The following is a 144,179-nucleotide window of genomic DNA, read 5'->3' as shown; positions in this document are numbered from 1 at the left end:
TTATAGCAATTGAACCGGAGTAGGTTTTAGCGGGAAAGGGTCATCGAACTTTACACTGGGTCAAATTTCAAAGTTGCTCACCAAGTGTATCAAAACAATTCCAATGTATTCCTCCAGTAACAAGGATTCAGCAAATGTATAGTTTGACCTATCTAGGACGTATCGTTCTTGAGTTATAAACAAAAAGGTCACTTTTTTGCTCTATGAGGTCAAAAACAACAAAGTGCTCCGATTTTGCCAAAAGAGGTGTCAAAATATTCGTTTTGATAAATCAATTCAAATAAGGATACGATTGCACGATCTTGGGTGTTTTGTTACCAAGGTAACATAGCAAAATAGGTCAAGATCAATAAGCCTCTGCTTTATTATTATTGCTTTATTTTTCTTCTATTATGATTTTAGTGGGGGGGGGGGCGTCCACCCCTGCAAAAATTTATTTCTCCACCTCCTCCACCCCCTGTTAGCCAGTAGATGAACTGTCGCCTTGTATGGAGCAGCAGAGGAATATACATTGCATACATATTCATAGAGAGGAATGAAATGGAAAGAGAAAAGAACACTGAGGAGGTACAATCTGCTATAGGATAAAAAGTGTCTCTGATCACTATACTATTAGAAATGTATAGAAATAAGAAATGGTTTAGTTAGGGAGATGTGCAATAATTATGAGCCCCGTCGCGACGCGTCGTGGGGAGGAATATATCCTAACAGGCCCTTGCTTGCCTCCCTCTCGGCGTGCCAAAAAGTGCTTGCCACCCACTCCCGGCCTGCCAAGAAATCTTTGTTCACCCCTCATGCTAAATTTTTGTGCATACTGCAGTTACTGTTCACTTTCCTATACACAATACACAATACACAGTGCTCTATGAATGGTCAAGTGGTCCAAAAAACGTGTAAGACAAACGTGTAAGGTTACACATGTAAGATTGCATCTTACACGTGTAAGGTTGCATCCTATACGCGTATACGCGTAAGATTGCATCTTATACGTGTAAGAATGAAGCGGGATTCTTAATTTACCGAATCACAGAGTAAGAAATCACAAACAACCAATCATCTTACGCGTAACAAACTTCGACCAATAATATGTAGAGATTTGTAACACCCATAACTTCTTATACGTGTAACATATGGATTTTAGTGGTGGACGATACGCGATATTATTGGCGATAAATGATGCATTTTCTAAATTTGTATGAGTGCTACTTGTAGTTTAAGCTTAAAATATTTTAGTACAAAATACTATGTCCGCATGAAATTGCATCCAGTATGGCAGGCATAGCAGGTTGTGAATGACGTAATTGGCAATGTGCAATCTGTGGATAGTTGGCGAACAATGTCCTGTATTGTATGCCGAAACTCTTTCAGGAATTGTTCCGACGGTTGGTCCGTCATCGTCACAGCCCGATCTCATTTTTTGACTACTTTTCATTTATCTGGAGTCAATTTATTGTATACTAAATCAAGTAATTTCAAGAGTGACAGTAAATGATCACTGACATTATTCGGCGCTCGTCGTATGTATCAGTCAAATTGGAATACCGTCCATCCCTAATTGGCACTTCTTACGCGTATAAGAAATGCTATGGCGAAATTTCATTGTCGAAGATGAATACGCGTAAGATGATAGGTTGTTTGGGGTTTAAATATGGTTTCTTTTATATGATTCGTCAATTTAAGCATCCCGCTAGATTCTAAGACGTAAAAGATGCGATCTTACACGTGTAAGATGCCACCTTATACGTGTAAGGTTACACGTATAATCTCACCATTGACGCGTGACCTCTACAAACAGTGTATGTTATAGGTATAGAGCATTGCCTAGTTAACGTCACTGTGTAAAAATTGACTGGCCAATATTATTTGTACTCTCTGAAATTCTAGAAAATATAGTTTTGTAACATGTTCTACATTTTTAGCTTTGGTGTTTTAGTAAGGAAGGGCACACATGGGCTGCAAAATTCCCTGTGTTAATCGAATACAACTTTTATTGACTATCACTCACTTGTGGACCGCACTCTTCCGAAGGGCATTAAAGCTAAACCACTTGACGGATATTTTTTGTACTTGCTGTCAATCAAGAATAATGTATATATTACTTTTAGGCTACAAACTGAGTAAGTGAGGCATCTGCAAATGTTCGTACCTCCCTGATATGTAAGTGACAAATAACAGCAAAAACAACTCCCATATCTGTCTATAACTTTGGTCACTGAGTGGAGCGATTTAGGGCATTTCAAGTGGGTGATTATTGATTGGCAAGTGCCATATTTGGGCATAAGTGCAGTCCACCATTCAATGTGAGACTTTATCGATTGATTTTGCTGGAGTAATTTCCTGTTAAGGGTATACGATTTTCATTATCTGAATCAATATATTATTGAAAAATAACACTTTGGTGTTTTGCAAAAGTTCATTCTACAAATCTTATACTTTGAAAAATTGCTTAATTTATTGTTGTTAATGAGTTATGTATGTTTTTCAAAAGTGTTGTTGTTTCAGCCCTCTTTACAACATACTCAAGAACCACAGGACCTACAAAAGTATGTCTCTGATATTTGAATTCTTCTACACGCTCGCTATGAATTGAGCAATGCAATTTTTGCTAAAGCTCACTATCATTCGCAAGATGCTGTGAACTACATTTTTTTACTGAATCGACCAACAATACATCGTATACCCTTAAGCACTGCAAAGGTCGAATCATATTTACTGTGTAGTATTGACGAACGTGTTGATACTACGCTTTATTCCGTACAGTACGCGTATTGCTATAGAGAGCCATACTACGGGCTGTATGCATGTCATGTACAAGACGTAGCCTGGGTTCGGAACAGTAACATCAGATCGTGCGCTGCACAGTGTCATCGCCCCGATATGTTCATGGCAGAAATCGCCATGGTAGCTTGAATCCACCGCCACGCATGGCCATTTTGTATCGACCTGTTTTAGGGGTTTTGAGTCGCATAATGGGCCGAAGGACATCTGACTAAGGCTACTGACAATAGCCCCGATTAGCTCGGTGACTGACCTCGCTGTGTGTTAGTCGAGCATGGTACGCCATAGGTCATTATGCTTTTAGATTACCTCCACAATTGGCCTATACAATCTGCTATAATATAATTCGGCACATATTAATCAGAATTATTGTCAGTTTTTGACTCAAGACGCAAGCTACTCTCTCAAGACGCAAGCTAACGACTATCATATCTGTTCAAAATATATATTCAAGTGCAAGGAACCACGTCTGCTTTCTTTATACGAAATCATTTACGGCAGATATTCATCATTTTCTACCCCGGTATCCAAAGATTTTCTTCTCATATCAAACTCGTGCATAGCAAATTCACGTGTATCGATCCCGGGTATTTATTTTAGTATCTCTGCTGACAAAGTAATTATTAGCCAGGCGATGTCGGTGTGCGCTGTCTATGTTTTTGGCACCGTTTCTATTATTACGCCCTAAAAGGTGTAGGAAAACGTTAGGAACATGTTCACAATGCGCTCGCATTATATTATAAGACAACTTAAGGTTTTAAATTTAGGTTCTCAAAAATCTTGCATGTGTAAACGGCGGGGGCGTGAAGGGGGAGGCTGAAGCTTTTTTGCAGGTCGGAAGAGGGGGACAAAGATTCTTTGGCACGGCCAAGGTTGTGGGGTGGCAAGTAGTTTTGGTAGATCATTTTGAGCATTTTGAAAATTCACCGCCCGAAGTACACATAATTATTGCACTGCCCCTCACAGTTGTTTGATGTGATCATGTATTAATGTTTATATAATTATAAAGTCTAGACCTTTGCAATGCCAACAGCTATCCACTAATATACACATATTTTTTGTTGCTATTTTTAACTTGTATTTTCTTTTCTTTTTCAAATTTGTCATCTTTTTCTGCCTTTTTGTGGTAATTTTTATTCTATAAACTGTATATTTGTGGCCGAATTGAGGCCGCTATTTACATACAGGGTGTCCCAGAATGATTTGTACCGTGTTTGCAAAAATAACTAAAAATAGAAGACATGGCGTGGCATGCAATAATGTAAAATCAATGAAAAACTGCTTTTCATTTTCAGCGCAAACGACTCGCATACCCTTGAAAATGGCACGATACGATTAAATAAAGAACGTGGGATGTTTGGCACAGCATTTCGACGTTGGGGTTGGGCCTTAAAGCTTGCCAGACAGCTGCAATCTTCGCTCTAGTTCTTGCAGTCTTACGAGCACCTGAAGCTTCACTCTGCCGATTCCTGACAGTTCTGTGCTCGTCAAACTTCTTTACGTTATACACTATCGCTCCTTTGACTGGAACGCGTGCTCGCGGAAATCGTCTAATGAATCTTCTTTGCGTCTCAACATAGCTGCCGGTTTGCCAGTAAGTTTTTGAAAGGAATCTACGCTGCTGCACAATAAATTGAGGAGCCATCTTTTCTGTACCACAACCAGTTCGACCTCTGCAAGCATTTCAAATTACATGGACCTCACACCACAATAACTAAAACTACCGCCAAAGAGAGAATGGGATTAGGCCGCAAATCCTTAATTCCATGTAATGATTGCTTCGTAACGTCATAAATAATAGATAGATATCGGCTATTTAGTGGAAATATGAACAGGGCACAACTAAAATACCTGCATAACTTTTTCCAAATAACTTTGTGCTGAACGGTTAGTAATGTTACAGATTTTCAAAATAGGTTGCGTTGTCAAAACTTAGAATTCACCATTTTTACGCAATCTTCTATAACTTCTACTAGAAACGTCCAATTTTTAAAATCTAAAAAATCTGAGAAAGCTAAATATATGTAAAACTTAAAATGTAAAACAATATGAACATTTAACATGCCCTTCATACCTAAAAAATTCCATCTTTCCCGGTACAGATCATTCTGGGACACCCTGTATATTTTATATTGAATTTAGCCCAACAATATGAGCTATTCCTTTCATTTCATGATAAAAAAAAGGAGTTTGAACATTTTCTTGCTATGTGTTACTCAATTTTATGACGTTTTACTTCCATTTTACAAGAGACTACCCCTTGTAAAGATACAAACAAGATTTAAGATAAATATCGCCATCAGTGTTCAACTTTTAAAATGAATACAGTTCTACATGCCATCAAAATACCGTGCCCAAAAGAAAGCGAGCAACTTATACAGGGCTAGAAGAACCGAATTTGTAAACAGTTGTGTTGTGACTTTGTAATCGTCGTGTTATTCTGAACTGTAACGTCCATGGCTATCCAACCGTATTTCTGTAAAACATCTCATCTTTCTTCCAGAATTTTCTTATGATTAAATAAATATCTAGACAAACCTTGCGGCCCTTGAACTCCGGGCAACCCAGATGGGCCCCCTGCCCCCGTGGCACCTGTTGCACCGGCAGGTCCAGGTGGCCCCCTGAAGCATCCATACAGACTTTCAACAGTTTCTTCCTGGATGTGGGGACATGATGTTTGGCCTGGTTCATCATCGTCATGATCGTTGGAGGCAGCAGCGTATGTGTTAAAACAAGTGGACGCACAAATTGCCGCGATGATCAGAAATAGACCATTTGGTTGAGCCATGTCGAATGTATGTATACAAAGGAGGACCTGAAAATCAATATTTTAAAGAAAAAACTGAAATTTACTGATGTTTACGAAAACACTCGATTCTTCACAATTTTGGTTTTTCCCGCATTATTGTGTTTTATCTTTATTGAGGATGTTGAAATCGTATTTATTTGTCTCCATCTCATCGATATATTGATGATACAGATGATGAGCTGTATCCGCGAACAAACGAGGTGGGTGTTATTGATGCACGTACTTGGAAAATAAGTTGATCCTATGGGTCAGCTAGACCCCATTATAAGGAGGAGCAAAGGTTTTATTACTATCATTTCCTCTTAAAAATGTTTGCGTTTCCCCTATTTATTGGTTAATAACTGCGCATCGGTTAATTGGAGGGCATTGTGAAAAATCTAAATATTTTGCCTTTGAAACCGAGGAATATCCCGAGGGGCGCAGCCCCGAGGGATATTCCGAGGTCCAAAGCAAAATGTTTAGATTTTTCACAATGCCCGACATGTAACTGATGCAAAGTTATTAACCGAATTCATAACCGTCATTTTTAACTCAACCAAATCTCAAGATTTTATTCTCCGAAATTTGTTAAAATATACAATTTGTATCAAAACTTATATTTCGCCCTTCAAAAAGTCGAACAGGCTAAAACGGACTTACCACTTACAGCACTGCGCAATCACGCCATGTGCAAATATGGTAGTTGCGTGCGCGTGTAGAGTTCCGGCGCAACAGATGCGCACTACGCGGAAGTCATTGTACCGCGTAAGCATACGCGGAGGTCATTGATGGATATCAATAACCTCTGCGCCGGTACACCGCGGTGTGCGTAAATCATCTAACGACCAATTTGATAGGGACGCAAATATGGCGTAATACGCGGAGGTTATGAATAACCAATAAGGTATAGGACAATTTTTGTTTTAGCTATAGCCCCCTCTCCAGAAGTATTTAATTATATTTTGTACTTGCTCAAGTATCACTCGATGCAAATGCTGTTGCACAATTCGATTTTATGACCTAGCCCCAGGTAAGGATCGTAAACCCCGGATAAGGCTGTCTTAACCACAGATAAGATAAGATTAAGATTAAATTTTGGCGGCCATCTTGGGATTTTAAGGTCCTGTGCTGTTCTAAATTATTCCAATGTATTTCTAGACCCTGTAAATATGGGTATAAACACCACAATCATACTTCTAGGACTCTCTGCACCCGAGATATAGCCAAATTAATTTTCACTGGCGGCCATTTTGAAATTTTGGCAGCCATCTTGGAATGATAGATCCTAGGCTGTTGTAAATGATTCTATTGGATTCCTTGACCCTGAAAACATGGGCATAGACATCAGAATCGTGCTACTGGGTGCTTCTCTGACCAAGTTATGGTGATTTTAAGGGATTTGGGCAGCCATTTTGAAAAACGCCCTCTAGCGAGAGTTCCCCACACTTTTCGATGGTGCAAATACCTTCAAAACTTTTTGTACTCAACCCGAGAACGGGACTTATATTCTGTACCCTACTATGTATGCAATGCGCGTGCGTCACACCGCTAGTGCAAGGGAAAAAAAGAAAAAGCAGGGAGAGAGAGGGTTAGGGATAGGAGGGGAAGAGAGATAGGGAATCCATACGATATGCAATACCGCACAGTGTCGACGTCCTATACGATAAATATAAATTTAATACTCCGTTGGTGAGCGACGGGCGAGTGGTATTTCACCGAACGCAAGGAAAGGAGTTCTATCTGATTGGCTAGCAATCGATCGCTTAGGTCGCTTAGTAGTCAACTACAAACTCAAAACTGAGCAACGTATTCAATTCGATTGAAATCGATATTCTATTATTGGCGTAGATAAAGAGAGTGATAGTGTGTCAATAATGTTCATTGTATTGCAGCTGGATTTTACATGCATTCCTTTATATTATTATTTTCTCAAAGAGTTGAATATGATCACAATTTTTACCCAGGATTTTTACCCGCAAATTGCAGTTAAACATATCCACAGCAACATACCGGTCCTCACTAATTAGTGTATTTAATTTCCAGTTAGTGTATTTAAGATAAAACCTGACATCAAATAAAATTTTCTTGCAATAGAAATATCATATGGGATACTGATATGGTAGGCCGCAACCGCCACAACGTGGAGCTGCTACGCGTAGCTGACTTTTGCTCCGTGGAGCCAAATTGACCAATCATGATCATGTTAGAGTTTTTCATTACTCGGAGGTAAAACTGACCAATTAAGTACGACTTACTCATTACGTGAAGCGAATTTATTCATTAAGAATTTGCCAGACGAGCGTCACGTAGTTGCAAGATATCCTCGGTCACGAAAGTTATGATTCAAAAAGTAGTTTATGAAAAGTACAAACTGACTTATTATTAAGATGGACATGCACTCATAAGAAACTCATACAGTATTGTACATAACTATATAGCTAGGCAGAGTGGTGGTAAACTATGCACACAGTTCTGCGATCTGCAGTGTATCGCCGGGAGCTAATTTGTATAACTTGCGCGGTGTCCCTGCGGAATTCGACCTTCAGCAAACTGCAAACCAGTTCGGATTTACTTTATATACTAGTAGTAGGCCATACATACTGTAGTTACTGTCCGTTTTCCTATACACAATACTCAGTGCGCTCACCATTGACGCGTGACCTCTACAAATAGTGTATGTTAGAAGTATAGGCCATTGCCTAGTTGACGTCACTGTGTAAAAAATAACCGGCCAATATTTAAAGTATTCTCTGAAATTCTAGAAAATATAGTTTTGTAACATGTCCTAAATTTTTAGCTAATTTAGGTGTTCGGAAATATTGGTACTTTAGTGTTTTAGGAAGGATATGTAAACGACAGATAACACCAAAAAATATGAAGAAATTATTTCTAAACCGTGTTAAGTCATTAAGCTTCTCATTTTCAAGAACGCTGGTTAACAATAAGCAGACTGTTGTCTCATTTCGTAAACAAAAGCCCACAGTATTGTTACCTTGCGTTCGCTTTATAATCGTTCACCCAACTGAAACTATAATACCAGCTCATTGCTCATTGCACAGGTAAAACAGACACAAGTGCATAGTGTTTTTTATCCAGAGAAGATCTGATGTAACATAGTTGAGCTGTTTTCATTGAGTGTTATCTTGGTTTAATAGCTTTTAATGGGGTTTAAGTCCTTCAAAGGTCGTGGTGAATTCTATTGTAGACATGACTGCATCATGATTATTTTAAAGTCAACAACATTCAACAATATGATCACCGTAATAGTATGACAGTATCAGTACCGTGGGTGTCAGTGATCCTGGCCTGACAAACAAACAAACACGCCACACACATGACACATGCATGCAAGGTAACATTGACTATACACTAATCAAACAATGGTATTGATCGTGGTTTATTTACAATCGATTCATTTAAAATCCCCATAGTAAACATTAATTTTGGCAAGAGTTTTCTCTCTCTGAAACGAGGATGCATCCACTGGCTCCGCGTAATAAAAAGATCTAACATGATTGGTCAATTTAGCTCCGCGAAGCGAAAAGTAAGTTACGCGTAGCAGCTCCACGTTGTGGCGGTTACGGCCAGCCATATACTGATCATGCGAAAATCGTAAAAACATAGAATAGAAACAGTGTGGCAGGCTCTCAAAATCTCAAATTGTATGCTTAGCCTAAGTCGCTCGGCCTATCTCGAATAAAATCACCATGCGTAGCTGTTGAAAAACGTGAGGATTCATCGTACTATCACGGCAATTTTTGACACGAAGATATAGGGTTGATGACGGTGTGCAATACACGCATATTGTACATGGAAAACACTGTGACAATACGTAGTGTATTGTCACGATGAAGACCGTGCTTGGAAGAGTATGCTGTATGCTGTATGCTGTATGCTAGCATACGTATGGTCACGGTGTATCCCGTTGTCAAAATACCACGTACTTTAGTACAGTAATAGCGCCCTCTGTTGGTCATAATTCACTTTAAAACGTATTTTCAACGTAGTGAAGAAATATTTTAGGTAATATAACACTATAGAATATGAAAAACTAGTATTTTTAGAAGTTACATTTCAAGGTCGTTACATTAAGGTTACTCATTGTTGTTTGTTGATGCTGGGGCCCAGTATTAACCAAAAACATCAAGGCCGCAGGGCCGGTAGGCCCGAGGCTGGAGACTCCCATATGACGACTAAACACTCCTAGTGGGACCCCACTATAAGGGCCCCGCAGGGCAAGAAAGCAAGAGTAACCTTAAGGATGACGAACTGATAACGAAAATTCTGTTATATTTACGGACAGCTCGTCACCCATTTCATAGGCCTACTTTTACATTTTTTTTACTCTTTACCCCATAATTGCCCTCATTCTTCAGGTTCTGCCCTTTATCGGGGTCTAATTTATACTTTAAGCTTGTTTGCTATTGTTTTTGGAGCAACATTGTTTCTTTATAACCCTGCGGCGCAACCTTGAACAATATTGTCTTAGCAATATTGTCTTTTGAGATAACGCCCCGTAGCCACCCCAGCCAGCCCCATACCTCATTTTGATTTTTAACATACTAATTTCTTTGAAAAGTAATAACCCAGTTTACCATTCTCTCTTGGGCCACAAAATTTATTTTTCTTTGATATACCGGGTATTTACTCTAAAAGTACACTTTCTTTTCGATGGGGTGCGTCGCACCACCCACACCTACCCCCATTTTTGTTTGGTGGATTTGCCCCCCACCCCGCCCCATACAGGCTTCGCACGCACTTTAGTCAGGATATTAGTAAGTATTGTGGCCAAAATTAATTTCTATTAAGACCAAATTAGTAATAAAAAAGCAAATTTTTCTCGTGGAGCGCGCAATTTCTTTGAAAATGTAATAACCCAGTTTACCATTTTCCCTCTTGGGCCACAAAATTTAAACTTATTTTTCTTGATATATTTACTCTGAAAGTACACTTTATTTTCGATGGGGGTGCGTCGGACCACCCGCACCTACCCCCCCCATCGCAGTGAGGCCACATACTTAATCAACGCTCGTGTGGTGGCGCTATGTCATAGAGTCAGTCATCTAGTGATTTGTTTTGCATGCAATCAGCCCGGGGTCACTCCTCCCTACGTCATACATTAATTCGCCCAGTCCCATTTCCATAATATGAAATTTAAAAAAAAAAGGAATTTCAGTTCGGCAGAAGTGGGCCTCGAACCCACGCCGCGGCTATACTCAATCACTCAAGCACAACGCGCTAATCCATTGGACCACAGGACTTATTAAGGTGGGCGTACACGAGGCAATTTCCATTGCTCACTGACCATGAAGCTAAGCAATTGAGCAAAATACACGAAGCAATGTATGGCCTTGCAATTCCTTGAGCGTGCTCATAGATTTGGGGATGTACTCAAAACATTTTAGTGGTTAATGATTTTCATAATCATATCAAAATGGCACCTGTGCTGTCTAGACAGCAAAAGATCGCCGTCCTGTGTATATCTATACAACTTATCTTTTTGGGCCATAGGTGTTGCTTTGGCCATGTTTTATTTGACTAGCAAGAATTTGACAGCAACAACCCAGGGGTAACAACAGCATAGGCCTACAATGTAGCATACCATGTGCACACATTACAATGTTGGTGAATCAAGTTGGTCCCTACATTTCCCAAATGAATGCAGCGACCAGCTGGTGTTCACTCAGCTGATTGGCTGAAGGAGGTTAGATTGCATGCAACAACCTTGAAAGTAGAGCATGTCTCTACCTTTTTGCCTGTTGCTCGGGGGATTAATTTGCCTGATGCTTGGGGGATTAATTCCTTGCAAATCCAAAATACACGGAGCAATCTTTTTCCAAGGTCTGTGCAACAGGCAATTGCTTTGAAAATTGCATCGTGTATGCCGGCCTTTAGTAGCAAATTCAATTTTCTTTAGTCTATGAATCCAACGAGCCAAGTCATGGTCAGGATTTGGTCGGCCATTATGGGGTCACCGCATGCACCAAACAGGTGTTGTGAGTGCCCAATTGGGTGGATTAAACCCGCATAAAATTCGATGTTAGATTCTTTTGTGTTGTAAACTGTCATCATTCTTTTGTCTACGTGTAACACGTATTGTTGTATTTCTACTCTATACGCTGGCGAAGTGACGTCATAATCGGATTAACTACCATAGCAATAGATGGATGCAAATTTTGAATAGATCTCTCTGCATTACAGCAGGTTGCACTCCTCACCTGTCTTCAATCATAATAAAAGATTGAATACAATACCGCTCTTTTCAAAGAGACTAATGTTACAGGTGCAAGTGATTAACATTTCTTTGACATCAATGGTTCAATGCATCGGTACCGCATGAACGTTGTAGTGCGGGCGATATAGTCAAAATTGTATTTATCTATTGCTCTGGTAGTTAATCCGATTAACTACGTCACTTTGCCAGCGTATACCCGATAAATGTTGGAGTTGCCTATAGATGAGTCCAATTAACTACCAGACTACCAGAGCAATAGATAAATACAATTTTGACTATATCGCCCGCACTACAACCAGGGGGATGACACTCTTATTCACATTTTCATTTTACAACACAAACCTATATCGAATCCCGGTGGTTTGCGAATAATGAAATGTCCGCATCCCAGATCAATTAAACCCTGGTATGAATTATTTATTAGCTTTCGCCACGATCCGTTTTGCAATAACATAAAAGCACTTCAAATAACAGCCCGTTGAGTTCAATGAACTACGCCCTGAAACCGATAGTGCCCCGTAAAGAAGCTCTAGCTCCCATTGACCTCTATACAGGTCAGTGAGCTCTCCATACACAAATGAACAAGTACAATAGGACAAGGCCAGCACCTATGACCTGCTTAGTGACATGTTATTGTGAAGTCTTCTAAAGCTTAATATCTTGAAGATTAGTATTCGTTTGTACATATGGACTGCGCATTTATGATGCAAAATATTAGTTCTTATATAAAATTACAAAATATTGGTATTATGACACGGTATAGGTGATATAAAACGACTAATAAAATCATGTCATCATGGCGTCATGTCAAAGGTTCATTATATCCCGTATGTTTGTCTAAATTAATTAATATTTTCAGAACAATTTCTACACCCATTTAATATGTACTCAGGTGGAACCCGACTTTTTTTAATTTTCATTTCTTTTTATGTAACAAATTCAGGTTTTTCCATTGCGCGCGCTGCCGGGCAATACAAATTTAATGCTAACATTGAATAAACCCGGAATTAAGAATATGCGTTTCTAGTATATACAGCGTCTGACTCTACCTGAGAACAAATACAATGGAGAGTCCGACTGCCATGCAAATGAGCCAAGTGTCCTCTCAAGGTATGCTCTGTGACTACAACGTTCATGCGGTACCGATGCATTGAACCATTGATGTCAAAGAAATGTTAATCACTTGCACCTGTAACATTAGTCTCTTTGAAAAGAGCGGTATTGTATTCAATCTTTTATTATGATTGAAGACAGGTGAGGAGTGCAACCTGCTGTAAATCCTTGGGAAGCTAACAAACAGAGGGAGTGCGGTGACTGAAAAGATCAGACACAGATGTGAAAATCTATCAGTTGCACACAAATCAATATAAATCAGAGTTTTATGCTTAAATGTAATAGCCAGAGTATGCAAAATGGGCAAGTGGACAACGGAGAAGTCTAATTGTGATGTAGTGTCAATTTCAAGATGCGCGTAAATGGGATGAAAACCTGTCACAAATACGAGTAGCTACAATGTCAAAATTGGCACATTTCGAGATTTTGAAGGTTAATTTAGACACTTGCTTGACAAAGCAGCATTAATTTAAGTATCACAGGTTAAATGCCTATCTTTCCTGACTTCGTTAAAGAAAACAAAATTTAAAAATCTCTCATTGAATAATCATAATAAATCAAACAAATGTACTAATTTAGCAATTTCAGCCTATCTGCAGACAAAGAAAAGCCGAAAAAATGACTAAATCCAACCAATTAATATGCACAAATGATGCCAATGAAAAACCGTACATGATATCTGATTCAGGGTGCGGTTTTTTTGCACACATATGTATACAAAATTCTTTCATTTCATAACAAAAGATATACAAAAATGTATAAATTATGCAAATTAGCTAATTACAGCTAATTATGTATTCATGCTATTATTATGTAAATAAGGCATGTGTAATTTTGGCCTTTTTCAATATTTTATGAATGTTCTATTCATACATCGTAAATTTTTTAAATATGATCATGTTATGATGTTGAATAAAGAAACTGCAGTGAATTACTTGAATACAATAAACAAAATACAAAGTTTGACATTTTTACGGTGTCTGTAATAGAATTTTCAATTGATTCTGTAAACATGGTATGCCTCACCATTGTTCAAAGCCAAATCCGAAAAGTAAAAACAAACATTCATTTGCAATGAGACTTTAAATTAACATTTCTAAATCTGGATTAACACGGGAGGAAAAGTGGTGAATGGGGCAGCTGTTCCACTATCGCGTATACCAAATGAGTGTGACCGTTGACAAGCACAATGGCATTACAGGTTTTGTGGTTTTGAATGTTACTCCCTTTAAAACCTCTTTGATGATTTTATGTTGTTTTGTTGCTTTATTTAAACAATACATTACTTCTAACTTTAATACTACTGTATATTACAAATTTTGGAAGACTCTCTTCGGAAAAACAGCTCGACAACAGCTTTCCCGTGACATTTTTTACTTCAAGTTTTCTCCCGGGGTTTTCCCACCAGCACACTAACTAATCTATTGCCTATACCTACAGTACAGTGAGTGAGCTAGAGGTCAATCATCAATTGGAGCGCTGTGTGTGCACTGAATAGGAAAAACGGACAATAACTGCATAATGTAGTGACCTCGTATGCACACCGTGTACAAACTATACTACCACGATGTATCGCCAAAATTCACTTCAGATCTCTGCATCGAGTTTTTAACTAGTTTTTCTAAGTGTGCTTCACTCGTTGTCGAAAGAAACAATTTACATGATTAAGAAAGACTAGAGTTTCTGCTGAATGGTGGATCAAGGTCCGACTTTCTCAATAGACCTATATTTATTGATGTGTGAGCAATCTTCTACAATTCGTAAAACAGGTGGTAACTCTTGAGCAAAGCAATATTTAATTTAGTCGGACTCGATGGTAGCCTCAGAAAGGTTTCACATACAACATATTAAAAATTCAAACAACGGGGATCAATGAAACATATTTAGAAATTAATTTTTTGACATGGATGTTTTCCAAAATTGGCCGACTTTGATGTGCGCGCTTTTCAAGTCACTGTTATGCTTGCATGCACAGTGTGGCAGAATTATTGTACAGCAACTGTGACATCCCTACTAATAGTCTCCGGGGTATAGACTTTGGGTTTCCCCCTTTTATTCAAGATTTTCGCATAGAACCCCAAGATAATTTAAGAAAATGGAAGATTGGATTACCATAAAAACAAAACAGTACCGTAATCTTTATCGGGGTTCTATGTAAAACAGTGGCGGCACCATGATTTTTTTCCGGGGCTATGGGGGGAGGGGGGCAAAGTGAATTGGGGGGGCATATCAACCAATTTTGTGCAAATTGCCCTCCCCTTTTGACTTGCAAATCTGTTCCCCCTATAATAATTCACCACCTCGAGAATACACAAAATTATTGCCTCACCCCTCACCTGTATAAAAAACACATGATATTTTGATTATAACATTCGTAGGGAAACACTCGTTCTCTACGTTTACTTTACCTAGACATGAGGCAAAATCAACATATTTCAACGTGGAACGTGCGTTTTAATGCTACGTTGAGTCCAAAATGTGAAATAGCAATGTTTCTTTAGACGCAAAGTACCACACACATTTCAATGGACAATCTCTGCGTAAAGATATCACGTTTAAATTTAGTCAACTTTTAACACATCGCTGTAGCTTTATTATAATGATTTGTTACAAACAAAAGGAATCATAATTAGACTTTCCTTTGTATGTTCATTATCCTTGACTGTCTTTAACATAATGTGAAATGGACAAATTTTGTGCATTTTTGGAAATCGCAATGTCTCTACTGTCAGCACACAGACCGCACACAGTTTAATTCATACTGTACAATACATACTAGAGCTTATGATTTGAAAAGACCGTCTATAGACGAATCCAAATTCACGCATTCCTGCACCTGACTAGCAGCCTTTAGTTGGGTCCCCGTCGGCTACAATGCACCCAAAATGTGAAATGATTCGGCCTTGGCGGAAATTTTAAACTGCATCTCATTCTCATTCTTTTGCCTACCTGTAGGCAAAAGAATGATTAAAGTTTACAACACCATACAGTTCCCTTCGGCAAAACACATGGTCTATTTGCTGTTGAAGTAATAATAATCGGATTAACTACACGCGGTATCTATGCATTAAACCATATTAATCTGATCACTCGCACCTGTACGATAAGTATCTTTGAAAAAAGCGGTATTGTATTCAATCTATGATTGCACACATACACAGGTGATGAGTGACGAGTGCAACCTGCTAGTAGTGCTTGTACCAGAATATCTTGATTATCAGGCTTCAGGAAACCACCGAAAATACAGAAACAATCTAATAATCATCAATTCTCTGAAAAAATGCTAACAATCATAAACTAAGGATAATGAACTGAGTGCAATGCATTCGTCAAGATAATCGCACGCGCCGTGGAGTTATTGCATTTAGCTCGAGAGCCGATAGGCTCGAGAGCTAAATGCAATAACTCCATGGCAAGTGCAATTATCTTGCCGTATGCATTTGCACGAGTACGATATCCGTTATACACTGAGTGTATTAAAACAATAGGCAATATTAATTGCTGCATTCATTATATTAGTTTTAATATTAGGGAAAATATCTTACATTTTAAAAACACCGTCAGGCCATTGACCAGCTAGGTAGCATTTAACTGGTAAAGAAAATCAATCCCTGTATAAGTTAGCTATCAATGGTATCGATTGCGCCATACGTCATACTTTAGTAACTTATTCACGCATGGTTTGTAACCAATTGACTTTATGTTGTGATCATTTAATATCGTGGTTTCGAACACAGAGAGCACTGAACCAGTTCACCTGGAAACGATCGATTTAGATGTCCGACTAGTACTACGGTGAATTGAGATGAGAGAAAAAACATATCAATATCAACTGGACTTTATAGCTCTATAATTTGAACTTAAAAATCTACTTATATTAAAACACACGACATTGGGATTTTACAATTTGTTCAGTATTATAAAGCACGATCATGATATTATGCGCTAGTGTGTGTTTCCCGGGCCCGGCCATGTTATTTTAGATATAGGCCTACATGTATTTCATTTGTAAAATGCTGAATATTTTGCAATGGTGTCATCTTGTATAATTATGATCCACCTGTTTTTGGCCCTTTTTAATTGATAGAAGCTCGATTATTCTCATTTGATGTTTGATTTATTTGAGGTCATTAATCATAATTTATGACAATGATATTTGCAAAATAGAACACCGTTTGTAACTATACCATTTTAACACCACAGAATGTATATTCGTACTTTTTTGATGGTATATATATCGAACAGACAATTATATAGTTATGTGACCTCTGTGTCGAAAGCGCCACCTAACTCTACTATATAGTTATGTGAAAGTAGTATTTCTAGTATTTGAGCGTGCACGTATTATCTAGAATCTATTGTTTAGCGTGCGGGTTTTAGATAATGCATTGTTTAGCGTGCAGGTTTATATAATTTGGGATAGGAAGGGTAGTTCGCGAAAATAATGCACGGGAGAAGAATACATAACGATGAAAAGAAACGGGCACTAGAAGTGTATAGGCCTATATTTACCACAAAAAAATTTGGGGGGTGGGCTTTCCAACAAATTTTCTATAGAAACATTGGAAATATTTCCAATTCCAGCGTGCAAATTGATCAACCATGGCGGTCTCGTACAAAGAGCTTTTAATAGAAATAGAGTCGCAATAGATTATATAATGATTTGTTCGTTTGATCATGTTAAATCCGATTAGAAGTTGCGACAGGCTATTCATAAAAGTGGTACCATTGTGTCGAACAAAGGGGTTCCGCCATTAAATTGGTCACTGATCGGGCATCATATATAACGCTCTACACAACAGGCGAGTATCAATAAGTAACCACAATACAGTCATGTGTAAGGGCAGTCATGTGTGAAGTGGTACCATTGTTCCCACGTATCCCGGGGTGTGCTTGTGTGGGTCTGAAGTCTATAAAGGAGGCTTTAGCTGTCGATGCAATCATCTTTACCACCCACCTGACTTTAGGCGCTTCATTTAAATAAATTGAATGCTCTTGCTGCTCGATTACACATTAGAATGTATGAAGGCTGCCATGTCCATCTATATTACACTATAATGGTAATCGCTATACGTATAGATGTAAGTATAAGTATAGGCCTATAAAGGTTGTTTTTAAGAAATTTCCATTTTATTTTATTTTAAGAACTAGGAGATTGGTATAGAAATAGTGGCGTACTCAAAGAGGGGAGTGGGTTGGGGAGGGGCAGATTCACCCCTGTGACAAACTATTGGGTCAGGAAAAACCTTCCCCCCTGCCAAATCATTTCCTAGCAACATGGACACTCCTTTGACTGGCAATTCGTGTCTAACTCCTATGGTTACCGGACCAGAAACCAAGTCAGATGTCAAGTTAATTTTGTGGAGAGGTACATTAAGTATTTCCATCCCAATACCCTGGATCAAAGCATTACCAGCTGAACTATCCTCATTAAAGGGCAAAGTTCCTTCCAGAATCATAGACCGTGCACACTGCACAACACGTATCTCGCACAATCTTAATGGGCTTTGGACTACCATTCTCACCAAGTGATACTACAGGTGATACTACTCCCTCTAACATAAATGGTTCAAATTCTTCACACACCTTGTCTGTCTCACCTCCCTTTGTGGGAATTCTTGTTGTTAGATTTGACTGACTTGTTTCTTTGACTCACTGCACATCCTACAGTATTACTAGCAGTTTGCTGCTGTTTTTGTGCATCTTATGTGACTTTTAAGGTCCGACACGTGGTCACTGTATGTCCTGGTTTCTTACAAAAATTGCAAAATAACTGGGATTTAAATTCAGTCCCACCTGTTGGTCTGGTACCTGAACTCCATGGGGTCCCTCTACCACCAGCACTATGCTGTGAATTAGACCAGGATCTGTGATTAAACTGAGATCTTCCTTCCTGTGTACCACCCTGATTTGCTCTAGGTTGATTATGGCTGAACCTGTTTGAATAACTTCTGTTATGACTAAATTTACTTGGATTCAACTTGTGCGTCAAGCCATAGTCGTCAGCCATTGTCGCCGCGTCGTTCAGCGTCTTAATTTTGCAAGCGCTTTCATCCAAATGGGTTTTAATGTCAACGTGAACACATTTCTTGAACTCTTCTATAAGAACCAATTGCGTAAGTTGGCCGAAATCATCTTTGACTTCTTATGAACCAAGCCACCTGTCAAACATTTGTTCTTTTACTCCAGCAAATTCTACATGGGATTGATCTGCTTGCTTTCTTGAATCTCTGAACTTTTGTCTGTATGCTTCAGGCACCAGTTCAGGCCTTAAGGACTGCTTGTTTGACTTCTTCATAATTATTACACTTCTCTATTGGTAGAGCTAAGTAAGTCTCCCTGGCCTTCCCCACAAAACTACTTTGCAAAAGTAGGGTCCAATGCTCTTTAGGCCATTTCAAATTTGTAGCTACCTTTTCAAAATGTTGAAAGTACTCGTCAACCTCTTTTTCTTTGAATTTAGGCACAAGCTTTACATACTTTGTAACATCAAAACCTGACTTTGTCTTTGAAGAGAAACTTGATGAGTATTTGTCACCTAGTTTTGCTAACTTCTCTTGTTCAAACTCAATTTCTTTTTCTTTCAAATGTGCTTCCATTTCAATTTTAGCTAGTTTTTCCTTTTCTTCTATAGCCAATCTTTGTTGTTAAAGCACCATCTTTTCGTGGCGTGCTTTGTCTTCCATTTCGTACTTCTTGTATTCCATGTCTAGTTTTTGTTGTTCAAGAGCTATCTTTTCCTGTTTTTCATTCTCTAACTTGATCATTTCCAGTTTTTCTTTTTGGTCCATTTCTATTTTCTTTTGGTCCATTTCCATTTTCTTCATTTCTAATTGAATTTCCAACTCTTTCAATTTAAATGCCGAGTCCCCACCAATTTCAATTTCTACTTCAAGTTTCTCTTTCAAATAGGATTCATCAAAAATATCTTCCCCGACCAAAACATCAATCAAGGCGTTTTTGATTATTTGCTTTCTTGCAGCTTGCTTTACTTTCAAGTCATAATGTTTGGCAAATGCTAATAAATCAGTCTTCTTCAACTCATCAAACTTCTCCCAATTTATAGTGTCAAGAAACTCTTCTGCTTTGAACTCTTCTGCTTTGAAATACTGTACTTTCACTTTCAAGACTCAGTATATTAATGTCAACTTTTTTACAGTGTATATCCCGGACGAAGCCCCCAATTTTGTTACGAGTCGTACTTGACTCAAGGCCAATATCACCTTTTACCCGAACTCACACTAATGCACAACACAAATACACTGTTTGATTAAGCTAACAAAATCTAAGTCTTTAATATTATTGAAAGCACGTTATGATTGGTATAATATATGACAAAAAATGCACACACAATAATCAAATATAATCACTCTTTATCTATTTATTACTTAGCCAGCATTCTTCTTCTTGGTGATCATAAAGTTCTTGCAATGTTCTGGACGACTGATGTAATATAACCTTATTCACTTGTCCTGCGAAAATCAGCGAAGTCCAGTGTACACTTGAGTTTATAAATATCCTTGCGTATGAAATCCTCACACAAAAATGGCGTTGCTTTCTCCTTGCGCTGCTTTCTCCAAACTTAACTCCTTGCACCGCTTTCTCCAAACTTAACTCCTTGTGCTGCTATGGTGCTATTTCCACCATATCTTCAGGAAGCAGGACTGCGATGCAGTTGTCCCCACTTATATTGACAGTTGTGTTGCTCCTTTAACCAGACTTCAGCAAATCGGCAGAAGAATATATATTCCTTTCTTGGAAGAAGTACGTTCTTTGACGTATTCTAGATCTTCTCCGACAACACCGGCAGATAGTAGTGCATTGACTACTTAAATTAATTCTGGTTAGCAATTTCCTTTCTTTGAAGGAATTGGACTGTAAGCATATTAGCTAGCTAGCCCAGATCAACACTATAAACTGTGAATAACTGTGTTTACATTTTCTTATATATCAAGCAATGGGAAATCCCAAATATTAATAGCCAAATGTGATCTTGGAAATTCCCAAACCTTAATTATAACATTAGATATGATTCAACTTGTTTTGCTCAATTTGAGAGGGGAATTCCCCCAAAATGTCATCACTCATGTCGTCGGCCGCATCACATACTGACGTATTTGCAAAATACGCATTTCGAGAAAATCGAAGTTGAAAATTTAGAGATTTGCATTTGCTTCATAATCTTGATTAAAACATTATTGTCGATTAAAACCAGGTTAGCAGTAAAGCGAATATACTATATTTTCAATATAATTCACTTATTACTATCAGAGCATAACTTATTCTGCAAAAAAACAATATGAAATAAAATACGTCACTATGTGAAAAGGACTAATGACAATTTCGCTGTTCAAATGACAAATACGTCGCGCAAATACGTCAGTATGTGAAACAGTTTCGCAAATACGTCAGTATGTGAAAAGGACAAAACAGCGATGTTATCGTGTAATGACAAAGTCGCGCAAATACGTCGCGCAAATACGTCAGTATGTGAAACGGCAAATCCTTCAAATTGCAGATACGACATACTGGACTTGCGCAGTATAGGTGATCGGCAAATACGTCGTTATGTGATACAGACATTTCAAGGGTTTGTAAATACGTCAAAATTAAATTAATTAATATCTTACTAATTAAGCCACTTTGAGGCATGGTTTTTGGTGAATATATAGAGTAGAACATAACAAACTAATATACCAATTTTCTCAAAAATGTTAAAAATGTCGAATACGTCAGTATGTGATACGGCCGACGATGTAACTTTGTAAACAAAGATAAATCATCAAATTAAATTACTCAGGGCACATCACAGAAGTCTTGGGAGGGGAGGAGGGAGGAAGAGGGAAGGAGGGGATATGGAGAATGAGAGAGGGCTCGGGAGGAAGGGAGAAATGAAAAGATAATTTATAATAAAGACAAGTAGATAAATAGAAATATAAGGAAAATGATGGGAATGAGAGAGGGAGGGTGAAAGGGGACAAGGAGAGCGAGGGAGTGATAAAGTATAGGCCTAGGAAAGAATAAGTACAGAGAATGGAAAAGAAAGGAATGATGAATACATTTAATAATAATTATTAGGCCTATATAATAACTAAACACATAACAGCACTGGGCAGCCATTCGATGATGTCAATGCCTTTATTCGTTTCGTAATTAAAACGCCCAGTCAGATGTATTTCACTCCTGCCAAACACAAGTCACCCAATTTCGAAAACTGGACGTTGAATGTACACTCTCATGAATATTGATTGGCAACATTTTCCAATATGTCAGCGCTCTAATCGGAAACAATAGAACAACAGACCCTGCAGAGCGTTGGTTTCGTACACCATATCGAACGCTGCAAATGGATGTACTTGCGAACAAAAGGCCTAAGTCGCTCGGCCTATCTCGAACAAAATCGCCATGCGTAGCTGTTGAAGAACTCGTGGATTCGCACTACTATCACGTCAATTTTTGACACGAAGATATAGGGATGATGACGCTGTGCATCGCGACGTCATAGGTTTAATTTCACATGGAGCAAAATTGAAAAAAAATACCAAACCGTAATAGGTACAAATTTAGTACTTTCTGTCAATCAAATATGGTTTATTTTCTACATGTCAATCTTTAAATTATTAGCATAGTCCTTATAATAACGGTGGAGCGCAGGGGCGTAGCCAGCTTTCTTGGTCAGGGGGGGCAAAATAAAATTTTGGGGGCACAAAATTGCAGTTGCATCATACAATACATAGAGACTGTATGTCTTCGAGCTTCCCGAAAAGGGCCTTATTGGGATGATGTGCGCGCGTAGCGCAAAAAAATGCTATTTTACACTATTTACGCCCATTATCCGGCTAAAAAGGGCTTTATTGTTACAATATGCGCGAGTAGCGCGGAAAAATTTTGTATTTTACACTATTTTGGCCCTGAATTTTGCTAGAAAACGGGCTCCTTGCCCTTTTTCTTTTCCTTTGCCCTCCTGATTTTCTCTCTCATTTTTTGTCAGAGGGGCACTTTTTCTTTCATTTTTTGTCAGGGGGGGCACTCTGCCCCACCTGCCCCCCCGCTGGCTACGCTACTGGTGGAGCGCCTTGATGAGTAAATGATAACAAACCAGTGAAAACTCCCCAAAACTCAGTCAGTGGAGCTCCACCCGTACATGTCAATAGCGTCATTATCGATTGGATTAATCGACCGTAGCGGACAATTCGATCACTCATTGGATTAATATTATAACGTGGTAAGAAATGAGCATTGGACAATCGATTACTATAATGGTTTAGTACTGCATATTTCGGTTTAATCTTCACCAAGCGGGTTTATGGCTGAAAAGGTCACGGTGAATTTGCCGTGGACAAAACTGCACTATGCCACAGCCACGCATGGCCATTTTGTTCCGACCTTTGAGACGCATAATGAGCGAGGGACATGACTAAGGCTATTGACAATACCCCGGTAATTGACTTCTTTGTGTGTGAGTAAGCTTATATACGCCATTGAGGGCAATGGTCATGGTCATCGACTTTTATACTGCCTCCACGGGAGTGAGTGCAGCTACGTTGTAGTCCATACAGGACCAACGCAATATAAAATCAGAATTTTCTCAATACTCAAGCTAATGACTATCATATCCTTTCAACACATATGTTCAAGTGCAAGGATCTAAATATGGCTTCTTTAGAACAAAAAAATTACGGGAGATATTCATCATTTTCTACCCCGGTATCCAGAGATTTATCGTCTAATATCAAATCGTGCATAGCACATTCACGTGTATCGATTCCGGGTATTTATCTTAGTATCTCTGCTGTACCAAGTAATTATTAGCCAGGCAATGTCGGTGTGTGACGCTAACGCAAACGCAACTATTACAGCTGAACACAAATCTGCGTGAAAGACAGGGTCGAGCGTTGGGTATGGCTTGTGCAACAGATTGATATTTATATTGCGAAGACCACACGAAGACCAAATCAAATGTGCCGCAGACGACAAACATGTGTATTTTACTTTCTTTTACTGTCACATTGTGAAGTGCCAAATAGTGGAAGTGTTAGTTCAATACCTATAAAAAATATTTCTCTGTGATGACTGATGTTGATTTTGGCTAAATACGTTGTATTTTCACTCAAAGGGGTACGTGATTCCGCTTTATTCATTGTGCACCAATTTGACCCCCAAGCTTACTGAATAAATACTTCGGTTTTTCGATCTTTTCCGATCTTTATTTGAAAAGGTCTATTGGGATCAACTTTTCCCGCGGGATTGGCAGCTGCTGCCTGCAATTTTTGCATCCCTCGGTGGCTTAGTTCGTATAAGTGGATCGTATACATGGTCTAGAGATTTGGTGTTTGCTGGATAGTATCCATAAGCAAAACAGTTCGGCAGCTGTTTAACGCAACGAATTATCAATGGTTATAAACGACGTTACGCGAACTACTGTTGCCCGTCCAAAACAGACAATTCATACCGCATTATGCCGTAAGACGACACGATCTTGCCTAAAACGCCTTTTCGCCAGATGTTTTTTGGATGGTATCCACCACACACAACTGAATAGGCGATCTGCCCGTCCGAATTCGCGTCAAAAAATTTCAAAATCTATTCACCTCATCTCATCTATACTAGGTCAAATTTTACAAAACAAAGTACATAATTTTATTACATGTCAGACTCTACTTGTTCAACGTAGTTACTTTGAATCGCTTCATAACATGACAAACATGAGATTTTTCTGCATTTTCTAATGCTTTTTTGGTCAGTTTGGAACATCATTATTTGCTACCAACGGCAACGTGACCGCGTTACGGGAATTCTACGATTGACCAATTCACAATGGATTTCACACTCTAGAGGGCATTAACTTATTTTCGACTAGTGTAACATGCGGTTGCTTTTCCGGTATTACGTTTCACGTAAAAATCGCAATATCTCTATTGTTAAAGTTAGTCTACTCTCAAACAATACAGTAGGCCAGACGGACTCATGGTGCAACTTTTAAAACGGCCTCTGTTTTTACACAATTAATGTGTGACGCTATAAATTGGACCACATGTGTAAAACAAATAATGCTACACATGTCATTTTACATTTTTACATTTCGTAAAATATTTATTTATTTTATAAGTATTAGGGGGGACGTTTAAGTTACGTACCCTACATGTATAAATGATAATAGAGGTAAGACATTTCGTCGGCAGAGCGCTAGACTATCGTAGTTTGGACACTGTTACAGGAGGAGCATAATTGTGTTTTGCGTAGCCGTTTGTTTCCAAGTAGCCATAAAATTACATCGGAATGTACAGTAATTTAATTTTAATAATATAAACTCTAAAAATGGTGTTAAAGTTACTAAATAGATGCATTATTTACTGAGTTAGATGTCGTAAGTGCCACAAACGATAGTGTTGCACTCAAATAGAAATGAGTGTAGAGTGCAACACTATCGTATGTAACACGATAATTAGGATATGCGTAATATATGCTCAAATTTCCAATTTCTGTCATTTTATGTTACTAAACAACTGTGAATTTATTTCGGCACATAATATTTACAATAGCAAGACATCATTTGCCCTAATGTTATCTCTCAAGATTTATTACTGAATCTAAGAATTAAAAAAAAAAGGATTTGTCGTCTCTATTACCAGTCATGGGAGCTATGAACTTAGTCAGCTTGGTGACAATGCCTACAGCCGTCAGCGTCACAGTCAGTGATGTGTTAGTAAGTTAGAGACTGTTTTGCACTTACTATGGTGTAGCATTCCGTGATTTTGTTATTTAGGTTTGCTTGTTTGTTTATTTCTTCTTTATACTGGATCCATATTCAGGGGGAAATTTAAGTATTCCCCTGTTCTTCCATATGGCCCAGTTATTACATACAAAAATACAAATAAATAATTACAAAACACTTAGAATAATTTACTATATTAACTTAAATTACGTGAATTACCAAAATTAATTGGGTACAACAATAATATTAAAAGATAGATAAAAAAATAATACATAGCACACACTATATTGCATTAATTAGACTACATTTTCAAATACATTGACAAAATTAATATTATTATTATTTCTTATTGCACTATGAGAAAGTAGCGTATATGGCACATACGATGGTCTTGCAGCAGATGGAAAAACAAAATTAGGGTACAAGACTATCGTAAGTGGCACATACGATAGTGTTGCAGGCATTAATAAAATTGCATTGCACGATATTTTAATTAATAATTAAAAAATAATTAAGCAATTTTGAAACTTAAAACCTGGTTTAAAATGACCTTCCACAATTCGTCAACATCTCAAATTGGCCAAAAATGTCACTTACGATAGTGTAGCCGACGATGTTACTTATATCTAGCATCTAACAAATGAGTGCCACAGTGAATGAGTGCGTTTTCATAGTATTCCTTATTAAAAATCATTGCATTGAAGCTGTAATTTTGCGGGATATTCTAAACATTTTTAAATCTCTTAAAAGACCTACGCGTTTAAGACCATGTTATGATTAGACTGTATAGTACGATTTTTGTGCGTGCGTTTTCCGCTGTTTTTGGTTCCCTGCTCCGATTTTTGATTCTCCACTTCGATTTCTGCTCAAATAATTGGACCTTTTTGTCTTCTGGATGGAACAACACATTAGTAAAATTTCAACGGTGTTTATTGTTGCGACAAACGCACGGTTTGATAGTGCCTTTATCGCAATATGGCAACACACACGATAAAACATCTGAATATATTAATTATGACGGGATATTCTGGCCGCTCTTTTCATGTGCAGGCTGCTCTCTTGAAAGTCTTGTTGTCGCTGTATTAAGGATATGGCAATTATTATACAGAACATGTATGACTTTTTATCATTTTAAGAGAGCAAGTTTTACTTAAAAAAGAAACAGCACCTACCTATCTTGAGTCGTCCAAAACGGCCAATGTGAGCCGATACCTTATGTTATATATTTAAATAGTGATAACTATTATTGATATCACACGGTGACCTTTTTGTGACCATCTTATACATTATGCCAAACTTTCTCTCAAATATTTCTTTTATGTTTCTAGAGTCGTGCCAAAAGTCCAAAATGTGGGACGATACCTGATGTTACATGTTTTCATATTGATAACTACAGTATCTGGTGACGTGACAAATTAGGGGCTGTGCAATAATGGGGGGGCAGGGGCTAGAATTTAAAAGTTTGTAATCCGTTGTATTATTCCATTTATGGCAAGTCACTCAATATGTCAACAAGTTTGACACTATCTTTCAGGTACTACAGTGCAACAGGGCACAAAGTGACATCGCCCCGATATCTTCATGGTAGAAATCGCCATGGTAGGTTGAATCCACAGCCACCCATGGCCATTTTATTCGGACCTTATGAGATGCATAATTAGCGAAGTGACCTGACTAAGGCTACTGACAATAGCCGGGGTAATTGATTTCCGCTGTGTGAGTAAGCTTGTATACGACATTGCGGTCAATGGTTATACTGCCTCCACTTGAGTAGTGAATGCCGCTATAGCCTGCTGCGCGCTGTAGTCCATACAGGACCAACGCAATATAAAATTAGAGTTTTGGTCAAATTTTGAGTTCAAAGCGCACGGCCAATTTTCAAAGCGCACGCTATATACTAACGACTATCATATCTGTTCAACACGTATTTTCAAGTGTATGATACCACATCTGGTTTCTTGCGGCCCGAGGGCATAAACAACCGTTTAGTCATGAAAATATATGAATGAACCCCGTTCATACATCCCAGAACATTTTGTGATTCTTAAAATAATCAAAATAATAACCAAAAAGTTATTAAAATACACGATTTCCCTGCATTTTCCCTACCCGGCGATCTTACATCCGGGACACCGGGCATAAACGCTGTTTATGCCCGGCTCTCGACCAATCACGCGCGCCGTTATATAGCGAGTATGTATGAACGGGAGATATTCATCATTTTCTAACCCAGTATCCGAAGATTTTCGTCTGATATCAAAATCGTGCATAGCAATTCACGTGTATCGATCCCGTGTATTCATTTTAGTGTCTCTGCTGCACCAAATAATTATTAGCCAGGCGATGTAGGTGTGGGGCATCAATGCCTCGCCTAAATCAACAATGGGTCTTTCACTCCATCATCAAACTATACAGTCCACAACTTATAAGTTCCCCCCTAATACTTTTTAAAATAAGTCGAAAAATATTTTACGAAATATAAAAATGTAAAACAATTTGTATAGCCCTATTTGTTTTACTCCTGTGGATCAATTTATAGCGTCACACATCATTGCGTTCAGTCACAATGGTTAATTGTGTAAGAAAAGAGGCCATTTTAAAAGTTACACCTGAGTCCATAGCAGTCAGGTTTTCTTTAACAGACACATGAATTGGCCTGACCTACTGTATTGTTTGAGATCTGACTCCTGTATGCTTATTGCTTATACTGTGTCCTGGGTTTGTGTGTTGTATTGTCACCTTTGTCTTTCATAGAGATTTTCCTCAGGCCACTAACTAAATTTGAAAAGGAAGAAATAAAAGCAAGTTCATGATCAGGCGATGCACAAACAGGTACGTGGTAAAGGAAGGAATATAAAAAAGGAACATGTGCGTGGTGGAATAGAAGTAGATCAAACCATACATCCGTGTTTATATTTAAAACTAACTTGGCACTGGTAAACATGGTAAATATATTTTTGTGGTCAAAAAGAAAAATACAGGGTATGGTGCCATTTAACGTTATCCACGTTACTCATGTGTGACTTCTAACAAAAGACGCTGGTTCTCGTAGTATTCCTCATTCTAATCAATTCAATGCACGACCTCGGAGTTACTTGCATGAGTTTGGCGGGCTATTTTGAAACAGTCATGGTTGCACATGCAGGTACTTTTTTTGTAAATCCTAAACAAGGTATAGCAGTCGTTGATAGGATATGCAGCTTATACACCAATCCGAGAAGCGTTTACTGTATTTGGCCCTCTATTGACGGCAACACAGATGTACCAGAGCGGGAGATTTAATTCGTAATTCAATACGCATGATTGTGTATTGAATATCACTGTTGTGTACAATTCCCGGGTACAATACTATATAGCACAAAATAAATAATGGATGGAACCCCCGACCTCGGGACACCGCAGTTTTACATCGGGGACACCGCAGTAATGGCGAAGTCGGATAGGTGTATAGAACACGGATAACATCTATAAGAAGGACGCTTCAAACACCAGCAGAAAAAGTCAGATAGTACGTGTGCACGCAAACGGAGAAGAAAGCCAAGTGACTTACTCAGCTTCCTAGCGCTATGTTTGTTTGTTTGTTTTCGTTTTGTTTTTCAGATTCTTATTATATCAACAATTATAGATGCAGGTCCTCACGTAAAATGCTAGTTAGTCGATGGCTATTGTTAAACAAGACCCACGCAGTCACTTAATTATGCTCTTGAAACGATCGAATTCAGTGTTGAAATTAGCAAAATGTTTAGTTACACTTTTTTACTTCATAATTAATTTTCTCGGTCAAATGTAAAGCAATAATTTTCATTTCTTCGGTAAATGTCAGAAGAAAACTATAATGCTTGGTACTGTATATTTTTTTCAAATCCGGATGTCAAACTTAGGTGTGAAATTTAGGCTTCTATTGTAAGATTTCCACGGGGTTCAACTTGTCCCGCGAGCTTTTGGGGGTCAGCGTGTTTGCTTTTCAAAGTAATATAGTTCGCTAATGAAATTTTCCAACTTTCTAAAGCACCTTATATAAAGCTATGCTGTAAACGTTTGCCTAATGGCGCTATGGGCTCCCTTGACATAAGTGACATTTTAGGCACAACCTAAAAGTGCCCTGCCGTAAAATTCCCACCAGCAAATAAGGACACGGGACATTAATTCTTGTTGGGATTTCAGCGGAGGGATCTCTCTATTTGCACCTGAAATTTACCCCAAGGCAAAGGAACCCAGGTGCGCCATTAGGCGAACGTTTACGGTATGTCATATGCATAGTTTTGTCAGAATTTTAGTTTTAATTGCATTATTTTTCAATTCCGACTACCAATTTTGTCAAAATCAACTCGCAAATGTACCCATGGCTGGATGATTTTGCAAGCCACAATAGAAAAATCGATTATTTCTGCTGGTTAGAAATGAAGTACTGGTTGGACATTTTGGGAGTCGCAAATGAAAAAAGGTGAAATCAAAACGGACATTCTGACAAAACTATAATAAATAGACCCACACGATGTGGGAAATGCCTTTCTTTAGCGAACTATATTAGTTTGAAACGCAAAAACAATAATTCCGAAAAAAGCTCACGGGCGAAGTTGAGGCCTGTAAAAATGTTACACTAAAAGACACAATCTCATGCCTAATTTTAACACCAAATTTATTTTTTAAAAAGGTATATCTAAGCACTATGTTTTTAACTGGCATTACTGAAGAAAAAAATATTGCTTTATAGTTGACCGAGCAAATGAATTTTATAGCATAAAGGTGTATCTATGAACTGTTCTGATTTCAACATGATTGTATTGATCTACTTCTAGCACGACTATGCATAAAAATAGAAGCTGGTCAGTGGCGTACTTAGTGTCCTGCGTATCATTTCCGAAAGCTGATCTCTGTTGAACCAGGGAGTTGAGACTTTCCCCGGTTCAATTGAAGCACATCATTATATATCCAATATATTCAACAGATAATATTAAATATGCACCATAGATTGATCCTATACATTTTGTTGAAGAAGCTGCGTTACGGTATGGGCCACTAGTTCAAAGCCTTGTTTGAAGTCATGTGCAGTATCTTTCCGAATATTTATAAACCTGTTTTTGATATTTGAGTTTCGGACTAACACAGTGTCATACTGTTGCAGCTGCGTGTCTTCCATTTTCGGACTAGCGCTCCTAAATGGTGTCCTCCCTACCACTCCCTCAATCTCTTCCCCTCTCTCTTCCTTCCCTTCCCTCTCTCTCCTCTCCCCTCTCTCTCCCTTCCCTTTCCCTCCTCTCTCTCCCCCACCCTCTCTCTTTCTCCCTCTCTCTCTCACCCTCTCCCTCTCCTTCCCTCTCTCCCCCTCTCTCTGTTTTGCAGTGTAGAGACATAAATTGAAGACCTGAGCGCAAGAAGACCGTAAGTCCACTTGGCCCCTCAACATGTATCCACTAAAGTTACGTATAGTTTCTTAGGGTTTTATAATGTTTAATACATGTTCCCGGGTGAAAGCATCATGAAAGGTTGTGAAAGATTTGTTTTGTATAAAATATGTATAAAATATTACCAAACTATACGAAACTATAGGCAACTTTAATGTATACATGTTGAGGGGCCAAGCGGACTTACGGTCTTCTTGCGTTTAGGTCTTCAATTGTCAGTAACCCTATGTGGAATATGCCTTCTATGATTTAAAATTAAAATGTTGTGTCGCTAAATTATATTGTCAATGCTTGAAACTGAAATTCGAATTAATACATTTTCATAGCCCCTCGTGCATGTTTGGCGAAATTGATCGTCAATTCCTTCAAATCCGATGCGTAATGGTGAAACTATAAGCATGAGAACTAAATTGTATTTATAATAATTAACATTTTTGCTCAAAAATTAAGTTGACTGAGAAAACTCGAACTCGAATGCTCGTAGTTCAAAAAAGAAAATTGTGATTGGTTGGTTGCGATCATACAATTTGAAAGAACAACATTTTTATTAAATCGAACGCACAAGTTGTGAAATAGTCCGGGAAAACCTATATTAGAACATCTTATCTGCCTCGTTGTTATCAAAATAGTCTACTGTAATATGGTTAACCTCTGACCTTATTGCTGTCAAAGTATTCTTATTTTTCCCTATCAAATTTATTAACGTATGCGACAACCAGAGATGGTGATTGTACGTGACAAGACAGATACAGATACAGAAATAGTATAATAGTTGCGACTGATATGAAGACGTGTCCACACATCGCTTTTTAATGCGCATTAAAGTCATAATGTATAATGTACCGTACGATCTTATAATATGAAATTGGTAACTTTTTTCAAACCTGATTTTTGGCTTATTTGCAACGTTTTCACATGTCCCAACTTACACTTAAATTGAATCAGAAAACTTTGTGATTGCATATCAACAGAGCAATAATATTTGGACATAAAGTCATAACTTTACATCCCCATAGAATGCATGTTACACGACTAAAATAGCCAATGGAGTTTCATTCACGTTGCCTTGTTAGAAAGAAAGAAAGAAAGAAAGAAAGAAAGAAAAGAAAGAAAGAAAGAAAGAAAGAAAGAAAGAAAGAAAGAAAGAAAGAAAGAAAGAAAGAAAGAAAGAAAGAAAGAAAGAAAGAAAGAAAGAAAGAAAGAAAGAAAGAAAGAAAGAAAGAAAGAAAGAAAGAAAGAAAGAAAGAAAAAAGAAAAAAAGAAAGAAAGAAAGAAACACTCGAAATTCTAGATAAATTTTAGAATAGCAAGCACTTGAAACGAAGATATGAAACAGAAGACATAAAGGAAGTTTTAGGCTAGATCTATATAGATCAGACCAATATTCAATTGCGTCGTGTAGAAGGTCAAAATTATTTATAGATAATCAACAAAACAAACAATATTCTTTTGTTAATTGCAACTTGACATAAGGAACTACAGGGTATCCCAGAAAAAACTTTACCGTCGGAACCTTTAAATGTTTGGGTATTTTAATGCTCCAACCAATGGCAAACAGAATTGATGTGGACTGAATTGGACATCAGTCTGCAGTGAAAAAGGGTGAAATAAAAACGGAAAATAATACTGACAAAACTATGATAGATAGACCCATACGATGTGCCTTATACACTCAGTACGCTACTGATTAGCTTCTTTTGTTATGCATAGTCGCGCTAAAAGTCGATCGATACGTGTTGAAATCAACACATTTCAGAAATACACCAGCAAAAATAGTAGATTGTGGCTTGAAAAATCATCCATCCATGGGTAGATTCGGGAGTTGATTTTGACAAAATTGGTAGTCAGAATTGAAAAATGGTGAAATTCTGACAAAACTATGACATATAGCCCGATATGACGTGCTTTAGAAAGCTGGGAAATATCTTTCGTTGGCGAATTATGTTATACTTTGAAAAGCAAAAAACGTTGACCCCAATAAAAGCTCGCAGGGCAACTTGAAGCCTGTGTAAATTGAAAATCTTACACTAGAAGCCTAAATTTTACACCTTAGTTTAACACAATGGTTTGAAAAAATATACAGTACCAAGCATTATAGTTTTCTTCTGACATTTACAGAAGAAATGAAAATTATCGCTTTTCATTTGACCGAGAAAATTAATTATGAAGTGAAAAGTTGTAACTAAAATTTTTCCTAATTTCAACACCGAATTCGATCGTTTCAAGCACCTAAGTGACTGAGTGGGTCTTGTTTCTATGTGTATAGAGGTGAGAAAAATCTTTCTTTGGCAAAGTTTATCAGTTTGAAAAGCTAAACAGCTACACACACAAAAAGCTCACGGGCGAAGTTCAGGCCTGTAAAAAAAAAACTTACACTAAAAGGTATATCAAAGCACTATGGTTTTATCTGACATAAGTAAAAAAATACAATTATTGATTTTGATTTTACCGAGGGAATTAACTTCAAAGTAAAAAGGTGTATCTCAGAAAAGTGAGTTCATTTTAATAGAGCGATTGCGATGTTCCAAACGCAGCACGTGGAACGTACGTTTTCACGTACGTTTTTACGTACGTTAATACGGTGTTAAATATTGCTAGTCTCGGTTCCAAACTGGATTGTGCTCATTCGTCACGAAGGAGAACAAGTCAGCTGAAATAAATACTATAATATTTGATCTAATCTAATATAGGTCGATAGAGGGCATAGTGATTGAAAAAATAACAGTAAGCTTAAGCTCTCTGCCTATTTCAAACAGGCCGCTTTTGATTTTGACTAAAATTTTGACCTACATGCTGATTAAACTTAATTGTTTTTTTGTGCTCCCCAAATATTATAGTTGCCCAAAAACATATATTTTGGTAGATCACTACATCCATACATCATGACTTTACTTTCAAAATGAGACTTTTTCGTCCTGAAAATTGGGCGCGTTGCATGGACTTAGACATGAGGTAAAATCAGCATATTTCAACGTAGCATCTGCGTTTTATTCTACGTTGGAATCCAAAATGGGAAATCGCAATGTCATTTTTTACGCAAAGTATCACACACATTTCAATGGGCAATCTCTGCGTATGAATATTGCGTTTAAATTTAGTCCATTTTTAACACATCGCTGTACCTTTATTATAATGATTTGTTACAAACAAAAAGGATCATAATAATAATTATACTTTCAACGATGTAGCTACGTCGATTTCGCACGTGGAATATCTTCAAAAATAGCTAAATACGTGACCTTGCTTCGATACAGGAGAGTGGTTTTGAATAGATCAACGCACGTCCGATGTCTACGTTTGGAAATCGCAATGTCTCTAATATTATGTATCGATCGACAATAGAAGGTGGTCAGTAGCGTTATGAGTGATGGGTGTCTATAAAAAATGAACTATATGACTTTGCTAAAGAGCGCTTACCAATTGATATGGTAAAAACTATTTTTATTCCTAAACCGCGTGTACTCCGTAGTTATGTTTGGTTCGGATATTAAAATACACCAAAATTAAAGTTTCATACGATACCGTTCTTTCAGGGACATCCTGTACATATTATATACCATTAGCTACCATTGGGCGTTGTTATCATGGTATCTGCTATCTTTAACCCTCTTCGTATGCAACAACTTTATAAATCCATTTTTATGATGTTTGCTACTAAAAATGAATTGAAACTCATTTAAAATCTACATGAACATAAAGTTAAATGACTTTAAGGAATAGTAATGGGTTATTGCTCGTTGAAATGACCACTTTAGAATGATGCCGTTCGTGCCTTGTATATATACATAAACGTACTTAAAATATATCAGCAAGTACGTACTTGTATATACATTAGATCAATATAGGCTAAATAATACCAATCTATGTATGTCAATAATAATAGGCATACACAATCTCTGTAGACTATTTCTGCTGTCATACAAGTTTACTGACTTGCTGAAAATACACGTAGGCCTACACGGTTGCTTACGTTAATGTAATGTTTACAACCATAATGCCGAAGAAGTATTGCTAAGACATTGTGACGAATTGGAAATGTCTTTATTGTGGCAAACATTACGTACCCTTTGCTAAAGCAGTACAACTGAAATTATTATGACGGAACAAAAGCAACATGAAGCACAATTTGACATCGATCTACCACCACCAAAACGTCACCGCCATCACCACCACCATCATCATCATCATCACCGTGCGGTATATTTGACGAGTACCCCTGATGGTGGTTGGGGGTGGGTGATTATATTAGCGACGTTTTTTGTTTTCTTCTTCACACTGGGATTTAAGACGTCTCTTGGTGTGTTTTACATACATTGGGAGCGGTATTTTGGGGTTGACAAAATTTTAGTATCTTTGGTTACATCGATGAGTCCTCTGCTGATCGCAATTGTTAGTAAGTAAACCACATATTTATGAATTATCTTCGAATTTCATATGAGCTAAAAGCATTTTAACCGTTTCTTTTTTAGGTGTTGAAAGGATTTGGATAATAAAAACGCGCGCTATAATAGCAGGCGAGTGATTGTTTATTTCACCCGGCTGGTTTTGCGCCGCTACGGTGAAGCTTTTTTGACCAACCACAGACCGACAATGTGGGAAACGAGCAGTGCAAGCTATTTTTTATGACTTGTTTCTTCATAAATAGACACAATAGATAATTGAGACCATTTTAGTAGACAAACTCCGCCACACACATTCCCTATCACCATCCCACACCCCCTACACACAAACAGTATTCATGTTTTGATCATTGGGCGTCAAGGATTGGTTGCTAGTCCCAAGGTTCGTTTGTCCGAAAAAGGGGTTTGTTATTACGAAAAATTAAGGGGTCACTTCCGGTATAAACCAAATACCTTCAAAAATGGTTAGCTAATCGAACAAATAAAAATAAGTTCGTTATTTGTTATTGATATTTATTTGCATCAATTAGCACTGTACAATAGTATCCGCTCTAGATCCCTGTTAAATGGGCTCATTCAGCGTGTTCATAGTGCAGTGGGAGCTGATGTACGGTACATTGGCGTATAATTTCTATTCGCAGGGTTTTTAACTTTGTTTATATGTCTTGTGTTACTCCCCCATTGGATGTTGTATCATATTTTCCCTGTTTTTAATTTTATCCATTGCTAGTGTGACACTGTTGTATCCTTTTGGATCCATCCTTTGGTTCCCCGCTGGTCAGTTGGAACAGATTTTCCCTGTTTTTATAATTTCTCTTCGGTCAGAAATTATCCAAAAACTTGCTCACTTAATAAACACTAGCCGTATTTGTATATACCTCACATCAATATCCTTCTCAACTTAAGGATATTGGCGGGAGATATTTGTAATATAAACACACGAGGATACATTATGTGCTGTATTACCGGAAGTAGCAGCCTCTTCATGATGCGTTGGATGCGCGCAGGACATTCGGAACGCTTCTCACCCTCAAGAGTTATCCAAACTGAAGCTAGTATTATCGACGCCATGATCACGCTGTTTAACAGGCTGTTTATAGCTCGCGCCACAATATTTACACATTCCCCGCGTATGTGCGGTAACTGTGCCTCGCTATAAACAGCAAGAGTTTCGGTACACATACAAGGAATATTGTATACGATGTACTCAAAACTCATTATATTCACTATAAACACGCTGTATGAAATTTCATACAACTTATACTCAATCAATTTTGATCAAAGTCCAGTTTTTAACACGTACACAATGTTTGACCTTTCACACATTAATATTTATAATAGGAAAGCTATAATGAGCGTCTTCCGTGTTAAATGTTCTATTAGCGTGTTTATATGTGATGCGATCAAGCAAAATCAGTCGGAACTCGGAAATATTATAATCAGTTTCTTATCAGATAGTAAAAAGCATTTACAAATCTGGATTTTGCAGAAAACCCCATTGAAATTGAACAACCAGTGCCAAAGATATGAGCAATTAAAGAGTTTCCAAAGCAACAGGAAACAAAAGGAACTATTTTGTATGGCTATATCTCAAAACCAATATTTCCGAGTTCCGACTGATTTTGCTTGATCACATCACATATCACTATTTTATAGTGCATGGGAGCTGTAAGATGTAAGTTACATTGTCGTATAAATTATTGGTTACAGTCGGAGGGCCATTCAACTTTGATGCGCTATTATTAAAGTGTACGCTTTAGAGCACGGTGGCCGAGCGGAACTGGCACTGACTCATAATCGGAAGGTTGCGGGTTCGAGCCCCGGCGACGCCATCGTGTTGTGCCCTAGAGTAAGGCACTTTATCTTGTTTACTCCTCTCCACCCAGGTGTTTAAATGGGTACCGGCATTCTTAAATGCTGGGAAGGTAACAGACTCGCTGTAGAGGAGGTGTAGCGATCCCCTATAGCAACATTACATGGAGGAGTCTGGCCCAATCGCCAATGAAAGAGAGATGGGCACTCCGATCGCTGTTTATACAGGATCGTCTCCTTTACCTTTACCTTACCTATGAACTTACGCACACAGCGAAAATTCAAATTTGCTTGATTTGGGTTATAGTTTTAAAAGCTGCCAAATTGCTCTCTACAGCTCCCAATAGCTATATATTTTATAAATAACTACAGGAGAGGATTTCAACATTCCATGTTCACACAAAAATACCGTAACTTTGCAGTGAATATGATATGGGCACATAAACACAAATTTTTGTCAGGAATTGATATAAAAGAGTCACAAAAACTACAATATTTTAAAACTAGTGCGGTGTCATAAATCAGGCATAGGATGAGAAATAAAACTTGACAAGATTTTTGGTTGGTAGACAAAAACCTGCGGGGATGAAAACGGTATTTTACAAGCCGGACAAATACAAGCAAACAGTAAGCCATGCGATACACAACATTGAGAATTTTCGCGCGAGCCAGTGTTAAACTGTGCGCGCGTATTGTACTGAACGCAGTGGAACTGCGAGCTTGGGCGCAACAAAGTCACGCGCGTTTACTCGCCCATGTTGGCATGTCACGCGGTATTGTTATGAAGGCGTTTACTTAATTTTCGTTTGGTAACCATTTTAAAACCATTAATAAAGCTTTGAATTTTAAGGCCACTATTTGGGACAAAGACTAATCGATAGATAAAGGTTGAAATTACTTGTCTGGCTAAAAAATAGAAGATTTGAAGCGTTAAGACCGAAAATATCCGAGTTGCAAATTCTTAGCAACGAAAACAATTTGAAGGTATGTCAAACGTGAAAATCATGAATTCTTATGACAAGAGTGGACAAAATGGACATCCAGTAGAGAATTGTAAAGATATTTTCAATCCAATTGCTCAAGATGATTGGCTACACATAATATGATACATTTCGAATTGAAGTTTTCCGCGGGAAAGGTATTAAGCATAAGCGCGACAAGTGCGACGGTCATTTTGCAAAGGTCGCGTACGTTAATAATTTGAGCTTTAACGGAAATGTGCATGATGGCCCTTCACTAGTCAAACATAGTCCGGAAACTCCTCACTATAAACACCAACCGTATCGGGAATATATCGTTTTTCGATATCCATCTAAACAGATGGATATTTGGGTACTCTAAACACTCGAGGGTAAATCTAGTACGTATTTCCGGAAGTAATTTACATGACCTCGGTAAAGATGAGTTGACTTGTGACGTCATTGCCTGGAAATATGGGCGCGCATCATATTTTGTTCAGGGCCCGTACTTTTAAATCTCCCGCCACATCACAATAAGGCTATTGAACAGTGTAGTGGTTGTATGCAGTTCGCTCAAGCGTATCGATATACGAGTCCTTGCCTTTGATGATAAACATCTAGGTCAACAAATTTATACGGTTGAGGTCATTCAACACTTGAGGGAATGTTTTGTTCGGTAAATTTGATTCAATATAAACACCACCGGTTGCGGTATACCAGGAGGGTGAAAGTGCATAGGAACAGTGCCGGAAACGCATTTTTAACGCATGCGTGTTCGTCAATACAGCTTTAATCTCCTCCACCTTCGCAACACAGTACGTGGTGTGTCTGGAATCACACTGATGGCGGAGGAGAATACTAGCTGGTCAGACAGCCTAATTTTATCAAGCATATAATACCTGAACAATCACCGTCATTTGATTGATTTACTACAGAATATATTGTATACACAAAATATAATTTTAATATTGTAAACCTATTAACTTATATATTTGTGTACTAAAGTATAAGGACACGTGAATAAAATCATGTCGAAGACAAAATGGCCGCTAATCCGCCTATTGTCTAGACCTAGGATACATATTTCGAAAGAGGGCGCTAATAATAGCGATGTGCTCAAAACTCATAAACACGATATACTAATCGGACTTCCTTGCGAAATGTCTCAGAGGCCGTTTAAGCTTACCCGTTCAAAATCAATTGTTCAAATAAGTAAATAACAATTTTAGCAATTCACTGATTAAAAATTACAAACATAACGTTTTGAACAATTTGTATTCAGATTTGCGGTAAATTGTACTTGAATTAATTTCTCTTTAATTTGATGAGATTCATAATGTAGGCATGTACATGTATACAAATGAACAACAGCAACGTTTGGTACTTCATTTTTAATTGATCCAATAAGCAATAACCTTTGATCTAAGATACGCATATATATCAACTTGCCACTTGACACATTTAGGACTCAAGTCTGTTATAATTATTTTGTTTATTATGTGTATTATTGTAGATACGAAGACAATACTAATAATTAACTTTAGATAAGCCGTCTATAGATTTAAGATATATCTAATAATTATATTATTGGTTTCTGAACTGTTGTCTATTTTTCCGTAGTAAATATCTTTATGCGCAATGTGCAATGCCGTAGATTTTTTTTGACATTGTGGCGGATAGGGTTAGAAAAAATGTCTTGAAGTAGTGAATCTATCCCCTTTTGGTGACAGAATAAGTTTATGGTACAAATGCGCGAGAAGCGCGCAAAAATATTTTATCATAATTGCTAAACTGACGAAATATGGTGCAAAACTGGAATAAAGTCGCGCGAAGGGGCTATAATCATGATAATAGCCAAATATGAGGTTAATTTGGTCATAAACCCACATACAACGGTCAACATTGGGGGATGGTTGTATGGACCATGCCCCCTGGCAGAATATTGGGGGTCCCCCATACCCCAGGGATCTATGCCTATTGCAATGTGAATGTGTTTCAAAAGTCTTTTAAAAGGACATTCAGAGATCTAGAACAGTCTCAAATTTAGGGCCCATCCGCATAGACTTGTTAACCCCGCCAACCACTCATTGTAACGATGCTTAAGTAAAATTATCCACTTTCCTTTGTTATTTTTACTTTTTAAAATTCTTTTATACATATACCATCTGGCCCAATTTTAGCCCCTATGTCTTGTGCCCTGGGCTCATGCTGGGACCATTTGGCTCCGTGAAACAATCGACCCAAGTCGTGCATTTTTCTGTATTATAATGTAATGGCGCGTGTTAATATATTTATCATTTGAATTTCTTGTACACCAAAATCATATCTAGTCTGATAATTGTGCATCGTTCATTTTCAGTATTACTTTACAGTTCCCTTTGAAGTAATTTTTTTTTAAATATTCTTTCAAGGTCCTTTTGCCGCAGGAATCTGTCATGCTTATGGACCCCGAATACCCGTCATGTTTGGTGGTGTGGTTGCCGCCATCGGACTTGTCGGTAGTTTCTTCACCCAAAATATCTTCCATCTAATGGCAACGCTTGGAATTATATCAGGTAAAGAAACTCCTCTTGCTATTAGAGAAGAAAGCATTTTGTTTGTTTTTTTATAGGTTTTGGACAGAATGTGATGTCAATCACCTATCTAGTGCTGCAGAATGGTGAATCATAGGAAACATATTGTTAATTTTTGGTGAAAAGCCCCAAAATTGGCACAGATGTAGCTCTTGATATGCTTAACAAATTTGGATCCAGGGCCAAATTAAATTAATTCCAAGATAGCGGGTAGAGGTCATCGAACTTTATAACAGGAAAAATTGTTGTTCAAATTGAGTTATAAACCACGCTGAAGTGTTCCTCTGGTCACAAGGATTCAAAAAGAGTATAGTTTGACCTATCTGTGATGTACGGTTGTCAAGTTATAAGCAAAAAGGTCAAAGGTCAAGGTTTAACCTCTACAGTGGTCAAATTTGAACAATTGCTCCGATTGTTATCAAAATGGTCTCAAATTGTTCCTCTCAGCATACTTTTCCATAATAGGATAGGTTTTACATATGTAGGAAGTTTGCTTCCCAAGGTTGCACAGGCAAATAGGTCAAGACCATAAAGCTCCAAAACCTGGACCTATTGACTTACCAATTATCTTATTATGAATTATTATGCCGAGAGGAATGCAATTTATAACTCAATTTGAACAACTTTGAATTTTTTTCCCTGTATAAAGTTCGATGACCTCTATGGCGGCCATATTGGAAAAAAATTGGCCCTCCCCCTAGAATTGTTCACCAGACTGAATACTACATCTGAGCCAAATTTCACATTTTTCACCAAAACTGCTGTTGTTGTTCAAATGCATGTATAGATATGATAGATTCGAAAATGGAAATGTCACAAAAATGATTTTCAGACCTATTCTCGATCTCTGACCTATATGTGCCTGGACACCTCGAATAAGCCGTAAAGTCCCCCTCTGGTCATTTTTACTTTTTTACATATTTGCAAAGAGCATGTTTCAGGGATTAAAATGACACCTCAATGAACTTAATATGACAATCAGAAGCGAAGTTATGGCTTGTTATAGGTTGTCATGAATCAAAACAGAAACCGAGAAAAACGCGTTCAAAGTTAGGGAAGCATAATGACCACTCATCAGATCGGCCTCAGAAAATGTAAATTATTTCATATTTCCACTTATTTCTTTAAAATAAAACTTTGTATGTGTTTAGAAGAAAGCTTAAACATTTCAAATCTGCAAAAATCTCAACTTCGCAAAAATACGAGATTTGCATATATTTTCACCTGTAGCTCGAAATGAAGTTTGCCGAGTTTACGGCTCATTCGCCGCGTCCAGCCACATAATTATATCAATTAAGCTTGTTAACATAGTTCATCAATAAGAAATGTCTTTAAAAAAGACAAAGCCTCGGGCGTAACAAATGTGGGTATATTGTTGCTGGGACCTGGTGTGGAATTAATTTTCTTGTTAAATGTCGTACATGTTACTTCGGACTTTTATCCTCAAACGTATTTGACCCCCCTCCTCCTTATTAAGAACTGAATTTTTTAATGTCATTTTTAGGACCCATGAAATTTTTGATCCCCCATATTTTCCACCCCCACGTATTTATGAACACTCTCTAACAGGTTTTTCCCCGTCTCTTCTGCAGCCAGCTTCACCTGTTCACTACGGCTTCTGTATGTAAGCGGAATCAAGCCACAGTTTCCTCTCAAAAATATCTGATTTCCGAGGCCGGTGTATTTCTGGATTTTTGTAACCATAAACCACAAATTACGTCATTGCCTTAGATAACTTCGAATTTTGAATATCGCGTGTTGAGAACCGGCTGTTTTTATTTGGTTTTAAACAAAACCATATGATTAAAAATATTGTTTTTCTAACATATAAGGCATAATGTTGTGATTACCGGAGTGTTCCTTAAAGTATTAATTGAATAGCAAAATTATTACACATGGGGGATTCCGAATTTGTAATATGTTATCAAAAACAACATTTTGAAAGTATTTGTCGACGGAAAAGAATACTTATTAAAGGTCCGTAACCCGATCAACAGCATCATCCCCCCCCCCCCCGATTTGTCTCATTGTTGATGAGTTTTTGATATCATCAAATGAATCGTATTTTTCTCATTACCATCCTGCAATGTGACGCTTCAAATCGATGTATTTCCGAAGAAATCTTGAAAAAAACACCTTGTTACAGGTTACCAGTTGGTCGCATTTTACACGACACCGGAGTTTTGGGTAGTCATAGAATGAAATCGGAATAGATTCGGAAGACATCACCCCAGTACCAATTCGTCCGCAAAAAATACATCAAATAGGCCCCCTAATGTCAAACTATAGATGGCGCTATAATGATAATAAATAAATATAAAAAAACATGACCTATATTGTCAAGCATGATACGAGGAATATGAAAAAAATTATGAGAGCACCCCCCATTAAAAAATTAGTTAAAAAATTAAACAAAGAAAAATCATAAATATGTGAAAATGTGCATGATAATAACGCGATATAGCTAAAAATAAAGAAATAATTAAGCGAAGTAAATACAGCATGGGCTATCTTGTCAAGAATGATAATGAGCGCAGTGATATGTAATGTTTTTAAGATTAATCAGTATGAATAGAGGGTATAAAAGTGTACAGGGTCGAGCCGGTTTTCAGTGCCAAGGCGAACACTTCCTGTTTCCACCGGGACATGCACTCGGCCGTTGTTTTGGGATGCCTGACCAGAATGCAATTCACGCGTACCAGTGTATTGGCTTGCTAATATGCTAATTATTCACATTTAAGCTGAAATTGTTCCCGTTTTCTCACATAGATGGATAAAGGGGACAATGTTTGACATTGTATGTAAGTTTGAAGAGAAGCCATATCCTAAACCGATATGGTTACCCCCCCGTTTAACGGAAACGTTTTCAATGTAAAAGTTGAAGAAAATATACCATTTTGCTGCACAGTAGTCTCGTGTTGTACCGCCTTTGCATTCAAATGTATAGCAAGACCACCCGCTATGTAGAAGGTTACTTCGAGACTCACTGTCTACAAGCTGTTATGGTAGCGCGGAGGTGGTCACGTGCGTATTTATAAATACGCATTTTAACGATCCGTCTGATCTTGTGAACGTGATGTAAATTTGAAGGATTTGATACATCTCTCTCTCTCTCTTTCTCTCCCTTTCTTTTACAGCTGTTGGCATGGGGTTTGCTTTCACGCCTTCTATAATAATCCTTCATCACTACTTTGAAAAACGCTTCGTCGTTGCCAATGGTATCGCCTTTGCAGGAATCAGTTGTGGGGAATTGGTTTTCTCGCTGATCCTTCCACCAATGATAGATGCATATGGATGGCAGGGCGCATTATTAATTATGGCAGCTGTAGAGCTTAACCTCGTGGTATGCGGTGGTGTCATGATTCTGCCTTACCCTCCTTCAACAACTGTCAATTTCAAAACGACGTCGGATGGGTATGATTCTGCTTCTAAAAGGAAACCGGAAACTCCAAACATTCAGTCGTTAAGCAAAAACATTGATAAAGATAAACGTAACAAAACACTGATAAATACAGATGATGTTGATAGTGGTTTGTTTAATAATGGATTGGTAGAAAATGACGAGCCGGACGAAGCTGGATTTCACCGTAGGCTTTCATCGTATATGTCGTCGCAAAGTTCTGTTTACAGTTCATCTTCATCTTCTTTTGAACCACGACCAAGATTTCTAAGCGAACCGCGGAAAACTATCGCACTCTTCATGTTTGGACTGCCTGATAAAGTTGTCATTGAGGAACATGAAACGGACTCGGACAGCGAGGAGGTACTCTCCGGAGAGTTAGTACAACAAAGACCACGACATTCAATTGACATGATTGATGGCATCATCATCGTCAGAGATGGAAAGGATAATTGGCAAACAAGACCAAGAGCCAAGACCACAGGCCAGTCTTTGCTATCAAGACCCAAAGACGAGACTTTGTTATCCAGACCCAGAGGCCACACTATGTTAGCAGTCAGAGGCCACTCTATGTTATCAAGACCCAGAGGACACTCTGTGTTATCAGCCTCAGGCCGGTCTTTGTTTTCAAGACCCAGAGGCCAATCTGTATTATCCCAACATTCTATAGTCGACCCAAGCTATAGCGTTATTAAAGAATTAAAACATGAAAGCTTTCTAATAACTCGACCATTACGAAACCCTTATTTCCTAGTCATGCTACCAATAATGTTACTGCATGGTATCGGTTGGTATGCTGTGATCACCCATCTTATACCGTTCGCTGTTGAATTTGGATACGCGGATAAGATGGCATTTGATCTTCTTTCGTTGATTGCTATTGGCTCTCTCATCGGTTGCTTAACGCATGGATGGTTTATCGATAAGAACATGATTTCTAGTGAATTTGCCAAGATCATTTCTTTAACATTGCTGACTATAATAACACTAGTCTACCCAGCTGCGCATTATTCCTATCCAGCCCTTGCGGTGTTGTCTTTTTTGTATGGCATTGCTGCCGGGGTATCTCTACCATTGTTCTTTGCTTTGATCAGAAACCTTTTGCCGCCAGAGGATGTCAATGCAGGTGTGAGTTTAGTTATTATAACGGAAATGCTTGGTGACACCATTGGTGGTGTGTGCGCAGGTACGTGTTCGGTCCCCAGATAACATTGCGATATCGGCCCAATATTGACTATAGACATGATAGACGAATCTAATTTCACGCATTCCTACACCTCAATGGCAGCCATTGCTGCATTCCCCCTTAGCTCTATCCCACCTAAAATGTGAAATGATGTGGCTTTGGCGAGGATATTAAACTGCATTCCACCACCCGTGTTACACGTAGACAAGAGAATGATTAAAGTTTACCAACACAATACAAATCAATGTCGATTTTTACGCGGATTTAAGGGATGGGGTATGAGCGTTTGGACAGTATTTATTGTGGGACATTAGAGCTCATCAGACATATCGAATTGCATTCTGAATACGAAGAATGTCCTTCTGATATCAAATCATTTTGATTTTTGAAATTCGCAATGTAATACACATTTTATGGCAAATGATTAAAATTGATATTTTTGATATTAAACTGTACTCGAAGTAAACCCTATAAATCTGATGATTTATACTTAAAGTGTATGTAGGTGGGATAAAAAAAACCGACGATCAATTGAAAATTTTGACCATTCGTATTGAAGAATTTTTTTCCCAAAACACCAAAACAAATTAGTTCTTTTGGGGAAAAAAATACATATCTTCAATATGAAAGGTCAAAATTTTCAATCGTAGGCTTTTCCTCCCAGCTACATACACTTTAAGAATATATCGTTAGATTTATACAATTTACTTCGAGGACTGTTATATATCAAAAATGTGAAAAATATCCAATTTTAATAATTTGTCATAAAATTTGTATTAAATAGTGAATTTCAAAAAATGAAAATTATTTGATATCAGAAAGACATTCTTCGTATTCAAAATGCAATTCGATATGTCTGATGTGCTCTCATGTCCCACAAAAAATACTGTCGAAACGCACAAAACGCTCATTCCAGTTCCCTTAATCCACCCAATTGGGCAGTAACAACACCAGTTTGGTGCAGACGGGACCCAGTAATGACCGACTGGATTCGTCTAAAGTCTGTATACTTTCCTCGAGTCAGTAAATTAGATATTGTTTTTATTGTGTGTCTAAATGTAATGATGAGAAGTATTTGTGTTAACTTGAAATCATGACAAATTATCCGTCTGATGATCGGTATACCCAATGATCGTAAGTGAGGATATGCTGTGAAACTAGTAGTAACGGTTGCCTTTTCCAGAGGTCTATACTTTGAATTTGTTTCTACGCTCACCTGTAATGGGTTTGAGCACTTTTAATTCCAAAGTTAGTCACCTGAAAATAATACTTGTTATATATAAAAGTATACATTTTCGGAACGGAAATAATACAAAGAATCTAACTAGCATAACAGATTCCTACAAAAATTAACAGTTTTTGAGAATTTTTTTTTAAATTTTCTTTTACTTTACTGACTCGAGGAATGTATATGGACTATGCCAAATACGTACGTTGATTGGCCCAATGTTGGCTGCTGATATTATTAACTCACTAAGCATATTTATAGTAAGGGACCGTTCACAAACACTTGTTAGGGGGCCTGATGCAAAAACATTTCATCGCGAAAATTGATCGGGCCCCCTTTACAGACCTCAAAATTTCGCCCGCCCTTTTTTGACATAAAAAATTATGGGTCAGCCCCATAGAAAAGCATATAAACTCCAATTTCCCATGAAAATTTGTGGTCATTTTTTCAGCCCCCCCCTTAGGAGGGTCAAAACTTTTCAGCACCCCACCCCTTTTTTTTGCTTCAGGTCCCCCTTAACAAGTGTTTGTGAACGGTCCTTAAATAAACAGAGTTTTGAGCACGTCTTTTGCGAGACATATACCACAACTGGTGCTATTTATGGGTTTACAATTATCTTTAAAGCAGGATGCTCTCATCAAACGTGTATGTGAGCAATGATAGATTGACTACGATACCGCCCTTTTCAAAGACACTAATCTTACAAGTGCGGATGATCAGCATGATGTGGAAATTCTATAGAATTACGATCCAGGTCTTTATCACTGTACAGCGTCGTCTAGTGGAGCGAAATACATTCTCAAAAGTAGTGTAATATTTGTTGGCCAACTTTGTCCCACTATTTCTAAAGAGAGAGTCGGACGTTCAATTGACTAGAAAGTGAAAACTCAATACAATTAAATGTTACTGTTCACAGGTTAGACTGTTCATTCTGCTTTAGCTTTGTTTTTGTATATGTATATGACTATCGGGTACAAAATGGGGTTGATACTGATTTTGGTTGTTTTAAAACCAACATGCCATTAGGGAGGACAGTTTTTATGGTCTACTGAGCTCAGCAATGCTTTGCTGTCTTCGATAGCGCATTATATCGGAGAGGTACCTGGCTTTTATCAAAGCCCAAACCCATTAAAGCCTGTAGCAAACTCTTTTAGGCTCCGCTCAATTGACAACTCTGCTCCGATACGACGCATTGACCAAAATATCGATCGAATCAATTTTACGACCATGCTTGAATTAACAACCCCTTGAAACCTAATTACACCTCTTTATGTAAACATAAACTTACACACATTATTTTCTTTCTATTGACCTCAGACAGGAGACATGCTTATTTAATGACCACTTGAGTAGTTGATGAGTGGGTCGTTATGTACTTACTGAACACAAAGGAAATTGATTTTGGTTCTACCATCGACCGTGTTTTATAATCCTGCTGCTCTGCTGAACGCTCCGATAGATATCAGCAAACTCGTATACTGTTCGCTTGTTCCTATCGAACGCTCTAGCGTACATGAACCATTATCGAAGACAGCAAAGCATTGCTGAGCTAAGTAGACCATAAAAACTGTCCTCCCTTACTTGTCTTCTGACAACTCTGACACACATTTTTCATTGTTTCTCTCTTCAGGCCGCCTTTACGATAAAACTCACGACTACGAAATTTCTTTCTTTTTTGCCGGTGGGGCACTTCTTGCTTCAACACTTCTACAACTTGGATTATCTTGGTTTAAAAGACGCAGTAAAGTTAGAGAAGAACACACGTACAAATTTGGCGATGTCGAACTAGCACCAATTAAAACAGGATTCAAAGATAGGGTTACCCGTGGAAATCCGGTTCCAAAAACACTTGCTATAGAATCTCATGAGCGTAAGACAAGAGGAACCTGGGGATCATCAAATGGAAATATATAGAATCTAATAGTGTTGTGTAACTATTATAACAAATAATGTGTTCACAAAAAGTAACGTACTATTCGTCCAGTTTCGTTCAATATTAGCAACACAACACCTCCGAATTTAAAGGGAGTCTCCGGCAATCATAACAGTATGCCTTATATGTTAGAAAAGTAATTATCAAGTACGAATCATATGGATTTATTTAAACAAACTCGTTTTGACAATAAAAAAGAATAAAAACAGAATGGTTGGCTGTCAACACGCGATATTCAAAATTCCCGCGTCGAAATTGTTTAATTGCAATGACGTAATGATTATTTATGCTCATCTGTCGCACAGTGACATCGCCCCGATATCTTCATAGTAGAAATCGCCATGGTAGGTTGAATCCACAGCCACACATGACTATTTTATTCGGACCTTATGAGATGCATATTATTAGTGAAGTGGCCTGACTAAGGCTATGACAATAGACGGGGTAATTGATTTCTCGCTGTGTGAGCAAGCTTGTATACGACATTGCGGTCAATGGTTAATATACTGTCTCCACTTGAGTGAGTGCCGCTATAGCCTGCTGCGCGCTGTAGTCCATAGGCCTACAGGACCAACGCAATATAAAATTGAGAGTTTTGGTCAAATTTTGAGTTCAAAGCGCACGGCCAATTTTCAAAGCGCACGCTAACGACTATAATATCTGTTCAACACGTATTTTCAAGTGTATGAGATCACATCTGGTTTCTTGAGAAAAATTCATTTACGGGAGATATTCATCATTTTCTAACCCAGTATATCCGAAGATTTTCGTCTGATATCAAAATCGTGCATAGCAATTCACGTGTATCGATCCTGTGTATTCATTTTAATGTCTCTGCTGCACCAAATAATTATTAGCCAGGCGATGTCGGTGTGTGTCGTCAGCCTGCATTGTATTACTAGGACATCATTGCACTCGACAATTTCGGCGCCCGGGAATTTTGAATATCGCGTGTTGACAGACGAATGTTTTTATTCGTCTTTATAGTCACTATGAGTTTGTTTTCAATAAAACAACGTGATTCGTGCTTTGATGATTATTGTTCTTAGATAAAAGGCATAATGTTGTGGCGGGACGGCCGATTGCCAGGAACGTGATATGTCTCAATGTGGTCTTAAAAATAAATAAATAAATACTTGGTTAGACTGTAACTTGGTATATGAAGTGTCAGGTGGCCGGGTTGACACCAGTCCCCAGGAATGGGAACACGACAATTTTTGTATGAGACGTGGGCAAGTCGTGGGAGGCAGAACCCCACTGTCAGAGTACCTTTTATAAGCAAAAGTGCATCTAAACAACACACGTAGTATTTGACTTCATTATCTCCAACAATATTTTATTTACATAACTCCAGACTACACATACAGGATTCAGTCACACAATACTCTGGCACCCTACTCCTGCAATGGCTTCTGTAATAACTCGGCTAGCACCCTCCCTCACCTATCAATATGAATCCGCAGAGCAAAAAAAAAAGATTATAAGAACGTTAAAAGCGTTACATATGATTACACATATTAGACGTACGGAAAAAAACTAAGTTATTTGGCACAAAATGAAAATTTGGGCAGCATAGCTCCGCTCAGCGCATGCTAATAGAGATGACACTTACGAACACATGCAAGCATGTATTAGTAAAGTATCATCATAAAATCTATCGAAAATCCTATAAAACACAACTACTTTTAGAGAAATGAAAATCTGGTCAGCATAGCTCCCCTCTAGGTGCTGACCAGATTTTCGATAATACATAAAAAATGTCACACCAGAGGCATGCATCTCTATGTATCATCACCATTTCATAATACACATAAAAAAACAATATGATTCCAACGGACCGTGCCTATCACATAACATAATAAAATATGTACCACGTAAAAAAATAAGGTATCTCAACTCTACTATATAAAATATTCTCACCTCCCTCTACTATAAAATAAAACTCGTCTCCTCCAATGTAAATAATTAGGCTCACATTTTGTCTCTTCCCCCAAAAGTAAAAGAATATAACTCACTAAAATAGCCTCCTCCCCTCAATCATAAAAATATATAACTCACCAAAACAGCCTCCTCCCTTACTCATAAAATATATAACTCACCAAAATAACCTCCTCCCAAATACCACAGTACTCCTCAGACTTAGCTCTTAGTTGACGTAACTCTAAGGAATACTACTCCATTCATTGGATACTCCACTCAGGATTAACCCCGGGTAACTCACAGGGCCGGCGTTAATCCCTACTTCCCATCTTAGTTGATAATCCACTCAGGATTAACCCCGGGTAACTCACAGGGCCGGCGTTAATCCCTACTCTCCATCTTAGTTGATAATCCACTCAGGATTAAACCGGGTAACTCACAGGGCCGACGTTAATCCCTACTCTCCATCTTAGTTGATAATCCACTCAGGATTAACCCCGGGTAACTCACAGGGCCGGCGTTAATCCCTACTCTCCATCTTAGTTGATAATCCACTCAGGCCTGTAGGCCTAAGTATATCCTACAAAGAGCAAACATATGCACAGAGTCCGTTGGAACCAATAAAAATACAATAAAAATAAATAAATAAACAACACTGCCCATCACTTACCACGTCTTTCCGTGAGTACTTACCACGAATATATAAATGAACCATAGCAATTCAAGTTATACACAATGCATAGGCCTAAATAGGATCATAGGCCCTCTACATGACAATCTAGGTATACTTCCACCAATGCATAAATAAAATCACATGACATTTTAAGTATCTTTCTCCAAAGCAGAAATAAAATAAAAGTGGCTTACATGACAATTAAAATATTTGGTATGGGTGTGACCGATAATAATAATCCTAAATTTATATTATTTTCACATGTTTTAGAGAACGCCAATATTCTTTGTTTACATATGACATGCATGTATTTATCTAAAAGATTCAAGATGCAGGACGTTCGAACATGACCAAAACTGCCTGTCTATAATCTCAAAAGTTTACATAAATATCTGAGAAAAACTTGAGCAAGGCGACAAGACATAAATAAATACAGCGCATTGCAATTAATAGGATGGCGAAAGGGAAGGATCACCCGAATAAAATAATCTCAGCAATTAAATGTCAACATAAACATTTGTACCATCACGCTCCAATAATATAAAATAACATCCCCAAGTTAATTAGATGGTACATGCATACGCGCACTCATGCACTCAACGCGTAGTGATCTTTGACTCAAAACATGCAACTATTTTCATAATTTTATATCGCCAAAATATTTAAAAATACCTTCCCCTTGGCCAGACTGAATGCCCCAAATGCAACAATGATATCAACTGGTCAGGAATATTTGCTGATCCGTATGAGCCCAAAAATTTGACAATACTACGTGCACAGGATGACTTTAAAACAGAAAAATGGAAGACAAAATCTTTAGAAATTTTGAGAAATCACGAACTCACACATCGAAACCATGTGCGAACTGCAACAAGCAATTCTGGCAAAAACATAAACGGAGATAATCATCAAATTACACATTTTACAACAAGACCACAACCAAAATAACTCATGTGAAGGATCTAGAACATATTCCTGACAGTCTAATATCATTTAAATTCATCCAAACCGCGATTTATATGAAATATCAGAGTATTTCTAACAGCGAATCTCAAAACTTGCCTATCAATATGAATCCGCAGAGCAAAAGAAAGATACCACGAGGGGAGCCTGGCAGGCCCCAGCCAACGCGCGCTCCGATTGGACACGGAGATAATTGATTGATCGTACGGCGCGCTAATTGGCTGACGGAGATAATTGATTGGCTACGTACGGCGCGCTCATAAGGACATAATGCAGGATTGAAATCAAAAGGGTACTACGCGATCTGGATAGGAAAATGAAAGGGAATTTACCTAAAAAAATAATAATATGTTTTGGCTTGATTTACCAATACCGTTTCACAGCCCCCCTCCCACAATGTGCCGTCCCTGGCACATGGACGTAAAAAAAAAAAAAACGGTATTGGTACATGAGGCCTTATCTTACTACTACACTACTCTACTCTAAGCTACATGAAAAATGGCCTAAATCTTCAATCTTGAACTGCAGTCTTCATGGGTAACGTCTGTTTCAGTCTGTCAGTTCTGACGTCTGCGATGCTGGTTGTCCGTCATCATTAACCACTCGAATGTCTAACTGCTATCATCTTCTGAAGTATGTACGTCATGGTATAAAGCTTGGTCGGTCACTCATTCCTAATTGGGATGCACTGGTAAGAAGAGACGGTTTGGTGGTAACCGTGGCTCTACCCAGTAATCTTATTCAATAGAGACAGAGGCTGGTGGTCCCACCACCTATCAATGTCTTCCTCGTCTATTCTTCTGACAAGTATCCTCACACTAGCAGCCACACGTATATTTCCGGAACCATTGCTCTGAACTTCTTCGTGCATACTACTCCTCCTTGTGATTTACATTAACAGGGCACCACTACCCCTTGTTTTACGCATGATGATAGGCACGGGAACGCTGACAGAACCGAAGGGAATGGAACTGTCAACTGGAGAGAACTGGAAGACCAATTATTAAACTCCCAAGGACATTCCATCAAAGCCAGACACCAAAGGAACGGTTTCCCCACTGGGGAAGATGATCAGTGCAGCATTTTATAGTAGCACAGGCCCCAAGGGACAGTCTTCCCAGATGAAGATGATCAATACCACTCTCTCAGCGACGGCATCTTATCATATCTTGTCCTCATTCACGGTGCGAATCGCCACTCACGTCTCACCCAAAGAATCTCCGCGTTTCTTTTCGCTTTTCTGGTGTAAGCTCTGCCTGGAGGCAGCTGCCGGGAGGTAGTGTAAAAAAAAAACAGACAAACTAAAATACTAAATATAAAGAGTTGGAGGAATAAAATATCCTCCGCGCAAATAAAACACACTACCAGCAGGACCGACAAGAGAGACAAATAAAATAAAGGGTACTGTACACAAGGTACAGTACAAAAGACGGCTAAGGCGGTGGAGGGAGCTTGTCCCCTCGCTCTGGTAAAGGACCAGCCTATCACCCTGGTGGTAAAGGGACTAGAAGAGAAAAATAAAATGGAGGGTACTGCTAAAGGTGCAGTACAAAGACAGCTAAGGCGGTGGAGGGAGCTTATCCCCTCGCTCTGGTAAAGGACCAGCCTATCACCCTCGGTCATTATGTCTCAAATCTTTTTTTTTTTTTTTTTCCTCTTTCTCTTTTTTTTTTTTTTTTTTTTTTTTTTTTTTTTTTTTCTTCTTTTTAAATTTTTTTTTAAGAACACAACAAACAACACTCTCTATCTCCTTCTTCTCACTTCCCTCTTCACTCCACTACAATATTATCTGTTTCCCACCTACTGGTCCCGATAAACTCCAGGACCTGCGCGGCATACGGCCCGGCCTGGAAAGTCTGACAGGCCACAGACGGTGGACCCGGATGGTGGTGGCTCCTCCTCCATGGAGGGTAAATATCTCGCCATTCCCGACCTCCCGGCCATCCACCAACACCGGGCCCATCTCCGTAAGGGCGCGTATGCCGCGCAGTCCTTCCACCTCCACCTCCTTCTCTCCCACTCTGCTCCTCTTCCTGTCACCGCCTTCCCCTCCTCTTCAGCTACCCGCTTCCTACCCCCTTATTGCCATCCCCTCCTCCTCCGAGTCACTCTCCTTCAACCACCGGTCCAACTTCTCCTTCATTCCGTCCACCTCCGTACCGCTACTCTTGCTCCCCTGCCTAGTTACTCTCGCTTTTGATCCTTTCCCTCGCGCTCCCACCTTACTCCCTGACCCCTCCACCTTCTTTAACTCCCTGTCTAGCCTCTCATCCATCAAATCTTGTTCTATCCCCCTTTCTTCTTTTTCCTTCACTTTCTCAGCCTCTTCTTCCTTCCTTTGCTGCTCTTCCTGGACCTTCTCTTCCTCCTTTCTTTGCTCTTCCCTCTCCTTATCTTTCCGAGCCTGTTCTGTTTCTCTCGCTTTCTTTTCCTTCTCCTTTTTGGTTTGCTCTTTCTCTTTCCTTAGTCTTTCTTTCTCCTTTCTAGCTCGACCCGCCTCCTTTTCCTTGTCCCTTTTTGCCTGTTCTTTTACCTTTTTTGCTTGTTCCTTCTCCTCTTCTTTTCTCTGCTTCTCTTTCCGAGCTCGTTCTGCTTCCGTTTCCTTTTTTGTTTGTTCCTTTTCCTTCTCTTTTCTTCGGTTTTCTTTCTCCTTATTTCTTTGATCTCTTTCTGCTTCCTTCTCTTTTCTTTCCCCCTCCTTGTCCTTTCTTCCCCTCTCCGCCTCTTCCTGTCTAACTCGCTCCCTCTCTTCCTCCTCTCTTTCTCTCTCTCCTTGTCTTTCTTGGCCAGTTCTTCCTCTTTCCTTTGTTTCTCTTTTTCTTCGTCTCTTCGCACTCGCTCTGCTTCCTTCTCCTTCCTCACTTTGTCCTTTCTTTCCTCCTCCTCCTTTTCCCTCCTGACTCGTTCTCTCTCCTCCTCCTCTCTTTCTCTCTCCTTGTCTTTCTTGGCCAGTTCTTCCTCTTCCTCCTTCCTTTGTTTCTCTTTTTCTTCGTCTCTTCGCACTCGCTCCGCTTCCTTCTCCTTCCTCACTTTGTCCTTTCTTTCCTCCTCCTCCTTTTCCCTTCTGACTCGTTCTCTCTCTTCCTCCTCTCTTTCTCTCTCCTTGTCTTTCTTGGCCAGTTCTTCCTCTTCCTCCTTCCTTTGTTTCTCTTTTTGAGCTTGTTCTATCTCCTTGTCTCTACGATCTTGTGCTGCTTCTTCCTCTCTCCTTTCCCTCTCTTTGCCCTCTCTCTCCTCCTCCTCCTTTTCCTTTCTCACTCGCTCTCTCTCCTCCTCCTCTCTTTCTTCCAATTCCCGTTCTTTTTCCTTCCTCCTTTTCGTCTCTTCCTCCAACCTCCTCATCTCCTCTCGCAGCTCTGCCTCCCTTCTCTCGTATTCCGTCGTCATCCTTTCTTGCTCCTTCCGCTCTCTCTCTCTCCTACGCTCTTCCAAACCCCTCCTCCAATCCCTCTGCCTGTCTATCTTCCTCTCCATCTCTTCCACCCTCCGTTTCGCCTCTTCTAACTCTCGCCCCAGTCCTTCCTCTTTACCTGATCCCTCGTGCATTGAGGCACCAGGGGTCCGGACGGTCAGTGTCGTCCGTTCCCCTGGCCTCGCAACTACCACCCTCCTCACTTCCCCAGCAGGGGAAGGAGAGGATGGTGAGATGGCGGGCGGTGGTGGTGAGCTGGCCGGGGGTGTCCCCATTCTTCGGTCCAAACAATTGTAGCTCAGATGACCAACTCCACCACACCTGAAGCAGGTGGCCGAAGACCTCCAAGCACTTCCCCAGGATCTTCCCCTGCCTCCTCCCCGTGGTCCATCCTGGTTTCTCCGACACTCCACTGCCCCTCTCCCCCTTCTATCTTCCAACCCCTTCCTTTCGCCACTCTTTGCCCTTCTCTCCCTGTCATGTTTCCATTGGTCCGCCGCTCCTTTTCCTATCTCCTTCGCCTTCCGTGGTTCTGCCTCTAGCTTCTCTCGCTCCTTCCTTTCCTTCTCCAACTTCCTTTCCTTTTTCCAATCCCGCCCCTCCGCCTCGCTGTCGCTGTCGTCCCTATCAGGAGAACAAAACAAAAAACGGGAAAACAATGGTGAGTATACAAATTATTTTTTTTTTTTTTTTTTTTTTTTTTTATAACACGAACTGTAAAATACATACAACGCACCTACGACCAATCCAACCGGGCGAAGGCGACCAGCACTCCCGTAAAGGGGGGCCACCTCGCCACTTGCCAGAAAGACTGCTTGGTTGGGGTCAGGCAAAATCAAAGGCCCCACGACCGCCTTCCCCTCAACCACTTCCTTCTCTCCCTCCTCCACCTTAGCTCTCCTCTCCTCGGTCCCCTCACCCGTATCCTCGGCCTTCCCTTCTGTCACCATCACTTCCTTACCCTCTCCTACTGCTACTTCCGCCCTCCCTCCTTCCCTATTCTTACTCCTGCTGCTATTCAACCACACCGCTCCCGCTTCCTCAATTCCCCCTAAAACTTTGAATCCTCCGCGCCTCCTCCTCGTCCATTAACCGCCTCGCCTCCTCCCTCGTCCTCTTCCTTTCTTCCTCCCATTCCCTCCGTTCCTGGGCCAGGGCCCTCCTTACCTCTTCCACTTCCTTCCGTATCTCCATCCTTTCCCGCTCCTCCGGCCTACTATCCTTCGGTACCTCTTTCCTTTCTACCCTCCCTTTTTCCTTCGCACCCGTCAACCCCTCCTCCTTCTTCACCCCTTCCTTCGTCACCCCCACCCCTCTAGCTCTCATTCGCACCATGGCCATCTCCGCCTTCATCATTCTCTGCCCCTCTCTCCTCTCAACCGCTTCCATCTTCTCCCTCTCGCTCCGTAACTCCCCCCGTACCCGCTCCAACTCTTCCTTCAACCCCTCCTGTCGTCTCCGATCCTCTCCTCTCTCCCGTTCAGCCCCCGTCATCATTTTCCCTTCCGCCACCTCCCTCCTTCCCTTCTCTACCTCCAGCTCCCCCCTCATCACCTCTAACTCCCTTGCCATTTCCCCGGCTCCTCCCCCTAGGGGGTCCTTAACCATGCTTGTTAGACTCTGAGTGGGTCGCCACCCCGGAATCGGGTTGGCGACCAAACGCCTCACATACCCTCTGCCCCTGGTTCCTGATGACATCTTGATGACAACACTCCTTTCACTCGGCAACTATCGAACAGATCCAACTTCTCCTTTCACTCGGTAACTATCAAATGGATCCAACTTCTCCTTTCACTCGGTAACTAAATCTATAAGAGAAAAACAAAACACACACAAAAACCAAATTAGATAGAAAAAGTCACAATTAACTATAGGGAAGGAACGAGGTTATATAATTCCAAAAATAAAAAAAAACAAATAAATAACACAAGTTAGAAAACTCAACGCCACCATTAAAAGAAGTGAACCGTCACTTCTGGGTTAAACTGAACCCGTTTCCCTACTTTAGCCTCCCCTTTCTGACTATGCAGTTTTGGCGAATTCACCGGAACTTCCTGGGACCTTTTTCCCGCATGCGATAGATGCGTGCATAGGGCACTCCCAAAGCGTTGGCACGGGGCCTCGACCGCTCATCCTCCGCATCAGCCATGGTCAACCTATAAAAAAAAAAAAAAAAAACGATAACTCTATTAATACAACTGAATAACACCAAAACCCGACACAAAGTAACCCAATCTCCCTTAAACTCCTGCACCTCCTCCTTCTCTAACTCCCCAGACAGATTCCTCAGAGCCACGATACTCTCCTCCAACCCCGACAACCCGGCCTTAAACTCTGCCTCGCCTTCCAGGACCAGTCGGGACCGGCTTGGGCCTACTGCCTCGGCTTTAGAAGACTCTCCTGGCTCGACCTCCGGCAGCGGATGGGAGTGTCCAACTCCTTTGGGAAACTTCACCTTCTTCCCTGTCACCCCACCCGGACAGGTCAGGCGAATCAGGCCTTGGTTCAGCTCATACACCTCTCTACTAGCACTAGATGCACCTCCCGGCATCGGACTGTCAGTCTGGCTCCTCCGATCGCAAACCTTAATCCTGCTGAGAGTAGCCACTCTCTCCCTCTCCTCCGACCGTTGCCTCTCCTGTAACCAATTGAGCTTTCCTTCTACCCTGGCCTCCCACGTCCGTGACCACATCTTCTCCCTTCTATGCTTCACATCTCCCATCCAGACCTTCCACAGCAGATAGAACAGGAGCAGCAGACCACTGACAGAACTCGCCATTACAATCCCCAACATTACCCCAAATACAACATCAAACTGCCCCGCCATCTCTTTACTGGGTTTTACCTGCAACAAAAACAAAAAAAAACAAAGAATTAGATAAATGACATATTCACATAACACTATATTCACTGGATTTTCCCACCCCTCCCTGGAATTGCTTTTAGTGGCATTATCGAAACCGCTTAGGCTTCTGGCGTCGCCGTCCCGGGTTTCGCCGTGCCATTGATACTCCTCGCTGTCCACTTCCCCAACTTTCCCTAATCTCCCTTCCGCTGTTCACTACTTCCCTCTCTTTTCCCTAACTCTTCCTTCCGCTGTTCACTAGTTCCCTCTCTCTTATCCTCCTTCTCCACACCTACTGTTACCACCTCCTTCCGCTGTACGCTCCCTCCTTCACCACCATCCTCTCCCATCTCTTCATGCACCTTCTGACCATCTTCGGTTACCACCTCCTTCTGCTGCACGCTCCCTCCTTCACCACCATCCTCCCCCATCTCCTCATGCACCTTCGGACCCTCTTCGGTTACCAGCCATGGTTCCTTGTACTTCCACCTTACTAACGCCTGTCCCTCATATAGCTTAAGTCTGTCAGCGTGGACTACTTTGGTTTTCCCCTTCTTAGCCTTCTGTATCCTATATGTCACAGCCGACAGTACTTTTACCACCAAGTACGGTCCTTGCCAAGGAAGTCCCAGTTTCTTTGAGAGCTTCGGCCGCCGCTGAGTATCGTGCAGCCAGACAAACTGCCCTTCCTTATACACTGGTCCTCGCGCAGCCCTGTCATAGTTCCTCTTTTTTCTCTTCAGGCTGGATGCAAGCGCTACCGGGCACGTTCATGTATCTCCCTTATCTTCTCTCTTAAGCACTCCGCATAGTCGCTTTCGCATTCTCTTTCATTGGGTACACCTCCTAGTACTAGGTCAACCGGCAGGCGCACCTCCCTTCCCAGCATCATCATGTTTGGGCTCTCCCTGTACTTTCTTGCACACTAGCTCGATATGCGAAACCAACATAGGAAGGTACTGATCCCAGTCTCGCTGGTTCTTATGAGGGTCAATCATTAGGGCCACTGCGTTCACTATCGTCTTGTTGTACCTCTCAACCATCCCATCTGACTTAGGGTTATAGGCAGTGGTACGTGTCTTGTTAATGCCTAATATCTGGCACATTTCTTTAAACACAGTAGACTCGAAATTGCGTCCCTGGTCCGAATGGATTTCTAACGGCACCCCAAACCTACATACAAACTCCTCCACTAACTTCTTCGCCACAGTTTCAGCTTGCTGGTCCGGGATTGCATAGGTCTCCATCCACTTCGTCCAGTAGTCACCCATGACCAAGATATACTCATTTCCACCCTCTGTCCGGGGCAGGGGACCAAGTACATCAACGGCGATCCGCTCCAACGGCGCCCCCACTCGATATTGCTGTAACGGTGCTCTTTGTTTCTGCTGAGGTGCCTTCCGTTGAGCGCAGCCCCTACACTGCCGCAGGTAGGCTCGTAAGTCCATAGTCATTCCTGCCCAATAATACCGTGCCCTCAACTTCGGTAAAACCTTGTTTCTCCCCAAGTGACCCGCAGCCTTCGATGAATGTAACTCATCCATCACTCTCCCTCTCAAAGTCCTAGGTAAGACTATCAGCCACTTCACCGCCCTTCCTTCATTATCCTCCCATCGTTTGGTTAAGACTCCTTCTTTCACGACCATCATTTCCCACTGGGCCCAGTAAGTCTTTGTCTGCGAGGACAGCGGCGAAACTGTTTCCCAAGCGGGCTTCTCCTCTGACGTTTCTTTCATCTGGAGAATCGGTGCGATCGTCTCGTCCAGTAACTGTTCCCCTCTAATCTTTTCAAACGTAATCTCAGGAGTAGTGCCTATGCTGCGGGTGTGGCATACAACTCATGGCTCGTAGCCCCCCTCCCAGTCCTTGTTATTAGGCTGCACTCCATCGAGAGTCACTTTGACCTGCTGCATACTGCACTCACTCAAACTAGAACCCTGGCCCGTAAGCCCCATGTACTCTTCTCTAACCTCTTCCAAATATGCGTCTACTAAAACTTCCACTTCCTCCATATCCTCGGGGACAACCCCGCTGTGAAATTCCAACATAGCGTTCAGCCAGAGTCTTAGTTCACTCCCTTCTTCGGTGGTATCCTGTGCTACCTCGTCTACCCGTAGCATGCGTGAGGACACTATTCCCTGGAAGTCTCCGCTGTTGGACTCACGCTGCGTAATTTCCCGACCATCTCCATCTGTCTGGCATCCTACCTCGCACAACTGTGGTACCATCTCCGCACCAACCTCTGCCCTCGCCCTTTCCAAATTCTTTTCATCCATCCTGCCACACTGTCTGCAAGGACGTCGCGACAGCCCATCGGCATTTTGGTGCCACTTCCCGGGCCGATACTCCAGTTCCACGTGAAAACTGGCTAGTACCTCCAACCACCGAGCCAACTGACCTTCCGGGTTCTTGAAATTACACAACCACCTAAGTGACCCGTGATCCGTCCTAACCCTTACACAGCCTCCTCCTAAATAGTGTCGGAATTTCTTCAAAAACATCACTATGGCCAGAAGTTCCCTTCTAGTCACACAATAATTCTTCTCGGCGGTCTTGAGTGCCATACTACCAAATGCAATCACCTTCTCCAATCCCCTTGCATTTGTGAAAGTACACCCCCTATCGCGAACGCACTTGCGTCAGTATCCAAGTAGTACTGCCCCACAGGCTGTGGATAGGCCAGAATCGGCGCACTCACCAAGGCATTCCTCAAAGCACTAAACGCCACTTCACACTCACTAGTCCATTCAAACGACACACTCTTCTTGGTGATGTGGTGAAGCGGCGATGCAATCTCAGCAAAACCCTTAATGAAACGCCTATAGTAAGATGCCAATCCCAAAAAGCTCCTCACTTGTGTGGTCGTCCCCGGCGTGGGCCAATTCTGTACAGCTTCAATCTTCTCGGGATCAGTGTGTATTCCCTCTTCCGACACGACATGACCCAGATAGGAGACACGTTTTTGGAACAAATGACATTTGGATGGTTTCAATTTCAAGCCCGCAGCCCTCAGCCTTAACAAAACCCTCTCTAACCGAACTACCGACTCTGGAATGCTATTCCCAAAGACGATAACGTCATCCAAGTATACCAGAAGGATTTCCCAACGTAATCCTGCTAAAACTCTCTCCATTAGCCGCTCGAACGTTGAGGGTGCATTGCATAGGCCAAATGGAAGCACATTCCACGCATATAGTCCACTGGGAGTCGAAAATGCTGACTTATCTCGAGCGTCTTTGCTCATCTCCACCTGCCAATAGCCCGAGGCCAAGTCCAAAGTAGAGAAAAATTTGGCTCCGCCCAGAGAATCTAAAGAATCGTCAATCCGCGGCAGCGGGTACGCATCCTTTCTTGTGACGTCATTTACTTTCCTGTAATCTAAACACAGCCTCTTAGAACCGTCTTTCTTGGCCACCAACACCACTGGACTTGACCACGGACTATCCGAGGGTTGTATCAGCCCTCTAGCCAACACCTCCCCCACTTGTCTTTCCACCTCAGCCCTTTGCTGTGGTGATGATCTCCTCACACGTTGTCTAATGGGTGCTGCATCACCTGTATCTATGTTATGCTTAACCCATGTGGTTCTACCGATGTCAAACTCTCCACTGGAAAAGACATCCTGATATGCAATCAATAATCCCTTTACTTTGGCCCTGTCCCCCAGATCCAGGCCATCAGTACTCCGTCTGGCTAACTCTTCTAAATAGGGAGGCATCCCTGGTATTGCACCCCATCTTTTGGTCCCACTTCTTCACCGTCAGATTCATTCATGGTCAACGTTCTAGTCTCACACACTTCTCCCTCCTCTACTTCTGCTATCTTAGCTAAGGTAGTCCCGTGTTTTATTACATATGGTCGGTTTCCCACATTCGCCACTGTGACAGGTACCACCCTATCTTGAGCTTTCACCACACACCGAGCTACTAGAATACCACGCTCTATTAGCCTACTCCCCCCAGTGGCTCCACCACCCCAAGGTTCCCTTCTCAGAGTTCAATCCAGACACAAGTGCGGACACTATCATCGAGTGTCCTGCAGGTACCTCCGTATCATTTACCGCTAACAATCTCGGTGGGCGCACAGCCCCTGGTGTGGTCGCACATTGTACTATACAGTCCTCCCATTGTAGTTGCAACAGCCCAAAATCCAATTTGGGCTCCGTAGCTCTAAGAAAATCCATACCCAACATATCGCTGGTAACCTGTCCGACCACCACCAACAGCTTCACTCTCTTCTTGCCGACTGTAACCTCCAGGGCGGCTCTGCCCCACACCTTAACCCGACTGCCAGCAGCCTGTTTCAAGATAACATTTGGGACATCTAACCTCGGTCGTCTCTCCTCTGGTATTAGTAAGAACATCTCGAGTGTGACTATTGTGTGAGACGTACCCGTATCAAGTAAGAATGTTGCCGCCTCCCCATTCACATCAGTGGGCACCCAAATTTCTAATTCTGTATTTGGAAGCACAATTTCCTCCATTTCACCAGTCAACGACCCGATATCCCCGCTTCCCCCCATTGTCCCGGTTTCTACTGTTGACGTGGGCCCCACTCGGTCGTTGGCCGGACTCCGGGCCCTGGAGTTGGCCTTTGCTCGTTTCCCGAAAAGTCTCTGCAGTCCCGGGCCATATGACCCTCTTTCCCACAGCGGAAGCATACGACATCATTGTGTGGGCACTGCCTAGCCTGGTGACCAGATTCACTACACCGAAAACAGACCGAATTAGGACATTCCCTGGCAAAATGACCCGGCCGCCCGCACTGGAAACAGCCCTCCTGTTGCCCCCTACTTGGTCCCCGCCGGTAGTCTCCTGGCCCCCTTGGTGATTTATTAGCCATTGGCGGAGCCCGTGGTCCCCTATACCCCTCTGCCTTCTGAGCAGTATCCTGCACCAACTTCTCAACCGCTTTCAGTGAAGTATCCATTGAGTTCATTCTGGCCTCCATCACCGCCACCTTACTATCGGTCAATACCTCTGCCCCGGCAACACGGCTATAAGCCAATTTACCGCGGCCTCTCGACTTTTCAGTTTTCAGGAATGACTCTACCTCCTCGGCTATGCGCACGGCAGCTTCCAATGTCTCTGGCCTACTCCGAAACAACTCTGTACGGAGGTCTTGGTCGCTCACCGCGTTCTTGAAATGATGTCTCGCGATTCTATCTCTTTCCAGCTTCTCTGTTCCTGGATAAGCTAGCGCCGTCAACCTTTTCATCTCTTGCCCTAAAGCAGCTAAGGTCTCACCTGGTAGTTGTTCTCTCCTAGACAGTTTCTGGAAATAACTCTCTGGGCACTCCCGTGGTCCAAATTCTTTCTGCAGTAGAGCCACCAAATCCTTATAGGATATTTCCCTCAGGTCCACGTCATTGACACTCAAAATCGCCAAGGCGTCATCCTTACAACAGGTAAAAAGCTGGTACCTGGCCGCCTCCTCAGTCCATTGGTTGTATTCTTTACACGCTTCGAAGTGGATGATAAAGTCCTTCCACGGTGTCTTCCCATCGAAACTCCGGGTATCTTTTTCCCGTTTCGGCTTGGGTTTGGTTCTACTCACATACTCCTGTTCATTTCGTACTCTCCTCTCTCGTCGCAGGGGTGGTGGCACATACAAATCTGGTACCGTACGAGTATCGCATTCTTCAGGCGAAAAAGTTTCCTGAAAGTCCCTCTCTGCATTATACCCGACTCTCCCGCCAGTACCAGACGCCCCTGCATATCCTGTATCATGTGGTGATGGACTCCCGTTACACCCCGTAGATCTACCAGTCCATCCGGCAGTCACACCCCGGGTCCTTTCCCCTATCACAAAGCCTGACTCCATTCTCTCAGAAGTCATTGCTTCTTGGATCTGAGCCAACCGAGCTCTTTCCTCTAGCATCCTACGCTCCCGCTCCTCCAATTCCTCCTTCCACCGCTGCAACCTCCTATCTTCTTCCTTATTCCTTAGTCCTTGCCTCTCTTCCTCCTCTGCCTCATGCTGTACCACCCGTCTCCTATCTTCCAGGTCTGCTTCCCAGAGTTTATTCTCATTTTCTTTAAGCAGTGCCTCCCGTTCTAAGTAGGCTTCCTTCTTCCCCAGCCGCTCCTCTTTCTCCCGGGCCCGTTCCTCCGCAACTTGCCGTTGTGCTTCCATTGCACGGTGCTGTTCACTCATTACCCTCACTTCAGCCACCTGGCGTGCATACTGGCACTCCCATGCCCGCTTTTGGGCCTCAAATGTCTCCCTCTCTCTTTCTCGCTGCTCACTCCAGGTCATTATCTTTTCCCGCCTCACCATATCCTCTTGCTCACTCCTTAAGTGTGAATCGTGACCGGAATGAGCCTCCCTTTCTCCCTCTGTCTACTCCTCTCCCGACGGTCACGGTCCAATTCATCCTCAATACACACTTTGCCCCTTTCTCCTCTCCTCAAGATCTCTAAGCCACTGTGTCTTTTCTCCCTCTTGATGGGCACCTCGCTTTCCCCAAAATAAATCGGGCCACCACGTGGTTTACCCTCATAGGCTTTCGGGGTTATCCCCTCCCCTCTTGTTTGCCTCCAGTTCTCCATTCTCTCCCACCGGAAACTCGCCTGAATGTCACCAGAGTCATCCATGCCTTCCCATTTATGGGCATATCTCCTTCGTATGTCAGGGCCAACTAGAGAATTGGGTGGCATTGACATAGTGTCACAAATACTTTCCCTCTCTCACTGCCTCCTATCACTCTAATCTTACGCTGGTCCAATCCTTCCATCCCGGTGCCTCCCGGATGCTCCACTCCTCTCTGTTCTTTGCCACTCTCGAAAGGTGGCGGTGTCTCATCAAGTAATAAATATCTTCTGTCTCTCTCATTACCCGGAGTGTCCATCCCTCTAGTGCTTCCTTCAACTCCTCTAACCCCACCTTCACCTCCTTCTCCCTTTCCTCCTTCTCTCCCCGCCATGGTACTGCACCTATTGTAGTTCTGCTTATAATACTCGATCCCACTTCTGACACCAATTTGTGGCGGGACGGCCGATTGCCAGGAACGTGATATGTCTCAATGTGGTCTTAAAAATAAATAAATAAATACTTGGTTAGACTGTAACTTGGTATATGAAGTGTCAGGTGGCCGGGTTGACACCAGTCCCCAGGAATGGGAACACGACAATGTTTGTATGAGACGTGGGCAAGTCGTGGGAGGCAGAACCCCACTGTCAGAGTACCTTTTATAAGCAAAAAGTGCATAAAAACAACACACGTAGTATTTGACTTCATTATCTCCAACAATATTTTATTTACATAACTCCAGACTACACATACAGGATTCAGTCACACAATACTCTGGCACCCTACTCCTGCAATGGCTTCTGTAATAACTCGGCTAGCACCCTCCTCACCTATAAATATGAATCCGCAGAGCAAAAAAAAAAGATTATAAGAACGTTAAAAGCGTTACATATGATTACACATATTAGACGTACGGAAAAAAACTAAGTTATTTGGCACAAAATGAAAATTTGGGCAGCATAGCTCCGCTCAGCGCATGCTAATAGAGATGACACTTACGAACACATGCAAGCATGTATTAGTAAAGTATCATCATAAAATCTATCGAAAATCCTATAAAACACAACTACTTTTAGAGAAATGAAAATCTGGTCAGCATAGCTCCCTCTAGGTGCTGACAGATTTTCGATAATACATAAAAATGTCACACCAGAGGCATGCATCTCTATGTATCATCACCATTTCATAATACACATAAAAAAACAATATGATTCCAACGGACCGTGCCTATCACATAACATAATAAAATATGTACCACGTAAAAAAATAAGGTATCTCAACTCTACTATATAAAATATTCTCACCTCCCTCTACTATAAAATAAAACTCGTCTCCTCCAATGTAAATAATTAGGCTCACATTTTGTCTCTTCCCCAAAAGTAAAAGAATATAACTCACTAAAATAGCCTCCTCCCTCAATCATAAAAATATATAACTCACCAAAACAGCCCCCTCCCTTACTCATAAAATATATAACTCACCAAAATAACCTCCTCCCAAATACCACAATACTCCTCAGACTTAGCTCTTAGTTGACGTAACTCTAAGGAATACTACTCCATTCATTGGATACTCCACTCAGGATTAACCCGGGTAACTCACAGGGCCGGCGTTAATCCCTACTTCCCATCTTAGTTGATAATCCACTCAGGATTAACCCCGGGTAACTCACAGGGCCGGCGTTAATCCCTACTCTCCATCTTAGTTGATAATCCACTCAGGATTAAACCCGGGTAACTCACAGGGCCGACGTTAATCCCTACTCTCCATCTTAGTTGATAATCCACTCAGGATTAACCCGGGTAACTCACAGGGCCGGCGTTAATCCCTACTCTCCATCTTAGTTGATAATCCACTCAGGCCTGTAGGCCTAAGTATATCCTACAAAGAGCAAACATATGCACAGAGTCCGTTGGAACCAATAAAAATACAATAAAAATAAATAAATAAACAACACTGCCCATCACTTACCACGTCTTTCCGTGAGTACTTACCACGAATATATAAATGAACCATAGCAATTCAAGTTATACACAATGCATAGGCCTAAATAGGATCATAGGCCCTCTACATGACAATCTAGGTATACTTCCACCAATGCATAAATAAAATCACATGACATTTTAAGTATCTTTCTCCAAAGCAGAAATAAAATAAAAGTGGCTTACATGACAATTAAAATATTTGGTATGGGTGTGACCGATAATAATAATCCTAAATTTATATTATTTTCACATGTTTTAGAGAACGCCAATATTCTTTGTTTACATATGACATGCATGTATTTATCTAAAAGATTCAAGATGCAGGACGTTCGAACATGACCAAAACTGCCTGTCTATAATCTCAAAAAGTTTACATAAATATCTGAGAAAAACTTGAGCAAGGCGACAAGACATAAATAAATACAGCGCATTGCAATTAATAGGATGGCGAAAGGGAAGGATCACCCGAATAAAATAATCTCAGCAATTAAATGTCAACATAAACATTTGTACCATCACGCTCCAATAATATAAAATAACATCCCCAAGTTAATTAGATGGTACATGCATACGCGCACTCATGCACTCAACGCGTAGTGATCTTTGACTCAAAACATGCAACTATTTTCATAATTTTATATCGCCAAAATATTTAAAATACCTTCCCTTGGCCAGACTGAATGCCCCAAATGCAACAATGATATCAACTGGTCAGGAATATTTGCTGATCCGTATGAGCCCAAAAAATTTGACAATACTACGTGCACAGGATGACTTTAAAGAGAAAAATGGAAGACAAAATCTTTAGAAATTTTGAGAAATCACGAACTCACACATCGAAACCATGTGCGAACTGCAACAAGCAATTCTGGCAAAAACATAAACGGAGATAATCATCAAATTACACATTTTACAACAAGACCACAACCAAAATAACTCATGTGAAGGATCTAGAACATATTCCTGACAGTCTAATATCATTTAAATTCATCCAAACCGCGATTTATATGAAATATCAGAGTATTTCTAACAGCGAATCTCAAAACTTGCCTATCAATATGAATCCGCAGAGCAAAAGAAAGATACCACGAGGGGAGCCTGGCAGGCCCCAGCCAACGCGCGCTCCGATTGGACACGGAGATAATTGATTGATCGTACGGCGCGCTAATTGGCTGACGGAGATAATTGATTGGCTACGTACGGCGCGCTCATAAGGACATAATGCAGGATTGAAATCAAAAGGGTACTACGCGATCTGGATAGGAAAATGAAATGGAATTTACCTAAAAAATAATATTATGTTTTGGCTTGATTTACCAATACCGTTTCAATGTTATGATTGCCGGAGACTTCCTTTAAAAGTTGCAGTTTGCAGCGATCAATGGTTATCGCACATTGTGGCATGTAAAACACACCATTATTATCGAATTTAAATCAATAACTGCAACATTTAAATTCGGTTTTTTTCCTGAAAAAACACTATTGAATATTAAGCGACTTTGGAACGAATGACATGTCACAATGCGCGTAATTCTATGTTAAAATGTTGTGTATACGATTAATAGTTCTAAAGCTATAACCGTATACTGCTTGTAGTGCGTTACTTGTTGTGAAGGCTTAATTATATTGCTATTATCATAGCTACAAACAAACTTGTATATATATACAGTGTATATAGAAAGAGTATATGAAAATAGTACCTTTGTATATTTTGTATATTGCATTTTCATTTAAAGTAAGTCTCCGGCGATCACAACATCATGCCTTACTTGTTCGAATTATCAAGCAAGAATCACATGGCATTATTTAAAAATAACTCACATTGTCCATATGAAACTAATACGAATCAGCCGTCTCTCAACACGCGATATTCAAAATTCACGATCGCCCACGGTCTGGTGCAATGACGTCATGGTTATCTGTGCTCAATTGTCGTCAGCTTTCATTGTATAGTGGGAAGTCATTGGAACAGACAATTTCAGCGCCCGGGAATTTTGAATATCGAATGTTGACAGATGTATGCTTTTTATTCGTGTTTATAATCAATATAACTTTCTTTTAGATAAAACCATGTGATTCTTACTTGATAATTATTTTTCTTATTTCATAAGGCATAATGTTGTGATTGCCGGAGGCTTCCTTTAAAATTCAACTCAAATTACTATATTTTGATACATGGGTGGAGGTTGCAGACATTTCCATTTTATTGATTTATAACGCTGAACTGCTTTGGGATAGTAATGCCTTTTCTCTCCATTTCTTTTTACGCATAATTATTATGCAACTGTCCCACTCTGCATCTTTCGCTTATCTTAATTTACATTGTATAACTCTGAACATTGAAAGTTATCCACATATTAAAATCCAAAATTCCTCCTGGAGCGTTTCTCATCTCACGTTGATCGGTACGCCATGCTGGATGTCGCAGTGGCAGATTCGAATCAGTGCGCTTATGCGGTTGTGTTGCAAGCGTACGGATAATCACCCTTCTACGAGTGTGTATAGACGAATCCGACGAGCCACATTCCTACACCTCACTGGCGGCCATAGCTGGGGCCATCCATTTTACGCGACGCCAGTATCATAGGCGTGCAGCGTTTACCGCTCCCGTGACGCGGCGCAAGTGCTACGCGCTCCAATGCGCTCGCGATAGTGGGCGTCTTGGATCGCAATCCAAACGAACTAAGCTAGTTTGGCGCGGATGGCTCCCATGGCCGACTTAATCCTGACCATTACTTAGCTCGTCGGATTCGTTTGTATGCCCTGCGGGATTCGGTTAGCGCAAACTTCCAAATCGCAACAGTTTAAAATAGTTGCTAACCTTAATAGGACCTTAAGACATAAAAGATTTATATACCTGTATTATGGATTTAATTATTAGTCATATAGATACCGATAACTGTGAAGGGTCGAGTGGCGGCTAGCCTTATGTACTTTAATGGTGATAGCCCATTACCTTTGTACATCTTATCACATAATTTTGATAAAGTTCAATATACTCTGAATAAACAGACTTCGCTTTGACCACAACTTGAGCTTGTCCCTGAAATTGTCTATTCATGTTGTAGTTTAGTAGTTAAACCATAGACCATTTTAAATGGTATGGTTAAACATAGACCCTTTTCTCTTTATCTTTACGCAATATACCTGGGCCTCATTGTATTTACTCTCGTCCGTGTACGAGTTTGAACTCAGCGGGTGAAGTCCGATATTCGAACACGGACCTGAGAATTAAGTTCAATAAACTTTACGACGCATTAACGATAGATTTGTTATTTACGATGGGTTCAGGGTGAATACCCGTTAGTCATATTAAAGGCCCAGGACTACACGACGTTGGTTGGGATAGCGTCGTAAAGTGTTTAGTGAACTGCACGCACGTCAGTAGTGTATCTCTTTGACTGGGGCACGCACTGACGTTACGGTGTTACGCATGTATCTCTTTGACTGGAGCACGCACTGACGTTACGGCATTACGCATTGAATACACGTACGAAATACAATGAACACCTGCACAAGACGAACGTACTTGAACGATGTACGTGTACATGGTGTACGTGTGATATCAATTTGGTGCCATTTAAGAATTCTGATTGGTTAGAGTTACATCACGTGACATGCAGTCATGTCTACAGTAGAATTCACCACGACCTTTGCAGGACTTAAACCCCATTAAAAGCTATTAAACCAAGATAACACTCATTGAAAACAGCTCAACTGATTAAATCATATCTTATCTGGTTAAATACACACAACATATGTTTCTGCTTTACATGTATAATGGAGCAATGAGGTGGTATTATAGTTTCAGTTGGGTGAACGATTATAAAGCGAACGCTAGAGAACAATTCTGTGTGAGCTTTTGTTTACGAAATGAGACAAAACTCTGCTTCTTGAAAATGAGAAGCATGGTGGTTTGCAGACTTAACAAGGTTTGGAAATAATTTCTTCATATTTTTTGGTGTTATCTGTCGTTTACATATCCTTCCTAAAACACCAAAGTACGAATATTTCCAAACATCTAAATAAGCTAAAAATTTAGGACATGTTACAAAACTATATTTTCTAGAATTTTAGAAGAGTACTTTTAATATTGGCCGGTTATTTTTCACACAGCGACGTTGACTAGGCAATGTACTATTACTTATATTAAACATACACTAAAACGCCAAAGTACGAATATTTCCAAACATCTAAATTAGCTAAAAATTTAGGACATGTTACAAAACTATATTTTCTAGAATTTTAGAAGAGTACTTTTAATATTGGCCGGTTATTTTTCACACAGCGACGTTAACTAGGCAAATCTCCATACTTCTAACATACGCTATTTGTAGAGGTCATGCGTCAATGGTAAGAGCACTGTGTATTGTGTATAGGAAAACGGACAGTAACTGCAGTATGGCTGTCTATTATATCCTGCCAATACATCCGCGTATGACAACTGCACTTGGCGCATGACATACACAAAGTGCATACCCTCCGCACCATAACTAAAACTCGTACCTGGAGAACGAGTCATGTCGATTGGGGTCAGATTCCATTTTCAATGGAATTTTTTATCTTTTAAAAATTCCGCCACGTGCCCCTGTATATCTATTGACGCTCAATTGGCGTAGAATCCATTGGTGTAATCAGGTAATCTACCAAAAAAACGTTGACAACGTAAAGAAATCAGCAAGTTTAAAAAAACCCACCTCGGCTCACTTTTTGAAACTTGGTCCCATTTGTAAAAGGTACTGATTTAAACTTTATCATATTTACATCAATTTAAAACATTTCCAGAAGTGTTATGTATCTTTAATGTGCAGATGCGATATTAATTTGTAAGCTTTCTGGAACGACCTGAACGGTTATTATCTTGTTCTTGCATGATAAGCCAATATCTTTTTGTGTTTTGTTTTATAATATCATGATTAATGATTGAATTAAACGAATAACAAGTAGGCTTGTTTGTAATCTTGTTGGAATTGTATTCTGTTGAAATAAAATAAAACACTGATTTGCTGTTGGTGTTCAAATGGGACCAAGTTTCAAAAAAGTGAGCCGAGGTGGGTTTTTTAAACTTGCTGATTTCTTTACGTTGTCAACGTTTTTTGGTAGATTTCTTTTTTTTATGAATGTAGCCAAGCAGCTCCAAGCTTTGAAAGTCAGGTTATGAAGTGCACCATAAAACGAATAAAACGAAAATTGGATGCTTGAAGTTGCCATTCTTGATTCATGACAATAAATAATTAAACAAAACTTTATCAGTCGTTTATTTTTAAAACTTGCTCGTCACGCGTGACTGTAATGTTCAGAGGCGTACACAATGATCAATAAACATTTTAATATACTTAAAATACGTAAATATGTAAATAAAATGTAAATATGAACAACACACACCCAATGTTGACAATGCCAGAGAGACACACATAGAGTAAATCCGATTTAGGCCTACTTCATGTCGGAACTGGTAAATGCGCATATATTTAAGCCTATAGGGCCTACTACGGAAGCGTCTAAATGCCCCAGATAATCGTGTTTTAATGTTGGTGGTTCTTTGTAGCCCTGCGGGCAATCTACTTGGCTATCCGAATTTCGCGGTTTGTGGTTCTTTGTAGCCCTTCAGGGCAACCTAGTTGAATATTCCTATTAAGCGGCAGTTGTCGGCGATCTTTCGTGGTTTGTGGTTTTCATCAAGCCCTGCACTCTATCGGGAGCTAATTTATAGTTTAAGCTTGTTGAATATCCATATTTCGTGGTTTGTGGATCTTTGTAGCCCTGTGGGGCAATCTAGTTGCATATCCAAATTTCGCGGTTTGTGGTTCTTTAGAGCCCTGTGGGGCAATCTAGTTGGTATCAATATTAAGCGGCAGTTGTTGTTGATCTTTCGCGGTTTGTGGTTCTTTATAATCGAATAATCGATAGGCCTGCGGGCAATTGGATATCCCAATTTCGGGGTTTGTGGCTCTTTGTAGCCCAGCGGGGCAATATAGTTGAATATTGTGGTTTGTGGTTTTAATTTCCCTCATCAAGCCCTGCCCTCTATCGGGAGCTAGTTTATAGTCTAAGCTTGTTAGATATCCGTATTTCGTGGTTTGTGATTCTTTATAATCGATAGGCCTGCGGGCAATCTAGTCTTTCGCGGTTTGTGGTTCTTTGTAATCTTTCGTGTTTTGTGGTTTTAATTTCCCTCATCAAGTCCTGCTCTCTATCGGGAGCTAATTTGTAGTTTAAGCTTGTTGGATATCCATATTTCGTGGTTTGTGGTTCTTTGAAGCCCTGTGGGCAATAGTACCATATCCAAATTTCGCGGTTTGTGGTTCTTTATAGCCCTGCGGGCAATCTACTTGGATATCAATATTGAGCGGCAGTTGTTGGCGATCTTTCGCGGTTTGTGGTCGTAATTTGTTGGATATCCATATAATCGATATGCCTGCGGGCAATCTGGATGGATATCCAAATTTTGCGGTTTGTAGTCCTTTGTAGCGCTGCGGGGCAGTTGGATACCCCTATTAAGCGGCGGTTGTCGGCGATCTTTCGCGGTTTGTGATTTTAATTCCCTAATTAAGTCCTGCCCTTTAGCCCTGTGGGGAAATCTAGTTGGATATCAATATTCAGCGGCAGTTGTTGGCGATCTTTCGCGGTTTGTGATTTTCATTTATAATATTTATATCAAATATAATTTCAGTCTGAGCTGTGTACAGAGCCACTGATAAATAAATAATAAATAAATTTCGGTGTTGTAAATGACGAAGATGCCATGATAGTCAGGCATGGTGATAGCATCTGGATGATGAAAGTAGGCCCAAGGCCTAGGCCTAAATGTGAATAAAAAATCAAACATGTTTGTTTGATGAAAAAAATAATAATATCACAATAGCAATGGATGTTCGAAATGGTGTTATTCTTGATTTACGACAATAAATTGATTAATAAAACATTGAAAAAAAAGTGGTGGGAAGTTTCGAACTTGAGCAAAAATTCATAAATGGATTAGAAGTCCATGGCCTTAACCACTTCGCCACGGAGACATCCCGTTATTACGATGTGTGAAAGTGGAGTATTTATTAATATGAATATATGCTGTGGTCCGGAAAGAATAAAAGAATTGTGAAAAACTTGATTTTTTGGCGACATGATGCAGTCATGTCTACAGTAGAATTCATCTCGACCTTTGCAGGACTTAACCCCATTAAAAGCTATTAAACCAAGATAACACTCATTGAAACAGCTCAACTGATTAAATCGGATCTTCTCTGGTTGTGCACAAGTGACTGTTTTCATGTGCGATATAGCAATAAAGCTGGTATTCATAGCTTCAGTTGGGTAACCGATTATAAAGGAAACGAAAGGAAACAATGGTATGTGTGGCTTTGTTCACGAAATCAGACAATGGCGTGCTTTTGTAAACCAGCATTCTTGAAAATGAGCAACATAATGATTTTTGACTTAACACGGTTTGGGAATAATTTCTTCATATTTTTGGTGTTATCTGTCGTTTACATGTCCTTCCTAAAACACAAAAGTACGACCCTCTCCAAACACCTAAATTAGCTAAAAATTTAGGACATGTTACAAAACTATATTGTCTAGAATTTTAGAAAAGTACTTTTAATATTGGCCGGTTATTTTTCACACAGCGACGTTAACTAGGCAATGTACTATTACCTATAACATTAACTAAAACACCAAAGTACGAATATTTCCAAACATCTAAATTAGCTAAAAATGTAGGACATGTTAAAAACTATATTTTCTAGAACTTTAGAAGAGTACTTTTAATATTGGCCGGTTATTTTTCACACAGCGACGTTAACTAGTCATATCCCCATACTGTTAACGTAGGGCTATTTGTAAAGGTCACGCGTCAACGGGAAAGAGCACTGTGTATTGTGTATAGGAAAACGGACAGTAACTGCAGTATGAATGGGGTCCAGAATTTGTATGTAGGGTATCCAGGAAAATGCCTGGGTATATTTGAAAGTGAATCTGAAAAATTAGTGCGACAGTGACAGCCATGTATGGCTGTAAGTGTAAAAAAAGATTGTGGAATATCAGTATGATTAGCTATGATTTGCCACTAATTTTGGCTATGAAATACCGCGTGAAATAAAGCAAGAATTTTTTGTTTATTATCTAAAAACTAAATCGGATTGACTGTCCAAAGTTCGTGTAATTTTGAAATAAAGAGTTATTAAAATATGACACGAATTTGGACAGTAAATACGATTTGCATGATTTTAGATATATTTTGCTTTACCCAGCGAAAAATATCATAGAACAATAGCGTTTTGTTCCGTGTAAATATAGTCTAATCATCTGTTTATTCTTCTTTATCAGTCGTTTTTTTTAAACTTGCTGGTCAGCCATACATGGCTGTCACTGTCATAAATTAATTTTTCAGATTCACTTTCAAATATACCCAGGCATTTTCCTGATACCCTACATACAAATTCTGGACCCCATTCGCCAAAAAATCAAGTTTTTCACAATTCTTTTATTCTTTCCGGACCACAGCATATATTCATATTAATAAATACTCACTTTCACACACCGTAATAACGGGACGTCCCCGTGGCGAAGTGGTTAAGGCCATGGACTTCTAATCCATTTATGAATTTTTGCTCAAGTTCGAAACTTCCCACCACTTTTTTTTAAATGTTTTATTAATCAATTTATTGTCGTAAATCAAGAATAACACCATTTCGAACATCCATTGCTATTGTGATATTATTATTTTTTCATCAAACAAACATGTTTGATTTTTATTCACATTTAGGCCTAGGCCTTGGGCCTACTTTCACCATCCAGATGCTATCACCATGCCTGACTATCATGGCATCTTCGTCATTTAAAACACCGAAATTTATTTATTATTTATTATTTATTTATCAGTGACTCTGTTCACAGCTCAGACTGAAATTATAATTCATATAAATATTATAAATGAAAATCACAAACCGCGAAAGATCGCCAACAACTGCCGCTGAATATTGATATCCAACTAGATTTCCCCACAGGGCTAAAGGGCAGGACTTAATTAGGGGAATTAAAATCACAAACCGCGAAAGAACGCCGACAACCGCCGCTTAATAGGTGTATCGAACTAGATTGCCCCGCAGGGCTACAAAGAACTACAAACCGCGAAATTTGGATATCCAACCAGATTGCCCGCAGGTATATCGATTATATGGATATCCAACAAATTCAGACCACAAACCGCGAAAGATCGCCAACAACTGCCGCTCAATATTGATATCTCCAAGTAGATTGCCCCGCAGGGCTATAAAGAACCACAAACCGCGAAATTTGGATATGGAACTATTGCCCCACAGGGCTTCAAAGAACCACAAACCACGAAATATGGATATCCAACAAGCTTAAACTACAAATTAGCTCCCGATAGAGAGCAGGACTTGATGAGGGAAATTAAAACCACAAAACACGAAAGATTACAAAGAACCACAAACCGCGAAAGACTAGATTGCCCGCAGGCCTATCGATTATAAAGAATCACAAACCACGAAATACGGATATCCAACAAGCTTAGACTATAAACTAGCTCCAGATAGAGGGCAGGGCTTGATGAGGGAAATTAAAACCACAAACCACGATATTCAACTATATTGCCCCTGCTGGGCTACAAAGAGCCACAAACCCCGAAATGGGATATCCAATTAGATTGCCCGTAGGCCTATCGATTATTCGATTATAAAGAACCACAAACCGCGAAAGATCAACAACAACTGCCGCTTAATATTGATACCAACTAGATTGCCCTTGCAGGGCTATAAAGAACCACAAACCGCGAAATTTGGATATGCAACTAGATTGCCCCACAGGGCTACAAAGATCCACAAACCACGAAATATGGATATTCAACAAGCTTAAACTATAAATTAGCTCCCGATAGAGTGCAGGGCTTGATGAAAACCACAAACCACGAAAGATCGCCGACAACCGCCGCTTAATAGGAATATTCAACTAGGTTGCCCCGAAGGGCTACAAAGAACCACAAACCGCGAAATTCGGATAGCAAGTAGATTGCCTTGCAGGGCTACAAAGAACCACCAACATTAAAACACGATTATCTGGGGCATTTAGACGCTTCCGTAGTATAGGCTTAAATATATGCGCATTTACCAGTTCGGACATGAAGTAGGCCTAAATCGGATTTACTCTATGTGTGTCTCTCTGGCATTGTCAACATTGGGTGTGTGTTGTTCATATTTACATTTTATTTACATATTTACGTAGCCTTGAATAATTAAAGTATATTAAAATGTTTATTGATCATTGTGTACGCCTCTGAACATTACAGTCACGCGTGACGAGCAAGTTTTAAAATAAACGACTGATAAAGTTTTGTTTAATTATTTATTGTCATGAATCAAGAATGGCAACTTCAAACATCCATTTTTCGTTTTATTCGTTTTATGGTGCACTTCATAACCTGACTTTCCAAGCTTGGAGCTGCTTGGCTACATTCATAAAAAGAAAAGAAATCTACCAAAAAACGTTGACAACGTAAAGAAATCAGCAAGTTTAAAAAACCCACCTCGGCTCACTTTTTGAAACTTGGTCCCATTTGAACACCAACAGCAAATCAGTGTTTTTATTTTATTTCAACAGAATACAGCGTTTCCAACAAGATTACAAACAAGCCTACTTGTTATTCGTTTAATTCAATCATTAATCATGATATTATAAAACAAAAAACAAAAAGATATTGGCTTATCATGCAAGAACAAGATAATAACCGTTCAGGTCGTTCCAGAAAGCTTACAAATTAATATCGCATCTGCACATTAAAGATACATAACACTTCTGGAAATGTTTTAAATTGATGTAAATATGATAAAGTTTAAATCAGTACCTTTTACAAATGGGACCAAGTTTCAAAAAGTGAGCCGAGGTGGGTATTTTTAAACTTGCTGATTTCTTTACGTTGTCAACGTTTTTTTGGTAGATATATAATACACCAAATATGGCAGCCATTTTTCAAAATGGGCGCCATTCAAATCTAGTTTTGACCATATCTCAGCCCACAATGTACACAGAGTTGTGATTTTGGTGGCTATACCCAGATTGCTGGGGTGAAAGAATCCATTGGAGCAGTCAGCAAGATCAATCCAAAATGGCCACCAAAATGGCTGTCGTAACTACCACCACATTGGTTTTAAAATGGTGACTATAAGTACAGAAATTTTATTATATTGCCTATAATGCTAAACCTGGGACATTTTGGTATAGTTGCTATAAGTTATGCACATGCACAATTATTTCAGAATGTTATGGTTCATTGCGGTACTGCTCAATTTCGGCAAACAAAGATAATTCACATCATAATTTAATGTATGATTTAGTTTAAATTTCAATTTTGTTATTCTTTGCCAAACATGATTTTGGCCTTCATAAGGGGCGCACCATTAGATTTCCAGGGGGTGGCATGGGAGTTGTTTTTTTTAAACTTCGCCCACTAGTGAGCAAAAACAAAAATTTTGCCCACTAGTGAGATGAAAAAAAAAATTTGCCTCCCTGATTAGTAAAAAAAAATCTCCACCCAAATCCGTATAAATGTATAAAGGTATACATAAAATTGAAAAAAAGATTCGCCGAAAAAATTTCCTGCCAAAGGTAGCGAAAAAAAATTCCACATAACCCAAACTAACACCCCCCCCCCCCCCGAGAATCGAATGGTGCATCCCTAATAAAGAAGGGTTTTTTGTCGTATTTTAAGCCGAATAAGAAAATCACTTAGTCGTTCAACTGGAGAACTATTGGGAAATTTGTGAATTTCACTCTAAATAAAGCACTTGAGGCTCAGTCTTTCACATTAGTACACCATTTGGCCACATTACAATCATGCAATAAGAAGAAAATCGAGAAGGTCGCTGTTTAGCAAATCACACATCTTGGCTTTTGTCAATTTTCAAGCTGTGCCAAAAGTCGTGTGTTATGTGACTAATAATAGGCCTACTGTCTTGTGAACGGGTTCACCCACAGCCGATATAGCAAGATATATCTTTCTTGACTGGAACATCAGATACCAGCAATAACATACAATAGATCGAATCATTCCCTGAAGCCTTACTGTGTCAGACGTTTATGCAAGCACGGCAGTTTATCTTTGACAGTCCAGCCAAATTCTTGAAATGCTGGTAAATTTGGAGCCAACTCTATAATATGAAATAGATGCATTTGTAGGACTGAAGATTTAAATCGTGTTTGACTTGTGATTGTCAAATCCAAGAATACTCACATAATTTAGACTTTCGCCATCTTGGCTGATGGCATCTTCAGAATGACCATAAGTTTAGGCTTTTCCCAGTTGATGACATGGTTTTCTATGGCAAAGTGGTCGGTTATCGTCGATTTGATAAGTTCGGTTCTTGACACAGTTCTATTATTTCTTGTGTATTTCCTACCACCAGCGACCTTTTCAGCGTCTTTCTGATGTTCTTTGAGTCTCACTCCAAACGGACGCCCCTTACACTTGTAAGCTCTGAACACATCAAAAGTTTGATGTGCACCACTTTCAGCTAATTCTGTTCTTATCAACATTTCTGACATTACAGGTAAAGTGGTGCTGAGGCTTTTTATCTTACAACAGCGAGGAGGCATAATAGATGAAGAGGCAACCCACATCTGTGTCATTGACATGGATGACCAAACGCTCAAAGTTTTCTTTCTGTACACTACTGATGGTATGCAGGATGAATCTCCTCTTTAGTGGATCCTAGTGCTGTTATCGGAGGCTCTGTTTGTATTTCACATAATATGTGTATTTTATGCTTCCTCCACAGGCCACAAGTCAGATGTCATTTGGCATAAGAAAACCAGCTTTGTTTGAAGACATCAAAAATACATCATAGACTTTGGGTTGTACATTTTTTGTTTTGATTACCTGTTGGCGTTCAGTCTTCTTTACACTTGTTGTCCTACTCTGTCGCAGCAAAGGTGTCGTAGGTGTTTGAATCGCTGGGCAATCGCTCCAAAGGTTTCATCCTTGATCAATGACGAATGGCAAACATGGCATCTACTATGACTTCTGTTTTCAACTGACTTTCTGGCAACTGGGGAACCGTACTCACAAATGTTTCCGCATTATTTATGGTCTTGACGAAGTTATTCTTATTACCAGATCTCATTTGAGCATCTTCTGTGAACATCGGTGGTGGAATTTTTGTGCAGTCGTGGTTGCCGATACTGGACAATGTCACTTGCAGCGATCCAAATCATACGAAGTAGGGCAACAGATTCATGTTTGTTTTCATCTGTTTTGAATCAGATGAGGAATCCGTACCAATTTGTTTCACTTGAAGTATTGTTGTTTTTCTACACAATCTGCCTTCTGACAAGTAGATATGTTGCCGAGATTTGCGTTTTAGCAGGACCTCCTAATTCTAAATGCAGCATAATCTTAAACTGCGAAGAGACAGCTGCAGTCATGAACTTGGTATACACATTTGGTTCGAGCAGCAGGATTTGACTTGTCTTGTATACATCTCATTATGCATGTGCAGAACTAATGGTACATAATAGTAAGTACACCAACCAACTTATTTCTGCACATTTTGACACCTCAATTGCAGCAATTGACTAAATATTGACGTCACAGCGTACACATTTAAATCAATGTAACCCAATATTTGAAAGTTGCAGTAAATTGTATTGATTTTGTATTCAGTGTAATGGAAGGAAATCTGTGTAATGATATCTGAGTGTTTTTGTATTGTTAAAATTTGTATGTAAGTGCAACTTTTAAATCTGGACCTCACTACATTAAATTTGTGTTTTATTGTTTTCTGGGCTATCGTATCGAATGAGGTGTCATAAATGCGCAGAAATAAATTCTGCTTCCAACGCATTTAACAGATTTGTAATACAATACCCCCTTTTTAAATAATAGCCATTATTTAAGAGGGGTTAGTTACTTTTTTTTAGATGTTTATTATCATTACTATTATCATCATTATTAGAAGTAGTATAATTATAATTATCCTTAGTAGTACTAGTATTATACTTATTATTATTTACACAAATAGACAATGAAAATAGCAGCAACATCAAAATATATATATTTTGCTGTTTTCATTTGTTTTTATTTATTTATATATCTATTTATTCATATATAAATATCATTCTTTTTCAGTAACATTTGTTATGAATGTAAATCTGCAAAGGATAAGGGCAGGAAATTTAAAGAATATCCTTCCCCTTCCAGTATCTTGAGGTCGTGACTATTTGTATTGTTTGTGTTCAAATCAAAGATTCAGACAGCGATAACATTCAATAAGCTAGTAACTAAATACAAACTGATAAGATATAGCAACTTCCTCATTAACCCTAGAACTACGAATGGGGGTGTACCAACCCCCTAAAAATTGTATCCGTCATAAAAACCGCACGCGTTTACGCCCAAACAACCTGAGCTAATCGTAGATACATCCTTTGCGCTCATTTTGGTGATAAACTTTGCCCCAGCACCTTACCCGCAGGTAGGACCGGTCATCAAAGATGACCATAGGGGGCGGAGTTGGTGAGGCCCCAATGATTTTCATTTCGCTCTTGTGAAATTATTTCAACTACTGACTTTTTAATTGTTAGTTTTTATATTTAGCATTTTTGTAGAATTTTTACCCGAAAATCAATTTTGCCTATACTTTTGTACATAGCCCGAATTTTCCAAATTTGCATGGGCGCCCTCACATTATTACGTCATAGTAACATTAATGTGGGGATTTTGCTGGTCTCACTGGATAAAGGATACTCATAGCTATACAGGCTTGTGCTTTTTTTAGTATGAGCTTGGAACGGTCCATGGATTTCCCATGGATTGGCATGTGTCTCTCACGGACCAACCTGGGTAAACAAACAATTGGTCCATTTTTGTTCTTTTCAGCCACTTTTTTGACAATTCAGGCCAATTGCCCCCCCCCATTCCAAGCCATATTGTCGCTAATGTTCATGCTGTTCACTAGCCTGCAGGCGGCATAGGAAGCGCAACACGTGACGTACGAGGCTGGCGAAGATACAGGGCTGACAGCCCCATTCAAAATACACGGTTAGCAATTACAAATGGAAAATTAACATACTTGCAGTGTGGTACATTGTCGTACCCCGACGGTTTTAGAGTAAGATAATTTTGCTTTGACACCACAACAAATTTAGAATTGTTTGTGAAGATTTCATGATTATGTGTTAATCCAATGGCGACCTCAAAATTGGCGATATCGCTTCCATCACCGCCTGCTAGCCTGGTCACACGTTGCTGTGGGATGGCATTCCATTCTTCAACCATTATTTGTCGCAGGTCATTCAATGCGGTGTGCATTAAACATGTTAAATGCGTTAACGAAATAATATTAATGAAGTTGATCAAGTACACCTGTGGCTATAACTTGCTAACCGTCTATTTCTTTGGTCATTGTTGGTTAAGGATTCAAAAGTAAACTTAATCGTGGGATGGAATAAATTGCAGGAGTTTAAAAAGTAGTGAAGTTCATCCGGTGCATGTGACCACAGGAAGAAAATATCATCGATATATCGCATCAACATGAGAGAGGTTTCTTAGAGATTGAGGAAAGCAAACGTTCTTCTAGACGGCCCATAAAAAGGCAAGTCATAGAGGGTGCCATTTTCGTTCCCAAACTGGTCTCAAATATCTGCTTGTAGTTTGCGACTGATGATGATGATGGTGCGTTCATAAGTGAACGATTGTACTGATAATACTATAGTCTGTTTAGCTACCTCGAGTCACCGGCACTAGCTTTGAAGTTAAGCGTGTTTAAATGCGTTAGCTTAGCGTTACTTGGTGCGTGTACATACATTTACGCGCGCGATCTACGTGTCGCATATATGTTCACGCAAGAACCCATGCTAAGCCGCTAAGCAAATGGCACGCTGAACTTCAAAGCTAGTGCCGGTGACTCGACGTAGATATATAAGCTTATATAGACTATAATGAGGAAATTCTTTTCTGGCAGCTGAGACAACGGGCCAAGCCTCTATTAAAAACCAAATTAAGCCAGAGGTGGATGATAAAGTATGTTGTGACGTTATACAGAAAGATTCATATTAAGCTATGATCATATGCCTTAAGGATGACTTGATATGGCACTGGGGCTAAATTGAACGCAGGAACAGGTTCCAGCGAAGGTGTTTCTGCATCGGGAGGAAGTTCAAACTTGAACTGATGCATCATACTAGAAAAACATAGAAACAGCTCCATCTTGGCTAACGATTCGCCCATGCATACTCGGCGACCTGATGGAAGTAAACAGACGTATACGAATTATGATTAGTCGTGTTTGTGATAACTGATTGGTTGCTAACGTGAGGGTCCTATATGCCATGTCCTCATGAAAGAAATATGAACCAAAATACTTGAAATTTGATATTAGTTTGGAGACATGCCTTCATTTTGCGTCTTCTGATTAAGCCATTCTGTGTCTTCTGACATGTCGAGATAAATGTCACAATTGAGCATTATGATAAAAACTTAGGTCTCTATACATTGTACAAGACACAAATGTTAAGATTTCTCCTGCTCAAGACATAAAATGTCTAAAACTATTTTTCTGAAACAAACGAATGCCTGCCTAGAGATCAAGTACAGGTTAACTCTAGATAACTTCTTTACTTGGGTTAGTCTAAGCTTACCAAACGAATGCCTGACTAACATGGATCAAGTGCATGTTAACTCTGGTTAACTTCTTTACTTGGGTTAGAGTAAGGTTAGCTTACCTGCTCCAAAATGTAGCAAATATGGACTCTTGACCACTTCACCCTTGTCATTTAGATGTCTGGTAGGATGAAAGCGTTCCGGATCAGGCCACAGCTCTGGATCGTGAGAAAGACCCCTGCAATATTAAAATATAGTGAATTGGAGATTATTAAACTGACTCGCCGAGAGAAGCAATACTATATATTAAAAGATGTCATGTTGGTGTCCTTTGTATGATAACCAATGTCTGGCAAATGGACACGGTGGAGGATCATTTCCAAATTACTCCGGCAAACTACCACAAAGACTTTAAACTGATGATTTTGGTTGGAATTCCAAAATCTTGCACAGGGGTGTGGATTTCAAATGGAATAGCCCAAAGATCGTTACGGATCCCCGGTACGGATCACCCGCGGCTCAGCGACAATGGGTTGTTCCAGTTGAAATAAATACATAGAAGACATGTGAATGAGTGTGAATATCGAATGGGGTTACCTGAATGGGTGATTCCATTTGAAATCTACACCCCCTGTGTGGGAGATTAAGGTCATGTCTTCCTATTCGCCAGCGAAGTGTTACGTGTAATCCGATTATCACCATGTCAACTGGATCACGTTTTTGAGTTCTGCACCACGATCGGAATGATCGTGACACAATGTCTATGGCATGTACTACCAATTCTAAAAGTTGCGTGATCCAGTTACCAGGGAGTTACATAACCACTACGCTGGCGAATAGGGCGTGTATGAATTCCAACCAATGGGATAGCCTACCTACGAACATGTACAATGTAGATAGATCACATGACCAAATCCTCGTGATCAAATAGAAATGTAGATTACATGATTTATAATTATATGGGGGGTTAACATATTTAAAAAACTTTTAAACGTAAATCAGTATTTTAAAGGTAAATCCACACACTGGTTTTTTCACGAGTTTGCTGATAACAATCGATAAACATGATATATTTATAGGGGTTAAGGTTTATATGGTTTGGTATCTTCATGATCTTGGTAGAACTATGTTTGTGATAGAGTTGGCCTATATTCCTACGAGGGAAAATAAGTATTTTTGATAGCATACATGATATTGATGAGGACATTAGTTCCCTTTGGTATTGAGTATCCAGCTAGCGTGGTGTCGGTAGTAGCACATCGTGGAAATGTAGATGCAACGGATGACAGTCTTAATATCTCAAGTAGTGTAGCCACTGTATATGGCGTCTTATCACGGTCTTCCATACAAGGTAGTCTAGAAGTGCCCACAACCTGAAAACAAACGAATGGGCGATGTGTATTGTAAATGGGAAAGATTGTTTTATGACTCTCACAATCTTCCCAACTATGCATCTAGCCGACTCATCAGGCCTGTATTGCATAGGGCCAAATGGTCTGAAGGAATGAAAAAGAAAAGAGTAAGCGAAGAAAATGAAAAAAAAATAATAGGAAAAAAAGGAGTAAACACATCATCTAAAGTCAAAAATGAGATCGAGGTCCGAGGTTCCTCAGGCTGATATTCTCCAAATTGGGACGTTATATAAAGTTTGAGAAAACATACAAGTGACAATTCATAGTTGTTGATGCCCACACTAAGATTAAGATTTCATTTCTGATTTGAAATATAAATCTAGACTGGTAAAATCCTAATCTAAACTGCAACTCAAATACTATTTGGCACATTTTTGGTCTTCGTTATCGCAAAATAACGAAAATATTCCGCATCACGTAACGCGGAAGTGATATGTGAGCTGACAAGATGGCGACTTTTGGCGAAATTCGAGGTCGGTGTAGCATAGAAAATCATCCGAACGACGTGGAAAACATGTGATATTTTTAATCAATCGCGAATTCTTAATCTAGACATTTTATAGAAGCGATGCTTCACAAAAACAGATGACAAATATTTTGCAAAAAATTAATGTTTGTCTAAAATAGTTTGCCATAACATTTTGACAACATTTTTAAAATGTTATTAAAATGTATCAGGGGCGGATCCAGGAGGGGCCGAACCATCGCCGCCGCTCGGCGCCCACACAAAGTGTCGCTCTGCAAAAATTAGGGCGGCGCGGCGCCGTAAAATCACGTAATAATTGTTATTATTTTGATGAAATAAGAATCACAAAATGTTCTGGTATTAAGCGGCCCCTCGGGCATAAACAACTGTCTAGTCATGAATGAACCCCTAATTCATCATGTTCATACTCGCTATATAACAGCGCGCGTGATTGGTCGAGAGCCGGATGTGCCATCGCGGGGTATAGGGAAAACGAAGGAAATTCACGTTTTTATTTTTTTTTATGATGTTACTTGTTATTTTTTATTATTATTTTGATGAAATAAGATTTACTAAAGGTTCAGGTATGTATGAACGGGCCACAATTGACACTCGTGCATAAACTTAGTTAGAAAAAAGCGTGTATTGTAAGATAATATACCAAGAAACAAAATATAATGTAAAGAAAATTGCGAAAAATGGAATCCCTCTTTTTGCTGCCAGTGCGCAGATATGCCATATTGTAATAAAACATAAACAACCATTTTTTACAAGTATACGCTTACCTCCATCAATTCCTGATGTACATGTTCTTGTACATCCGTATTAATTACCATGTATAAAAGGGCGAATCTTAGAGTGTTCGATGTCGTGTCTGTAGACCCGAAAAGCAGATCCAATAAAACAAACGTAAGTTCTTCGAGGTTGAAAATATCTGGTTCTTCCGCCATCTTCGCTAGATAGCAGTCTACAAAATCACGCGGCTCTTCCTCTGATCTGAATGTCGTCTGGTGTTCTGCAATTCTACTCGTCAGAAAAGAAGACAATAATACCCAGTCATCTTTAAGATCTTGTGCTGTTCGCTTCAGAAATGGTCTGCTAAATGGTACGAAATTATATAACAGCATTTGTATCTTTCCCAGCTTTAAAGATCCTTTAAGCACCCGACGGATGAAGAGTTGAAATTCTTCGTCGTCATCATATTGGCACCCCAAGATTGTGTTCGACATACAGCTGGCAACAGTGCCCGTTAGGAGTGCGGACAGATCTTGGGGGGCTTCTGCTAGGTCCTTTAGAAACACGAAATAAATGAACAAAAGGAAAAACATCACATTAGAAAAACATCTATAGATTAATGTCATTGCATTTCGTATCTTATAATTGTCGACGGGTTTGGCGGTTGAAAATATGCCTGGACATCGGGTGTCGTAGATACTCCCGTAGAATGACAAAGTGTGGTAAGCTATATTATGAAGAGCTTGGTTCAAAACTAATGTATATTAAGTCCACAAACGCATGTTTCTGATTTACCTGTGCGATATTGCAATGGGTTATGATGCTATAGACGAATCCAACGAGCCAAGTCATGGTCAGGATTTGGTCGGCCATATTTGGTTCCCCGCACCAAACAGGTGTTGTGAGTGCCCAATTGGGTGGATTAAACCCGCTTAAAATTCGATGTTAGATTCTTTTGTGTTGTAAACTGTCATCATTCTTTTGTCTACGTGTAACACGGGTGATAGAATGCAGTTCAAAATACCCTTCAAGGCCGCATCATTTCACATTTTAGGTGAGATACCTGGGTTCCCGTCGCGGCTATGGCTGCCGTTGAGGAGTAGGAATGCGTGAAATTGGATTCGTCTATAGGTATAGTAATTTCAGTTGGATACACCATTACAAAGCAAACAGTGGGTGAATACACAGTAAGAATACTGTCTTTGTTCCCAAATGAGAACAATAGTCTGTATATTGTTATAAAGCATTGTTGTGGTAAATAATGGCTTTTTGATGGTACAACACACTGTTACTTTAATGAACTTAACATGGTTTGGAAACAAGCTCTTCATATCATGCCCTTCTAAAGTCACATACGATTTGACAAGGAAGTTATGTTTATGTATAGTGAATGTTAAAAAATGTCAAAATATGAAGAAAAATCTCACACAGTATCGATTTTATTGGACACTTTAAAAACCAATTCTAATTTTCATTCATGATTTTCGAGGTTCGCGTTTGATAATTTTTGTGAGTTACCGAAGTTGATCTGTTTTTCAAAAGAGAGGATCTATTAATCCAATATGTTCATAATTTATTTTTAGAGGGACATGACATTGGAAATTTTATGAGTCGAACCCCTAACCATCCATTACTAAGTCTAGTCATGCAATGTCAACACAATTCACGTAAGCCTACCTTTAGATTTTTTAGTAATGCTTGAACTCTCTCCGTAAATATCCCCTCAAAGCCAGATTTTCTAAAGCCAAAACCACGCAAAGCCGAGAGTGCAAATCGTTTCTGATGTTGCCAAGTCGCACTAAAGTCAGCGGAGAACAGACCTATACAGACACAAGGAAAATGTTCTTTTTATAAACATATCACTGGTACTGGAGTAATTTTAGACCGTTTTTTTGGAATTTCAAAAATTTTGGCCCAAAAAATTCAAAATTTTCAAGTATTTTGACACCACTTTTGGAAATTCAAAAATTTTGGCCAAAAATGTTTAAATTTTTGGACAAACATTTTTGAATGTCCAAAAATGGTGCGGAAATGCTCCAGAACACGTGGTCGATACATAAAAGTGATTTTTAGGTTGAAATTAGGCGAAATAATGACGTTCACGAAAGTCCAAAAAAGGTCTCAAAATACTCCGTGTGATATGATCGATGTAGAAAAACGTTTAAAATCCTAATATTCAAAGTAATATCTAATCTCTAATCTCGAGGACAACATGTGCTTCATTTTGATATTAAGCTATCATGTCCCTTTCACAAAACGTCAAGTTGGAAATAATGGCTCGGTTAATGTATCCCCATCGTCGACTGCTTGCATTTGTATTTCGGCAGCCTCATTCGTGCAACAATAAAAGCACGGACGCTTCGATGAACGAAAAAACCTTCGTAGGAAAATTAAAATAGGCTCGATTTCTGGATAATGGCAATAGTTACAGTCTTTTCAATATAAATAAATAAATAAATAAATAAATAAATAAATAAATAAATAAATAAATAAATAAATAAATAAATAAATAAATAAATAAATAAATAAATAAATAAATAAATACTTGGAGAAAGATGACTATCTTCGTGCAGACCCAGCATACACAAAACGTTTTCGACATCATTCGCAATTAAGGTTATAAAAGGTTGTCAGAAAACGTTTAAATGTCGGGTTATATAAAGGGTACATTAATGGTATAAAACGTTTTCATAACAATAAATAATATTTGTTGGTAATTTACTGCACAGCAAACACAAATGTTTTACAGAAAACATTTAAATGTCGGGTTATATAAACGGTATAAAAACGTTTTTAATAACATTCCAAAAACATTTTTGAAATCTTGGTACAAATCATTAAACAGAATGTTATTTTGTGGTTGAAAAAATATTTTGCAAAAAATATTTGCCCAAAATATTTACAATAACGTTTTTCAAATGTTTTCACGACCTTTATATAACCCGACATGTTAAATGTTATTAAAACGTTTTGTAAAAAACATTTTAAGAACATTTCTGTGTTTGCTGGGTGCAAATATTTTAACATAATGTTATTTAAGTGTTGACAAAATATTTGGCCAAAAATGTTTGCAAAAATAGTTTACAATGACATTTCGAAACATTTTAAAAATATTGTTGTAGTGTGTTTTCATACAAAACGTTTTAAAACGATTTCATGACCTTTATATAACCCGACATTTTAATGTTATTAAAACGTTTTTACATAAACAAAAACCCGAAAAATAACTTATTTAAAACGTTTTAAAAATGTTTTTGTGTTTGCTGGGTAGGGCTCGATGAATTAAAGCAGAGCTAATAATATGAGTAGAACTTGTGGAACGAAAGTTATAACTCAATGCGATCATCAGACAACTAAGGGCTATACGCTACTTACCGTGTCACGTCCGCATTAATAGGATAATGCCTACGGTAAGTAGCGTATCGCATTAGCGTGAATCTCAGAGTTACAACTTTCGTTCCACAAGTTCTACTCGTAAATAAATAAATAAATAAATAAATAAATAAATAAATAAATAAATAAATAAATAAATAAATAAATAAATAAATAAATAAATAAATAAATAAATAAATAAATAAATAAATAAATAAATAAATAAATAACACAACGATGGGGTACAACAATTTGGAGATTTTTTCAAAATTGCAAACTACTTGTATTCATTTTCTTTCCCAAAAGCAGCTTATTTTGGCACCCATTTGTATTTTTGCCGGTAATTCCCAGAATCCTTTGTGTTGAACTTCGTGAGCGTGCGCAATAACGATGTGCGCATCGACGATGACGATGAGGTAATTTTTGTTTCATTCGCAAAGGCTTTTGGGATATACGGAACCATTCAATAATAGGCTATTATACCTACATTCATTTTGGTAATTTCCAGAATCCTTTCGTTGAACTTGTCGAGCGTGCGCAACAACGACCACAAAGATGACGTAATTTTGGTTTCATTTGCACATGCTTTCGGAATATCCAGTCAGTTACAATACCTACCTAATTTCTTAGGATTAAAGAGCTGAATCATATATCTGGGTTCCCGTCTGCTTGCGAAGTCCAAGCCTTTGTTAGATTGCAGGACTTCATTGATAGCGTCAAAACCATTCACAATCACAACTGGCGTGTCTAGGATAAATGAAGGAAAGTGGAATCAAAGTAATGTTTCGTGATTGGAAGTTTAACCATAGACCCCGGCCCCAACAAACTCGCAGCAAACACAGAAGGTTTTTTGAAACAAAGCAAAATAAATGTATAATTTCCATTAATTTCTGATTACATAAAGCGTATAAAACGTTTTAATAACATTTTAAAAACATTTTCTGCAAAACATTCTAACATAATTGTTTTTCAACGTCGCAAACAAATAATTTATAATAACCTTTTGATAACATTTTGTCAATTTTGCTGTAGTCAGTGGCGGCGCCACGGGGGGCAAGAGGGGCAAATACCCACCAGTCAGAGCTCTTGCCCCCCTGATGCCCCCCGAAAAGCCCAAAATTACGAAAATGTCCACTATTTGCGGCAATTCACTTTGCCCCTCAATGCCCCCCCGAACAAAAGTCCTGGTGCCGCCACTGGCTGTAGTGGATTTTTTTTTCAAACAAACCGTTTTAAAACATTTTTCCATGACCTTATAATAACCCGTAACGTTTTAAAACACTACGTTTGATGGGCCCATTACTCGTTGACTGCCGATAAACGTCCCAATAAATCGGACTTAGTCACCGGTCAGTTCTCATGATAGATATCCATGGCTAACGATGGTTAACTATGAAAACATGTTAAAGGACATGAAGAAAATTTTCTAAGTTATTTATTTTGAGCTCTTTCGAGTATCGACGAGTAATGGATATATTCTGTAGATTTAGGTTTTGTCTGTGACTGCTAATGTGAGGCCGTCGTAGGTCGTACGGGGCTCAAACTCGGTGGGTGGGTGTAGCTCTGTCCTGGCAAGAAGAAGTTTATGTTCGTTAAGTCATCCGACCCCGGGGCCCCCTCCCAGGGGTCATTTGAGGTCAAATGACTAAAAACTGTCATATGGGCATGAAACTAGGTCGTACGGGACTCAAACTCGGTGGGTGGGTGACGTTCTGTCCTGGCAAGAAGATGTTTATGTTCGTTAAGTCATCCGACCCCGGGGCCCCCCCTCCCAGGGGTCATTTGAGGTCAAATGACTACAAACTGTCATATGGGCATGAAACTAGGTCGTACGGGACTCAAACTCGGTGGGTGGGTGTAGTTCTGTCCTGGCAAGAAGATGTTTATGTTCGTTAAGTCGTCCGACCACGGGGCTCCCTCCCAGGGGTCATTTGAGGTCAAATGACTAAAACTGTCATATGGGCATGAAACTAGGTCCTACGGGGCTCAAACTCGGTGGGTGGGTGTAGTTCTGTCCTGGCAAGAAGATGTCTATGTTCGTTAAGTCATCCGACCACGGGGTCCCCTCCCAGGGGTCATCTAAGGTCAAATTACTAAAAAGTATCGTATGGGCATGAAACTTGGTAGGTACAGTCAACATTTAAAGCAGTATTTTTGAAGGTCATTTTGGGGTCATCCAAGGTCACCACGGGTCATCTGAGGTCAAATTAGTAAAAGCTCATATATGGGCATGAAACTTGGTAGGTACAGTCAACATTTAGAGTTATAAGTTTAGGTCATTTTGGGGTCATCCAATGTCACCCTGGGGTCATCTGAGGTCAAATTAGTAAAAATTGTCATATGGGCATGTCACCATCAGCCTGGTAATCGCGCCCAGCCGAGAACCGCCAAATATGGGTAACCGCCTAGTCTATTTTAAAACTGATGCATCAATGACTATGTTCATCATGTCATATAGAGGCCTTGCATGCGACGTATCATCCCGTAAATATGGCGGACTACTCAAATGCATTCAACAAAAGCATGATTGCAATCTACCGTGACAGTTCGTCTCACACACATAATCCTGCACTACGATCAAATAGGTTGATGACAACATTTGATTGAATGGACTGCACTCCGCCATAACTACGGTGAAGGACACCGGTTGAAAACCTTTGTTTGGAGCCAATCAATAATTTCATGCAGGGCCTCTATTGTATCATTCTCACATAGATATAGAAATACTAAATTCGTTCACTATCTATATTTTTACTTCTAGTAGAGCTCCAATCTAAGGGTTAAAGTTATGTTTTAGGTTAGGTTAGGATTTTTTAAAAGTACCCAGTACAGTGAACCTTATGGTACAAATGCGGGCGAAAATTTTAGCATAGGCCTATTGAAACTAAACTGGTGAAATATGGGACAAAAGTGGAATAAATTCGCGCAAAGCGCTAAAAATGGCATTCTGTGGCTATAAAATGGCCAAATATGAGGTTAATTTCGACACAAACCAATACACAGGCGTCAATATTGGGGGTGATTATATTGACCACCCCCCTGGCAAAATATTGTGGCATTTACCCCCCCCCCCGATCTACGCCTATGTAATTTAGAGCCCTGTGACTCCATCGGTCTCCCTCTCCCTCTCACTCCTTCCCCCCCCCCCCTCCTTTTTTCTTCCTCCCCTTGGCGGAAACTCTAATAGGCACAAAGGACCAATATGCGATACGTAATCTATTTCCTCTTCTTTATATCTAACCTCCTTGGGCCTACATATTAGTACTGATATATCATACGCTGGCGAAATTACGTAATTAATCGGATTAATTAACATACTGAGCAATAGGTGAAAACAATTTTGACAAAAGGAGTTGTCCTTGTCAATTTGTAGACATGTACTTTTGATTATTTACAAAGCTTCTTCTCCAATCACTGTGTAAAACATCCATCCAAAAATCTGATTGCTATTATTATATGGATGAATGGACATATCACAAAAGGATTGCTTATCTCAATAGGGCATGTACTTAAGCATTTTTTTAACTGACCGGCGTTATTGGGCGTTTTATCGGAGGTCACCGAGTAATGCCGAAGATCAAAATCGATTTTATGTATTGTGTATGTATCATAGGACGCTCGTATTAATTGTCTCTATGCGCTTGAGAATTCAACAATATAAATAATGGTAGCTCTATTATAATACACATTAATGTTTTAAGCAGATAAAATTCCAAAATATAATACGTTTTCTGCCTTTGCTTGTCACGTGGTAGGCCTATGTTGAAGTTGCGATTATATTTTTAAATAAGTTTCAGCTGAATAACAAGAAGACAAGTGGCCTAGTGGTCTAAGGCGCTAGGCTCATAGAGTACTAAGCGTTGCGCCGTGAGTTCGAACCCCGCCTCTGCCAAACTTTAAAAGAAGTAAATTAAAATTTGACTTTTTTTAATATTTGGGAAATGTGACTGGGAGAATTTATGTATGGTGTGGAGTGGTGTGATAGGGCATGTACTTTAACTGGCCGGCGCGGTCCGGTGACTAAGTCTTTATTGGGCGTTTTATCGGCAGTCAACGAGTAATGTCCATTTGCATAATTATAGGCTTTGTGGCTAGACTAGAGAGTCGGTGGTTTGATTCCAACTCGGCTGAATTTTAGATGGCTAGAAATTGGCACTTGCCCATGTCAAAAACGCGCCAATTTTTCGACAAAATGTATTAATAACATTAAATGTAGGGTTATATAAAGGCCATAAAAATGTTTTGAAACGTTTTGAAGGAAAAAATGTTATTGTAAAATATTATTTTGGAAACATTGTTGTAAACTATTTTGGAAACATTATGTTAACATGTTCTGCAACAAGTTCTCAAAATGTTTTTGAATGTTATTAAAACGATTTATACCCTCATATAATATGACATTGTATCTAGAAACCTTTTCTAAACCTTTTGCGAATGTTTACGAAAACTTTTTGTGTTTTGCTCAGTTGTAAGTAGCATCTCGGCTAGACATTGACTAAACTGATGGTCATGGTACGCATTTGAAAATTATATAATAGTTCTCTGGGTTGATAAGATGAACACATTTTAATCTTTACCCAGAGCAGCCAGCGCACATAAACGTTGAAAAAATGTGCATCTGGCCGGATTTGAACCCCACAACCTTTGTATTACTAGCACGACGCTCTAGCCAATGAGCCACAGAGGCACACTGGAGAAGAGCGGTAGATTTTAATCTATAGGTATTAGGTTCGAATGGTGTTCGTCGCATATTCCTAGCGGAAGGCATCACAACTGCATATTTTTAAAGAAATATACAAAGTCACAAATGGATGGAAATTATATACTTAGTTCTGAACACAATTTGCCCAATTTGAACAATCTTTACCCAGAGCAGCCAGCGCACATAAATGTTCAACAACAAAAAAACCCAGAATTCCGGATTCGGACCGGCGACCATCGTATTACTAGAGCCACAGAGGCACACTAGAGAAGAGCGGAAGATTTTTTTTCAATCTGTAGGTAATAGGTTCGAATGGTGTTCGTTGCATTCCTAGCGGAAGGCATCAGAACTCCATATTTTTTAAAGAAATATACAAAGTCACATAGGGATGAAAATTATATACTAAGTTATCTGGGTTGATAGGATGAACAAATCGCATCTAGCAAAATATTTCAAAACCCACCCGGCAAGTTATAAATCTGGTGGGCAAGTTGTGAATCATAACAACTGGTCAAATCTCAGCTAACGGGCAAGTTGATCGTGTGAGCCATGTAGTGTTCGTCAGACTTGATCATGTTAAAAAAATAGATAAACGGATCATTTATCAAGTTATTGTTTACAAAAAAGGAAATGTTTCTTAGATCTCGTGCTCCGCATCATAGCCGATATATACACTCTAAAAACTGTATTGAGCAATTAAACACATTCTGTACATTTTGTAAACATGTTTAGAAGCGCAACATTAAGAGCTTTATGTGTCAAATTCTTAAACATTTCGATGGCTAAACATATATAAACATCTCAAAAAAAGTAACTAACCCCCCTCAAATATTGACCATTATTCAAAAACGGGTGATTGTTTTACAAATCTGTAAAATGCGTTGGAAGCAGAATTTATTTCTGCACATTTTGACAACTCATTTGCAGCAATTGACTAAATATTGACGTCACAGCGTACATTTAAATCAATGTAACCCAAGATTTGAAAGTTGCAGTAAAGTGAAGGAAATCTGTGTAATGATATCTGAGTGTTTTTGTATTGAAAAAATTTGTATGTAAGTGCAACTTTCATATCTGGACCTCACTACATTAAATTGACCGGTGTTTTATTGTTTTCTGGGCTATCGTATCAAATGAGGTGTCAAAATGCGCATAAATAATAAATTCTGCTTCTAAAGCATTTTACAGATTTGTAATACAATAGCCCCTTTTTGAATAATGGCTATTATTTAAGGGGGTTAGTTACTTTTTTTGAGATGTTTATTAACAATGGGTATGCCTACTATAAGAACATGGATAAACATGCTTTCAAAGCATGTGTATAGAAAAGTATTGCTACTAAACACAATTTTTGCAGTTTTTATATAAGTCCTAACGTACATGTACCATAATATAAACATACCTAGCATTAAACTGTAAACGTTACCATAGCGTTGTGACAATTTACTCGCTGTACGATGGAGGTGCTTGTCGCTGGTAATAGACAGAAGTGTGCCTATGATAGGCACACCCGTCGGTCCAGGAGGAAAGTTTGAAACTGGCCATCTCTGCTTGTAATATTGAAGCGTTAAAATGCCTATTAATACAAGTATAAACGGTAGTAGAAACTGAAGCACGTCGTCCATGATGATGGGCTGATATTCCACAATGTTGTGGACGAAATGACCTTATCAGTTGCAAGAACGGACAAGAAAAAGTAGTTTGTTGTCTACCCAACATGCAACGGATGTTTATATCATTTGATTGTGCAAAATTGCATTTGCGCAGAGACTAATAGTCCCGGGGAATCTTGAGTAGGAATATAAATCTTATGCGCAGTTTCACAGAGCTACGCAGAAATAGATGTATAAAAAAATAAAGAAAATAATAAGCAATTTGATGATGTCCGAATGTTGCCACATACACCCCTTGTACCCGAAAACGGTACTATGTGAGAAAACAGTTCTTTAACTTGGTTAAGAATATAATAATTATGAAGACATCTTTCGGAACGTGTTATGATGATGGCTTACATACTTGGTTATATTCCGATACGGAGGGTATAGCTCACAGATCCCCAGCGGAACAGATCCTAGAAAGAATCTGTGGGTTAGCTTGTGCCGCAAATTTGCACAAGTGATTTGGCCTAAAGCATTGTGGGAAGAGTGCAATGGTAAGTGTAAGAATGAACAGCACTGAGCGCAAGCGTGAAAACTGTTCATGTTCATCCAACCATGGAAATAGTAAATACCATGATCCAACTGAAAGCAGAACGCTGACAGTGACCTCGGCATTCAATCACTCCTCCCTACGCTGTACATAAATTCGCCTACCCCCATTTCCCTAAAATGAAACTTTCCAAAAATTAAACTTTAGAGCGTGTTATTTAAAAGGTGCCCGTATTGAAATGTGTGCCAAAAATTGCTTGCCACCCTCGATCGGCCAAAATTGTTTCCCCACGGTGTAAATTGGACCGGTTTTTGTTGCACGAAATTAGGCGAAGCTCCGTGAGGTATGCGCGATTACATTTTATGCATAACATTATTCTGAGTATTATTTTTTACTAAACAATGACATTAAAATTATGGATTTCGTTCTTATTTCAACTGGTTTAATCGATACAATGTAGCCTAAATTGACTTTTGTTTAATACCATCATTCCTTCCCAAGAATATCAGCATTCGCTTGACATTTTCAGATACAGTGACTCTACAAGAGAATTGTTTTCTGTAACCTAAGTCATTGTTTTAAATAACATTTTCTTGTACAAAAGTTCTTTTTTTCATGTCCTTCGCATATTCAACAAACAAAAGGATATAACAAATTGAAAATAAATGTGTAGTTTTATAGGCCTAGGCCCCACATCTCAGTCCCATCCACACAATATAGAAATAAATAAAATAATAAATAAAATAATAAATAAATAAATAAATAAATAAATAAATAAATAAATAAATAAATAAATAAATAAATAAATAAATAAATAAATAAATAAATAAATAAATAAATAAATAAATAAATAAATAAATTTAAAATCTATTCTGAAAACCTTAGTTCATCTTCACATTTTTATAATGTTTCAACAGTGGGGTTTCAACACGACACAAATATAGCTATTTTGCTGGACAATACTTCCTGCTGCGCATGCGGATGGTCGAATCTCAGCGCAACTGTTTATTACGACATTCGTCCCGATTCCACTATGAATTGATTCAAAAAAGTTTACGGTACCAGACGTTCTGCGGCTTTTTATTTTAAAAAATATCATGGGAAATGACCAAAATTGAAAAGAAATGGGGTTTGAAATATTGAACTTTGGAATTTGAAAAGTATGAATTACGTTGGGTCTAAGGATGTGCTAACACTTTTCCTTATCTTTTTTATTTCATTGTTCCTGTTGTTTCTAATTGTGTTTCCAATCAGCGCATCGTTCTTGAGATGCGTTATATAAATGCCTGTAATGTAATGTAATGTAATGTAATGTAATGTAATGTAATGTAATGTAATGATGACTTTGACCACAATTTCTAATTTTTTTAAATATCTAAAAATTAATCTAAGCTAATTGAAAATTATTCTTAAGTATAATGCAATTTTTTCCGTTTTTTTTTTTTCATCTTTGAGTGTGTTTTTGTGGCTGTAGCGTAAATTATACGCTAAATACCGGATAATCTGCTCACTATATTTTATTTAACTAGTGGTCAGGTATTGTGCAGTATCACTGCACTGCTTCATTCATATTGCCAACTAAAATCTCCTTGGAGTTTTCAGCTGGATGAACATGAAAAGAATACACAGTGGGATCAGTGGTGCGCATTCATACCATGAATTGCACTCGTCCCACAATGCTTTACGGCCTAATAAGTTAAAGCTGGAGTGAAAGACCTGTTTTCAATGATTAAAATGACATGTCATACATTGATGGGGTAAAATTGGAATATTGCAAATTGCTTATTGTTTTCTGCGTAGCTCTGTGTGAAACTGGGCATACATTTATGTTTTTCTTCTTCAGATTTCTCGGGACTTTTAATCGACCGTTCACAAACACTTGTAAAATGAAGGGGAGCTGACGCAATAAGAAAAATTCACGGTTGAACAAATTCATCAGGATCGGTAGAATAAAGTCAATCGGTAGAATAAAGTCAATCAAAAGGTAGAATAAAGTCAATCAAAAGGTTCTTAAATAAGAACCTTTTGATTGAAGAAAAATTCACGTTTTTCTTTCAGGGCCGCCTTTCAGACCTTAAATTATTTTCAGCCGTGAAAATGTATATCAACCCCACACAGTGTCTTCGACCCTATATCTTCATGGCAGGAATCGCCATGGTAGGTTAAATCCACAGCCACGATTAGCCATTTGGTTCTAACCTTTAAAGCTCTTTTAAACTAATAATTAGTCGAGGGACATAACTAAGGCTACTCACAATAGCCGGGTAATCGATCTTGGTTGTGCGTGATTAAGCTTGTATACCCCATTGAGGTCAATGGTCATCGACTTTTATACTGCCTACAGTGAGTGCAGCTGTACTACACGCTGCACGCTGTAGTCCATAACAGGACCAACGCAATATAAAATGGTCAAATTTTGAGTTCAAAGCGCACGGCCAATTTTCAAAGCGCATTCTAGCGACTATCATATCTGTTCAACACGTATTTCCAAGTTTATGAGACCAAATCTGGTTTCTTGAAAAAAAAATCATGACGGGAGATATTCATCATTTTCTAACCCGGTATCAGAAGATTTTCGTCTGATATCAAAATCGTGCATAGCAATTCACGTGTATCGATCCCGTGTATTCATTTTAGTGTCCCTTCTGCACCAAATAATTATTAGCCAGGCGGTGTCGGTGTGCCCCACAGAAAATGTGTAAACTCGTGCTCTATACGAGAAAAATGAAGGTGATTTTTAGAGGGCCCCTTCCGAGGGATAAACATTTTCAGCCCCCCCCTTAGAAGTGTTTGTGAACGCACAGATATGTGGTGAACTGAACGGTTCCTAAATGACATTTTGCACAATCAAATTATATAAACGCCCGTTGCATGTTGGGTAGACTACAAACTACTTCTCGTTCGTGCAACGAAGGTTATTTCGTCCACAACATTGTGGAATATCAGCCCATCATCATGGACGACTTGCTTCAGTTTCTACTACCGTTTATACTTGTATTGATAGGCATTTTAACGCTTCAATATTACAAGCAGAGATGGCCAGTTGCAAACTTTCCTCCTGGACCGACGGGTGTGCCTATCATAGGCACACTTCTGTCTATTACCAGCGATAAGCACCTCCATCGTACTGCGAGTAAATTGTCACAACGCTATGGTAACGTTTACAGTTTAATGCTAGGTATGTTTATGGTACGTTAGGACTTGTATATTAACTATAAAAATTGTGTTTGATGGCAATACTTCTCTAAACACATGCTTTGAAAGTTGTTTAGAGTAGGCCTACCTATTCATGATATATAATTATGTTTAGGCATCTAAATGTTCAGGTATCTGACACATAAATCTCTTAAGTCCGTATGCACAAAAGAGTTAGACCGGGTCTTAAGTAGACCTAGTCTAAGTGGAATTTAATTCCATCAGGAATGATCCTTTACTCTTATTTTCTTCATAGAGTAGCTAGCAAATTCTAAAGATTTAAATGCAAGGATCAAAAATAATACACAATAAGCAAAATGTAATTCCACTTAGACCAGGTCTAACTTAAACCGGTCTACATGGTCTAACTCTTTTGTGCATTTCTTCGGAAGGGGATCATGAATATGTCGGTGACCGGAGTCAATTTTAATGACCCATCCCCTCCCTATCTCGGGCTGATTTTTTAAGGCCAACTACACGTATTCACTCCTTTCGAAAGCCGTATCTTTCTGCTTTGTAACGAATCGAGGCCCGGTAATATCATTGCTACCATTCATACTACAGTTTTTTCTTAAAAATATCAAACTCACTCGATAGTATCGACCATAAGGTATATTCGAGCTAAATTTAGACACCATCCAGATATTTTCCCTTCATGTACCTTGCAATATTCATAAATTTTGGCTAAAATGCCCATATTTAGCAAGCAGGCCAATGGTGTTCATTACACAAATTTACAGCTATCTTATCTTTAGATGTTTACTGAGGTATGTATAGTGTGGCCTTAGACACGAACATTGGGAAGGCTATTTAGCATAATAAAGGGGTAGTTCCCGATACACCGTGGAGCAAGGAAACTGGTTATTTGCATAATAAATACACTATTCCTTTTCTATCGCACTATCGGAGAGATGTAAATTATGACCCCCTATTTAGGTCTAAAAATTATATGACCCCCTAGTATATTCATAACCCCCACCCCACCCCCATTCCGAAGAAAATGACCCCCCCCCCCCTAATAAAACATGTTTAGAAAGTGATAGCAACTTACAGAATGTGTTTAGTTGCTAAATACAGTCTTTAGAGTAAGCTTATATACATGATGCGGTGTACGAAATCTAAACATTAGAACACAGATTTAACCCAAACAATAACTTTAAATGATAAATGATCCGTCCATCTTTTTTTAACATTATCAATCTGACGAACACTACAGGGCTCATGCGATCAACTTGTCCGTTAGCTGAGATTTGACCAGTTGTTATGATTCACAACTTGCCCACCAGATTTACAATTTGGCCGGTGGATTTTAAAATATTTAGTTAGATGCGTATCATGACCATCAGTTAGTCAATATCGTAAACATTCGCAAAAGGTTCAGAAAAGGTTGCTAGAAAACATTTAAATGTCGTTTTATATATTTTTGTGTCTAAACAATTTTGATAAAATTCAAAAACTTGTTGAAAACTTGTTGCAGAACATTTTAACATACTGTTGACAAAATATTTTGCAATAATTTCTCCAAAACAATATTTTACATACCCTCTTTTTTTTCCTTTTTATGAGCTTCATATAATTCTACATTTAATGTTAGTAAAACATTTTGTCCACAAAAAATGGCGTGTTTCTGCTTTGACTCTCAAAGGGCAAATGTCAATTTCGAGTCATCTAAAATCAAACCACTGACCCTCTAGCCTCTCACTATGGACCACAATGGCCTCATCCCAATGGCATAGTCCAATAACCCCAATTAAACAATCATAGTGCAAAATTTGACCTCAACTTGCAGAGAATGAATTTTTGTACCCACATTTTCAAAGGTCATTCAATTAATGTACAAATGTATTGGGGTTTAAGAACTGTGCCCCTGATAGATGAGCATGTTGTGGATCCTAGTGTATGTATCAAAATTAGAGCCCCATCAAACGCAAACATAGTTTTCAAAATGTTATTAAAATGTTATTGTAAATTATTTGTTTGCGAACATTGAAAAACAATTTGTCAACACTGTGTTAGAATGTTTTGCATCAACTATTCAAAATGGTTTTTTTAATGTTAATAAAACGTTTTGTACGTTTTATCTAACCCGAAATTATTGGTTATATTTTATATATATATGATTATATTTTGCGAATGTCCCACACGAATGTTTCAGAAAACGTTTTGTGTTTGCCGCGAGTTTGTTGGGTCGGGGCTCTGTGGTCTAACTTCTAATCACGAAAATTTTCTCTGATTCCGTTTTCCTTCATTTATCCCAGACACGCCTGTGGTGGTTGTGAATGGTTTTGAGGCTATCAATGAAGCCCTGCAATCTAACAAAGGCTTGGACTTTGCAAGCAGACGGGAACCCAGATATATGGTTCAGCTCATTAATCCTAAGAAATTAGGTAGGTATTTTAACTGACTGGTTCCGTACATCCCAAAAGCATTTGCAAATTAAACCGAAATTACGTCATTGTCCATGTGCGCACTGTTTAACCCTATTCAGGACCAAGTACTACAAAATACTACTTGATATATGCGCTGTTCGTGCGTGCATCACACGTGGTGTGATGACGCAATCGCCCTAAGTGATTATAGGCACGGTTTCGCTGGCCAGCGAAGCCCAAGACCCGTGGCAAGGTGTCGCCGACCCAGTGCTTGGCATGCGAGGGTCTCGGGTTCGAATCCAACCCAGAGCAAACAACTTCTTTCTTTCTTTCTTTTCTCTCTGTATTCCTTCCTTCTTTCCCTTCCCGTCGCGAAAAAGCCCGGTGGGGGTTAGGGTTAATGTGCGCACGATCTACAAATTCAATGCAAAGGATTCTGAATTACCAAACGACGGTAAGAAATTAGGTAGGTATATTATTGACTGGTTCCTAAAGGCCTTTGCAAATGAAACCAAAATTTACGTCGATGCGAGAATTGATATTGCGCACGAACGACAGGTTAAGGGGGTACTACACCCCTCGATAAATTTGTGTCTATTTTTGCATTTTTCTCAAAAACTAATAACACAGTAGTAACAAAAGTTATGTATATTATAGGGGCAAGGAATCCAATTACTACACTGGAATTTCAGTGACCCAAGACAAGCGGTTTGTTATTTATGATCAGAAATAAGGTACCGCTAGGATGTACCTCGTTTCCTATCATATAGGCCTATACTGAACCGCTTGTCTTGAGTCACTGAAATTTCAGTGTAGTAATTGGATTCCTTGCCCCAATAATATACATAACTTTTGTTACCAGTGTGTAATTATTTTTTGAGAAAAATGCCCGGAAAAATGCAAAAATAGTCACAAATTTACCACATGACTACCACAAATTTAACCCCCTTAACGCAATGGATTCTGGCAATAACCGACAACAAAAGATACTAATGGGCGCCGTAAATCTATCCATTTTGGAAACGAAAATGAGTTTGTAATAGTTTGCAATATTGATAAAATATTTCTCCAAAGTTGTTGTACCCTGTTGTTGTTGTTGTTGTTGTTGTGTTTATTTAAATTAATGAATTTTTATTGAAAAGACTGAAACTTATACCATTCTTCAGAAAACGAGCCTATTCTAATTTTCCGAGGAAGGTTTTTCGTTCACTGAAACGTCCGTGGTTTTATACGAGTGAGGCTGCCGAAATACACATATTCTTAACGGTCGATTGACGATAGGGATATCAATTTACATGAACCGGGCGATTATTTGCAACGTTTTGTGATAGGGACACGATAATGCTTTGAACAAAGTGACCTGTATCGTTTAAATGGTCAGTTAGACAACCAGTGGCGGCACCAGGAATTTTTTTTTTTGGGGGGGCAAAATCGACAAATTTTGCGCAAAATTGCCGCATAAAGCCGAAATTTACGTAATTTGAGGTTTTTGCCTCAAAACTGGGGGGGCAAACTGGGGGCAAGAAAAAATTGTCCCCCCCGTAGCGCCGCCACTGTAGACAACATCTCTCGTACAGAACAGAAAATGCTTGATGATACGTTTATAAAACAAAACTTTTCCTTTGTCTGTAGGTCTGTTTTCCGCTGACTTCAGTGTGACTTGGCAACATCAGAAACGATTTGCGCTCTCGACTTTGCGTGGTTTTGGCTTTGGAAAGTCTAGCTTTGAGGGGAAATTTACGGAAAGAGTTCAAACATTACTAAGAAATCTAAAGGTACGTTTACGTGGATCGTGTTAACATGCATGACATAGTAATATGGATGGTTAACATGGTTAAGGGTTTGACTCATTCGAATAGAATTTCCAATGTCAGGACCACTTAAAACAAATTATGAACATCCTGGAATTGATCCCCTCTTTTGAAAAAGAGATCAACTTCGGTAACTCACAAAAAGTATTAAACGTGAACCTCTTCCTCGAAAGTCATGACTGAATATTAAAATTAAAACAAAGTGTCTAATAAAGTCGATCCTGTGTGAGATTTCTGTTTATAGTTTGGCCTTTTTTAACATCCATTATACATAATTATAACTTCCTTGTCAAATTGTGTGTGTCTTTGAAAGCCATAGCTTACAATCTGACATTCTACTGGAGTAACATTCACCACGCAAAAATAACTTGTTGACAACGTTCTCCGGCAATCACAATATTATGCCTTATATGTAAGATAAATAATTTAAAAGCACGAATCACGTGGTTTTATTTAAAACAAACTCATAATGACCATAAAAACGAATAAAACACCCGTCTCTCAACTCGTGATATTCAAAATTCCCGGGCGATGAAATTATCGAGTGCAATGACGTCCCAGTATTACAATGAAGGCTGACGACAATTGAGCACAAATAACCATTACGTCATTGCACTTAGACAATTTCAGACAAATTTGAATATCGCATGTTGAGAACCGATTGTTTTTATTCGTTTTTATGGTCAATATAAGTTTGTTTTAAATAAAACTATGTGATTCGTGCTTGATAATTATTTTTCTAACATATAAGGCATAATGTTATGATTGCCGGAGACTTCCTTTAAATACACAATGCAATGACATTAATCTATTCTACACGGGAGTGATTTTCACCACGCCAAAATAACTTGTTGGCAACATTGGATACAAAATACAATGACATTAATGTTCTACCGTGTATACTAATGCAATGTTTTTCTTTTTGTTAACATATTTCTTCCCTCTTAAAGGACCTAGCAGATGTCCCCCAAGATCTGTCCACACTTCTAACGGACACCATTGCCAGCAGTATGTCTAACACAATTTTGGGGTGCCAATATGAGGACGATGAAGAGTTTCAACTTTTCATCCATCGGATGCTTAAAGGATCTTTAAAGCTTGGAACGATACAAATGCTGTTAATTAATTTCGTACCATTTAGCAGACCATTTCTTAAGCGAACAGCACAAGAGTTTCAAGCTGAGTGGTCAATACAGTCCTCTATTCTGACGAGTAGAGTTGCAGAACACCAGAAGACATTCAGATCAGAGGAAGAGCCGCGTGATTTTGTAGACTGTTATCTAACGAAGATGGCGGAAGAACCAGATATTTTCAACCTAGAAGAACTTACCATTGTTTTGTTAGATCTGTTTTTGGGGTCTACAGACACGACATCGAACACTCTAAGATTTGCCCTTTTATACATGGTGGTTAATACAGATGTACAGGAAAAGGTGCATCAGGAATTGATGGAGGTAAGCTTATATCGGAGAGCAACCTTTGCACAGCATTTTATGGGACATGAAAGCACACCAGACACACAAAATTGCATTTTGAATAGGAGGAATGTCCTTCTGATATCAAATAGTTTCAATTTTTTTTAATTCGCGATATAATACAAATTTTATGGCAAATTAATTGATATTTTTGACATTTAACAGTATGTAACTTGGAGGAAAAGCTGACCATCATTTATTTTACTCGGGTTTGATTTAAATTTTCTTTGGGATCGGGAAAAAGAAAATCTATATTTAAATCTTTCGAAAGACTTAAAGAGTAAACCAATCACAACGCGATGGTGCGTGCACGTGATCAAATCGAAACGTTTTCCCGGACTGCTCAGCCGCCGTCTTTCTTTTGCGATTTCGTGTGGTGGCGAGCGAATGAATGAAGTGATGTGGACGAATTTGTTTTGCAGAATGGCATCCCAGATGCTGTAATTGCCAATGTCAGTGACTATAACTTCCATGAGAAAGCTTACATTGTTGTGCACGAAGGGCCAATGTGAACATTATCTTCAATCGCCGAGGTAGTAGTTTGTGCTTCTGCTGTATAAGCTTACCTATACACATAATATAATGTATAAATGGGTAAGCTTATTTCCATGAAGGATCACACTCGGCCACAGTGACACTGAAATTATCACTGGCACTACAGACTATTGCTTGAACTTTGTGAAAGAAGTAGTCCTGACTTGGTATTATTGCCGTGAATAGAAGTATTGCTTGATAAGAAGTCACACAGACTTGTATTTAATATCGATATTTAAATCCCCATAAAGATTTATATTATTTTGAAATAAATCCCAGATATGCTTAAAAGTAAATCTTAAAGGACTTGAATATTAAATCCAATGGACTTGCATTTTTAAATCCCTGTGGGACTGAAATTTATAAAACGAAAGTGGACACCAAAAACCTGTGCATTTTCAGACTTGATACATCGACTTGATACATCGAAGTCCCAATTTGGAGAATACCCAGGTGGTGGATGACATGATCGAGCCGGCAACTTGTGAAACCGCCCGGCATTTTCAATATACTTGGTTAGTTTTGTGGGGTTCATTATCGAACCCCAACGGTTTTAGCTTGTATTTATATTACTTATTAACATAGGCCCACTTGTTTGTGATATTTGAAGCGTTTTAAAATTTCAAAATAATCCCATTCAATTACACGATTGACGATGAAAATTTACTGAATTTAGAGAATGCAATGCGGCCACCACCTGGAGAATACCAGTCTGAGCAACCTCGGACCTCGATCTCATTTTTGGCATAGGATGATGCATTTTTGGTCCTTTATTTTCCTATTTTTTTCATTTGTTCTGTTCTCTCAGTTCTTTTCTATTCCTTCTTAGAGTCCGGACCCTTTAGCCCTATGATAGATATATCCAGGCCTGATGAGTAGGCTTATGGGTGCATAGTTCAGTAGAGAAAATAATTGTGAGCATCATAAAACAATCTTATTAAGGGGGTACTACACCCTTCGATAAATTTGTGACTATTTTTGCACTTTCTCAAAAACTAATAACACACTGGTAACAAAAGTTATGTATATTATAGAGGCAAGGAATCCAATTACTACACTGAAATTTCAGTGACCCAAGACAAACGTTTTGTCATTTATGATAAGAAATGAGGTACCGCTAGGGTGTACCTCATTTTTCCTATCATATTTACTGAACCGCTTGTCTTGAGTAGCTGAAATTTCAGTGTAGTAATTGGATTCCTTGCCCCAATAATATACATAACGTTTATTACCAGTGTGTTATTAGTTTTTGAGAAAAATATAAAAATAGACACAAATTTACCACAGGGGTGTAGTACCCCCTTAACGGAAAATACACATCACACATTCGTTTGTTTTCAGATTGTGGGCACTTCCAGACTACCTTGTATGGAAGACCGAGATAAGACGCACTATACAGTGGCTACAATATTTGAAATATTAAGACTATCATGCGTTGCATCTACATTTCCACGATGTGCTACTACCGACACGACGCTAGTTGGATACTCAATACCAAAGGGAACTAATGTCCTCATCAATATCATGTATGATATCCAAATACTTATTTTCCCTCGTAGGAATACTGTATCACAACAATATAGGCACCCTAACTGAACCCAAACCCTAACCTTAACCCTATAGTGATTAGCACACTCGTGAAAAAACAGTATGTGGATTTACCTTTAAAATACTGATTTACTTTTAAAAGTTTTCAAAAATGTCAAACTCCCCCCACCCCATATAATTATGTAAGCATGTAGTCTACATTTCTATTTGATCACGAGGATTTTGTCATGTGATCTATCTACATTGTGCATGCCCGTAGGTAGGCTATCCCATGTTTGAAATCCATACACATTCCTATATGGAAGACATGACCTTAAGGGGATACTACACCCCTACCAAATTTTGTGCCTATTTGTGCAGTTTTCTCCAAAATTATAGCCAATTAGGGACAAGTAAGATATGTTTATTATAGGGGCAAGGACTACAACTACTGCACTGGAAATGTTATTTCAGCACAGACAACAGTTGTGGAGTTACAGTAAAAAATGAGGGAAAACCAATATTTGATCAGTAGTTGTAGTCCTTGCCCCTATAATATACATATGTAACTTGTCACCAATGTGTTATACTTTTTCAGAAAAATGCAAACATAGGCACAAAATTTGCCATGGGTGTAGTACCCCCTTAATCTATCTATTCAGGTAACTCCATTTGATATTCACACCCCCTGTGTGGAACATAAAGGTCATGTCTTCCACAGGGGGTGTATATATTTCAACTGGAACAGCACATTGGCACTGAACCGCAGGTGGGTTGAACTTCGTAACGATCTTCCTATAAGTCTGTGTGGTCCTTTGGAAATGAGACTCAGTTAGAACTTGGCTATCATACAAAGGATACCAACATAACTTCCATATCTTTAAGTATTTATAGTATTTCTACTCTTGGTGAGTCAATTGAATAATCTCCAATTCACCTATATTTTAATATTGCAGGGGTCTTTCTCGCGATCCGAAGCTGTGGCCTGATCCAGAACGCTTTGATCCTACCAGACATCTAAATGACAAGGGTGAAGTGGTCAAGAGTCCATATTTGTTAAATTTTGGAGCAGGTAAGCTTACTCTAACCCAAGTAAAGAAGTTAACTAGAGTTAACATGAACTTGATTCAGGTTAGGCAGGCATTCGTTTGTTTCAGAAAAATAGTTTTAGACATTTTATGTCTTGAGGAGGGAAAATCTTGAAATCTTAACATTTGTGTCTTGTACAATGTATAGAGACCTAAGTCGTTATCATAATGCTCAATTGTGCCATTTATCTCAACATCTCAGAAGATACAGAATGGCTTAATCAGAGGACGCAAAAGACATGTTTCCAAACTTATTTCGCATTGGATATTGTATTTTTTGGTTCATTTTCACGGCGCTGTGATGTACCATTACACATTGTATATTAAAAAAATACAAAAAAAAACCCAAACAAACAAAAAAAACACGAGACCCTCACTGTTTGGTGGGTATGCTCCGAAGTGGGTGGTCTTATTTGGGAGCCGACGACGAAAAAACAAGAAATGTGAGGAACGAACAATTGAGGCGTCTTTTAGAGCTGAAACTATCAAAATTAGGGGCCTTTCAGCGCTCTATTTTGGTAAAATACAGAGGTCTTTCGAAGATGCGCGATCTGAAAACATGGGTCTTTCCGGGGTACAATACTCATACGATCATTTGTGCTAAGCCCCCTCTCCCACTCCCCGCCAACCAGTTATCACAAACATAACTAATCGTAGTTCGTATACATCTGTTTACTTCCCATCAGGTCGCAGAGTATGCATGGGCGAATCGTTAGCCAAGATGGAGCTGTTTCTATGTTTTTCTAGTATGATGCATCAGTTCAAGTTTGAACTTCCTCCCGGTGCAGAAACACCTTCTTTGGAACCTGTTCCTGGATTCAATTTAGCCCCAGTGCCATACCAAGTCATACTTAAGGCATATGATCATAGCTCATGAGTCTTTCTGGACGTCACTGCATACTTTATCATCCACCTCTGGCTTTTTAACATGGCTTGCCACAGGAGTGAAAATGCTTGTCCCCTATATAGCTCATGTGCCAGAACAGAATTGCCACACCAAAAATTGTATGCTGTCGTTTGCGCATATTACACCTCATAAATATTCATAAGCTGATAAATATTCATGAACTAATCTTGCCAATGCCTATCTTCTATGATACCATATGGTATATTATAAAAACACACACATTCTTATACTATCCAACGATGGTGCTTAGGCCCCCTATGCACCAGTCAAGGCAAAAAAAAATCTTTTCTTCAGCAAAAACACACTTTTTATTTCTTGCAAAAAATAATGTTCATGTACATTGCACATTGTTTATAGGAAGATTAGTTTCAATTTTAAATGAAAATACGTCTTACATACGCTTAAAGAGGAAGCCCCGCCAGAGCATTTCTTCTGGGGTGAACCAAACCTGTCTGGTTATCAAATTAATCAGTGACAAGGTAATCTCTGAATTCCGAGATAACCTTGTCGCTGATTCATTTGATAACCAGGCAGGTTTGGGCCCCCCCCCCCCCCCACTGAACTACTGTGGCGGGGCTTCCTCATTGTTTATAAGAAGTTTAGTTTCACTTTTAAAGGCCCATTCAGTGATTTGCTCATCCGGACGATCGTAAAAATCATCAAAATTCAGATTTTGGTACCTTTGTCATTGTCATTATAGATGTGCTAACATAGCCTGCGAGTGGTTCGGCCGAAAGCCGTGTATTTAAGACAAAATAAGACATTTTACACGAATCTGTAATTTAGATACTGACAGTATCTAAATTAGCTACGTGTATTTGAATGGGGCTTCAACTTCGTCAGTACTGCTGTTTTCTTCGTTTTTTGCGAAATTTGTCATTTCAAAAATACCAAATGACAATTTGAATGACTTATCCTTCACTTTCGAGCAATTTAAAAACAATTTTAATTTTTTTACACTTGCGCTGCTGGGATCACTGAATGGGTCTTTAAATGAAAATACGTCTTACATACGCTTAAGGGTGGTTCTAACCCTGGAATTATGGAAACTTTCGGGTCTCATCCGTAAACAATACAAAGACTTTCCAAGACAACATTCTCACTTATTAAAAATGGAAGAAAAAAGAGACAAAAAGTTAGGAACGAAGAAATAAAGAAAAGCTCGTGAAAGAATACCGAGCAAGAAAGAAAGAAGACGGACAATGATAGAATGAAAAGAAATGAATCAAGGTGTTTGCCCTTAATTTGAAATAACTCAAAAGCTGGCAAATTGAATACATGAATACAAGTCCATACTTTGGCCAAATTGAGTTAAGCATGGGAAATTGTTGCTTATACATAGGCCTATCATAAAAGTTGAATCCAAATCCACCCTCTACGTTCGTCTATTGAGCATGTATGATACGATACACATTTGTATTTTAGTTTTCTCAAAATCACTTTCCATGGACTTGGGTGGGTTTTGTATTCTGGTATTCAGTTATTTTCCCTATCATTGTTTTATCGATATGTATCATAATTATTTTTGAACAAGTCAGAGTCTTTCGCAATCTTATTTCACCAACCTTAATAAATTTAGTGAATAAATTGTGTGGGTTTTTTTTTTGTTTGTTTTTTGTTTGTTTGTTTGTTTAAAAAAAAATTTCAATACAACCATTAAGCTTATGTTGCGGGGTCATATCTTACTCCAAAATTGCCATTTTGTGAAAAGCACAAAACTACATTATCGTAACTCCGTGGAGATAAGACTTTGTGATGCCGAAAACAAATGACCCCCTGCAGAGTCAGTGCAAACTCTATGGAGTTAAGATGCTCCTGACATATCAATTGTGTATTGTGTGAAAATACCGGGGTCTCCAAAAAAAAAATTGCCATTTTGAGAAAAACCACAAAAACCTGGACATCATCATCGGCGTAACTCCGTGGAGGTAAGATTTTGTGTTGCCGAATGCAAAAGAACCCCATGTAACGCCAGTACAAACTCTATGGGACTCCACGAGTTCAAATGTTGTTGCTTTGACCACGGACTCTAGTGATCTGGCACATTCGGTAAGCATGATTGTGTTTGTAGTGTTTGAATATATACCATGGTGGAGTTAAGATTTTGTGGCTGGCAAATGAATATGATTGTTGCTAGCTACATTTTCATACCAAATTCTCATTTTTGCCCAAATTGGAGTTAGGATATTGTTGCGCTGAGCCTTCGATGTTAGTAATGCAGACTATGCAGTACACCATAAATTGCATAATATATATTTTGAGCGGCTGATCGGAAATGTCCGGCAATTAGTTCAGAAACAAAAACACCACAACCAATCACAAATTGGCGACAGCACGTTCAAGGAGCGCGTGACCTGGTATAATAAAGCCCATCAAACATCAGCGACGAGCTGGGAAACCACTATTCATAGTAAAGACTTGCTTGTGATATAGGTCCAACTTTAGAATAGCCTCGCAGGGCTACTAATTGTAAACATGTAATGCAATACTCCAAAGGACAATAAACCACCACCCCTCATATTTATTACCATGCATGTGATTATAAACCTACATTGTGTGGATAATTTACACATTTTCAATACGCAACTTCGGAGCCTGATTCATAGACTGTTCAAAGTAAAACCCCTTGTGGTCGTTCTGGATATTCTTAATCTGTTCTTCAATATCCGTACGTTTCTCTTTATATGCGTTCAATATCATGTCTATATGATCCTCCATTTCTTTCGCTTTCTTTCTGATATCTTCCGCGATATTTTGAACTTGTTTTTTTAACAGTTTCTGCTTTTCCTCATCACTTAAGTTTTTCTCTTCACTCGCAATGATCAATTTCACATCTTCTGATGAATCGTTCTCTTTATCATCAGTTGAGTTCTTACTGGTGTCAGAATCATCATCTTTGCTCTTTCCTTCCGCTTCCTCTTTAGATTTCAACGCCAACTTAATATCCTTTGCGCCCGATACACAATCCCATATCCCAAATCCAACAGACAGCACTGCACCAGCGGATGCTACTATAATGGCCAATTTACTACCAGCAGTGACAAGCACTCTTCCACCAATTGCGACTTCTGACCAGATTGCCTCAATGGATATCTGCACTGCCGACACCTCTACGGCTTCCCAAAGACGAACTGCTGTAACAGCAACTCCGACTAGTTTGCCGACATTGAATCCAACTGACGCTGGAGTGGTTCCAACTTTTGCGTATTGGAAACCGGTATCAAGCCAGTCTCTCAGTCTCCGTCTACCACCATCAGTGCTGAAGTACTTATATCCAGCTTGAAAAGCGTCGTCATATTTTTTATAATATCAATAAAATTGTTCAGCTTTGTGCAGATTTTATCCAAGGCTTCTTTGCTTTGTTTTTTCTTCTTTTTATCAAGTACAAGTTTTGTAATTGTCGCTCCTGAAGCTGCCAGAGTCCCTCCAATACTTATTCCCAAACCCGTGAAAGTGAGAATCAGAGACACACCGAGAGTAAATGGAGCAGCGGCTATTCCGCCAGCTGTAATTCCTCCCCCTATTATTCCCAAACTTCCACCCACAACTCTAGTAACCCCGGTACCCATTGCTGTGTTATCTATAAAGGCAGCGATTGGTAATACGAATTCGTTGATATCTTTCTTGATGTTTTCCAGATAGGTTACGGGTTCGCATCCCAGTTGCTTTTGAGGGTGCAGGAAGTCATCCTCAGCTTGAGCCATGTTTTCTAGAAGCCTCTGTAAAAGTAAATGCAAAATTTTGATGTGATAATTTCCACTTATTATTGTATTTAACAAATACATGCATACATAAACCAAACATTATACCAACAAAGGTTTTGGCACATGAGACATGTGAGAAGAAGCCGTAAAACTACACTTTTCCAACGCTTCTTAACCAACAGCAAGCAGAACAACAAACAATAGCAAGTATCGCTTGAACTTATTATTCACATTATTAATATTAAACCTAATTGAAGCAATTTTGAAATTTGACCCTACCTGACCTTTGACCTCAAATAACCTCCACTTTGCTTTTAACATGTTCCCGAGATCCGGACTACATTATAGGGGACAGCCCATGAAATTTTCGCGTCGTTGCACAGATAGACAAATATTTTCGAAATGTTCAGAAGAATCTCTTCTGCCATGTTGGCAATTTTGTAATCCGCACGTTCTATTCCGTTTCAATGAACATACTGGACTTCAGTACGTGAGAAAGTTTATCTTACCAGTGCTTCTTCTTCAGTGATGTCACCCATGGTGGGTTGCGTGTCGAGCCTTTTGGTAGTTAAGATTCTGTATTACCAACTACAATGGATTGGTGCAGATTAGGACGGGACACGCTTTTACGTGCTCATGCTGGTACCTTTAGTGTCTGTAAAAATAAAACAAATCACAATTGATGGAATATTAGTATTATCTATTTATTACTTCATAACCTTAAGGGGGTACTACACCCCTGGCCAATTTTGTGCCTATTTTTGCATTTTTCTCAAAAATTATACCGCATTGATGACAAGTAAGATATGTATATTATAGGGGCAAGGACTACAACTACTGCACTGGAAATTTTATTTCGGCACAGACAGCAGTTGTGGAGTTGCAGTCAAAAATGAGGGAAAACCAGTATTTGATCAATAACTACTTGCCTTGAGTTGCTGAATTTTCGGAGCAATAGTTGTAGTCCTTGCCCCTACAACATGCATATCTTAATTGTCACCAATGCGCTATAACTTTTGAGAAAAATGCAAAAATAGGCACACAATTGGCCAGGGGTGTAGTACCCCCTTAACAAACAAACAAAGTTGAAATCCATACACCCTCTTAGATGACCTTAATCTTCATACAGGGAGTCATCTGAATTTCAAATGGGGTTGCCTCAATGGTTGGGTGGCTCCATTCGAAAGCTACACTCCCTGTGTGGAAGATTAAGATCATGTCAACTGAAACATCCCAATATGAAAACGTGGTTTGTAGTATATTTGTAGGAAACTACAATGATCAAGATAAAAATTACTACATTCAGGTAATTTTCATCAGAATGGCGTTGAAGCTTGCTTTTTATGTTTTAACATAACAGATAAGATGTGTTAACCGCAACATGATTTTCATGTTAAATTGCGGATAAGATGTGTTAAAGAGGAACCTCCGCCAGAGCAATTCTTCTGGGGTGAACCAAACCTGCTTGGTTATCAAATTAATCAGTGTCAAGGTTATCTCTCAATTTGATAGGCGCTAATTGATGTTTTAATTGCATCAATTAGCACCTACAAATTCAGAGATAACCATGCAACTGATTAATTTGATAACTAGGCAGCTCTGGTTCACCCCAACTAAAAGAACTGCTCTGGAGTGGCTTCCTCTTTAACCTCAGAAATAATTGCATTTTAACATGAGTTGATCATCATTCTCCAAATTAAGAATAGGTCTCTAACTGTCTCTCCAAATCACATGATATGAAGTTTTCTGCTGATACCAATCGAAATTGTTTATTGATTCTGTTTAATTAACCATTATGTTATTACCGGTGAACCAATCTATAAACAATAAAATGTAATATTAACCTTGTAAGTAGATTATGTAGGTTACACAGTATTAAATGTTCCTATTGTTTCAGCTGATATTAATTATTACCTATATATCGTCAGGTGGAGTCAATACCAGAATGTGGGATATGATACTAGTACGTTCATTTCATGTATATTACAAAAGCGATACAACTGTTGCACAACTATTCATTACAAAACCAACAAAAATGCAGACAATATTATCTTGTGTGTTTGTTTGTTTGACTATTTATTTATTTATTTAAATAAATCCAAGTAAGGCAAATTATCCACAGTAAAGTGCTCAACCAAGAAGGGAGCTGGAATACATTTAAAATGGACTTGGTGATTTATTAAAGCATTATTTACAATATTGTTTCATGCAGGCCAGCCGAAGCCGACCTACATGTAGACTCGTGACTTGTCAGAATATGTTATAAGCATATTCTGAAGAGTGTAGGTCGGCTTCGGCTGGCCTGCATGAAACAATATTGTAAATAATGCTTTAAGGCCAAGTAAAAATAAAAATATGTTTCTCGTCCGGGTTTTTAAAAATTTGGAGGATGAGGGGCTTTTTATTTTCTATTTTTTATTGGGAAACGACGCTAAATACCTGTATTTGGCACCATATTTTGGGTATTAGACATACAGATTGATATCTGAGAAAAAGGAGGAGGCCCTTTTTATTTTATTGTTTTGAGAGGTATGCCCCTCTAGTGATCACAAAACTCTTCTTAAATGATGTATTATGCATTTACAAAGTTTCAACTTCTGAAACATCTTTTCCGACAAGTTATAACTGAAAATTTACAAAATAAAAAGAAATTTGAAAAATCTTCAAAAAAGGAGGAGGGCGCGGACGAGAAACATGGTTTTTTTTACTCGGCCTAATAAATCACCAAGTCTATTTTAAATGTATTTATTTATTTATTTATTTATTTATTTATTTATTTATTTATTTATTTATTTATTTATTTATTTATTTATTTATTTATTTATTTATTTGTATTTGTTTATTTATTTTTATACATTTTGTAAATTTAACATTTCATTATTCAAATATTTCAATTTGAATTTCTCTTGCTATCTGCAGTGCTTATCACAGATTCAATATTTCTGTTCATCAGACTTAAAGCATGAAAATTACGTACTAAACGATTCATATACTAGTATTGTTCTCCTGTGTATTATATTTCACAAACCACCCTTCAAAGGTCACATTATCATGCATATTTACCTCAATACGGCAGGGGTGTGGGGTGTGTGATGCGTACCAGAGGTTCGGGGTGGGGGGGGGGTGACGGATGATGTGTACAATCTTGCGAAATATTTATTTTACGCGTAGACCCGTTTTTGGAAAACGCACGTTACTTGTTTCATTGCCGATCAAAACATCGCAGAAAATCTCAGAAAAAATCAATCGATTCCTGTGAGAGGATATTGGGTGAATATGTGAGGGTGTGTATTTGGTTGTAAATATAATGTAAGAAAAACTGTTTTATACTTGCCTATATATATTTAATACTATGACAATACAAGTGAGATCATTAATATAATATTGAGGTGATCCAGAACTTGGAAAGTCTACGTTAAAACAGTTTAAATGAAACGCTGTATATAACTATATACTATAATAATACATCTAACACACACAGCTCGAATACATTAAGGCCTGACATAAAATATCCATTTGAAACCTGTAGTCGACGTAATATTGCGTACCTTGCATACATGAAGTGTTGTATATTAACTCTGATGGGATGATGTGCATGTACAGCAAGTTCATGTTTACTAAACACAAACCCAGCTGTCAACAATATTACTTCCGATTCTAAAAAAAAATCAGTTTTAATCGTTAAGCGAATCGATTAAAACAAACATTAACCTGTTTTGCCAAATGGCAATAATAGTAAAATTTATATTTTTTTTCTTTTTGTTTGGCATTTAGGCCCATATTTATTTATTTATTTATTTATTTATTTATTTATTTTTAACGGATATAATCCTTTAAATGTACTCCCACGGTACCCAGTATTATATATCATTTAAATAAAACCTGGTAATTTGCTCTTTCAAACATGACTACCCTTGCAGAAATAACACATGTACATGTACATGTACCTGCCGGGGTTAATAGCTATGAGTTTAGTCAGATTGAACCGGCATACAAAAAAACACAATGTATAGGCAGATTCAATAGTTTGTATTCTGCAACAGGATACAATATATTGAATGATAATTTCAGCTTTTTGCTTCTTAGACTACGTATAGGCTTAACTGGTAAATATTACTTTTGATAGTGCAGTTATGTGCATGTCATGTGCAGCTAGGTCTAGAAAGAGCTGGAATATATATCAGTATTTCATATAGGCCTATACAATATCCTATGTAGACCTATTATTATCTAAAATACCCCTCCAAATGCCAAAATTTTGCTGCAACTTAAAAGAGCTTTTAAGCTGGCGAGACATGTATGCACTATCAGAATTAACTGTTCTTTTTGGAGCAAATTCAATGAATGTTTAATTTGTACCCTTTTATATAGTGGTCACAGGATCGAGTCCATGCAGATATTTTTAAACAATACTGCATGAGGTACTCTCATCATGTATAAAACTAAAACTAAAAGCACCAACACCCGTAAAAGAGAAAGTAGGCCCTATGCTAATAATAATCAACAAGAGCAACTGCGACACGACGGGCTGTTTGTAATGCATGTATTGACAACGTATTTGAATTTGTAATGTGTTGCAAATGTCAGAGCTGTAAATAACGTAAAAACAAACATTGTTGTGCGATTTAACTAAAAATGAAAGAAAGCTGCTTTTATTTTAGAACACATGCATGCTATGATGTCTTACCTGTTCACCAGCTCTGTTAATAGTGCCCGGTGTTAGTGCACATACATGCAATTCTCATAATATGAATCTGAGTAATTTTATGACTATTAACATGTAGCCTATACATCAGAGTCTGTGCTTGTTCGCAAATGCATGTAAAATAATCTATAGTGCCTGGATGAGATTCACTGTGTCATGTTCGCAGCAAAAAAAATGCAGCGCCACAGCAAAACGGGCAGCAAAATAATATGCAGACACGGGAAGTACAACATATATTTTCAATTTTAGGTATTTTCACAAATGTCGGTGTTGCCATTCCGATAATATCATTTTCCTTATATCATGTATCCCGTTCCTCTGTGCTAGCGTCGCTCACCAGGATTTGTTTTATTTAGCTTTATTTTCATGGTGAAGGGAGAAAGGTGACTTGGGGGATGGGTAGAAGAAAAAGAGGGAGGAGGAGGAGGAAGAGGAGAAGAAGAAGTCCTTCTTGGACATTGACATTGAAATTAGTTAAGGGATCGACGTACCATTTGATTCTTATCAAGCCCGCCCCCCCAACACAAAAATTGACAACCATGAGAGTAAAATTTACCAAATAGCGCATTTACCAGTAGCGAGGACCACGAAATTGGGAAAATAGGGGGTTTTAATTTGGACAGACAGCGAAATAGGGGGTATTTAATTTGCATGTGTCCGCAAAATTTGGATAAAAGGGGTACTTGGGAAAATCAGGTAATTTTATGTCAATTATTTAGTGTCACTGAAAAGGGGTATTTGAAATTCTAGTCATTGAAAAGGGGTGTTGGAACTTCTAGTCATTAAAAACCTCGATTTTGCATGAAAAAAGGGGGTAAATTTGATGAAAAATAATTACAAAGGGGGTATTTTAAAAGATTTTGTAACTCTCATGGTTGCCAACTTTTGTGTTGAGTTGGGGCCGGGCTCATTAGTAGGCGAAGAAACAACTACCACGCCCCTTATTGTCAATTGAGCACATGTGCAATACTGATCAATGTAAAAAAAGGTACTCACATATCTAATTAAATGTGGAAAGTGATGTCATTGTGCTCAATAAACACTGATTAAAATAAGAAGACACATCATTTACATGTGCAGTGAAAATGTAACGGGAGCGGTTGCTAGTCCAAAAGGTTTTCTATGAAAACCTTAGTACACTAAACCTATCCCTGACTCTAACCATGACCATGCCCTAACCCTAACCGTCACCATACCCCTAACTTTTGGACTATCGACCCTTTTTTCTGACTATAGGGAAATCTTAGGTTATTTCAATATGCAATACGTTGCAAAGCAATGGTTATTTTAATACTTTTAGAACGTTGCAAAACAGGTTATGTCTTGTTCATATGCGAGCAGCAATTGCAACTCCCACCTGAATATTTACGCCTGGTCGGAATGAGAAAAATGAAAAAAAAATCGACAAAACATTTCGCGTTCACCCCTCTCGTCCGTTCAAAATGTTCGGACCACCCCTTCCCCTGTTTTCCCAATTTTATCCATTTAAGACTTAACATTCTCACCTCAAGACCTCAAAAGTTATTGGATTACCCTCAAATCCCCCCGTGTAAATATTGAACGGTCCCTAAGACTTACACATGTCGGCGGCGTAGTCAATGGAAATTTCATGCTCACGCAATATGCAATTTTACAGGGGAGTCCCGCAAATTATTGCCGCAATATATTTAATGTTACTAGAGTACCTGCGGCTGTGAGGGCACTGTAGCTGTACGTGAGAGCACCACCAGCATCAGATAGTGATGCTGTTTGACCCCCACTGAACCCATATGACCTCTGACCCTAAATGACCTTGGCTTGATCCCTTTGACCTTTGATGACCTCAGTTTTATTTGATACATCCATTTGAAATTTAGAAATCATTTTCAGCTATGAATGCTGGGAAGACATTGCAGTCCTCACAGGGAGTGGTGAAATCTTCCTGTTCCTGTCATATTGAGAATTCGTTATACCATGTTTAAGCCCTCGTAGCAAGGACTCCACCCACCAAGTCTGTGCCCGATCGGACAAAGTTTGAAATTTGACCCCCTCCGTAATGACCTTTGACCTCGGTTGACCTCAATGGTATTTTGCGCATATATTCCCCTCGTAGCAAGGATTCCACCCACCAACTTTGAGCCCCATCGGACAAAGTTTGAAATTTAACCCCTCCATAATGACCTTTGACCTCGGTTGACCTCAATTTCATTTCGGGCATATATTCCCCTCGCATCAAGGATTCCACCCACCAAGTTTGAGCCCGATCGGACAAAGTTTGAAATATGACCCCTCCGTAATGACCTTTGACCTCGGTTGACCTCAATTTTATTTCGGGCATATATTCCCCTCGTATCAAGGATTCCACCCACCAAGTTTGAGCCCGATCGGACAAAGTTTGACATTTGACCCCTCCGTAATGACCTTTGACCTCGGTTGACCTCAATTTTATTTCGGGCATATACTCGCCTCGTATCAAGGATTCCACCTACCAAGTTTGGGCCCGATCGGACAAAGTTGAAATTTTGACCTTTGACCTTGACCTCCGATGACCTTTCAAACTACCCCATAAACGTGGAATGCCCGATACCTATCTATATCCGAAATATCGGAGTGATGCGTCGAAGCGCGGCGAAACGCATTGCCGGACAGACGGACAGACAGAGCTTACGATTTTATTAGTATAGATTTATGTGTATATACATAGAAGATAACATGTTTTGAATTTCATACAATGACTAATTTTTTTCTCCATTCGGAATAATTATAGGCCTATGAACTAAAATTTCTTTAACTTTTTTTGATAGGAACATTTTTATCTATTTTTTATTGTTATTAGGGACCGTTCACAAACACTTGTTAGGGGGGCCTTATGCAAAATAAGAAAAGCATATAAACTCAATTTTCCCGGGAAAATTTGTGGTCAATTACTTTAGCCCCCCCCCCCCTTAGGAGGGTAAAAAAATTTAAGGCCCTCTTTTTGCATCAGCCCCGCCTAACAAGTGTTTGTGAACGGTCCCTTATGTAGCCCTTCCGTACTCCCAAAATGCTATATGCCTGCTTGTGTTATCTCTTCGTTGGGAAGTTAAGCAGTATAACGAAGAAGAAGAAGACAATCTAAACTGGCTGTGCATTCTAGACGTAATTTCTTTCGAGGAATTGAGCTTTTTTGATATGTATGTGCTTTGAAATGTGTTTTGATATATAGGCCAACAAGCAACGAAAATCCAGATTTGTGAACCCAAACTTCATCCATGATCATTCAATTATACAATTTCTTTTGACAGAGTAGTGCGGAACATTTTAAATGTTTCATTCGTGTTTGTAATAAAGGAAAGAAATTCTTTGTTGAATCAGCGTACACACACTCGCAACACCACATCGCGTCGCGTAGTTGCGCGGTGCAACCTATGGAAGCACTGATCTCATAAGAACTTCGTGGTCGAATGGCTCCGTTCTCAGTAGCTGATAAAAATGTTGGGTTTTTTTCGACCGATTTTAATATCAAGTTATGAATGGATTTCGATCAAATTTCTCAAGAGGCTGAAAATCGACCCTATGGTCACGTAATGAGAGAAGAAAAGTTGGTTGTCGCATTCCCTGTATTGTAACATATGGAAAGGTTTCTATACAAAAACGATTCTCTTATTAACCATCATGCGCACAGTACCTCGATACACATGAGCACACATTTTCGTCCCAAGAGCTTCCAAGCAGAGAACAACAAGCAGCGAATGTTTCCACCACATTCATTGATTACTTACACTATACGGTTGCGTGCATAGCAATGTAGGACCTGTGAAGCTTCTAGCTTAAAAGTGGGCCTTTGATTGTTTTTTGTCAAAACCTCAAGTGTTCCCTTCATCCAATCAGATTATATCAAACGAAAGCTAACACTTCCCCCTAAAAACACTTTTAGTCACTAGGTCAACAGATAACACAATTCAATGTTATAGCAATGCGAATGTGGAAAATCTGTTGACAACTACCTATCCAAGCACACTTTTTGACCAAAATGTAGGTTTTAAAGGTCAAAACCTCAAGTGTTCCTTACAATATTTTTGAAATTTTATGTCATTAAATGAAAAAGCACACTTATATTGTCCGTATACTAGAATCACTAGAATGAGCAATGGTTAATTATCTTTAAATTCAAAAAATTGCAAATCTTGTGCAAAAAGTTACCATTTTCGTCAAATTGTCATACGGTTGTAAATTCAATGAACTATGACTTTTAAAAAAGAGCGCTTACAAATTGATATGGCCGTCTTTATGCATAAGTATCATAATAAATTACTTCCACAATTTTTTTCTGATTATTCTGTCTTAGTTAATCCATGATTATGGGATCAGGTCTTCTGGTTTCGCCCAACCAATTTTGTTACATATCTTGCACGAAATACAATCAGAAGACAGGGTCCCATATTATGGAACGACACTGATATTTCTATTCGTTACTCGACATCAATCAAACCGTTTAAGTCACTCTAAAGTCTGTCTCAACAAATATTGTGCAAGTGAAAAGCGCCCTCAATGGCAATTAGAAAATAATGTTGTGGCATGATTTACATCAACGTAAGGGCGCAGTCTTAGCTCTCGAATGCCATTTGTTCTGTCTAATTTGCTTGTTTTAATCTCGAGATATGTTTAGTTAACAACAAAAGGGTAAAATCACAATTATGCCACTCTTACTAGGGAAGAGGACTGTACATGTAAATCAATGATAGCATCAAGTTTACTCTCTAAATGTAAAAGAGTGAAAATCTCACTCTCGAAAAGAGTGATTCACTTATAAGACCACTCAAAATTGAGTGAAATGCGTTTTTTAACTTTAAAACCACTCAAAAAAGAGTGAAAACCACTCTTTAAGAGTGAATTTAAACTCTTTCAAGGAGTTAAATGAAGGACAACTCTAAAAATAATCCACTCGGCTAACGCCTCGTGGATTATTATTCAAGAATCAACAGTTCTTCGTGTATTCTCCTTAACTTAACAACGGTTGGCTCCTGTACAAAGGTATAGGAAGAGTTGTTGAATTACATGTACAGCCCTCTTCCCTTGGAAAAGTGGCATAATTGTGATTTTACTCTTTCGTTGTTAACTATACATATATCTCGCAATTAAACAGAACAAACGGCATTTGAGACTGCGCCATTGACGTTGGCATCATGTCACAACAGTATTTTTCTAATTGCCAAAGAGGGCGCTTTTCACTTGCATATTTTTTGCGACAGGCTGTACAGTTGCATTTGAGCCATTTTATTTAGACTCGGGTGCAATTTGCCATTTTGGTTATTGATGGCCCTCATTTTCATGAACTTTGGGGTAAGAAATAGAGTATTTTTTCCAAATGTTCTGGAAAAACGGTGCCAATTTTTCTCAAAATTTGCGACAATTTTTCCAAAAGTTGGGTATAATTTCAAGACTGTTTTTCGTCAAATTTGGTTCAAAGTCGGGTTGTTTTTCAGAGTCCCAATCGCACATTCCCACACAAACCAAAGTTGAGACCCCATACTCCCATCAAACACAAAAATGTTCATAAAACGTTTATTCAAAACGTTTTCATATCATTTAAATGCCGGGTTATATGAAGGTCATGAAAACGTTTTTAAAACGTTATTGTAAAATACTTTGGGCAAACATTTTTGCAAAATGTTTTTTCATCACATTATAGTACACATTCAACACATTGCATCAATTTAAAAAAAAAAAATGTTGGTGTTATTAAAACGTTTTTATACCCTTTATACATATAATTATAACCTGACATTTAAACCTTTTCTAGCAAACACTATGTGTTTGCTGGGATATAAAAAGATACCCCAAAAAGAAAAGGACCCGCTTGTGAGTATTCTAATTCATAAGGCTCTACCATGGCCCACTTTGTTAACCCAGTTTTAACAAGTTAAACAAGTTAACTGTCATGTTGACAAAAAGTGCCCGTGGGGTATGATCTTTTGGTATTGCCAGTGGTCTGCGGGATGTTTGTTAAATCAAGGGGTAGGGGTTAAGCCTACTTTTAAATAAGTCGTGTCTTAAGTGAACACGCGAAGCTATAGCTGCTAGCCCTGCAGGAGAAAAGTAACCCATATAATAGTGCGCAAATATCCTATACCAGTTTAAAACATTTTTTCGACCTAAAGAATTGCCTGTTTGCTTTCTAAATCAGTAATTTTATTCTGCTATATTTTCGGGTTTTTTTTTTTCCTTTCCAACTTAAATTATTTCGATGTTATAGTGATGTTCATCATGATTGAAGTATAGACCATTATACGAGTTAGTGTCATTATTTCTATCATTATTATTTACTATCATTTAGTGCAGTGGTCTTCTCACTCGCTTATCGCCTCTGCGGCCCGGGTTCAATTCCCCGCGTTGCCACATGTAGTTGGTCCATGCTCGTCCTCGCAGGTTTTTCTCTGGGTGCTCCCGGTTTCCCCCTGCTTCTAAAATCGGACCTCTTCCCATTTTCCCGTCCCTTCATATTCGGTTTGCATCCCTTTAATCTAGTAGCCTGTAAACACTATTGTGCTTGGCCTGGCTTCGGCTGAATATTATAATTTTATTATGTAAAAATAAAAATAATGCTTAACATTATTTAAAGGAAATCCAATAGAAACTTTGTCACATGGGGTAGAAAAATAAGCTAATTTGCCTGAATTTCTTTGAATATTTCAATGGGAAATGTAAACTGTGTGCCCCTCGGAGGAGCTCATCTATTAAAATAATTGTCTGATTGAAATACACGTAAATGATGTCAGTTTCTTTCCTTGTTTCGGGACATTTTTAGCACAGCTTGAAATATTTCTTGACAACCAGTAGATTCCATGTCGACATCCACTTTTCGAGATCGCGTTACTATGCTGAGGGACCGTTCATAAACATTGTTAGGGGGCCTGATGCAAAAAGGGGGCCTGAAAAGTTTTGACTCTCCTAAAATGACCACAAATTTTCTTGAGAAAATTGAATTTATATGCTTTTTCATGTCAAAAAAGGGGGGCCTGAAAGTTCTGAAAAGGGGAGCCGAAATTTTTTTTGCGATGAAATGTTTTTGCATCAGGCCCCCCCTAACAAGCGTTTGTGAACGGTCCCTGATGGAAAAAATTTTAATTACAAAGCGAGAATATGGTCCTATTTTTAAATTGGATAGGTTTTAAAGACGATAAATATCAAAATATAAGTCTATTTTAAGGAAAAACTAACCATCTGTACGATGATACTACCTGTGGTGTGAAGCCGAAAATCTAACCTTTTGACGTTTTTGTTGTTAACTTGAGAACGGTGTATCACAGATTTTAGACCCTTTTTTGACATCTTTTTCTCATAGTTCGTATGTATTGAACTGATAATATACAGTAGCTTATACAGAGACCTAATAGAAATGTACTTTTTGTATTCAGGGGTTTGGAGCTAATAGTTAAGCAAAGTTAACTAAAGACACACATGCTTGCACCGATTTTGATATAAAATTGGATGGATTGAGCATGATACACAAAGATATTGGTCGAGCTGTGAGTTTTAAAAGATAAACTCACAGCGAGACCAATATCTTTGTGTATCGTGCGAAAGGATCAATTCAATTTTATCATTATTATGCTTTGAGAATCTGTTTTTTGTGTATCGTGCGAAAGGATCCATTCAATTTTATCATTATGCTTTGAGAACCTGTTTTTTGGTCAAAAATGTGACCGTACACCACGAATGAGCCGTAAATGTCCTCAATTGTATTCTGAGTTACAGTGTAAAATGGGCATGAAGGTCATATTCATAGGTATTTCAATTTGGTGCTACGTGTATCTCATTAAATGAGGTACACGTAGCACCAAATTGAGGTACCTATGAATATGACCTTCATGCCCATTTTACACTGTAACTCAGAATACAATTAAGGACATTTACGGCTCATTCGTGGTGTACGGTCACAAATACGATTTTTTTTTTTTTTTTGTGATTTTTGGTCAAAATGTGATTTTGATCAAAAATGTGATTTTGGTCAAAAATGTGTTTTTGGTCAAAAATGTGATTTTGGTCAAAATGTGATTTTGGTCAAAATGTGATTTTGGTCAAAATGTGATTTTGGTCAAAATGTAATTTTGGTCAAAAATGTGATTTTTGGTCAAAAAGTGATTTTTGGTCAAAAGAGTGATTTTTGGTCAAAAAGTGATTTTTGGTCAAAAAAATGATTTTTGGTCAAAAGAGTGATTTTTGGTCAAAACTGTAATTTTTGGTCAAAAATGTGATTTTTGGTCAAAAATGTGATTTTTGGTCAAAATGTGATTTTTGGTCAAAATTTTAATTTTCTCGATTATATTCTGTAACCGCCTAAAAGTGGGGTCGTTAAACGGTGTTACGATATCTATACACTACATGTATGGTGATCGTGGACTGCAAGCTGATGCAGAGACCTCCGTGTTCAGGTGAAATTGGTCGCCAATATCCAGAATAATTGGTTTTTAAAAATGTGTATAAAGTATAGGATGGCAGATTCTCAAAGCATAATAATGACCTTACTTGGTCACAACCATCACTGACCATGCCCCTACATGTCACATGATGATGAAACTCGTCGGGTTAAATGTCACGTAGGGTCACAGGGGTCAAAAACGTGATTTCAACTCAAAATGCTACAAATTACGTAGGACAGTAACGCCACTTGCACACATGCATTGTTATTATCCGGTGTCTATTAATCATACACAGATTTGAGGTCAAACGTCCTTAAAAGGTTACTTCCGGTGCAAACAGGGGCTATTTTAACGTGCCTCCTGGCACGTTCGTGCAGTGAGAATAGAAATCCGTGCAGTGAGAATTAAAAATCCGTGCTTAAAATATTTCTATACTACAACCATGGCCAAAATGTGTTGATACACTTATGGAAAACGTACACTATATTATGACCCTATTTCCGTTATTTTTAACGTGATAAGGTGGAGGTTTCTATAGTGTCAAGCCTAAACCCTTTTCTAACAGCCCAACCCCCCCCCTTCCCCACCAATCAACATTGACCGGGGGACACCTTTGTTCCATAGCCATTAAGGTATAGGACATTTTTTGTTTTTGCTATAGCCCCCGAATGAAATGTATTTAATTATGTTTGTACTCACTCAGGTAGCATTGTGTGTGAATTTTACATCCGGACTAGAGGCTATTCTTTTTTTATGGGCATTTTAGTGTCTAAAATGGCCCAAAATGAGGATTTTTCAATATTGCCGTCCATTTCTAATCGTCACTCCCATAGGCTTTACATGTAAAATAAAAAGGCTCGTAAAAATTTAATAGCCTCTAGTTCGGATGTAAAATTCACACAACATGCTTTTTGACCAATTACAAAGATAATTAAATACTTTTCATTCGGGGGCTATGTGGAATTTTTTTTTATGTATTCCTTGTACAATGACATTTCACAATAAAATGTCCATTGGAAACAAAGGTGGGGAGTGGGGGCTTATTTACATAACCCTATCAAAACCGTCCCAACATTTATGGCCAGCATTGTAGTTTCAGCCCGAAAAATGACTAAGAAATTAAAGAAGTTCCTCAAGACTAATCTAGTCGGGAAATCCTATATCCTATAGTTTGTGGTGATCAGTCAAACATTCAAGCAAATATTGCCTCACAACGCCTCTGGTAACGCCCTTTACACCCAATTTTCCGGTCACTCGTGGGGAAAGCCTCTGGACAAGAAAATCCGCAACAGGCGTGGGACAGCTCCATCTACCGAACACAAATTGCCCCAAATTGCCCTGTGCATTTCTTTTTTAGACCGTTAAACACCTTAATTTGGGGCAAAAATAGTGTAATGTTGCACATTACCACAACATATCACATTTGTTTGTGCTAAAATAGTGTAAAATGGAAAGGTTTTGCGCGCTTCGCGCGCAATTGTCCCAGTAAAAGAGGCCAAAAATTATGACCATTAGGAACATTTTCATGAGGGGCGATGGATCGCCGCTCATCGCCGCTGATATGCAACCGGGAAACCAATAAAAAAAAAAAGTAAGTGCGCACCTGTATGGCATGCAGACCTGGTAACGGGGGCAGCTTGATAATCCCTCTGGCTCAATATCGGGACTTTTTTATCATCACAATTGACAATACTTATGGCCAAATTAGTGTGAAAAAGGCTTAAAGAGAAGTTTTCCTCAACAAGCTCTCAAGGAAACCTGTAAAGACCAAATACATTTTTTTCATTTGCTAAATGCATGTGAAATCAGCCGGTTTAAACTCAGTGCGTACAAGGTAAAGGTATATATAGAGGTAAATACTTTCAACGCTAAACTAAACACATAGACACAGCACATCAAATCATTTGGGTATTAATGTATATACAGGGTGAATAAAAAAGTGCAATAGGTCAACGAATCAATATTCACGTAAGAACCAAGTTGAACTTTGCCATTATCGACACTTTTTATAAATGCCACACTCAATATTTTTTGGTGAAAAAAGAAAGTGAACCCTTTAATGAGTTTTATGAGTCATTTTACGGCGATGACCGTTTTAACTCTTTGTCCACGAGGCACCATGTAATTTGAATGAGAGCGCACAATGCGAAATAAAGACACCAGATCTGAAACTGGCTTTAACTTAAATCAAGATTGATTTTTGCGTTCTTTCAATTTTTTTTTCGGTTCAAACTAACTAAGTTCTTCATACCTCACCCAACTCCAACTCTAATAATCCTATACTGGATATTTTCTAATTCACACAACTTCAATTTACACGCATTCCTTTCGACATTTGAAAAACCCGCCCATAAATTTGTATGTTTCTTTTATAGAGAATGAACATTTTTAATGTAAGGGTAAATATGAAAATAACAACAAATAAAAGTAATGTTTCGACTTATACAAGACAGCTCAACACTAGGGACAATAAAACTTAGTGTGCTCCATTCTACTTCAGTGCCAATGAAGAAAATGGCAGTTGTTCTAAATCTACCTTACAAAGAGTGTGTTGACATTCAAAATTTATATATATGTCCCGTGGACAAGCATTAAAATCGAGTGTCGCTGTAAAATGTGTCATAACAATAGAACGGTAAGGGGCTGTGCAATAATTATGAGCCCTGGGGGAGGGTAAAATATATCTAGACCATTTAAAGTTTGGAATTTGGGATCCCCAAAATTTGGCATGTTCAAGGGGGGGCAAAGAATTTTTGGTGGGCCGAGAGAGCGAAGGGGGACAAGCAATTTTTGGCGAGCCGTTCGGAAATTTTACCCCCCGAGGGGCTGATAATTATTGCACAGCCCCTAAGCGCTAATTACTTCGTTTTTTCACACAAGGCCACTAATGAATCTATCATGTGTTTTAAATCCTAAAAGTTCGATCTGGTTATAAAATAAAGATGGATTCTTTGCACTATTGCACTTTTTTTGACTCACCCTGTATATTGCTTGTAGAAAATAAACACCCTGTTTATGAGTTGTGTTTATGGACTGAACATCTTAGTGTTTTAAGTTGCAGTGAGCACTATAGACCAACGCTCTGCGGGGTTTATTGTTCTATTGTTTCCGATTAGAGCGCTGACATATTGGAAGAATTGTTAGGTTCCTGAATATTTCGATCCTGCCTGACAGAACCTTTATCAAACCTTTATCTAGACTTGCTCCAACCCCTTAGGCTTTCTATAGACTGATGCATTTTTCTATTAATTGTTAATTTATATCAATTGGTATTAAGACCTATAAACCATGGCCACACAACACACATAGAACCAGCGGGCTGCAACGTTCATTGTTCTATAGTGTCTGAATAGAGCGCTGACATATTGGAAAATGTTGCCAATCAATATTCATGAGAGTGTACATTCAACGTCCAGTTTTCGAAATTGGGTGACTTGTGTTTGGCATGTGTGAAATACATCTGACTGGGCGTTTTAATTACGTAACGAATAAAGGCATTGACATCATCGAATGGCTGCCTAATGCTGTTATGTGTTTAGTTTCTATAATTACATAGGCCTAATAATTATTGTTACATGTATTGTCAGGTCAGGTGGGTGATAAAGAAGTGTACATCGACAGATAAAGCCTCCTCTATAGACTTCAGACCCCCATAAGTACACATTGGGATACGCGAGAACAATGGCACCACTTTACACATGACTGCCCTTACACATGACTGTTGAGTAGTCACTTATTGATACTCGGCTAATGTGTAAAGCGTTAATTTGCTGTCGGATCAGTGACCGATTTAATGGCGGAACCCCTTTGTTCGAAACAATGGTTGCACTTTTATTAATAGCCTGTCGGAAAATCAAATCGGCATCAAAGGAACAAAGCATTACGTAATCTATTGCCACTCTATGTTTATAAAAGTTCTTTGCTATAGACATTTAGTTCATGAAGAGTGTGTTTAATCTTTTGTAATGAAATTTGTATGCAACTTTTTTATGCAATTTGGCCGACAACTTAATTGCAATTTTGCATCACTTAAAAGTTGCAGAAAATCTTATCACATTTTGAGAACTTTACGCTTCTGTGCGCAAGGTTAAGAGATGATAGGGACACGTGAACATTTCATTTTACTAAAGAGGTTCTGTGTATTTTATGGAGTTATCAAAAATGACAATTCAATTAAATAGAATGACATTTTAAATGAAACCTACCCTTCTAAGTAAATCAAAGGGATTTTTTTATTATTATTACATGTTACAGATATTAATTTCGTGCCATTGTAGGCACCTGTGTGCATTTTATGCATTTTTGTTTGAGTTTGTATTCGTTTTTGCATATCTATACCATCAATACCATAAACTTAATGACATTAATGATCCTAGTGTGTACTTTCATGGAGCTGTAGGTAATTAAAAACAATGACAGGTCAATTAAATGAATTAGTGAAATACATTGGTGATGTATGTATCAATGTTCAACTTTAACTGCATATCATTTGATTGATAAACTTTACTTCGAGGACTGTTAAATGTCAAAAATATCATTTTTTATTTAATGATTTGTCATAAAATTTGTATTATATCGCAAATTTCAAAATTATTTGATGTCAGTTAAGGCTATTCCTCGTACTCAGAATGCAATTTGGTATGTCTGAGTAATGTGCTATCAGCTCTCAGCCCTTAACGTCAAAAATGAGTCAGTAAAATGCGTGATTTTAACGCGTGATTTGTAAAAAGAACTCGAGGGATACAACCCTCTCCCAGCAACCCCTTCCCCTCAAGGTTGTATCCGCTAGCTGATCTTTTAGATTTTACGTTTGCTAACGTGCAGTGACTTTTTTCTTCTAAAATAGCCTCTGGGTGCAAAACTCAAACCTTCCAAAAAATTTATCAGCTGAGAAAAACATAAGAGAGTGACGGTATATTCACACATGAATTGTATTTACCCAATGTATGGATTGCATTTTTATTTGGGGTCAAAGGTCATTAAGGGGTCACTTCCGGTATAAAACGAATTACCTTCAAAATGCTACTTCTACAAGTTACGTAGGACAGTAACTCCACTTAAATAAATAAATAAATAAATTTCGGAATTTATATAGCGCATTTTCCAGAGGATTCAAAGCGCTGTAATTTCGCTGCGTGGTGAATCATCACAATCAGATCGCATCAACTAGGCTAGTTGCAGCCGAACCCGGCGCAAACCTATCCGCACTTAGATTGTAACATCCACCCATTTTCTGCAGCTCCCCAAATTCCATTGGGTGAAGGAAGTTTTTGATAACGAAACAACTAATCACCGATTTTGAAAGCAGGAGGAAACCGGAGATCCCGGAGAAAACCTGCGAGAGCGAGCATGGATCGGGATAAACCAAATGCACATGAGTCCTTGGGCCGCGCCGGGGCTTGAACCCGGGACCTCAGTGGTGCAAAGCGAGGGAATTACCGCTGCGCTAACTCGCCCTCACTTGCACGTATGAATTATTACTACACAATGTCTGTAAATCATACACATAGTTGAGGTCACAGGTCATTAAGGGGTTACTTCCGGTGTAAAACCAAATACATTCAAAAACATTTATTAGCTAAGAAAAACATAGGAGAGTAACGGTATGTTCACATATGAATTATGTTTATCCAATGTATATGTGGTATTTCCTTATTTGGGGTCAAATGCCATTAAGGGGTCACTTTCGGTATAAAACGAAATGCCTTCAAAACATTTTATCAGCCAAAAAACATAGTACAGTGACGGTATATTCACACATGACTTGATGTTACCCAGTGTACACCTGGTATTTTAAGGGGGCGCGACACTAAATCAGCGTCCCATAGGAGTACGTGTGAATTCGGCCTACTTCAAGCGCCATTCCTGACGTCCCTGCAATACGTGGCAAAATAAATTTGGTATCAAATTAAAGCTCTGTTTCTGTAGATTCCAAAACTTTTGTCGGCATATATCGATGACCGTTGACTTTTTTCGCTATTTCGCGGTGCAAAAAAATGAAGGGCAAAAAATATACTAAATTCACCACTCACATTTCAAAATCGGGAGTTGTCCTAATCCGCCACAGAGCATTGCTTTTGAGATAAAGTGTCCGGTGTTTTTCTGCATGTTATCATGAAAGACACTTGTCGAATTCATATGAGACTATATTAAATTATTTAAAGTAAACATGTCGGTAGATATGGTCGCTACAATCTCATATTCACTATGGACTATATTAGCCGAATTTCGTTCTTACATAAAATGCGTAGTGATTTAGTGTTGCGCCCTCATAACATGGCATGCTGTCACATGCATTGACATTAGTCAATATGGGGTTTCATAGATTTTGGGGTCAAAGGTCATTAATGGTTCACAACACGGTTGTGTTCGTGGTCTTAGACCACAGCTATGTCTAGTTCCATTTATTGACCAATTACACTGCCCAACACAGTTTTTGGTGACTTTGGTTTGAGAGTTGTTTTTAGGTAATTTTGGGTCGCTGATTTCAAATATAGCATTAGTTTTTGCATATCACGTCCAATTTTCACTCTATGGTATACCCCCGCTTATATGAGAGGGTGTATTGCCCGGGTCCATAAAGTTACTAAATCACATGAACCCAATTCAAAGTCAAAAGGTAAATGCATATTGACATAATAATATCAACTATATAAAGGTACACTAATTTGGCAAGAAGATTTGCCTTAGCATGTTTATGGAACAAATTTCCGTCTGCGGGATTGTCTGGAGTGTACAAAATATACAAGATTCCATGTGTTTCAGAGCTCCATTATGTGGTGCAAAGCATCATGGGAAGGTATGATTGTCTGCTATGAAGCTGTATTTATCAGTCCAATTCCACTTAATGTACAATATTTTTTTAAGACAAAGGCAAAAAGTATAACTCATCCTGTCCTTGCTTATTAAACATATGTGTTCTAAATAGTATATAATTCATGAAATTTCACCATTTGTCACAGAAAAGAACTTGACCTGATAGGGAAAAACTGATGCCATATTTGAAATCAGTGACCCCAAATTAGTTAAAAACAACTCTTAAATCCAAGTCACCAGAAAAAAAGGGGAAACAATAAGACATACCAGACGAAAATAAGGAAGTAATAAGTGTCCTTAATAGACAAAGTTTCACTTCAAAGTATCCGGTCTCACGGTGCAACACAAAAATGCATACGTCTATGTTGAATTTGTCACTCAATCTCTTATGCATATAGCGACCTGAGCGCAAGGAGACCGTAAGTCCACTTGGTCCCTCAAATGTATCTAAAGTTACGTTTCTTAGGGTTTGATAATGTGTAATACATGTTCAGAGGCCAAAACGTAATGAAAGGTTGTGAAAGATTAGTTTTGGCCCCTGAACATGTATTAAACATCAAACTATAAGAAACATACTAACTTTAGTGTATACATGTTCAGGGGCCAAGTAGACTTACGCCCGGGGACTTACGGTCTTCTAGACTTGACTTGAGGAAAAATGTCGTATCAGCAATTAAGCCTGGGGTCCTTCAGAGAGGCAGATCCAGATACTTTTCTGAAGTATAGAGTGAAACTCAAATTTTGTTCGCAGGGTCAGATAGAGAGTGGCCCCAGTCTCGGTTCGGTTCCATATTGGATTGATTTTTAATGCTATGTAATCTACATTACCAGTCGTTCTCCATGGACCCGAGGGAGGGTCTAGGTCAGATAGAGAGTGGCAGATTTTCCGTTTTCTAAATGTCAAATTCCTTAAACGATGTAATAGCGAGATTGCGATTTCCAAACGTAGGTAACGAACGTACGTTGAATCTATTCAAAATCACTCTCCTGTGTGACGGGATTTTGAATAGATTCTACGTACGTTAATTCGATGCTACGTTTGGAAATCGCAATCTCTCTAATATTCATACGTAAACGTAAACGTAAATAGAAAGCAACATTAAACTTCTACGCTGCTCAAAGTTGGTATAATCACTGGAGCGCTTTCACCGGGTCAACCGGCTTCTTCAGCGGATGTTATTGCCCACATCATCGAAGGCGCACTCTCGTTATAACTAGCAACAACGAATCTTAAGAGCAATAACATCCGCTGAAAACGACGGTTGATACGGTGAAAGCGCTTCGGTGAGTGTTCCAAATTTGAGTAGCGTAGAACATGTAGAAGTTTAATTTTTCTAGTCAAATTCCTTGGGTTTTTTTCGTTTTCAAAAAAAAAAAAAAATTATGGAAATAGTCCTAGTGAAGGATCTTCCAAATAACAGGGTAGTGTGGATTTTAACTGGAATAGCCCAATGATCAACCATGAAATGTCAAATTTAAGTTCATTGTAAACAAAAAGTATGACATTTTAACTATAGATCAACCATGCAGATCCCTGGTTTAACATGCCGACTGGGCATGCTGAATAGATTTGAGAAATCGTATGACACGTTGCCATTAGCTACTATTAGCATGCCTCAATAACTACAAATTCAAGAAAAATCTGTGCAATGTACATGTTATTGCCCTTTTTTGTATGTGTATCACTAGGATCCACAACAAGTTCATCTATCAGGGCACAGTTCTTTAACCCTAATACATTTGTACATTCATTGAATGACCTAAGAAAATTTGAGTACAAAAACTCATACTCTACAACATTTTGCACTAATTGTTTAATTGAGGTTATTGGACTACCGTAGAAACCCGTCTATAAGGAATAGAAGCGACTGTGATGATAGCATATTTCACGCTAGCGCCCTCCACAATATTATATCATTATGGAATTTGAGCAAATCATTTACCGACACAAGCAGGTATACAATGTATTATTTTATCTTATTTCGCATCTCACGAGCATAGCTCACTTGGCAAGGCATAAGACTTTGGTTCTTTAGATCGGAAGATGGTGAGTTCGAGCCTCATCACGGTCACACAAACTTTTATAAACAAAATATTGTTCAAACTTTTCATTTATATTTTCTTGCATTTTCTAAAGACTCCTTTCGTGATCATTTTTTTTCATATTTAGTTTAATTTATTCTATTGTTTTTCTTTTATTTTTTCTTTTCTTTTTCTTTTTTTATTGTTTAATTTTATTTTTTCTTTATAAGGAGAGGAGGGAACTAAAGACCCATTCAGTGATTTGCTCATCCGGACGATCGTAAAAATCATCAAAATTCACCTTTGTCATTGTCATAGATGTGGTAACATAGCCTGCTAGTGGTTCAGCAGAAAACCGTGTGACACATAATATACATTTGGCTACATTTTATTATACGATAAATACGAATTTATTAAACATGGTAACAAATATTCTCTAGCAGATCGGTTATACGATGGAACTGGTAGGCATAGGCCTATTATAAATTCGGGATATTAAATATCTTCCTGACGAGACAGATCTGCGCATGTGGTCAAAGACGATTCCTTACTAGCCACAGACCGTCCGCTGGAATTAGTTGAATCGCTATGGCTGTTGGTCGGACCTCTCATCTCTCCACATCGATTGTGACCTATCCCCGACCAGAGAAGATGATAAAATCTCATCTTCTCTGCCCCGACATTGCCCTTATGAACTCACATCCTCCTGTTTTATTCCAATACGCTGGCGAAGTTACGTAATAATCGGATTAACTACCAAAGCAATAGGTGAAAACAATTTTTGAATATACCGCGTTATACACTGATACGTTCAGGCGGCACCTCTTCATTGAACCATATCATGCTGCACCTGTAAGATCTTTGAAAAGACCAGTATTGTATTCAATCTATGATTGCAGACATACACAGTACAGGTGATGAGTGTAACCTGCTTGTAGCGCAGCGCGATATGTTCAAAATTGTTTTCACCTATTGCTATGGTAATTAATCCGATTAATTACGCAACTTCACCAGCGTATAATGGCCGAATAAATTCTGACCATCACTTGGCTTGTTGGATTCGTCTATACTACAATTCGCTGTCGAAGTGACGTAATAATCGCAATAACTACCATCAAGCAGATTGCACTAATCACCCGCGTATGTCACCAAACATAGATTGAATACCACTCTTTTCATAAATACTAATCTTACATGGCGAGTGATTAGCATTTCTTTGACAACTATGGTTTAATGCATAGGTGCCACGTGAACGATGAAGTGCAGGGCTATATATTCGAAATTGTATTCATCAATTGCTATGGTAGTTAATCCGATTAATTACGTCACATCGACAGCGAATAGCCTATAGTATGGGTTCAAGTGGAACAATGTCCATTGCTAGCTATGGTAATTAATCATGTTAGTGTTTACATCACTACTTCGGTGAAGACAAGAGAAGTGTGCCTTCTCTACCAACGCCTGTGATATAACAGGTGCAAGCGAAACAAAATTGAATGACCAGAATAGTTTCCTTTGTCAGATGAATTGATTGAAGTTTTTGAAGACACTCTATTCTTGATGGGACAATAGATTCAAATATGGAATAATTATTATTCCTCATCTATTTTTTTTTATTGAAAAAACTGCAATTGTGGCAACAGAACAATATTTATTTTGATTTCATTTCAAGTAGAAACAAAATCGTGCTTAAGCCAAAAACGCACCCTACCTCAAGAATTGGGATGGCACAAAGGTGCAACATAGGTTTTTATTGCAAAGACGAGGACAGACAAGTAGTTACAACACATCTGTCTAACCGTGGGTTTCGCTATTATTTAGAATAAATGCTTTTACTAGTTTCTATAAAACCACAAAATTACTAAAAAAACTATAAAAAAACTATAAAAAAAAAAAAAAAAACCGCACCTAAAATTAAAAGTAGAAAGGTAGATTTGAAGAAAGATAAAAAAGAACATGTCAAAAGTTAAAATTAAACGAGAATGAAAAAACGGAACCGTTGCCCGGACCATGCTCTCTTCAGCATGTCTTCAGTTCCAAAGTCTGACGCTCTATCAATTGAGCTATACGATCCTGATATACGAAACAGTCGTTATTATGTCAATACAATTGATTGGTGTTACAACATACTTAGATGGAATGCATAGCCACCCAGTGCCAGTATATATTTGCTCAAACTCCAAATACAACAAGCAACCAATTTTATTGAGGGCGTTTCTTAGGTATATCCTTGTAGACGGGGTTTTACGGTATGTCATTGGGATGAGGCTCGCGTGGTCCATAGTGTATCATACCAACAATCTCAAATGATTCTTTTACGTGTGGTACTCACCATGAATTGAAAAACAAAATGATATGAGGCCAATAAAGCAAACGGCAATGTATTGCACTTTTAAACATTTGTGTTTCATTCTGCATATGTACATTATTTTATGTGTTTAATTTAGAAAAATTTAATTAACACATTAAAAATCGTGTTTTATAATCTAAATATGATCTTGTATTTAGGTGTTTATTTAAGGGTAGTTTAGTATTTAAAACTATTTATTCAATATAGTTTATGTGTTTGAAAGAGAAAACACTCTCTATATATATATCTTCACTATATACTTTAAGGGGGTACTACACCCCTCGATAAATTTGTGTCTATTTTTGCATTTTTCTAAAAAACTAATAACACACTGGTAACAAAAGTTATGTGTATTATAGGGGCAAGGAATCCAATTACTACACTGGAATTTCAGTGACCCAAGACAAGCGGTTCGTTATTTATGATAAGAAATAAGGTACCGCTAGGATGTACCTCATTTCCTATCATATATGCTGAACCGCTTGTCTTAAGTTACTGAAATTTCAGTGTAGTAACTGGATCCCTTGCCCCAATAATATACATAACTTTTGTTACCAGTGTGTTATTATTTTTTGAGAAAAATGCACAAATAGTCACAAATTTACCACAGGAGTGTAGTACCCCCTTAAACACTCAAGTCTAGTTATGAGTGCCACTCTGGTTTCGGAGTGTCCGGTACCCTATCCTTAGAATCCCTGCAAATGTTTCTTTTTGATATTTGGGCATTATGTTCTAAGGGAGTGGGTCCAAGTTAATGTTGTGCCAATAAAACCAAGATATCATTTACCTTTTGGCCCTGTAAACCCTGTAAATGTTATTTACATTTAAGTTATTGTTTCTTTGAACTCTTGAGGCCCAAATGTCCTATTATTCGCCGTAGAAGTGATGATGTAACAGGATGAACTTAGGGTAAGATAATTTTTGAATACAGTATATCGCCCTGTACTGCAAGCAAGTTGCACTCATCACCTGTGTATGTCTGCAATTATAGTTTGAATACAATACCGCTCTTTTCAAAGATATATTACAGGTGCGAGTGATCCGCATGATATGGTTCAATGCAGTGGTACGACGTGAACATACTAGTGAAGTGCGATATATTTAAAAATTGTTTTAAGTTGTTGCTATGGTAGTTAGTCCTACTACATCACTGCTGCGGCGAATAATGCTCGTACAATACAGCAGCACAATGTCAATATCTTCTTTCGTTTGACTTGCTGACAGCATTTATTGAATAATTTACCCAGAATTAAGTTATGCTGATGATTTTGAAGAAAAAAAGAAACAATAGCGATCAAGGTTAAAAATATGGTTTTAACTGGTCATCACGCGCAAGTCTTAAATTTAAAATGCTCATCATAATGCATTATAATGCACAGGGAAGATAAAACACAATACAGACTGTATAAAAATGATTGGTAACCATGGATTTTGATGTTTATTCGAAGGATACGTGTAGTTCTTCTTGAAGTTAAAATATTTTAACGTTATCTGTGGGCATATAATTATCAAGTTAATGATTCAAAGACAATTATATAACTCATACAAAGACAAATATGGCGTCCGTTACCATAGCAACCGCATAAAAATATAATTTTTTTGCATGAAAATTAAAAGTTTCATCAAGATACACCATCCCACCAAATATGAAGTCCATAGATTAAGTAATTTGGACAATCACATTTACAAGTTCAGTCTCCCCTTAAGTGGAAGAAAAAGAATCTTTATGAGTTATATAAAACAAATATTGAATGTTTTTATTCGTAATTCAATGGAAAGAATATTTTCGTTCGGTGAAATATGAACTGTTCCATTCAACTCGGCAAAGCCTCGTTGAATGGCACAATCCAAATTTCACCTCATGAAAATATTCTTACCATTGTACGAGACTTCAATAATCTTTTATGGGTTTCAGCTATCACGCGCTACAGCGCTGAGTTGAAAATCCTTAGGCTTAGGTCCCTGATCCACATATGATTGGTGCTCTCCGGGTGTCGAACCACGAAAAGTAAATCGATGTAATAGGTGAGTAAAGAATAAAAACAATTCCATTTTGGCCAGATTGTCTCCTACGCAGATACGGCGACCTGTACGGAGAATGATTCAAAGAATTAAATGGTTCAAAGAATTTAATAGTTCAAAGAATTTAATAGTTCAAAGAATATTGATCGCCGTCGTCATCAGCATCATCTTCACCATCATCTTCACATATCATTATCATTATCACGATCATCATCATCATCAACAACAACAACAACAACAACAACAACAACAACAACAACAACAACAAAACAATAACATCATGATGATGTCATCATCAATAACATCATCTTCGTCTTCACTCATCATCACGATCATCATCATTGATTCATGCAGCTCCATCATCATGATGCGTACCATGTTTAAAATAATACTGTAAATACATCTGAGCGAGGCACAGCGTCATCATCCCTATATCATCGTGTCAAAAATTGCCGTGATAGTACGGCGAATCCTCTCGTTTTTCAACAGCTACGCATGGCGATTTTGTTCGAGATAGGCCGAGCGACTCAGGCTAAGCATACCATTTACACGATATGAGATACCACAGAGCCTGCCACAGAGTTTCTATTCTACGTTTTTACGATTTGCGCATGATCAGTACGGGTCAGTACCCCATATGATATTGCCATTACAAGAAAATTCGATTTGTTGTCAGGTAAAACCCAGGTTTTGTTTCCAATACACTAACTGAATATGCAATACACTAATTAGCAGCGATTGCTGTTTGCTACGGATATATTTTACTGCATTTTATCCATAACGATTTTTAAATCGTTCATCAAAATTGTGATATATATATTTTTTTGAGAATTACAATTATATAAAGGAACACATGTAGGTGCTGTATAGAATATTAAATCACATGTCTATAATATAATGTACATATCGACACACTATGCTACTTTCTTTATCTGCGTCAATAATAGAATATTGATTTCAATCGAATTGAATACATCTCTCCATTTTGAGTTTGTACTTTACCAAAGAGCGATCTAGCGATCGATTTCTAGCCAATCAGATAGGACTCCTTTTCTTGCGTTTGGTGAAATACCAAAGAAATACCCGTCGCTCACCAACGGAGTATTAAGTTTATATTTATAATACAGGGTGTCGACACTGTGCGAGGCAATATGGCTTAGCCTGAGTTCACAAAATAATGGCACCGACGCGTCGGGTTTCGAACCCGGAATTTAAATAATGAATCGAATTCGGTCGGCCGAAACGCATGTGAACAAATTTCAATCTTTCCTCAGAGCAGGCAGCGCACATACGCGCTGGGGAAAGATTAAAATTTGTTCATCATATCAACCCAGAGAGAACAATATTTAATAAATTGTATATGATGTTGTGTTTGAATCGGCTATTTGCTATAAAAATGGCGCAGTGTCGTTTCGGCCGACCCATTTCGAAACGTGAGGGTGCTGTTATTATTTGCAATCCCGCAAGTCAAATTACTTCTCTCCATCAAAGAGTATTTCCATTATACCATTAACAAATAGTAGTTTTTATTACCTGTTCCGAAAGGAATAAGCTCCTGCTTTATGTTAAGTTTTCCATCTTCATCCAGAAATCTCTGGGGCTTAAATACTTCCGGGTCAGGCCAAAGGTCTGGGTCATGATGGATAGCCCACTTGTTTGACATGATAATGGCGCCTTTCGGAATCGTGAACCCACAGAGCTTCGTCGTGCTATTGCTCGCATGTGGGACTCCTAGACGAGAAACCGACGCAATTCTCTGAATTTCATACAGCGTGGCTTGGGTGTATGGAAGAGAAAGCTTATCCGAAATCATTGGTAGTCGTTCTCGTCCAACAACATTATCCATTTCTTGTTGAACTTTAGCTTGTACCTCGGGGTAACGTATCATACACAGTAGTATCCATCGAAAGGTCAGAGCAGTCGTTCCCGTTCCAGCACTGAAAAGGTTTCCAATGGTCCACATCATATTTGTTTCGTCAAGGCCAGATAATTTACCGGAAGTGTCGCCATTTTGTAATTTAAGTTCATTGATGAAAACATCCGTGTAGTCTCGAAGATTGTCAGAATTGAATGTGTTTTATGTTCTTGTATAAAGTCATGTATAAAGCTACTAACAATTGGACTGTTTGCTTCGAATTCTCTGACAGCTTTAATGGACGGAATGTATTGCAGAAATGACAAAAACATGAACGGGAAAATGCGCACCAAAAGCTCCGCTTGTCGTTTGGTTAGCCGCTGAAGCCGTAGAAATTCCTCATCATCATACTCGTAGCGCTTTCCAAATATAGCCAAATTTATCACATTGCTACTTACGTTTAATAGCAAATCTTGAGGGTCAAACATGGCACCGTCATATCGCTTTATTGCCTCGATAAGTTTGTCAGTTTCGATCGCGATTAATTCTTCAAATCGGGTTTTGCCGACACCGAGACTTCGGAAAGTGGTTTGGGTAAAACGTCTTTGTTGAGTCCAAGCGGTGCCATTTGCGAAGGCAATACCTGATTGGACGAGAAAACATAAACATTATAAATAATTATATAACTTTAAAAATAAGTTAAGTGTAGATCAAATCATCAACATAGTGCAAGACTAAAATAAGTGGCCACGCGTTTTGGGCGAAATTGAAATTGTGATGAATTTTGAAAGGGCGCATGAAAAGCACACAATTTTAATTTTATGAGTTGTGAGGTGATTAATGTTTTAATCAATAAAATACGATATCATATATAGTGAGCATGGTCAGAACAGAGATCAAAAGTAGAATCAGACTTGCAGCTGGAAGTTGATTCCCAATTGGGTAATAAAACCACAGCTTGCTGCAACTCTAATTTCACTGACCTCCAAGCAGGTGATGTCAGCCACTTACTCCGATTTCACCATTCAGAAGTTCACTGTTGTTGTGGATATTATAATGTGCAGATGATGAGCATTGATCATGTTGAGCTAGGTACTGTTTTCTTCTTTCTGACAATAACTTCAAATTGCTTCTCCTCCTACATGTTACATATACACCCTACAATTATGTCACTTGCACCACACAGACCCTAGAAAGTTATATGGTTTGTGCTTGCACATATATATGTATCGGCTATATCCAGTGGCCATAGGGTCTAAACAGAATTGAGGTCAAAGGTCATTAAGAGGGCATTTCCGGTATTTAACCAAATACCTTCAAAATGCTTCTTCTGTCACATATTATATATAGTACAATGATGTCATTTGCATATATACATCGGCTATACCACACGCCTATAACTTGCATACAGAATTGGGGTCAAAGGTCATTAAGGGGGTAAAATCTTACAATTGTATTATCTGGATATCTGTAAGGGGTGTGGGGCTCAAACTCGGTGACGACAAATCTCATGACCAGGGGAACGTTTTGCAGGGGTCAGGTCAAAGGTCATGCAGAGGTGAAATTTTAGAAATGCATTTCCTGTACATCTGTAAGGAGTACGGGGCTCAAACGTGGTGACAACAAACTTAATGATCAGGGGAACATTTTGGAACACTTTGCAGGGGTCGGTCAAAGGTTATCTGGGGTTAAATCTTAGAATTCACTTTCTGGATACCTGTAAGGGATATGGGACTCAAATTCAGTGACAACAAATCTCATGACCAGGGGAACGTTTTGCAGGGGTCAGGTCAAAGGTCATATAGAGTTCAAATCTTAAAATGTCTTTTCTGGACATCTGTAAGGGGTACGGGACTCAAACTCGGTGACAACAAACTTGATGACCACAGAAACATTTTTGAACATTTTGCAGGTCAAAGGTCATCTGGGGTCAAAGTTTAAAATTGCATTTTCTGGACATCCGTAAGGAGAAAGGGACTCAAACTCGGTGACAACAAACGTCATGACCAGGGGAACATTTTTGGAACATTTTGCAGGGGTCAGATACCTCCACAACACCAACACGCCCCACCTACGTGTGTGGTCTATGACCATAATTTGCCTCTAGTTGGTATTATGTTATACACCAAAAATGTGTTCTTCAAATAATGGTCATTCAAAAGTTCACTTTGAAAAGACCAACCCTAAAGCCAATAATGTGTAATTTGCTCCACAGCGACGCCCTCAATTTTTGTTGAATTTTTTCATAATTGTAATGCCCAATGGTGTACTAAAATAGCATGTGAAAGACTAAGTCTGAACTCCTTTAATTACAGTAAAATTTAAGTTTTTATAATAAAACCGGGGATCTCCGGTTTTATTCAGAGTTCACCGATCGAGTGGTGGGTGGCTAAACACATCGCGTGCGTGTGTATTATTGAATCAGTGACGTTTAAACTGTGTGCATATCGCTATTCGTCTTACGTCTTAACGTATAATCTGTGTGCATATCGCAATTCGTCATACGTCTTGTTTGTTCGTCCAAGCTGCATGAATTTACGCCAATGTTCACAATAATAATACGATCGACAGGCTAACACACGCATTGTAGGCACTGGAATGAAGTAGCAATTTTCTTCATTTTACCTCATTTGTTTGGCTTGAAATTAAAAGGGGACAATGAAATCAGTGAAAACTAACATTAAATAGGAATCTGTTCTTTATGCAAATCACACATTGTGGCTTTAATAAACCTGTGACCTATTGGTAGTTGTTACCTTTTAACCGGATGTGACTCTACTCGTCACGGAAAATAATTTAACTTTCATTGGTTTGTGCTTTTGTGGTGTGCGAAAGGGTAATGTGAGTGACCCATATTTTGTACCACTTTCAACATGACTTTGCATTTTATAAGTTCAATCATACTATACGTACGGCGGCACATTCTCTATCTTGTCCCGAACCACGATCGAAGCAATCGATTCACAGAAATGATATAATGTTCCAATCTAAAATTTGATAATAAATTTAGAGATGAATGCAAATAGAATGTAACACCATCGTGATGCTCACCATCCAGTACGTTTTCGCAGTAAATATAGCCTTCTTCAATGAAAATATACTGACACGTACAAAGGA

At 38.7% G+C, this 144,179-nt stretch overlaps 6 protein-coding genes across 6 annotated transcripts in view; 2 read left to right on the top strand and 4 right to left on the bottom strand.

The window, feature by feature from the left end:
• Positions 1-40,666: 40,666 nt before the first annotated feature.
• Positions 40,667-48,506, top strand: LOC140140599 (uncharacterized). The gene is made up of 3 exons (XM_072162355.1): positions 40,667-40,760; positions 43,916-45,364; positions 48,223-48,506. The coding sequence occupies exons 1-3, from the start codon at positions 40,667-40,669 to the stop codon at positions 48,504-48,506; spliced, it is 1,827 nt and encodes a 608-aa protein (XP_072018456.1).
• A 5,646-nt stretch (positions 48,507-54,152) lies between these two features.
• LOC140140598 (uncharacterized) lies at positions 54,153-56,443 on the bottom strand. Its single transcript, XM_072162354.1, has 3 exons — positions 56,337-56,443; positions 54,615-56,117; positions 54,153-54,564 (listed from the first exon to the last, which is right to left on the bottom strand). Exons 1-3 carry the CDS (start codon positions 56,441-56,443, stop codon positions 54,153-54,155), a joined length of 2,022 nt encoding a protein of 673 aa, XP_072018455.1.
• A 25,335-nt stretch (positions 56,444-81,778) lies between these two features.
• LOC140141336 (cytochrome P450 2U1-like) lies at positions 81,779-95,793 on the bottom strand. Its single transcript, XM_072163173.1, has 7 exons — positions 95,556-95,793; positions 90,070-90,198; positions 87,757-87,899; positions 86,130-86,633; positions 84,655-84,839; positions 83,589-83,704; positions 81,779-83,108 (listed from the first exon to the last, which is right to left on the bottom strand). The coding sequence occupies exons 1-7, from the start codon at positions 95,776-95,778 to the stop codon at positions 82,915-82,917; spliced, it is 1,494 nt and encodes a 497-aa protein (XP_072019274.1). The 5' UTR covers positions 95,779-95,793; the 3' UTR covers positions 81,779-82,914.
• A 3,424-nt stretch (positions 95,794-99,217) lies between these two features.
• LOC140141334 (cytochrome P450 2D15-like) lies at positions 99,218-109,694 on the top strand. Its single transcript, XM_072163171.1, has 7 exons — positions 99,218-99,479; positions 101,755-101,883; positions 103,498-103,640; positions 104,627-105,130; positions 107,027-107,211; positions 108,169-108,284; positions 108,987-109,694. Exons 1-7 carry the CDS (start codon positions 99,257-99,259, stop codon positions 109,175-109,177), a joined length of 1,491 nt encoding a protein of 496 aa, XP_072019272.1. The 5' UTR covers positions 99,218-99,256; the 3' UTR covers positions 109,178-109,694.
• A 1,155-nt stretch (positions 109,695-110,849) lies between these two features.
• On the bottom strand, positions 110,850-117,793 carry LOC140141335 (uncharacterized). The gene is made up of 3 exons (XM_072163172.1): positions 117,599-117,793; positions 113,421-113,566; positions 110,850-112,926 (listed from the first exon to the last, which is right to left on the bottom strand). Exons 2-3 carry the CDS (start codon positions 113,448-113,450, stop codon positions 112,441-112,443), a joined length of 516 nt encoding a protein of 171 aa, XP_072019273.1. The 5' UTR covers positions 113,451-113,566; positions 117,599-117,793; the 3' UTR covers positions 110,850-112,440.
• Positions 117,794-138,296: 20,503 nt separating this feature from the next.
• LOC140141333 (cytochrome P450 2J6-like) overlaps positions 138,297-144,179 on the bottom strand; it is a 6,686-nt gene continuing 803 nt past the window's right edge. Inside the window, exons 2-3 of the mRNA XM_072163170.1 lie at positions 140,741-141,705; positions 138,297-139,272 (exon numbers count right to left, since the gene is read on the bottom strand). Of these exons, the coding sequence (XP_072019271.1) occupies positions 141,170-141,705 (536 nt within the window). The 3' untranslated portion in view covers positions 138,297-139,272; positions 140,741-141,169. The remainder of the gene's footprint in view (positions 139,273-140,740; positions 141,706-144,179) is intronic.

The sequence above is a fragment of the Amphiura filiformis genome, chromosome 19 (genome assembly GCF_039555335.1).
Source record: "Amphiura filiformis chromosome 19, Afil_fr2py, whole genome shotgun sequence".
NCBI classification, from domain to species: Eukaryota; Metazoa; Echinodermata; class Ophiuroidea; order Amphilepidida; family Amphiuridae; genus Amphiura; species Amphiura filiformis.
The sequence above is the reverse complement of the archived record's forward strand: the minus strand, read 5'-3'. Positions and strand labels throughout refer to the sequence as shown.

Coding starts and splice junctions, on each gene's coding strand:
- LOC140140599 (XM_072162355.1), top strand. CDS start 40,667: ATGTTTGGTGGTGTGGTTGCCGCCATCGGACTTGTCGGTAGTTTCTTC. Junction 40,761..43,915: donor AACGCTTGGAATTATATCAG/GTAAAGAAACTC, acceptor TTTCTTTTACAG/CTGTTGGCATGGGGTTTGCT. Junction 45,365..48,222: donor CATTGGTGGTGTGTGCGCAG/GTACGTGTTCGG, acceptor TTCTCTCTTCAG/GCCGCCTTTACGATAAAACT.
- LOC140140598 (XM_072162354.1), bottom strand. CDS start 56,443: ATGGTGACAGAAGGGAAGGCCGAGGATACGGGTGAGGGGACCGAGGAG. Junction 56,118..56,336: donor GAGGGGAAGGCGGTCGTGGG/GCCTTTGATTTT, acceptor TTCTCCTGATAG/GGACGACAGCGACAGCGAGG. Junction 54,565..54,614: donor AGAAGGAACAAGCAAAAAAG/GTAAAAGAACAG, acceptor GGGTCGAGCTAG/AAAGGAGAAAGAAAGACTAA.
- LOC140141336 (XM_072163173.1), bottom strand. CDS start 95,778: ATGGACGACGTGCTTCAGTTTCTACTACCGTTTATACTTGTATTAATA. Junction 86,634..87,756: donor CATTACTAAAAAATCTAAAG/GTAGGCTTACGT, acceptor GTGTTTCTAAAG/GACCTAGCAGAAGCCCCCCA. Junction 84,840..86,129: donor TACATCAGGAATTGATGGAG/GTAAGCGTATAC, acceptor GTTTGTTTTCAG/GTTGTGGGCACTTCTAGACT.
- LOC140141334 (XM_072163171.1), top strand. CDS start 99,257: ATGGACGACTTGCTTCAGTTTCTACTACCGTTTATACTTGTATTGATA. Junction 103,641..104,626: donor CATTACTAAGAAATCTAAAG/GTACGTTTACGT, acceptor TCCCTCTTAAAG/GACCTAGCAGATGTCCCCCA. Junction 105,131..107,026: donor TGCATCAGGAATTGATGGAG/GTAAGCTTATAT, acceptor GTTTGTTTTCAG/ATTGTGGGCACTTCCAGACT.
- LOC140141335 (XM_072163172.1), bottom strand. CDS start 113,450: ATGGGTGACATCACTGAAGAAGAAGCACTG. Junction 112,927..113,420: donor TCACTGAAGAAGAAGCACTG/GTAAGATAAACT, acceptor TTACTTTTACAG/AGGCTTCTAGAAAACATGGC.